Below are 126075 nucleotides of genomic sequence, written 5' to 3'. Positions count from 1 at the left end.
ACAGCTTTGGGAAAATGCAATCAATCATAATTTTTCAAAGTAGATTTGTAAGTGCATTGCTCACCTCACTGCTGTGGCAGCCCGACCTGATTCATCCCCATTTTATTCAGCAACACGTTCCAACTTACAGCCGGATGTGTTAAAACCTGCACGAGAGGTTGGGTTTTTCACATCATCTCACACAGTGTTCGCAAGTTTCCATCCTTTCCTCATCACATGCACACTGACCCGGACATTTTAAAGAGGATGCAGATATCATTAGACTCTTGCTGCTAAATTATAGATCAGCCGGCAGACACTGGAACATTTTGTGCTTCTTTACCACAACATTTCTAAAGTGACTTGAACAATGAATAATGTATTGTTGGCGGTTATTTATGCAATTATATTTCCTTTAGTCCTGCACAGAATGCATCTGGTCGGGCTAGTGCTCATGGGTTAGAAAGGGTGATTTAATATTTCAGAAAAACGCATATGTGATGAGAAGGTACCACTCTGGGCCTTTATGGTAAATATGAAACTAATGCCTTAAACTGTTTGTTTAGAGGTGACAAAAACATCCCAGTCAGAACATCTCAAGTTCATTCATTAACATAATATAAAGGGTTCATCTGATTATTGTGGTGTTGCTTATCATTAGCCTGATAGCATAGTTGCCGAAGTTACATTTTAAGGTGGTGTAGGCCAGTGTTTGTCATACCTGGTCCTCATGGAACCCCTGTCCTGTTTTAAGCCTGCTACATACTCCACAAGAAGCAATACGTTTTTCTCATTTTGTTCTCGCAGACGTGACTGAAGACAGTTTTTGACACATCAGGCTGGCAGAAGTTTTCTTTTTTTATGGTGCTCTGAGAAGTATCGTGTAATTGGTTGATTATTTGATGTTGAAAAGCATTAAAGCGGAAAGATGCTGCTACCGCATTTTTGTTGATGCAGGTAAAACAGATTGTTTTGATAAAACAGCTGATCAAGGTGGTGAGAAAGTACGAACATTTTTACAACATGTGACATCAAAGCACACGAACCCAGCCGTGTGCTCAACCCGACCTGCTGCGGACAAAGTTTGTGATTTAATACGAAATAACAGGGTTCATTGCACATAAAAGCAGACATCGTCTTGTTACGGATGAAGCTTCTTGTGGAGTGTGAATGGACCAGACGAGAAATAACTTTTTTCTTCTCTTGCAGCTTCGAGAGTAGGAACAAAGTTCTCTCTTCTCGTGGAGGATGTAACAAGCTTTAGAGGTAACCCTACTTTAACACCTGACTCAAATTAATGGCTTATTATGTACAAAATAGGGGACATCTTTTTCAAACGTGGTCATACATTGCCACATTCATGCTTCCACACATCTTCTGCATTACCACAGCTGTTAAGTCAGTTCATCCACTAGAGGGCAGAGCTGCGTTCAGAGTTCCCCTTCATATTTTGCATAGACTGTATATGAAAGATGAATGGATCCTTCGGTGGTAAAAAAGTGAAGCCGATGCGGAAGTGCATAAAACTGCAGTTCTGCTGCCCCTCCACTAGGGGCCGACTGCAAAACAGAGCGAATCCCCATAGACTCCCATGTTAAAATGACCAACTTCACAGCAGAAATAAACACGTTTACAGCCTGGTTCAAAAATCCATTTTTTGTTTAATAGGTCAGGTTTACTTTCATGACAACTGTGGGGGGAGTGAATTTTTTTCTAACTTGCCCGTTTAAAAGTAATTTCATCTCAAAGTTCGGCATATTTAGGGACGTGTGCTTTTGATTGACAGGTACCAATCTCCCGCTTCAAGTCAGAAGAACGTAGAACAACCGCAGTTTTTAGCCGGTTAACAACGTGATTTAGCTTTAGCCTGCTTACCTCCATTAGCTGGTTAGCTCCTGTTATCTCCGGGTTAGCTCGGTTAGCTCTTAGCTGCAGAAAGCTCGGAGTTCGCTCGATGTCAGTCACCCACCATGACACTCACAGCCCCCCTCTCAGCTCCACCTCTTTGCCTATATTTGTATTTTCCGGGCAAGAAGACGCGCATGCCCCTGCCAAGATGGCGATGGTAGGAACCGCCCACTGAACTTCAATTCAGCTCTTCAGAAACCTATGAGTGACATCACAGAAGCTACATCTATATCTTTATATGCGGTCTATGGTATTTTGACATTGGTTGGTGGCGGTAATGCATCTCTATAAAGTTATTCACAACGATCCAAAAACACCAGAAAAAGAGTAAAACCACAAAGTGTTTTTGCTGTTCTCAACTTCTTGTTAAAGCCTGTGACAATACTGAGAGGAAAGGTTCAAATGCCGAGTCATGAGAAATTTTACAAAAACTAGTACAACATCCTCAACCTTGCGTTTCACACATAGCAACTCATTCTTTGTTTAAATAAAAAAAACAACATAGTTTCTGATTTTCTGGCAATGTGTTGTCAGTAAAGACTGCAGAATAGCTTCTGAGTTTCTTGAATTTACACTCTTCTGTCCAAGACCTCTTTAGAACTCCTCATAAATATCTTTCTCTCCCTGCTAGAGGCCACTCTGATAGATAAGTCCATAAAATTGTGAAAAGGTCTCATTGAGTTACAAGTTTTTATGCCGGACTTTTTTCTTGTCTCTGCAGGAACTTAGATGATGTGCCCTACACACACACCAAGTGTATATTTAAATTTAATAGCATTAAATGCGAGAAACAGGAAATAAGCATGACATTTTCTGTTTGTTTTGGAGTCCAACTTTAAGTTCTTCTCACGAGTTAACGGTTCTGTTGTGGCATCAGTCTGCTGTATTTCTGCAGAAGATTGAAATAGTGTTGGCCACTCTTAACCAGAGGGAGAAGACATTTGTCAGGAGCACCAGTTGACCTACTTCAGATCTTGTGCTGAAGATCACTCGCAGGTTTTTGGCCAGTGGGTGGTTGCACTGTACAGTGCACCAAAGTTCACCCCGTACAGGAAGGGTGGAAACATTTATGGTGCAGAGGAGAAACTGGGTTTCAGAGCTGCTGTAACCACAACTGATCACAAGAGAAAAGCTCCCTGAGGCCATATGTGTTTGTCTGTATGTTATGTTTGTGTGTCTGCATGGTGACTTACTTCCCAGTGCTCCTGCCGTTGAGGCCTAAAATTTCCAGTTTTTTTTAAGGAATAGCTTTTCAGGCCAGTTTTTAGCATTGTGGTACCTTATACACAAACCGTCAGAATGAGGAAGAACAGGGATTTTAGTGACTTTAAACGTGGCATCGTTGTTGGTCGGAGTATTTACTGGGATTTTCACACACAAGCATCTCCAGGGTTGACAAAGACTATTTTGAAGAGGAGAAAATATCTAATTGTTGCCAGAGGACAGTTTACACATATTTAAAATCAGCCAATCAAATGACAGCTTCTCAACACATTTAGGCATGCTTTCATGGTTAAGAGGACTTGCTGAAGCTCAAACTAAGCATCAAGATTAGGAAGAAGGGAGATTTAAGTGACTTTGCATGTGGCATGTTGGTCCAAATTGTCTTGTTGATGTCAGAGGACACTGGACAGACTGGTTGGAGATGGTAAAAAGTCATCAGGAACTCAAACAAATAACCTCTGGTTCCAACAAAGATACGCAGAACATCATCTCTGAACACACAACACCTCCAGCCTTGAAGCAGATGATCTCCAGCAGCAGAAGACTACATCACATGCCACTCTGGTCTGTAAGAACAGGAAACTGAGGCTACAGTTCACCCACACTCACCAGAACTGACCAGTAGAAGATGGACAAACGTTGCTAGTCTGAGTCTCCATTTCAGCGCCACATTCAGATGGTAGGATCAGAATTTGGTGGAAGCATGATGAAAACATGGCTCCATCCTGCCTTGGAGCAACATTTCAGGCTGTTGCTTTCAATTGTCATTCATTCATTCATTATCCTAACTACTTTGTCCAATGAAGGGTTGCAGAGAAGCTGAAGCCTATCCCAGCAGTCTTTGAGCGAAAGGCAGGGTACACCCTGGACAGCTCGCCAGTCCATTGCAAGGCCACACAAAGATTCCATGCATGTCTTTGGACAGTGGGAGGAAACCAGGGTATCTGGCAAGAACCCACGCATACACAGAGAGAACATGCAAACTCCACACAGAAAGGCCACTGACCAAGCCAAGGGTCGAACCAGCAACCTTCTTGCTGTGAAGCCACAGTGCTTCCCACTATGCCGCCATGCAGCCTGATAAAGTTGTCAATTTATCTGTCCACACAATTCCACAATTTTCCTTTAGAGCCAGTGCAGAAGGGTTGCAGACTCTTGCTCTGAAACAATGACCACTCTGGTATGTGGAAGGCAGCGTTTTCCAATCCATGTCCTCGGGATCTCCTGGCCAGCATGTTTTATACATGTTTATCCTCCAAAACATGAGTTACATTACTGAACTTTCTCATCTTTCAGTTCTTTACAGCCTGTTAACAAGACTTTTAACTCATTCAGGTGTGTTAAAGTAGGGTTACCTATGAAACATGCAGGGCAGGGGATCCTGAGGACCTGGATTGGGAAACACTGGTGTACTCATCCACTAACGCCTGCCTGTTGTATGGCTGAACCTCAATAGTTAAGAAGGGAAGAGCACAGCCTTCAGTGTGTGGTGTTTTTCAGCAATGATGCTAAATTGCTGCCACATGTTACCACAACATATAAATAGATTAAAGAAAGTCTTCATATATTTTTTACCTAATTCATTGGTTGGATGGAAATTGGACCAGGATCATTTTTGGACATATTTCTTTCATTTTCACAGCCTTTCTCAACACTTCCCCTTGTTTTTCTGTCGACTTTTCCTATCATTTGTCCCTTAAGATTTATTTTATTGGGTTTTATGCTTTTATCTGAGATGGGACTGCCATGCTTTCAAAGCCAACAAATCCATTATCATCCCCATGTGTCCTCAACCAATTTACAGCCAGAAATGACTGAACACCCTCTGAAGTGGATGGCTTAATCTTATTCATGCATCTGTTTGCATCCCCTGTTACACCAGGAGCTGCTTAAATTTGCTGTTTGTGATTTTTCAAGCATCCTGCACGTTTTGTTACCTGCATATTGATTTTTCATTACACATTAGCAACCATGTTGTTTCTTTCTGGTGTGTATCTGACTGCATAACTAAGCTTGAAATGGAAACATCCATTCTTTCTCAGTAATGCCAATGTGTGGGCTGTAATCAGGTGATTTTTACACCAAGCCCACCCAGCTGCATTTTCTGTGGGTCCAAAGTTTAAACAAACCAGTTCCTGGCTTCATGGAAGGGCATCACGGCTGGATTAATAGACATCAGCTCTCTGCTCTGAGTCAAACCCTCTTGGAAGGAAGTGCAGTTACATCACAGATTGACGACTGATTGGAGCCAGAGACCCCAGATGTGTCGATTTCCTGTGTCATTTGGTCCAAAGAGCGGAGCCAAGCCATGATTCAAAATGGCAAATGAAAGGTTCAGTGAGCATCCAGCAGCCACGGTCTCTGATGTACTCTCCTGCAGAAAAGCTGACATGTGAAAACCACACTGGACCTTCTTCACACAGATTTACACAAGACTGTCTTTGAAATGTAGAGCAATGTTGTAGAAGTAAAACAAACAAAAAAAAATAAATAGACAAACTATTCAATCTAACACTGAACAGGAATAAATATGGAAGTCCAAATGTAGAATAATTCTCTGTGAAAGAAGAGTTTAGATGTTTTAAGGCTATTTGGATCAATAAATGGTGCATAGATGTCAATGTTTGAAATGGCATTGAGTAAAGTAGAATTAGTCCATAACAATCTATCTATCTAATCTGACACTTCTATTAAATGAAGAAGCTGATTGATGTCTTCTCTTCATCATATCTTTTCTGCTAATCTGTTGCTCCTAAAGAAGAGGAGACCTGGCAGCATTTAGATCCCTGCTGCCAGGAGATCTAGGATGTCTTACTGGGAGCAGATGCAGCAGTTAGGAGGCAGAATCGTGATTGCAAAGAGGGGCTTTGAGGATCCTGGCGAAGTCCAATGTTGGTGGGAGGACGAGTTAGAAAGGGCCAGATCCTTTCTAAAATAAAATAAATTTAAAAAAAAAAAAAAAAAGGTATCCAGGCTCATAGCGTGAGAGGAAATCGTTGCAAGAAGATGGAGAGAGATGATGAGTCAAAAAGGAACTGGGAAGGAAAAAAGAGTAACTTCTCAATTAATAAGCACACAGCAGGGCAAACTGTCATTAGCATCCTTAAAGAACCAGATTATTTTTTCATTATAAAACATGTAAGTTAGCCTATTGAATAATATGAAGAAAAGAAAAAAAAATTAAATGGTTGTTGTGAAGATATCCACATTTGTTGTTTCTTTTTCTTTGCTTCAATGACCATTCATCCATTCATTTTCTATACTCATTTATTCCAGAGCACCATTGCAGAGAAGCTGGAGCCTGTTCGGCTCCCTGAACAGTCCAGTGCAGTAACTTTGCATTAAAATGTAAATAAAAAGAAAGAAAGAGAAAAGTTAAGTGTTGTCATTTAGTATCATGCCAGACTGACAGTTTCATGCTAACACACCTATAAAAAAATTAAAATAAAAGAACTTCTATTAGCACTAACAGCAGCATGCTAATGTATGTTTTAATGCAACAGCTGGATGCTAACAGGACTGTTTAAATACTGATAACACTTTAATAAGTACTCTTGGTATTTAAGTGTCAGAGTAACAGTACCATGGTAACTTATTTTTATGCAAGGATCACTTATGTATTACTAATTACAATGCCAGGCTAACGGTTACATGCTAGTTTTTTGGGGTTTTTTTTTTTTTGGAAATACTAATAACACTTAGTATTTAAGTAGCAATGAAGTACTCTTGTGAATTAAATCTCGGGCTAACAGCTGCATGCTAACCTACTAATTTTTAAAATACTTTTACTGCTTACAAATGTATGCCACTACAACTTTTTTTTTTTATAAATGCAACACTTAAATGTTTTTGTCATTGTTTTATTATTGCAATGCCAGGCTAACAGCAGCATGCTAATGTAGCATTTTAATAACTACTATCAGTTAAGTGGTACTGAAGTACTACTTGGCATCTAAGTGTCAGGCTAACAGCAGCTTGCTAATCTTTTTAGCAGAGGGCTTTCACTTGTGAATTCCTTTCTCTGTATGTAGCATATGTGCTTGGAGCAAACAATTTGTTGCACTAATGCCAGCATATTATGCTAATTTGGAATATGAGTGATATGAACTACTGCTCAGTTGTAAGCCCTTTTGTTTCAGTGGGTTAAAGCAATTTATCTTCTAACTCTAAAATAGTCTTTAAACGCAAAGTCTAGTAGCTGCTTAGAAATGACATCTTTCTTCTTCCAATCTTTCTGCATTCTTGGCATATACACATCAATTTTCTGACCAATCACATGAGATTTACAGATATATCATAAGAAAAGGTTCTGTTCAGATGATATGTCCGGAAGAAACTGCTGGAACATGAAAAATTGAGATGTTTCCTATGTTTCTGGTTTTCAGATTTCTGTTTTGCTCCTGCAGCGTATGAACAGGCCTTTTAGTTATTATGCAGGAAACGCTGCGACGCATTAGCACTCGCTACTCTGAGTGACAAGAGAACATTATCATCATCTGATTCATCTGCACAGTAAGAAAATTAAAGCTTGTCACGTTAATGTATGCTCTACTGAGGACACTAATGAGGTATATCAACCATCTCTGTCTTTCCTTATTGACCTCGATATAAATCGCGACTCAGCTATTTTAGGGTTAAGTATTGAGTTTGCTGTACCTCTTTTTAAAAGAGTCTAATTGGATTCACTGGACTTGTTTTTCAATGGATATCTCATTTTAGGGTGAGCTGAATAAAGCATCCAGATTTTGCTGTTTATCCTCGACCAAGTCACAGGGGCAACAATCTGAGTGGAGACCCCAAGACTTCCAGGTCTAAAGATTTATCCTCCGGCTCTTCCAGACATGACATTCCCAAGTCAGATGAGAAATAAAGCCTCTCCAATGATTTCTGGGTCAGTTCCAAGGTTTTTGCCAGGTATCCAGATTATAAGATTTCTTTCTTTCTGTTCGGGGGCATTTAGGGTGCATTCACATCGGGATAGTCTGCTAGACTCAGTTTGACTGGGGACTCTGTTCAGATGTAGAGAGGTGTATCCATGCAGACCGAGATCACGTTCACGCTGCACTTTGGTTAAACCAGCCAAACCATTACATTAATATATCCCCATTGGCGCTGCACTATTGTTTCAATTCAACTTTATCTGTATGGCGCCACTTCACAACAATGTTGTCACAGGGCACTTTACATACACGAATCAACATACACATCATTTCAAGCCAATTCGTACGTATCCTATAATGGAAACCAACTGATTGCATCGAGTCATGACTTCGATCCAATCCCCCATCCTGAGCTGCACGCGGCGACAGTGGGAAGGAAAAAACTCCCCTTTAACAGGAAGAAAACCTCCAGCAGAACCCGGCTCAGGGAGGGCAGCCATCTGCCTCGACTGGTTGGGGTGGAGACGACAGGAAAGACAGATCAACATGTACAACTGCACTTATTCAGGAAGACCTGCGGAAAAAAGGAGAAATAAGTTAGAGACGACAATATCGGCATATATTTATGCATTAATACTTTAGAGAAATAGAGACGACAAGACCCGCGTGAAGAAGAAAACTCCGTTGCGAGTTCAACATGGAGACGAAACTATCACTGTTTCGGGTTTTTTAGTTTGTCTTATGCAAGAATACTGCAGCGTCGTGGAAATGATAGGATGATGATAGGAATGATAGGAAAAGTCGACAGAAAAACAGGGGAAAGTGTTGAGAAAGGCTGTGAAAATGAAAGAAAAATGTCCAAAAATGATCCTGGTCCAATTTCCATCCAACCAATGAATTAGGTAACAACATGGCAACAATGAATGCAGTAGTTCATGAATTTATTTCAGACAGGTAAAAATACTTCTACAATTGTATACATTTCTACATTTATACATACACATACCTACATATATGAAGGAAGCATCCAGATTTTATGTATACCTTAATACATAGACATCTAACAATACCCATGTATTTAGTTGACAAGTCCAAAATGGGGGAGGAAGAAGTAATGGACGCAGTATGAAGAACAGATGAGGCAGAGGATTCCTTTCGCTACCCACAATGCAACACTACGCATCAGACTTAAGTAGCAGACTGGTGCAGACGTGACATTACCTTCTGCATTAGTCTGCTAAGTAGCCATAGATATGAGTCAGGTGTGTTGCAGCAGGGAAACTCCTAACATCTGCGGGACTGTGGCCCTCATGGACCAGAGTTGCAGCCCTTGTCACATCAGCTTCATCATTACACAATGATAAGCAGTAATACACCAAGTGGAGGTAAAACACTGGGGCTTAACAGTACTGAAGCAAAGGGGTAAAAGTCAAGTCAACTTTATTTATAAGCAGTTTAAAAACAACATATGTTGACCAAAGTGCTGAATAACTTCGAGTGATAAAATGCAAAATAACTAAAATAAAAAGGGGGACGAAGCAATAAACTGACAAAAAAAAAGTTACAATAAATACGAACCAAATAATGAGCAAAAAAAAAAAAAAAGAAAAAAGATACCTACAGAACTAAGATAAGTGTGGCTGTTGAATGGATTATTGACTCCCTATTACTAACTTAGTTAGCTTTCCAGGTAGATACTCAAGTAACGGATACCAAACTTCAGAAAAGGAGCTCTCATTATGCTTCACAGCAGCACGGATTCTTTCGTGGATGATGACCGTGGCTTGTCTGTGGTCCAGTGAATTAAAATGCACGTTATGGTCAAATATAGTAGTTTGTCATGTAGTTTAACTTCAGATGTGTTGTTGTCACGTCCTTTCATGTAACAAGAATGAGCAGACATGGGTCTCTCTTAACCTTTAAGATGTTTTCCAGCCTTATGGGTTTCAAGCTGGTTCGGACTGGTTTCAGCTGGGGCTCAACTTGGTGAGTTGCACAGAACCCATGTAGACTCCTTTTCCCAGCCATCATGTCCATGTGGGGCCCATAAGGGTTAAATTTGGTCTATCAGAGTACTGAGTGGACGTGGGCTTGAACTGGACCCCACATGGACATGCTGGCTGGGTTCATAATCAGATTGGAGCCTTTCTGAGTGCAGTTTTTCTCTCTTTGGACTTCCTCCACAAGGCATGAACGTGAGGCTAAGTAGGTGTGTGTGTGTGTTACGTGTTAGGACTGGGTCCCTGTGAAGTTCACACTGATGTGCGGAGAGTAAAACTTTAAATGGAAGTTTCCATTCAATGTGAGAGGTGAGAAAACCCTCGAGGAAGACGGCAAGGCGTGTGTATGCGTGAATACAAATTGAGACCTCATCAGAGGGCTAATGGTGCAGCTCACCTAACTTAGCTCTGACACACAATGACACATTCACTGCGAGCTCATCCCTCGGCGTTAGTCTAAGTGGCAAATCATTGATCCGCCTCATTAGATCACACCCTTCTTTATTATCTGATGAAACTAAAGACAAGCATATTTATTTGACATTCCTTGAGCATTTCAGGGGAGAAGCGAGTCATTTTGTAGGTCATTACAACAATCATATCTATAATATTCAAATGAAAAATTGAAACATGATTCTATAAGAAGAAAACTGATTAAACCGTGATGAAGCGTTTCCTCTGAAAGCTTGAACACATCATTGTAAGTACAGTAGGATAAATGACAGTCCAGGTGGCATTATCATCTTTTCCTGGAAGCAATTCTGTCACACAGAAAAGACTTCTGAGAATGGTTACTCAGTCATACTGAGAACTGAGATTATCTGGATGCATGGAAGATTGGGTCTGTCGCTGCCCTCTACTGGCACTGAACAGAATACTTATTTATTTATCTTTTCAAATTTCATTATATCCGAAGACAAATTGCATTTATTTTAGAATAATAAGTTTATGTAATTACCATATCAATGATATTATATAATGTGAAGTAATATCAAGATGCAACTTAACTTCTTTTTTTAAATAGCTTAATTTAATTTTCCTGACTTTGTTTTTGCCACTTTAAGGTATTTTTTAAATGTAGTAAAATGTGAAAATAACAACAAATAAATAAAAACAAAGAGTAAACATTGAGCATGCAGTCTGACAGGTATAAAGATTAGGATGTTTATATACATAATACTAATAATATTATTTTATTAATAAATTATTAATGATTTTTAAATGATTTATTAATAGTTTATATATAATTTATAATAAATAATAATTTATAATAAATTATTAAATAATTTATCAATTGATATATTATTAATATTAATATTAAGACTTACTATGTCTTAAATTAATACATAATAATACATAATAATAATAATAATAAGATAATAAATATTTATGTTATGCTAATAAAGTATTTTTCCTTCCATTTAATTCATTTACCAGAAAATGTGGATGAAGCTGTAAGGGGGGGGGGGGGGGCAATTTGCGCATGCGCATTTGGTGGGAAATACGATTGAAAACGGGCAGCTATGCCGCGCGACTACAGAGAACGAGCTGGTCGCGTGCACCGGAGGACTGACCCGGGGACTGCTGGACTGGGAGGCTGGTGACAGGCGCTTACAGCGACTCTTTCCCCGGGGAAAACCTCCTTCTCCTCAAACCTGCGACCAAAAAAAAGAAAGAAAGAAAAAAGAAAAATAAAAAAGCAGCGGCGCGAGCACACGACAAATCCGCTCCTTCCAGCGTTTTCCCCCCTTTCTCCTTCACCTTCCTCTGCTTTTTCCAGCTCCGCAAAGGCAGACAGAGAAAAGCTCCGGAGAGGGACGGAGACGGCGGTAATGTTGCGGCTACACGTCTAGGATTTATCCCCGGCTGCGCGGTTGTTTTTGAGCGGACTGTGAATAAAAGTGAAGGCGGAGAGTCAGCCGCAGCGGCGGGCTTCACTATGGTCGTCTCGGCGCTCCGCAGCAGGAGATGTCTTCATAGCTGCTGGATGGGGACCGTATGCTTGCAGCTGTTGCTGTGGATTTTATGCGCCGTGAACGGAGAGGAGCAGCCGTTCAGTGTGGAGGTAAGGGAAAATAAATTTAAAAATGTCGACATTAAGGCGTTTTAGTAAGGAAAAGAGGATGTTTTCCCTGTTAGCTTGTGTTATAAGCGTCCATTACTGAGATGATAAAGTAAAAAAGGCACATTGAGGCTCATCTTAACAACAACAACAACAGGATCTTTTGTGAGATTCCCTGCTGGTATTTTTCCTCCTTATCTTTCCTCAACTTTATCCGTAAGCTTGAGCTATATTTTCTGACTGGATATACAGCTGTCATATAAAATACTCTTTGTTTATGTTCTGAAAGGGGAGAAATGTAGAGTTGGGATGCAAGCTAACTGAGTTAAAACTGGATTGTAATGGCGGATATTTCCATTTTGACCTCACTTACCTCCCTGGATAATTACTACATAATTTATTAGGTTCATCTCGAAGTAAAAGGAGGGATCTGTTTTCTGTAAGGGGCTTCAAACTCTCCATGAAGACATCTTATACAGGCTGCAGAGTGACAAAGAAAGCAGAGAAAACTGCCCCACAACAAGCTTTTCTCCCTTTTTAACAAGAAGACAAGTTCATTTAAGATATTATTGAGCTCAAATGTCCCTACAAGGTGCCTGTCATGTTTTCAGACATTGTTGAAGACATCTTATACAGGCTGCAGAGTGGCAAAGAAAGAAGAGAAAACTGACTTACAACACCTTTTCTCCCTTTTTAACAAGAAGACAAGTTCATTTACGGTCTTATTAAGCTCAAGGTGCCTGTCATGTTTTCAGAGAGTCAACACATGATGTTGCACGCCAGCTGTTTGGGCTGCAGATTTAGCCCCAATGCTGCAGGTTATGCAGTTAAAACGCTCCAAATCACATGGCAACTCCCCCCATAACTCCTAGATAATTGATTCTGGCTGGAGTTGCTTTGACTACATCCTTTATATGATGGAGACAGCATCTTCTTTGTCTGTTTGGAGCTCTCCCCCCCTGTGATAGTCCTCCTCGCTCTCAGCTGCAAAACACAACTCCCAGCGTAATTAAAGGTTGGAATATGTCTATGCATTCCCTCCTCCAGCTATAAATGTTGCTATTCTCCACCCAGGGTATGCATCTCTTATTCCTTTCTGAAATTGTTGGTAACCTTAACAGAAAGAGTGGAAAATAGCTATATTTTTGCACGTATAGAAGCCAAGGTGTTGCAACGTCGGACGCTTTGGATGCCTGTTGGCAGCCTCCTACTACGCCTGTCATGTGAAGACACTGCTGAGCGTGCACTTGTCAGTGTATTACAGCATCCTGCTGCATCGAATCCATTTTTTTTATAGCTCTAATCTCGTATGTTTTCAGCTTCCTGACATCACAGCCAGACTTTAAAGCACCTGGGTCCTTTTGTTAGTGAGAATTCTGGCTTTTTTGGCCTCTTAATTTTACCGCTGTCAGTTGCGTCTTTAGGCGGCCAGCGAGCACGTTTACAGGCGTTTACATCCCATTATCTGAAACCCTGGAGATTTGAGCGTGAAGTTGGCTTTTTTTTTTTTTTTTTAAAGCTGACCTCTTGGGAAAGCGAAGGTGGGGGGGTGGGGGATTGAAGATGTTAAAGGAAAAATGTGAGAATATGAAGGTGCAGAATGACGTATGTTGTACAGAAAGTGTGTTTTCAGCAGCGAGGTCTTGAATTTAGTCCAGTTTGATGCATGTAGTGAGAAAATGACTGACGCTTTAAAACAGCTGTCAACCTGGATGATCTGTGGAGGCTGAACTGGTTTCACTGGAGCCACTTTCTGTACTTGTTATGACGGCACAGTTTGCAGAGGGTAATCGCGAAGGCATAAATGAGTGTTTTCTCTAAATAACAGGCGTGATTTGAGGTCGTTGCCCTATAATCGCTGGTCAAACTTCATGGCTTAATTAGCATAAACGCCAACCTCCCAGTTAGTTTTTCCCCTTTTCTTTCTCTGACTTCCATTTTCCCAACGAGTATGGTCTGTCACCAGGTGATAAAACGAATGAATAGTATCTCACCGCGCTTCTGAACACTCATCAGCTTTTGTTTATGCAGTCGTCTCCCCTGAAGATGTTATTCCCACTGAGAAATTTGGCAACATCACAAGAGACGCTAGTTAATTAATTTATACTGTGAGTTATATTTTCTCTCTCAGCCCATATGTGTTTTGTCTGACAGCCAGTTACAAAGCATTGTTGGTGGGTTTTTTTCATTTTATTCTACCTTTATCTTTTTATTGCAGAAGATTTACAAAAACAACAAATAAAAATGCAGAGATTTGCATAAATACCAGCCCGTAAACGTACTAACTAACTCAGATATTTCCAACTTCTGCTTGTAACATGAGAGTCAAGTTTATTTATAATATAACAGTGAGTAAATAAAGATTTACAAAGATATTTAAACTAGAAAAGCACTGTAATGGCACAGACATCCACCAATTAGTTCATTTCCACCCATAAAGTCATATCCAGCCTCTTCTAGACCCACATTCATTTTATATGGACACAGAGTCCTAAATCCACAGTGTCTTGTCTATAGTGTGGTTTTTGCTGCAGGTTTACTGACTAGCGAGCCTTCCTTCATTATGATCTTGTTGATTTTTCACCTAGAACGACAGAAATCTGACAAAGGACGACTTAATCCAGGATATCCCACGTTATTCTGCAAAGGCACTGTGAGAGGGCAGACCTCTGCCAAGCAGTTTCATTTCCACCCATATAGATCCAGATCTATCTTTGATAACTCCTCCTGGACTTTCTAACCATTTATTGTGTAGTTACATGCATATATACTGAAAATGGCCCCATCTGATAGAGATAAAGAAAAATGGTGATCTGGATCACTTCCAACATTTAATGGAATCTAAGTTGGACCAAGAAAAACATGGAAATATGTCGAGTAGTTTCTCTGTAAACCTTCTAACCAACAGATAAACGGCAGTAGAAGCACGACCGTCTTGGCAGAGGTAAAAATGCATTTAATTTTATAATCCATATGGTTTCTACGAATGACTTAAAAACTTTTTTTTCTCAGTTTTACATAAGAAATAAAATCTAGTAAATACTCGGGCAGTGACGATATGCTTTTGCCCCGATTCAATTCCAATTTTTTGGGTGCCGATTCAATATAAATTGAAATTCTCACAATTCTTGAAAATTGCTGATTTTTGTAGATTAAAAGCCAAATAAATGTATAAAACTTTTTTTTTTTGTTCGTCATTTTTCCTGATTTCTATGAGGAAAAAACAACACAGTAGACAGACCATCATTCTGCTGCTATAATGCCCAAGAAGACAAGTAAAAATATCAATAAAAACAATAAAAATGACAATTTTTTTATAATGGATTATCTTTATTCATTTGAAAAAAAAAAATCTGTTGTATTTATAAAATTGTGAAGCAAAAAAAATCCTAATTTTCGATTTTTATGATTCGATTTTCCCACCCCTATTAAATACCCACTGTGAATAGTGAACAAAACTTATAAGGATTTTATTTATCAATTATTATTATTAATATATTCATTAGGCAGAGTAGCTCAACATCTGTGACAGAAGTTTTGTCCTCATATGTATACAACTCTGTATTTTGTCTTTTTTCCATTTGTTTGTTGCAGAATTAAGATGCGAATTTAGCGAAGTGTTGCATAAGTCCCTCCTTTCAGTGCCAGAAACTCTCAGGACTGGATGATGAACTAATTTTTATTGATTCAATCAAATTTGATGTATATGACTTATATCAGTTTTTATGAGCATGCAGATTTTTATAAAAACAAGTCCTGCAGCAAGCAAGCGCATAGCTTGTTCCCATTAAGGCTCGGCGTCGTTAGCTACTGGGAAATGGATTCGTGACTTTAGACCCAGAATGAGAAACGACTAAATGAGTCTGTTTCTAAAAAAAAAACATAATTTTAATGCCGTTTGTTTGAGTCCGTTTCCAAACACTTTCACGTAAGCTAAGTTCTTATCGTTCTCACAGCTTTTCACCTCGTCTTTATTCAGGAGCGGCAGCAACAGCGTGGAAGCATTAGATCCTCATGAGCATCACACGGCCTTGGTTACGCTCAGAGAGAAGCATCAGGTGCAGCTGCGCTCCGAGGCACCTTAAGCGCTCAAATCATGCCGCTTCGCTCGAGACAAATTGCTTCGTCAGAGATAATCTGCTGAACAACAAAGATGGCGTGAAGCTGTACTCTCATCTGTTAGCACATCTGGTCCCAGATGGATGGACAAGGTATTTCATGGCTCAGGTAGACTCAGCCTGCAGTTGGTTGAAGGAAATGATGGTTTCACTTTTCTTCTGGGAAGTTTGACTGAAACAGAGATGCTGGAAGTGAGAAGTTGCGTCAGCCGGAACAGAAAGTCAGTGGAGGTGATCTACTTCTCAGTTGCAGCATCCTGTTCTTCATATAAAGGTGGTTGCCAGATCCTGTGGCAGAAACATGCCACAAGAAAACTTCTATGAAAATAAATCCAAAAACAAGTGACTTTGTTCTCAAATAGCACTGTCTGAGTGTTACTCAGAGTAAAGTTCAAATCAGGAGTTCTGCTGTGGATGCAAACGCTCCCACCGCGAAGCTTCGTGCTGTCCTGAGCAAATGACACAACGCTGCTGTCGCCACGTGAGGAATGAGAGCTCTTCATCCCCGTCTCAGCTCATCTTACCAGTTAGCATGCTCAGCTCCGCAGCGGCGTCTGAATAATGCAAAGCAACTAGTGTCAGTCAGTGTGTGGGAGTGTGTGTGTGTGTGTGTGTGTGTGTGTGTGTCTACAGCTCCCAACGGAGACCCTTTACACTCGTTTGCCACATTATTAGGTACAGGTATTGGTGTTGGCAGCATTTACAGTTCAGATGAGTTGATAAAGTTTAAACTGGTGATTAGAATGGGGAAGAAAGGAGATTTAAGATATGGACACATGAACGTGGTTGTTGGTCTTTCAAAAACTACCCATCGGCTGGGATTTTTACACAACTATCGGTGGGGTTTACAGAAAAAGGGAAAATATCCAGCGAGCAGCAGCTGTCTGGAGCAAAGCGCCTTGTTGATGTCGGAGGAGAATGGACAGACTGGTTGGAGGTGATAGAAAGGCAACAGGAAATCAGATAAGCACTGGTTCCAACCAAGGTATGCATGTAGCATATCTGTACACACCGCTGGACATGTAGAAACTTCGTCAGGTTGGATAGGTCTCCACTGCAGCTCCACATTCAGATGAAAGGCTGAGAATTTGGTAGAATCGTCATAAAAGCATGAATCCTTGCGTGTGTAAACGCTCCAGGCTGGAGGTGGTGTCATGGTATGGAGGATATTTTCCTGGCACACTTTGAGCCTTTCGCTAGTTTGTATCAAAGATGCACCTCTGAACTTTAGATGCACAAGGTGTTTTCAAACACCACAGCCTACCAGAGTTTTGTTCCTGATCATGTCCTTGTTTAAATAACCACAGTGTAGCATCTTATGGCTTCTTCCAGCAGCATAACGCACCATGCCAGTCCAGCAGAGCAGATTTGGGATGTGGCTGAATGGGAGATTCCCATCATGGATGTGCAGCTGACAAATGATGCTTTCGTGTCAATATGACGCTGAATCTCTGAGGATTGTTTCCAGGCAAGAAGAATTAAGGCGTTTCTAAAGGGGTCCAGCCTGTTGCAAGCAGGCCGGTCCGTGTAACGTTACATTGCAGAGAAACTCTTAAAGATTTCGCGTGTTTCTGGTTGCGTGTTTTGCTCCTGCATTTCCCAGAAACTGAACTTGGCAGTCTGTCAGTGCAGTCTGTACTCCAGTGTGTTTTTTTCCCCTGAAATTTGTGGTAATGAAGTGTTTTTCCTTTAGGCAAAGTGGTTATCAGCTTTGATATCAACTACATAACTATGTACAATTAAGTTAAATAAGCCCACATTGAAAATGCATCACTTCTTTTGCAGCTAAGGCTTTATTTTTTTCCCAGCCGTGCAAATAAAAAAACAAGTGTAATTGCCTTCATGTCCCATCAATCATGAATCTGATTGGGGTCTTATATGCGTGGAAATATAGCCAGTTATTTCTTTATTTCCTTAACCGTTTACGACCTTAAGTAGACATCAGATTGTTGCTGCCGTTTCTCTGCATCAAACTTTCCCTCCCACGTACACCTCACTTAGTGTACAACAGCTTACCTTCAGTGTCTTCATGCAAACAGGCGTATTTATTGGTTTATTTATATCATATGGCACAAAAACACAGACATACGTATGTTCTTGACATCATTTGGCTTTGGTACGAGAGCAGATTTCTAAACCACCAGGGCGTCTAGTGTCGGTCTGTTCAGCTGGTCCTGGAGAAACACAGCAACACCTGCACAGACCTGAATGATTCATCGCTGCAGATGCACAAACACACCTGACGTCTCTGTAGTATCAACTCCTTAACGCTTTTAGTCTGTTTCTCTGTGTCCAAACAGACGGTTTCCTTCTTTCTAAGATGCATCTGCGCTCACGGCTTACTGATCCATTAAATCTTTAATGTGACTGACAACTGCAACATTAGATGGAGCCATCGGGGCATCTGGTGTAAGGCTGTCAATTAAGCTTTTGACAGAAGTGCTCAGGGACAAGTGTGTGTGTGTGTGTGTGTGTGTGTGTTTACTCTCCACGGTTTTATGATTGCATGACAACTGTTGGCAATCATTCTCTGTCTGCCATCATCATGTTCAATGATTACTCTTTGCTTCATCCTCAGATTAACTCGCGTTCAAACTTAGTTTTTTTTTTATCTTTAAATGTTTTATTTCACACTCCAGACCATCATTTCATGTCATCGTGTTAGGTCTTCAGAACCTCCCAAAAGATTAGCAACGCTAAAGCAACTGTTCAGTATGTGCGATCACATTGTGACATTTTTGGGAGACATTTTTGTGGCATTTCATTCCTAATGGGGCCACTGAGATGGTGGACATGACATGCATAAAGCATGTGCTTATGCTCTGTGTGTGTGTGTGTGTGTGTGTGTGTGTGTGTGTGTGTGTGTGTGTGTGTGGCGCCCTGCTCAGCCTCTGCGGTAATCACATTGCATCGGAGGTCATGAGGTACAGATGATAGTTTGGCCGTCATTAAAAAGTTTTTCCACTTTAAATTTCACGGTATGAATCCGAGCACAGCGGTTGGATTTATGCCTGCATGTGGGTTTGTTGTTGTCGGTGTGGGCGGGAAAGGCAGCGGTTGCCTTGGCGACCCTGGCACACTCGACCAGTGGTTTTGGCGTGTTGCTGATGAATAATTCACGGCGGTCAGAAGCGGCGGGTTGGGATTGTGTGCCTAAAAGCTGCCCCGGTTTTGACGCCGTCGCCGGACAAATGGATGCACTTCTTCCCATCACCTCCTGCTGGATGCCGGCAAGATTAATGCAGCGCTGCACGGCAGGCTCGCTGGGTGTTTCATGTTGTATCTCTGCTTGGCTGAGTGTTTAATAAATCCAAAGGCTGGATGTTTTTACCAGTGATACTCTGAAACAAGGCCACACCGATACTACTGCTGCAATCATTCAGAAATAGCGATTTTCTTCTTAATAATTGGCAGACCTAGTTTGTGGTGTGAACATGACTTGGAGCAGGGTCTGATTTTCTGTCCTAGCAGGGAGCTAATTGTATTCTGTCAGCATTCCCGTGTGGACCTAAATCCTTTGCTGATTAGATGAGCAGAATAAAGAGCAGAGGGGCTTTAAGGATCTGTGACCGCTACGACTGACGGCTTCTGGCTCGCAGTGAAAGGAGTTGTTGGCGGCGTTTCAACGTGTTAACAGACACACGAGAACCACGCGGCTTTCTGAAACCAGATTTCTCTTAGTGGTATTCACAAAGAGCGTTGCCTTTGTCTAGAGGACGTCACATGAATGAAGCAACTACAGATTTAGCTTTTGCTTAAAAAGCTGGCTGTGGTGGGGGGGGTGTTTGAAGGATTTATCTCACACATAGAGGAAAAACTGATTTTCTGTCACTCTAAGAAGAAGATTGGCCTCCTGGTGGCTCAGCGTGTTTGTTAGGGGTTAAAGCTGGGGTAGGCAATGTTGGGAAGTGGCGCCCTGTCTTGGCTCCTCCCCCTCTGGTTTTGCTTCTTTGCGTGATCCGAGGCTTTTTATTTGCAGATTTTTTCCACCAACAATTTTCTCTTTCTCGGCTGTTTAACAGGAAGAGGCAAATAAACCAAGCCGGGTCGGGGGAGTCCTCCCTGCATTTTTTCAGCCGTGTTTGCTTTCCGAGTTTCTTCTTCTCTACTTTGTATATTCATCCTTTATATGCAGGATGTGGCTATCAGGTATGCACTGCTGGAGGGGGAGGAGGGGAGCCAGGAGAAGAAGCTTACGAAATATAAGAAATTAACAACTCCAATTGTGTCTGAACATTTGGGTTGGTCAGAGTTTTTACAGATTTACAGTAAACTGAGGGGTCTAACTATATTTCTTATTGTTCATGATTACAAAATATACAGACTACTATCAGGACTAAGAACCACTTCACCCAGAGTAAAATAAAATGTCTTGAGCAGCTTTAACCACACATCCATCTACAGAGATCAGTGATGTCGCAGCATCCGTCCAAATTTAGTTAAACTCTAATGAATGTTGCAGGAAGAAAACATGGAATTGTTTCCATTTGCTTCGTTCTGACAAGCAGAAATGTCATATTTTACCTTTTTATTGTGATGTAGTCAGACTTATCATACTATCTTGCCAAGCTAAGTTATAGTTTGCGACCGTAAAGTATAAGTTTACACTATAACCTGCTCTAATATCTGCTAACAGAAATGTATCTTTTCAGTTTTAACTAGTTTTCTTTATGAGCATATCGATCGCAGGCTCTTTTGATTCAAAATGGCATCGTGGTAAAATTTGTTATACTGCCGAAGCTACAACTGTTATCCAGAGAACCAATAAATCACATTGTGAAAGTTGTGATTTGCTCCTCTTGTGTTTGTGCAGCTTCCACAGAGGTAATAGTTTATCCTGACCTAACAGAGATGGCTTACCTGCCTGGAGACATTCTGCGCAGGTGAAGCATCTGTAACAAAGAGGTGTTTGTGGCACTGGTTGTATGTGGCGGCCACATTTGACAGGAGAATAATGCGTCTGGAGATGAAGTGGAATGATCAACCTCTGCTACTGGAAGTGATGAGAGCTGATTGATCACATGTTCTGTGATCATTTCAGCTCAGTGGAGACAAGTTGCAAGTCTTCTGTTGTAATTGTTGCTAGGTTACCAGTTAGTCTTGGAATTCTTCTCTTATGGCATCAGCAGAGACGGCGGGTGTCTCTCGTACCAGAGATGCTACACTGAGGTGTTTTGGGAAGGAGGGTGTTCATGAGGGGTGGGAAAATCAAATAGAAAAATCAGATATCAGGATTTTTTTTGCTTCACAATTTTAAAAAAATATTTTTTGGTTAAAAAAAATCCTTTTTTTTTCCAAATAAATAAAAGTAATCCATTCTAAATTCTTTATTTTTTATTGTTTTTATTGATCTTTTTACTTGTCTTCTTGGGCGTTATAGCAGCAGAATAATGGTCTAGCTACTTTGTTTTTTTTTTTTCCTAATTTAAATCAAGAAAAATGACAAGCAAAAAAACGTTTTGTACATTTTTTTTTTGTTTTTAGTCTACTAAATCAGCAATATTGGAGAATCACAAGAATCACAATATAAATCGAATCGGGACAGAAGAGACACTGAGGTGTGTTGGGACGGACACTTGGGAAGGAGGGTGTCCATGGGGGGTGGGAAATAAAAAAAAAAAAAATCCAAAATCAGGATTTTTTTTTTTTTTCATTCACAATTTTAAAATACATTTTCGTTGTAAAATCCATTTTTTTCCAAATAAATAAAAATAATCCATTATAAATTTTTTGACATTTTTACTGTTTTTATTGATCCTTTTAATTGTCTTATTGGGTGTTATAGCAGCAGAATAATAATCTGGCTACTGTGTTGTTTTTTTCTCTCATTGAAATAAAAAAAAAAGACAAGCAAAAAAGTTTTCTACATTTTTTTTTTGTTTTTAATCTCCAAAAATCAGAAATATTAGGGAATCATGAGAATACCAATTTAAATCAAATCAGCACCTAAAAAAAATCGGAATCGAATCTAATCGGGGCAAAAGCATATTGTTACAACACTAGTATCTCTGGTACCAGAGATGCTACACTGAGGTGTGTTGGGACGGACGAGTCAACCAGCTGAATCGTGCCACAAGTTCCTGTTTTTGGTTGAGTGTCATGCTCCATTGGGTTTTTTTAGCAAGTAAATAGTAAATAGAAACAAACCTTCGTCCTTTCTGATTCCTGTAAGATTTATTATTGTGAGACTGGCGTGTAACGACTCTGTTTGGCTGTTTGTGTCATGATGTGAAGTTTATGTTGTCTCATGGTTTCCTGTTTTATTTTGTGTTTTTTTTTCCCCCTTTCCTGTTAATTAGTTCACCTGGATTCCTTTAACTCTTCCATTACACCTGTGTCTCCCTGTATTTTTACCTGTTGGTTTCAGTTTCCATTTGAGAGTTCGTTGTCTAGTTTTCCCTGTGTTCAGTTTATTAAAGACCACCTTCAGCATTACCTCTGCCTCCTGTCTTGTCATCCTACATCTGGGTCCACATCACCGCCACGTCTCCACCACAGTTTGTCTTTGTTTTTGAGTTTAGCAAAACTCTTTAATTGAAATAGCTTAATGTTCTTTTATTATTGACATTTTTTAAAAATAAGTTAGGCATTAATTTTAATTTATTTGTTAACTTATTTTAGCTAATTACTTCAAAAAATGTTCATTTTGCCACATTTGCTTTCACATTGAAGCGCTGGCGTTGTTGCTTACCTTCGACCTGCTCCACAGAGAAAAAACTAAATTTATCCAGTTATGTTAAAATAAACAAAACATAGTAAAAGCTTCAGGGGGAAGACAACAGATTAGAATAAAATGAAATACAAATGATAAATAAAGGTAGATAATAAATAAGCAAAAGAAAAACACAGAAATAAGAATGAATTATAGCAAATATATGAGAAAAAAAAAAAAGCTGGATATAATGAAATAAAATAAAGATTAGAAGTAGCAACCACAGGCCTGCAGGTGTTTAGCAGGTTACATGTCTGGATATTTACTTTTTGAAACCTGCTGCAGTGACATGCATCATTAGTTCAGCACACACACGTTTACTGGCGTCAAAGGCGACATAAAGGCTTATAAAAAGCAAAGTTGCCACAAATCCTGCATTTGTCTGGACACAGCAGGTCTCCAAGTTGTTTGAAGGATGGAGTTTATAGCCATGAAAGGCTACGTGGACCTGACTTCTGATTTGTTACATGATCTCTCCCCTGATGCCCCCCCCCTCGTCCCCCTGACTGAAGCCAACTCATGTTCTCGGCTCGCCATGAACAATTAATGCACATGTGATCTGCAGCACAGGTGGCACGCTGTCCTGTAGCCTGATGGGACCCGGCTGTAATCAGCTGATCAGTCGACAGACGTCACCATCAGCAGTCGCTGCATGCTTTTTGCATGTTGCCATGCCGACTGGCCGCTTCTCATCCATAATAGAGTGATCCTGCCTCTTTGACGGTTAACTATCCCGTCCTTTGCTCTTCAGGTAGCGAACACTGAGTTCACATCAGTTCACAACCCGTGTTGGGCTTCTGGATTGGGGCATCTGAGTCACTCCAGGGCTCTGAACCTCTCTGCTTTCCTTGATGTGAAGTGGCTTCGATAATGTTGTCCCTGGTTTTATTCTTTGTTTGAGACCACTCGCTGCCTGAAAGAGGTTTTGTGTTTTTGATGAGCACCCAAGAGAAATAGAAAATTGTAATTTCCTCTGAAAAGAGTGTGCAAATGCACAGAGAAAACCTTTTAGTGTACCTGAACCGTGATCTGTGCCTCGTTTAATAACACAGATGTAAGTATCCATACGTGTACGGTACTTAACTCCTGCTTAACCTGCATTGTTGCTGCTAGTTTATTGGAGTTTTTATGCAGGTTCTGTTCTTAAACTTAGAATATGGAGCAACTTGGAGGTCAGCAAGCTTATTTATTTGTTATTTCTAAAAATTACAAAACATAATGCAACAGATGAATAAATTAATTAAAAACAGGGTCTTAAAGTACTGTAAAGTTTACTATGAGCAAACTACTAAAGCTCTACTTTCTGTACTATGACAGAGGTGATAGGGAGATGTTTTCTGTGTGAAGGAGGGACGTGTGACCAGGGCAGGATCGTATTGAAGTGAAATTAGGTGTGAAAAACCTCAAAAATAGGCACTGCTGCATCTCAGAGATCTAAGTCTTCATTAAGCATTGCTGTTGGACTCCTTATCTTTCCACTTCAACTGTGCCAGGATTTTTAGAGGAGTTTAACCTCATTATGGCCCTCACTGCTCCCAGAAAGTACTCAGCACCTCTAATAGCATTAGTCTCAGATTCTGCATGGGAATCTGAAAGCTTTTTCTGCAGGATCTTAAAGTTAATACCATGAAAACCTCTTTATTTACACTTCATGCTGTTGAAACGCCCCTCTTCTCTCATTACAGTCCGCCTGATGTTTGTTCTGTTGCTCTGTGAAATGTGGTCACTATCCTGCTTCTGTAACGACACCAAACGCACCTCTGTGGAGCAGCAGCAGCGTCTGTACTTACAAGCTCCATCGTTACCCATTTGCAGAGGGAGGAATTTCTGTCTTATTGAATGAAGACGGCTGTCGACTCAGAGCCTCCTGCTCTCAGTAATCCTGACATCGGCAGAACGCCGGGAACCATAGATCATGACGTGAAAGAGTGAATCGATGAGGAAGATGAGTGGGCAGCAGAGAGTGAAGAAATAGAAAGAAAACTGAAAGAGATATGGACAATGATAAAGCTTTGCGCTGATTCAGCGAATCTTTTTTCTCTGGGATTATAACAAGGCAGATTAAAGCACAGATTTTGCTGAGTCATGTTTCCCAACTTCAATCTTAGCAATAGGAAATTATCATTACTGACCTTAGCTCCCCCCGGTCTTCCAACGAAGATGCAAGATGCTAATGTACGACTTGAAAAGTCTTTTACAAACCACTCTGAAGGAATCAAGGATCAAAGCCGGGGATTTAATCTTTAAAAGTGCGTCCTGTATTAATATATCCGAGCCTTGAGCGGCTGCTTCCCTTTGATTCATATTGTGGGGGGGTATTGATCCTGAAACTGCAGCTGCGGCAAGTTTTAGGTTTTCTGTGGCACTGATGTTGTAAAAGCACAAGTTTGAGTTAAAAAGGGAGGAAAACTTTTAGGAAAAGTGCTGAAACTCTGAGCGCTCATTTTTGGATTTAGATTTTGGATCTGAAACTATAGCAAACAATTTAAATGATTAAAAAGAGACAGTCTTTGACACATTAGAACCTAAACCTGATTATATGATAAGATTGTAATAGAAGTATTAATCTACATCATTACAAGGGCAGGTATGATGTACGTTAACTCTTCAAACACCAACGCCATTTGTTGTTATTTTTTTTTCCACCTGACCTCGCTGTCTATTAATACATGTATAATCTCAACCGTTTCATGCACAGTCAAGTAATGAACATGGTTTTTTAGGACAACCTGGAGAAATCATAATATTTACATTAAAATGATGCCACATGGATAGATCAATAGTTATATGAATATAAAAAATAAAGAAAAAAATGAAAATTGAATGTCACAGAATTTAATTAAAAAAAGACAGATCAACAATGTCGAAGCTTTTTCATTTATAAATATGTTACTCTCAGGCCTTGGCTGTCAGGAGAAAAAGATCCCAACATTTTAACATAAACAAAATTATTTACTTTTTACTACATTTGTTTTTCCCCATCGCTTCTTCAGTCACTTGTGCCGCTCTTTGAAATAGTTTATGTCTAGAACAAGACAAACGTCACACACCTCACACTCCCACACTGTTGGACCTGCCTGCTTTTTACTTTGTTTACTTTATTACTTTGTTTTCGATACTGGAAGATAACTATTTCAACTCGCGGTGCTCAGATTCACCGTCTTAAAAACTGAAGAAGAAGAAATCTGAGTATCTTATTGGTTGAGAGACCGACAGGAAGGCATCAGTGTTTACATGGAGTTTAAATAAGGAGGTCTACTAACATGATTTACTTGTTTTTAATCACAAAATTAAATAAATCATGAACGTAGCACGGTGGAATTCACATAAAAAGTTCCTACACACATAAGCTGCACGTAACGGCTGGATTGAAAACCTTCTTGAAAGGTTAGAATTGTCTCTGGCTCACGATAAATCCCCTAAAGAGTGCGCTTGTGATAGAAATTTTCCCCACAAAGTTTCGTTGCGCGGTTTCTGAGAAATTTTGCAAAGTGTTGACGCTGTCGCGTTAGATCTCGTACCAGATCTCGTGGTGAGAGTTAAGGGTCAGATTGGCTGTGCAGTCGTCATATATAAGACTCCAAAACGCCCTAAAACCAAAGGAGATTAAACAGTTTGTTTAGAAGGTTATTAGATCATGCTGAGTCTTAAAGCAGGTTTTAGATATTAATATGAAGGCAGTGATGTGTTATGGTGTGTTTTTAAAGTGATGCATCCTCTGGTAACCATACTTCATGATGCTCCGTTGCTGACGGACTATTTACCTGTTATCTTTTATCTAAAGCTCACATCTAAACACTTCACTTTGTTCAGCTGGACGAGCCAAACCTGCAAAATCCTGTGATTTCATTCAAGTAATCTGATCTGTTTGCACCAACAGCAGTTGGAAGAAGAATGTGACTATATGCTGCCAGATTCCTGCAATTTATCCTTGTGAGTCGAACAAAAACAAGTCATAACCCTGAATTTTAGAAATTTAGACCTTCATATGTGCAATGCTGCATTTTTTATGAGCCGCTGTCACCAGGCAGGGTGAGATGTTTGAGCTTTTAATCAAGTCTCGTCCACAGCGAGATGTTCACATGGCCATTGTGTGCAGTTTTAACACCCTGATCATACTGGCCTGGATTTATTTGAGATGACTGTCTGACCTCTTCTGCTGTATTCTCCCCCCCGTGTGTGTGACTGTTTCCCTGCGGTGTTGTATATAAAGAGCCGGCATGACAGTTTCACCCTTCGCATCCTACCTCCGCCTCAGTCTGGCTGTCATACGGGGCTCCGAACAACCTCTCACCCAATGCACACACTAACACACACACACAGAGACACCAGCCTGTCAACGTCTAAGTGACAGACATAACAACAACCTCGCTTCTCCGTTTCCCTGATGGCTGTAATGCATCTCTGTATCTGATAAGGGCCGCACAATCTGCAAGCACAGAAGCAGATTCATTCACGTAACAGTCCCACATCTCTCTCTGTTCACAGGGCTTGTTGTAAATGAATGGCAGCTAAACATTTTTCCCCTTTTATTTTAGATAAATAAGTAGTTGAAACCATCAGAAGATCAGACTGGTGCAGCTGGTACAGCCAGGTTGCAGTAGAGACTGCAGTCTTTCATCCCAGTCAGGAGTTATCTGGAGTTGTGGCTTTAAAACTGCTGATGCTTCCTTACAATAGAATAAAAAGCCCTCAAAGCATCAGCTTGCAGATGAGGGCTCAGATGGAGAAGGTGAAGAAGATGTAGGGAGACGTAATACTGACGACACATGTGGCAAACATGAACAATACTTGTTAACAAGTACAAAACTATAAGGAATCAGAAGACACAAATTCCCTCATAAATAAAGATCCCTCATTACTTTCACTGCAAAATTTTTACACAGAATGAGAGGAAATGTTGCATCTTAAAGCCGATATCGGCACCTATCTCCAACGTAACCGCTTAGTCCAATGCAAGGTCGTCGTGGCGCCAACACAGACAACCACGCATACTGACAGGGACCATTTAGAGCAGCCAATAACCCGAACATACAAGTTTTTTGATGGTGGGAGGACCCACAAAGTCTTCACAGAAAGGGCATTGTCCGATCCGCAGACTGTATATAAAAAGATGGACGGAACCTCCGTGACGTCTGAAGAGCTGAATTGAAGCTCGGTGGGCGGTTCCTACCATCGCCATCTTGGCAGGGGCATGTGTGTTGTCTCGCCGGGAAAATACAAATATGGGCAAAGAGGTGGAGCTGAGAGGGGGGCTGTGAGCGTCATGGTGGATGATTGACATCGAGCGAACTCCGATCTTTCTGTAGCTAAGAGCTAACCGAGCTAACCCAGAGATAACAGGAGCTAACCAGCTAACGGCGGTAAGCGGGCTAAAGCTGAATCACGTTGTTAACCAGCTAAAAACCGCGGTTGTTCTACATTCTAGTAGGTCAGGAACCTCTCGCGCCTCTAAATATGCCGAACTTTGAGATTAAATTACTTTTAAATGGGCGAGTTAGAAAAAAATTCACTCCCCCCACAGTTGTCATGAAGGTAAACCTGATCTATTAAACTGAAAATGGATTTTTGAACCAGGCTGTAAACATGTTTATTTCTGCTGTGAAGTTGGCTTTTTTAACATGGGAGTCTATGGGGATTTGCTCTGTTTTAGAGCCCCAAGTGGATGAAGGGGGAACTGCAGTTTTGGTCACTCTCGCATCGGCTTCACTTTTTACCACCGGATGTTGCCGCTTGGTCCACACCTCCGGCCGAGGCGCGAACCAGTAACCCCCCTTTGCTGCGAGGCCACAGTGCTAACCACTACTGCACTGTACATAATAATACAAACAAATTAATTTAATAAAAATCCAGGTGATTATGCATAAAATCCAAATGCAGAAGATTAAAGGACATAAAACCAGAGATAAAGTGCTGGAGAGTGTAATAAATACATGAAGTAAGGCTGAAAGACTTCCAGAGCAGCTAAAAGCCCCATGTTAGCGAGGTGGGGGGGGGGGGGGGAGGGGCAGAAAAATGAGGCGAGTAGGAGGATCTGAGGGAGCTGATCTGGACCAGGTCATATAAACAAGGAGGGGAGAGGTGGTGGGTGGCATTGAATGTATACAGAAGGATTTAGAAGTGGGTGTGATGTTAAACAGACGCCAGCGAGGAGGTGATATGCTGCAAGGAGGGGGCCAATGCATAATGAGACAAAGTATTTACTACTACATGATTCTACTTTAATGTCCTACATTTTTTATATTAAATGTAGCATAACCTTTATATGGTTTCAATAAATTCATCTGAATGTTGTCAACCCCTTACTTTGTCCGTTTTAGTTCCCATATGTAAATGAGCTGGGTCTGATTAGAAACAATCGGTTTTGTCCTCCTCAGATCATCATAAAAAGTCAGATTTTGGCTACTTTCTGATGTTTACTACCTGTGGAAGCATGTTTGTGTGGTTTTCGGCTGCATGCTGCTCTGACATGACTTTATCTTCAGAACAGATCTGTGCATTTGACTTTTAATGAAATAATTGTTACATATGTCCATGAATCTGGTACGAGACAGGTTTTCATCACTCACTGACGTAATGTTCAGCCTTCCTGCAGTTTCTTCTTTTTCTTCATTGTCAGAAACTCAGAAGTCAAACTTATTGTCAGTTTCTTCCACTGTCCCATGGTGAAGACCAGACCGGACATTTTAACACTTATTTTTATTTATTTATTTGTTTGTTTGTTCATTTCATGTTCAGTTTAACTTTACATTGTTTTTCATGAACAAATAGGCACAGAAAGAAGATCAAATCTTGTATAATCTGCTCCATAAAGCACTTTTCGAATAATAAGTTGAGTTGACTTAACTAAATTAGATTAACCCCCCCCCCCCCCCCCCCCCCCCCCCCAACCATGTCACCACACACTACTTCAGCATAAAAAATCTGCAGATAGATTCAATAAACTTACAGCTGTGTATACAGTCTCATAATTATATCCTTGTACATTTTTTTCATATGAAAACGTGCAACATTGTAGCTCTTTCACACTGAAGTAACTATTAAAATCAAAGTGTGTAGGCATAATAAATATATAACATAACACTGAGTGTTGAGAAATAATAAAATGCAAAGATTTTAAGGCAGGAACTGATCCTAAGGCAACTGTAACAACTGGACTGATACGTTTAACATCAAACTTTCTGGTAACAAACCTTCCTCTGACTGCAGAGATGGAGCCATGAGACTACAAGCTTCACCTGGCAGATGTTGCACTGGTCTTCATGTTTTCCTTTTTCCTTCCTGCACAGAACTTTTTGCAGGTTGTCTGACTCTGTATGTGCCCCATATTCCTGCTTTGTTAGCACTGACTCTCACAGCTCCACACACTTCATCCAGGAGCCTCCCAGTAGTGAAGCGTTCATGTGGACAGAAACATGAAAAGACAGGATTACCCAGAAGAGAAAGCTGCAACATCAAGACAAAGATAGGAGGTGGTTGGACATGTGACTTGTACATAAATCTGAAATGTGATCGGAGTTGAATGTGAAGTACCTGCTGCAGAACATGACTATGTTCCCTGCTTTATTCCTCAGTAGGCAGGATCGCGTGTGATGAATGTCCTGCTTGGGTGTTGTAGAGCTGTGATGCTCACAGTCCATCAGATCAGACGTTACTGGAGATACCATGTCCCTTTGTTATGTGGGACTCTCATACAGTTCAGTCACAACTTCCTGTTCCTCAATCATTTGCTGTAATTGTGTTTCAGTCTGTTTTCACGTTTTACAGTGTTTCCTCGACTCTTTTTATTTAATTTATTTTTCTGTTTTTACTGCCGTTTATCTGTTTGTGTTCAAGATAACTCAAAGTTATGGATGTATTTTCATGACATGTTCAGGACTTGTTGGAAATGTGAAAAGAAAGAAGTGATTTAATGTTGGTGGTGATCCGGATCACCATTCCTCCAATAAAAACGGTCGGAGCACTTAGGAAAAAATATGCTAATATTTCATCTATGATGGAGAATGTCTTGAAAGAAAAAAGGGAACAGGAGAAAAAAAAAAACAGGCAAAGAAAGGTAGTGAAAAATGCAAATTTGGATACGATAAATGTAGGATCAATATTTATTATGCATCTCACAATATGGGGAGACCTGTAGCCCTCAGCAGAGGTTTGCACTCTGAGCGCTTTTCTAGTTTTTAATGCTTCTACGCCGCGCTGTGATGCTTTTAATGTTTTTCTGTGAAGCTATTTGAATGGTGTTTTATCTGAAACGGGCCTTAAAGATTAACTTGCCTTTCCATTAAACCCACTGCCACCTCACAACGTTTTATTTAAAGACGATACTCTGGTTATAAAATCATGAAAACCTGGAAATGTTTTACCTGATCACGTTGAATCTTACTACAGAAGCTTATCATAAACTCTGACGCAGACATCAGACAGAAGGAAAGAGTAGATGCATTTACGTGGAGCGCTTTTGATCTGATCAAACGTCCAATCAGAATAAAACACCTCAGATTATCTGATCGGCCTCGATCAGAAAGAATGTTTTTAGTCCAGTTAAGAGGTGTGATTTAATAGCAGGAAGAAATAAGCACGTTTACGCTCATTCTGATGGTATCTGTGTTTTTTTTTTTTTAATTAATTTATTTATTTATTTTTATTTGTTTTTATTTTTTATTATTTATCTTTTTTGTTTTATTTAAATTTTTAAAAAATTTTTATTCTATTTTAAAAAATTTTTTTTTAAAATTTTCTGTGGTATAATGTTTCTGCACATGCTTGAACCATGTGGGGGTTATGTGACGTAATGTGATTCAGGGAAAATGGGGGGGAAGCGTAACAGATCGGGACCGTAGTGGATGCAGCGTTTTTGTTGGAAACTGAGATTTAGGGATTGTAAATGATTTCAATGTTCAGAAGACAAAAAGATACAAAAATGTGGCCATATTTAATCTTTCCGACACGCAGCTGGTCGGATCACTTTATCCCGCATCTTTGCAATAAGATGGATTTTGATCTGATAGATTAAATATTTAGCCAAGTCCACATAGCTAATGAGCGCAGCACAGTTGGGAATTTGGCTCTTTGCTAATGGGATGCAAATCTTCTGATTGGTTATTCTGGCATCACCAAGATGTAAATAATCATTAAAACCTTGAGTCTCTGAAGGATTTATTACGGTCAACTTGCAAAACTTTTTAGAAATATAAATAAATAGGATGAAATAAATATAAAATAACTAAAATGAACAAACGTTTGATCTTTGCCAGAAACTTGTAGTTTGACTAGAAAACATCTGGTTAATTACGAAGCACGGGAGTGGATTAATCATTCTATGGGCTTTTGCTTTGTTGTTGTTTATTTTAAGACCCGAACAAATGAATAAAAATCGGTCTTGAATAAAACATAGATCATTTAGAAATGAGTTAATTAGTTGTACATATTTAGCCATTTGCCGTGATGAGCTGCATTTGTGTTTTCTTCGTACCATGACACCCTAAAACCAGAAAAATCCTCGTTTCTGTGTATGAATTCCAGCAGCAGCCCGTGTAATGAGTTCCTGGAGAGCTCATTGTGTTGCAGCTGTGTGTCTGACACAAGGCCTGGCTCACTTTTAAGGCATTTGGTGGATTCTCCTCAGTCATAATGTGAATTTCATCCTCGGTGTGTATTCTGTCCTGAACAGACAGCAGAAGGAGCTCCACAACATTCATGGACGACGCTCAGGTTTCACCGCTGCTGAATGAGGAGGAAAATAATCTGCTTTTTCTTTCAGACTCTGCTGGTTTTATGTTGCTTGACTTTTTCTACACTTCAAACAAAAACTGTTTGGCTCTCTTTTTATTGCTTGGTGGGATCTTCGTTGCTAAATGCAGCAGATGCATAATCCCTTTAGCATTTTTCTGATGAAAACTGGGAGAGGAGAGAGAGATGCTGGGACTATCCAAATCCCTAAAGCCTCTTCGGTGGGAAAGCCCAGTCGATACTCCACTCCCCCATTCCTCTTCTCCTGCCTGGTGTAAATATCTGAGGTGTGCTTCCCCCAGGCTGGATCTTATGGGGACACCGGCTGTATGAAGTCAAAACATTTCCCTGACAAGACAGATGACATTTTTTCACTGTAAAGTGTCAGATGTTTGCACTTCTGCCCTTTTCACTCAGCGATACACACTCGTCGTTAGGTTCAGGTAGCACTGCGCTGCTGCTGGAGGGAGAATACGTCCTCATTCATACTCAAACCGCTTTGTATTGATACATGAAACCATAAAAACACAGGAAACTAATCATTTAACGTGTATTTTTACCTTTTGGAGGATATTTTTTAACAGAATTTGCCGTGACGAACATTGACCAGTAGAAGTACAAGTACTTTATGTTGCAAAAGAAACTGTATTGATCTTAAAACCAGTTGGATTTGACTTGGTTTAGGTGATTCATGCACCACTGTGGATGGCCAAAAACACTCCAAGCTGGCAAAGAAACTCTTCACACCACGGTGGCAACGGTATAAAACATTTTGGAAATCTTCGGACATTACAATGTTTTCTTTGGATCCCCGTGAACTGCAGCAGTTCTTCTAAAGGGGCCGTCGGTAGTAAAGATGTAACTTGGCAGCAAAAACAGCCAAAACATGAACCATAAACACATACATTTGGTTTCATTTCATTGTTAATTTGCAGTGAGGGGAGAATATTTCATGTTTTCTTCTTTCTTCTGCTTTTTTTCATCTTGATCATCGTTGTTGTAACTGCGTGCAGCTTGGTCGGCTTGGGTAAAGTACAGCGTGAAAGCAAACCCCGTTAAATGAAGGTGTTACCATATGTTAGCCATATTACCGGCTTAATCAAACCGAGCCTCCCAACCTGTCCCAGCATGAAAGATGTTCAATAAAACTCCAGTAAACCTTCTGATGTCAAACACAGAAGAACATGTAAAGTAGCCAAAACATGCTGCAAGTTTTTCAGAATTAAAGTTTCCATGAAGCCAAATTGTCATAAGGTAAAAATGCAACAATTAAAATAAACAAAAACAGAATTTTTATTCTATTTATCCTCTGTTTATTGCATTGAACCTCTGTGTATTGAACTCCATTGATTCATTCGTTCATTATCTGAACCGCTTGGTCCAAATAAGGCTTGAGGGGAATCATTGGCAAGGATTGCCAGGCAATCATCCTGGCAATCATTGGCCGAGAGGCAGGAACTAGTGAATAAAAGTACAGCATGTACCACTTACTAAGTAAACATGTGCATTTGTTAACAAAAGAGGAAAAAAAAAAAAAGACAAAAAAAAGTATATCACATCATTTTAAGTCCAGAAAGGAGAAAGATGAAGTCTTTTTTATCATTTTTTTTCCTTTGTTTACTTGTTTGTGCAGCAGCATTCCTCACCTGCATCTGTGGTTTTATGGGAACATAAACCTGAAGAAAATGTGACAGAATTCCCACTCTGATGATCTCGCTTCCCTTTCACTTAAACACTTTGAGCTCTGTTCCTGTCTGCTTGAAAATGTCCCACTCATCATGACACGAGCAAATCGCTGCAGCCTCAAGGTCACGAGAAGTAAAAGGAATAATTCTGAGGTTTGTTTAGATGTGCTCGTGTTGCTGGTGATAAACCAATGAGCACAAATGACAAAAAAAATGCAGGCTTGCCAAAAAAACCCCACATTTTCCAGTTCATGTAAATCTCTGTCAGATCACAGTAAAACTTTTAAACATTATCTCTGCAAAGACTAACTGTGATAAGTTAAAGCCGGGTGAAATCAGAGAGGTTTTAGTACAGTTTGTGGCCATGTTGACACAGTTTGGCACCCTCTCAAAGTCCCCCCAGCTGAAGCCCTGCAGGTTAAATCTGTTCCTCCTCTCTTAGCTTGGGAACGGTTCAGAATGAATAAACCTTTTCCAGTGACAGTTCCACTTCAGACATGGAGCATTGATCTTCTAAAAGCAAGAAAATCCCAGAAAAGACGGAACTTCTAGAGAAAAACATGCTGCTTCCTTCTCATTTGGTCCAATCCTGATGCTAAGCTAACATCCCATCTAGCTTCTCATAGCGATGATGCTAAACGTATTTCCTGTTCATATCTGTTTAAAGGCTTTACTCTGACATCAGTCATGTCTCTGATGTTTTCCACTCTGTTTCTTTGTACGTAGGCATGGCTCCAGAGGTATGGCTACCTCCCTCCAGCAGACCCCAGAATGTCAGTGCTGCGTTCTGCCAGAGTCATGCACTCTGCTATCGCTGCCATGCAGCGCCGCTACGGCCTAAATGTCACAGGGAGTCTGGACAGCAACACTATAGAGTGAGTCACACACCTTTCAGTACACCCACCGCTTAAATCCACGTAGAAATGAAAAGGAAAACGTGTGTGATGTGTTTGGGGTCTTGTATGAGCATGAGTCCTGTTGACGGGTTTGGGCATCTCAGCCACAAGTCGTGCTTCTCCACTTTTGTTTGGACGCTGCTTCCACAGAGGAAACGCTCGATTTTTAAGAATTTATGAGCACAAACAGACTGTTTAGTGAGACGATGTAACAGCAGCCAGAAGGTAAAACACTCCATAAACTACGCATTCGGTCTGTTTTTGATCGAGATCACAAAACTGCTTTTTTCATCCAGCTGCTGTTTGGCATTCTGGAGGCAAGAAGAGGGATCCTATTTATTTATTTTTTAACCAGATACAAAGTTGCTGTGGCTCAGATTAAGTGGGGCATTTTAATTTGATCAAAGGGACTGTTTTGCTTTCAGGGAGTAAATCTCTGATGTCTGATCAAAGGATGCAAAATGCCTGAGTATAAATGCTCAGCGGAGGAGACGGAGGAGCAGGGACACTGTCTGGTTAGTCATGGCCCGGTCGGGCAAACCTCAGGACTCGTTTTACAGAGCGCCAACCCACCGAAAGCGCCCATAAATCTTTAAAAATGGATTTTAAATAGAAGACATAAAGGGTAATCAGCGGTAAGAGAAAGAAACAGCTGATATATGTTGTCAAAGCTTTAACCTGCTTTAACCCGGCTGCCCTGCCCGACTGTCTGTTTTTTTTAATGCAGCACATTAAACTAGTGTTCACTGACATTTGTCCTCACCAACAGCGAAATACCATCTGTGCTGCAAACAGCAAATGAGCTCAGTTTTTAGCGCTGAACTGTAACACAGCAGTGTGATGGCCGGCAACATGAGCGGGGACAAACAGCTGCCCAACCTCTGGGCTGAAATGTGATAAGCTAACAATATGTCTGCTGCTTTTTCCTTCTGCTTCTCTGGCGTCATGTAGCGATAACACCATAAGGTGAGCCACCTCCTTGTATGTCCTGTGTGTGTGTGTGTGTGTGTGTGTGATGATTTGTCCAGCCTTCATGTGTTTGTCATCAGTCGGTGGAGAAGGTGCAGCTTGTGAAGCAACATGTAACTGGACTCGCTTTCCTCCTGCAGGTGGATGAGGAAGCCCAGGTGTGGAGTTCCTGACCAGATAGGAGGAGCATCCAGATTCAGTGTCAGAAAGCGGCGGTACGCCCTCACGGGTCAGAAGTGGCAACATAAACATATCACATACAGGTAGGTGGAAACAGATCGGCTACTTTATCAGGTCGACTTATTAGCTGGACTCCTTTTTCCTCCAGAACTGCTTTTATTCTCTGTGGCAACAAGATGTTGGAAACGTTCCTCAGAGATTTGGCTTCATGTTAACGTGAAGCATCACACAGTTGCTGCACATCCATGTTGGGAATCTCCGAGGTTTTGTGCATGTCTATGAAAACTGCGACATCCTGCAGAACTCTGGAGATTTCTGTGCATGATTGTCATGTTTTCCTTCATGCTTCAGTAAAGAACGCAGTTGACTCTTATGGTGTGTTCACGCCAGACCGGAACGCTCGCCGCTGGTCACTAAACTGTCACTTTTGTGTGACGCTCCTGCCGCGTTTGCAGCTTGTCGGGAGCAAACTTTTCTTCTGGTCAGTTTGAATGATGGCGGGCGGCATGACTTTATTTAATATATAGAGAACGTCGTCGTGGGGCGTCTCAGCCCCGTGTCTGGGTTCATCACATAAATCGCAGGCGTTCTGAGTTCGGTGATTTTCACCATTTACTCCAGGAGCTGCGTGCTGATGAGGTTCGCTTCCAGCGCTATATTCGTCTCACCCCGGCCCAGTATGACATCCTGCTGATTGGTATATTGCACTGATTGCTTGACGCCAAAAGCGGCAAAAGTTTGGATTTTCCATCTCTGGCGTTTGCGGCGCGTTTTGTGCGTAACGCGCGTCAATCTTGTAAAACTTGTTAAATTTTCAGCAAACGCTTAAAACACGCCGCGAGAAAGCCTGACGCCTCCTTGACGCGCACCACAAACCAAAATGTCCTTATTATTCATATAATCCATCTCGTCAAAGCCTCTTGAATAGAAATCAGATAAACACAAGCAAAAGAAGTTTTATTATCTTTCACTGGGGCCTGTTTGGATGAACACAGAGCTGCTTTTTAGACTAATTAGGTGAAATTGGGTCATTTCTCAGGACACACCTGGTAATCTCTCTCAGCACACTAGTGTGCCACGGCACAGTGGTTGGAAAAGACTGGGTGAAACCATGTCCTAAAGGGTGGACGCCATTACAACACCAGCAGCCTAAACAGCTGGTACAAGGCGGGATGGATCCATGCGATCATGTTTCCATCAGATCTAAATAATCCAGTGTTGCAGCAGAACTGGAAACCTGTCCGACCAGTGAGACGGTGTGGTCTGTAGAAACCGTTCTCATCAACAAGAGACCAACTGATAACTTCTCATCATGGACGGAGGAGGGCGGCGATTTAACAAAAAGTAGATGTTCACCTTTATGACACATCATCTGACGCATGACGCCTGTCCGCTGCTGGGAGTGTGCTCATGTGTGTGTTGGTGTGTGTGTGTGTGTGTGTGTGTGTGTGTGTGTGTGTGTGTGAATGTTGGGGCAGAAAATATCAACATGGCTGTTTAGGTTGTAGACACAGACTCTCGGCGTGGATGGAAGAAATGTTGCTGACGTTAGCTTCTGATTCCTGAGTGACACAGAACTTTTAGACCAGGTTAGATCAGGTCCTGCTGGAAAAACTGCAAGACGGTCGAGTCAGGACTGAAATGTTCTTCACAGCATGCAGGTTATTTAACAAACAGCTTCTGATTAGTTAAACCTTCGTTCCATTTATAAAAATGCCAGTGAGGCTCATTTTATTTATGTTTGGCCGCATCAGACCAAGTGTGTTTGAAATTATTGCACACAGATTTATTACTTTAGCCAACAAGTGACCTCTCTGTGTCGCTGTTTTTATAAGTTTTGCTAAGTAAGTCAAGCTCTACTATGGCAGATAAATGTCTATTAGACAAGCTTGTCTGTATTTTTTTAAAGAAACATGAAATGTTTTGTATGAAAGTAGAGAATTCCAGGTTTCTGCTTCTTCTGTTTTAGAACAGTTTGCTAAAACAGCTTAGTTTGTTTTGTTTTAACCCCTTTATATAATGTATGTTCTTCTCCACTCTGACCTCGTTTCACTTTGTTTCATAGCAGTTCATCTGCCTGTGAATCCCAGTTACCATGCAACAGCACAAACACAGCATGTTCCGACTTTCCCATCAAAAGACCTTTTGTCAAGTTGTAAAGACACCCAGTTGAGAAGATGAACCCAGTACAAGCCTGCAGCTACAAAGAAATGAGTGATATCTGCACACGCAGGCACACAAACAGAGCCGCAGGACTTGACCAGCTTCACTGACCTTTTCATTAAAATAAAGCACAGAGGCAGATAAAGAAATGCCCCGCCGCTGTCGTTTATTTTCACATCTTGCACACAAATGTTCTCATTTTTCCAGAGAGAAACTTGCTAATTTTTCCTTTTAAATACCTTCGTCCGCCTGTAATCTCCCATGAATGAAACGGCTTAACTCAGCAGACATGATTTGAACTCGCATAATGAACGCAAAGCTGCAGAATTAAGGGTCAGCAAAAGTTTGAGGGAGTTTAAAGCCGACATGAAACGAACGGCAGCGTTCATTCGGCCTCGCGCAGACGGGCTTTACGCCCCGCCTCCAGCAGACTCGGGAAGAGAGTGGATGTGCAGCAGCGCGTACCAAACACCTCATCAACAATATCAGAATTCCCCCCCGTTTTCTGTCGTCCAGCTACACGAGTACTAACGTATAGGACAACATGCAGCAGTTACGTAATGCTTCATTTGATTTAATGATGCCAGAAACCAACATTCGGTTTTTTATTGGTGCTATAGTGTCGCTTGCCCCCAGCATCATGTTTCCTGGGATAATCCTTAAGAATTGATCTTGTTTTTTCTGTTTTTTCTGGTGCTCTGCTTTGGGGATAAATATATAAACGGTATTATGTGCTAAATTTAATCTATGGATCAGTGACCTACAGCCGAAGTTGTATATCACTGATTGCACATCTGCCCAGTTTCATGCCCCTGCATTTTTTCTGTTTTCTGAACACACTCCTGTGGGATGCGGTTTAAATTAGTCCCGTGAGCCCGGGCTGCATTTGTGACGACACGAGTCTGAAAGGAAGCAAACGAGCGTGCTTGACGAAGCAGCTGCAGAGAGAAAGAGACGAGCGAGGAAACACCGGTGGGAGGCAGTGGGGGCTGACAGATTAGGGTTATGTAATAAGTTTGGAACATTTTAAACATGAGCTCACGTGTGCGCGTGCGTGCATGCGTGCATGCATGTGTGTGTGTGCGGCCTCCGGTCCATAGCCGGATGTGCCTGCAGCTGCTCCTTTTATCTCAGATTGGTGCAACGGAGGATGAAGCACATTCATCTGAAGATTCTCATAATCTCCTCTAAGATTCTGCGTGTACTGTGGCAACTCGCCTCTTTAAATCACACACAAGGATCCCAATCTCACTGTGATGGATGATGTGCAGTGTGGGCTGCAATCTGGGTTTGGTCAAACTTTAAAAGGGACATTTTAGGAAATAAACCTATTTTTGTTGCTATATTTCATATTTCAAAGTCTCTTCCAAACCCCAAAAAACTCCTAAACTCAGTTTAGGCTTCCTTCCCCCACATGTAGGGGTGTTTGTTCTTTTTTTTTTTTTTGTACAGTCATTGCCAAAGAAATAATCATCATATCATAATTATCATTCAAATGTTGGCAATTCGCCCTGCGATGGACTGGCGACCTGTTTCGGGGTGGACCTTTCTCTCACCAAGAGATTACTGGTAGATGCTCCAGCTTCCCTGTGACCCTCAACTGGACTAAGTGGTTCACAACATGGATGGATAAATGGATGGATGGATGGTTAGATGGATGGATGGCTGGATAGATGGATAAATGGATTGATTGAATGGATGGATGGATGGATGGATAAATTGATAGATTGGACAGATGGATGGATGGATGAATGAATGGATAAATAGATAGATTAGATGGATGGATAAATAGATGGATGGATGGATGGATAAATTGATAGATTGGATGGATGGATGAATGGATGGATGGATGGATAGATTGAATGGATGGATGGATAAATTGATAGATTAAATGGATGGATGGATGGATGGATAAATTGATAGATTGGATGGATGGATGGATGGATTGAATGGATGGATGGATGGATGATAGATTGAATGGATGGATGCATAAATTGATAGATTGGATGGATGGATGGATTGAATGGATGGATGGATGGATGGATGATAGATTGAATGGATGGATGGATAAATTGATAGATTAAATGGATGGATGGATGAATGGTTGGATAAATGGATAGATTGAATGGATGGATAAATAGATGGATGATGGATGGATTAATGAATAGATTAGATGGATGGATTGAATGGATGGATGGATAAATTGATAGATTAAATGGATGGATGGATGGGTGGATAAACTGATAGATTGAATGGATGGATGGATAAATTGATAGATTAAATGGATGGATGGATGGATGGATAAACTGATAGATTGAATGGATGGATGGATAAATTGATAGATTAAATGGATGGATGGATGGATGGATAAATTGATAGATTAAATGGATGGATGGATGAATGGTTGGATAAATGGATAGATTGAATGGATGGATAAATAGATGGATGATGGATGGATTAATGAATAGATTGGATGGATGGATAAATTGATAGATTAAATGGATGGATTAATTGATAGAATGGATAAATCAAATGGATGGATGGCGATTTAAATCCTGCTGCCCTCCTGCGCTGCAGCTCCTGAGTGTCCCAGACAAACGACAGCAAAAAACAAACCTCCATCAGTCCTGAAAGCAGCCTCTCTGCCACAGCCGGAAACCAATGAGTTCATCACTTCTACGGAAGCCCATCTGATTCACTTTTCTTTGTTTGCCGCGTTGAAAAACTCCTCTCAGAAGTGTTTAACTTGAAAAGGAGGGGGGCTCAGTAGCAGCTGATGGTGGCCAAACTCCAGACGAGGGAAGGAAACTGGCAGGGAAGTGTATCCTGTGAGTTTGGAGTGGGGTAGTATGAGCTGTGTGTGCTAGTGTGGGCCTTCAGGCTACTTCCCTCTGCTCCATCATAGACCTGCAGGGTTGCAGAAGAGCGGGAGTGGTGGCGTGAATGAGTCTCTCTGTGGCTTAAACCTAACAGAGGAAATAAAGAAGTGATCTACTGCGGTGCTTGGAAGATGCAGAGTGGCCTTTGTTTTAATGGTCTGCCTCGTGAAGACTCCAGTAAAACCCCCGGCTCTCTCTTTCAGCCTCTAAGCTGCAGAATAATCTTAAATAACAATGCTGACATTTGGAAAGCATAACGAATGCATGACAGCCCCAGGTGTGTGCTAGTTTCCATGTAGCTCCATCCAGTACTCTCTGCATGGAGGCACTAATTAGCTTCGGCATCCCTACTGTTCTCCCTGCGTGCAGGTACTATTACAGCACGAGTCGCATCCGGAATCATTATCACTTCCCAACATGGAGTTTAAAATGTGCTCCAGCCTCAGAGCAGCCTGGGATTCTTCTCCGTTCTTCTTTTCTACCTGCCCTTAAAATCTCTTTTCATCGCTGAAGTTGATGCTAAGGCCTCTGACTGAGCAGGACAGGGTGGGTTTGGGGGGAGATCCGTGGAGCTGCTGCAGTTTTCCTTCATCCGTACCACAGAGACTATGTCTGTAGCTCTGCACAGCTGCCAGGTCAGCTGACTGGAAAAAGGAGTGTTTATCAAACTTGTGTTCCTATTTGCTGTAAATAACTCGGATAAAGTGGACGTTTGGTCTCAGTCCGCTCAGCTGGACCAGTACAGCTGGGCTTCCAGTTTGTTTTGTGTTACTTTAAACAGACTCGTGCACTGAAGATGTGCTCCTTTATTAAGCTGCTCATTTGTAAAGCAGAAGCGCTGTGAGGACTAATAGATGTCACTGTGCGATATCCCCGGTGGCATTTGTTCTGTTACTGTTTCTGGAGGGTATTTTTAGATAAAATCACTAAAAGCTTTGATTTGCATGAATGTTGTGTAAACGAAACGCTGGAAAACAAACAAAAATGTGTGTGTGTGGGATTATTTTCTGTCCACTGGTTTCTTAGAAGACGCAGAAGAAATGTCCAGGATGTAGCGTGTTGTCTGATCGTACTTAACCGTCCGCTGCGGCCTCCAGCTTCGGTTATTTACTCGCTCTGAATAGATAACGTAGAGCTCCTTGTGATGCTTTGTCAACATTTGGGAATTTAACACTGAAGCAACTTTGCTGAACTGTGTAAGGGGTGGCTCGAGTTGGAAACATTCTTGCGTCTTGAAAGTAAAGTTGTGAAGTTTTTTATGATGTGGTGACAGGAACAACCTGAAAAGACAAACGGAACAACACTCAGGCATCTTTTAACCTCCAGGTCATCCGCTGACTGTTTTGTGGAGTGAAATGGGACGGCGTCAACAAGAAAAACACAACTGCATGTAAATATAAAAAACAGAACAGATGAAATCATAATAACAAAGAGTATAATGTTATGAATAAATAATACAATATACAATAATAATATAAATATTCAATAATTTGATAATGCATTTAATATTTAGAAAATTACTGAAATAAAAAAATAAGAACATAAAGTTTATTTAAACTAAGAAAATGATAAATAGATTAAATTTTATTAAAAAATGTTAGTATTAATATAGACAATCAGTAATTTACTAAATTTAGAATTAATCAAATTGATATATTAAATATAAAATAATAAATAGTATAATAAATATAAATAAAATATTCTATATTCGTATAGATATAAAAGAATAATTCAATAACTATATCTAATATTTATCAAATATATTAAATATAGAAAACATTAAAAACAACAAAAGATAGAGAGAAAGGAAGAAAAACAGCACAAATGAAAGAAAAAAAAACAGCTCAAAATTTGCACATAAGAATATGAAATTTAAAGTAGATTAGTACATTAAATATAGAGTAATGAATCTGATTTAATTTAATATTCAGAAATAAATTAAATAAAGAAAAAATAAGTTGTAACAAAGTTTTAATCAAATAAATTTGATTAAACTAGGACCAGACATGGCAGGGTGTTATTTCACATTCATGATCTACAGGAGAGAGAGAGAGTGAGATGGGTTTGCAGCAAACAGAGTAGAGGTTGGTTGAAGGCAAGTAAACAAGCGGGCTGAGTGTGTAAATAACAGAGCAAGTGATCAGCGTGTAGGAAGTTTTACTGAAATCAGAAAGGCAGCTTGTCCAGGAGGCTCTCTGCTTCTCACCTGGTAGCTTCTACGGAGATGTTTGATATTTCTTTAATGTGTGTGTTTGTGCATGTTGATCCAATATGACGTCATTCCTCCTGGACAGCTTCACCGAGCGCAAACATCTCCGGTAAAGTCGTAAACAGACGTTAAACCGTTAAAATGATTTCCCCGTTCACCACTGTGGTTCCACTGTAACTGTGAGCACACAGATGAGCATGTGGAAGCTCCTCGCAGCACAAGACAAAGACTTTCTGATAATATTTATTCCTGTTATGCAAAGCGACAGCCTGGCAGCGCAACGGCCGCTGCGACAGGAACATAGGAACAAAGGCGAGGAGGTGGAAGAGACGTGGGATGGGAAGAGAAGACGTAAATCTATAAGGAACTCGAAATACTTTACTGTGAGGACTTGTGGGGGGTAAAAGGAAATTAGCTCATCGGCTTCATTCACACGCCACGTTTATCAGCTGAGCATCGCACAGCCGGCCTTCTCCGACATCAGCAGCATCGCGAGACAAATGACACGTAAACGGACAAGTGTCTGAGCCAGAAGATGAAAGCTACACCTTTCTGCGAGTCCTTGGAGGCCAAGCAGCTTTTAATAGAGCGTGACGGAGATATTTCTGAGCTAATAAAGTGCTGAGAGACTTTTTTTTTTCTTTTTCCTGATTACCCGCATCAGGCCGGAGCTCTCAGCAGGCAGTGGGCTGTTGATAATCCTTAATTAGAAAATAAATTCCAGTGGCAGGAAATTGTCCCATCCTCGCACACCTGGAGAAACTTAGTCAGCAGGGGAGGACTCAGCCATTTCCCCCCCAACAAAATCGCTCCATTTGGCTCTCTGCTGGCGAGCCGGAGGAGCGTGAAATAACCCAGCATGCAGGGAAAACAGAGAAAGTATTTATTGAATAGTGAGATCCCGTTGATTGACAAGCTGTTGATCTGCTTTTTATTTGTTTCTCGTCTCTGCAGCATAAAGAACGTGACACCCAAAGTGGGCGCCGAGGAGACCCATGACGCCATCCGGCGAGCCTTTGACGTGTGGCAGAACGTGACGCCGCTGCGCTTTGAGGCCGTTCCCTACAGCGAGCTGGAGCGGTCCAAGAAAGACGTAGACATCACCATCATCTTTGCTTCAGGTTTCCATGGAGACAGCTCACCCTTTGACGGCGAGGGAGGCTTCCTGGCGCACGCTTACTTTCCTGGTCCGGGAATAGGAGGCGACACGCACTTTGACTCGGACGAGCCGTGGACGCTGGGAAATCCCAACCATGACGGTTAGTAGAAGATGTGTGCAGAGAAAACCGACTCGGTATCATCGTGCACGCCTGACTCTGGGTGTTAACACACATACCAAACACAAAACACACAAATTCTTTACTTTTATCCTCACCAATGAGATAATTTTGTAAATATAAAAGCTCCTGAACATAAAAATCTTTACATACGTGTGCATGAGTCACCTGATGCGTTACAAACTACATTTAAACAGATCTATGAATCTAGCTGTCTATGTAGACTCTAGGCTGAGTCGCTCTGTATTGAATATTTAGAGCAATCTATTCGACGGTGCCTCCATGTCTTTGTAAAGTTGTGTTCGCCGTCTCATTGGTCACTCCCATGGCGCTCGAAACCTCGCTTTAAACGCTGTGTTTACACCAAGCGGCACCCTCCGCCAGTTAAAAGTGAAGCCGATGCAGAAGTGCATAAAACTGCAGTGCCCCCTTCATCCACTAGGGGCTCCAAAACAGAGCAAATCTCCATAGACTGCCATGTTAAAAAGACCAACTTCACAGCAGAAATAAACATGTTTACAGCCTGGTTCAAAAATCCATTTTAGGTTTAATAGATCAGGTTTACCTTCATGACAACTGTGGGGGGAGTGAATTTTTTTTTTTAACTCGCCCGTTTTAAAATAATTTAATCTCGAAGTTCGGCATATTTAGGGGCGTGTCCTTTTGATTGACAGGTACCAATCTCTAGCTTCAAGTCCGAAGAACGAATAACATCCGCGGTTTTTAGCCGGTTAACAACGCGACTTAGCTTTAGCCCGCTTACCTCCGTTAGCTGGTTAGCTCCCGTTATCTCCGGGTTAGCTCTTAGCTACAGAAAGCTCAGAGTTCGCTCGATGTCAATCATCCACCATGACGCTCACAGCCCCCCTCTCAGCTCCACCTCTTTGCCCATATTTGTATTTTCCGGGTGAGACGACGCGCATGACGCTTCCAAGATGGCGACGGTAGGAACCGCCCACCGAGCTTCAATTCAGCTCTTCAGAAACCTATGGGTGACGTCACGGAGACTCCGTCCGTCTCTTTATATACAGTCTATGGTTCACACCGATGTCCAGCGGTTGTAGTTCTTTCCTGAGTCCTCCTGCGGTGTTGCCAAACTCAGATCTCATTTGCTTTACTTGACTTTTCACCGTAGCGGTGATATTGGCGCGCATGGAGTCGCGGATCAACAGAGACGGTGATGCGTGGAAAAAAACCATCCAGACTCTTTACGTACGCCTCTCTCAGCTTTTCTCCTCGTATCACGCCGCCCCGTCACGGCGGGAAATGGACCTGCAGTCGATCAAGTAGAGCGCTGATTTTGGGATTCAGCACACAAACATAAGGCGCACCAGGTTAGAAGGCGTATTGCTGATGTTTGTGAAAATCTGCAGCTTTTTAAGTGCGCCTTATGGTCGCGACAATACGGTATGTAATATTTTTTTATGTATAAAATTATTTTATTATATCAGAATCAGATTTTTTGCCAAGTAGCTGTACAAGGATTTTCTTTTTGTGCATAGCTGCTATTAAGGGCATGTGTGTGCATTTCAACACTTTTGCAAACACCCAAAGTTACACACACTGGTTTACATGGTTTAATAAACATGTATTAACCGAGCCGTATAGTTTTGAGCAGATTTCGCCTCCGTAGGATTTGTGGGCGTGTTGTAACGCCTGTTGGATGCTGGTTCTGCCCTGAAGTGGGATGTGCTGAGGCCCGCTCGGTCTCTGAACTCCACATATCACTCCTCGCTGTGCCCTGACCTCCAGCTCGTGGCCTGACTGAGTACTTACCCTCTGAGCATTGCAGCTTGTCAGGCTGCCGTCTCAGAGCTGCGTACATCATCCTGATGTTTGGACAGCAAGTCCAGCAGCTGTACAGATCCCTGCTCGCGTGGTCGAAGCATTCGGCTGTGCTTCCAGTTTTATTTACGTTGAAATGGAAGAAAGGATGCCGTGAAAGGAGAAAGGATTCCAGCTTCTTTTCAGGTTTATCTCTGAGAGTTTAAAGAGGCTGTCCCTTCCCTTCCTCCCTTTGATTCCCTCATTTAATCCAAGGAGCGCTTCTGCTGCCCCGCGGTCCTGAGGCTACCACTGACTCATAAGTCCAAACCATAGCAGAGCTGATGCACAAGCGAAGGGGAAAAAACGGATGAGTCGACTCGCTGGAAGGCAGGAGGAATAACAAAGAGTGAAAGAGAGGATAAAAGAGAATGGCAGAGTGACTTTAGACAAATATTGGAGGTTCAAGAGCTCACAAGAGAGACAGACGGAGAGGGAAGGACTGAAGGAGAAGCATAGCAGGAAGTGAAAACAGAAGAAGAGAGCAGAGATGAGTGGGAGCTGTTGAATACAAGATGTTGGGATTAGAAGCGAGGAAGTCGCTGCTGAAAGCTGAATCCTAAGCAGGAGCTCTGGGATGTTTGTTGGCTCAGACGATCTGAAGGGAACAGATTTATTTCAGGCTTCAGTCTGCACGTCCGCGTCACAACGGATGGAGCGACTTCATGCAAACTGCTCGGCTTCATTCTGCTGCAAGCAGCTGACGCGCACGTGCACGCGCCAGGTGAACATGCACGCGCGCACACACTCAATGTGTTGTCATCAGCCCGGCAGTGTCTTGGAGGAAGGACAGAACAGCTGTCATTGAGGGGCATGATTCACTCCTTTTACTCCCGTCAGCTCACTGACACACACACACACTCTCCTCTAGCTCTCAATGCAATATTAATACAGTCCTGCTGCGGCCCACATTCTTGTGAAAACATCCCATAATGCTCCTCTGTTATGTTCTTCTCTGGCTTTCTTAGCGAAGGCGAACATGCTCTGGTCGTTTCCTGACGGCGTCTTTGTCCTGAACGATGTCCACGTTTCAGCTGGTTGTTTTCTGCTCTGAACTGCAGCAGGCGTCGCTTTATTTATTTATTTGCTGATGTTGTTATTTACATGTCATCGGTTAGAAAACAGAGAGGATGGAAGGCAGGACGGAGGAAACACGATGAAGATGAAGGAGAAAAAACAAAATGTAAGAGAAGGTGTGAGAGCACTGACATGGTTTATTAATACCAATATTATCAATATTTGCTACTATAAACATAATAATCTCCTTTAAAATAATACTGACAAGAACTTATTAATGTAGTAATCATCTTCATCATCATCACTTTAAATGCCTGCACAACTATCACTACCATCATCATCATCACCATCAGTACCATCATCATCATCACCATCACTACCATCATCATCATCATCATCAGTACCATCATCATCATCAGTACCATCATCATGATCAGTACCATCATCATCATCATCAGTACCATCATCATCATCAGTACCATCATCATCATCAGTACCATCATCATCATCATCATCATCATCAGTACCATCATCATCATCACCATCAGTACCATCATCACCATCACTACCATCGTCATCATCACTACCACTACCATCGTCATCATCATCATCACTACCATCATCATCATCATCACCATCACTACCATCGTCATCATCACTACCACTACCATCGTCATCATCATCATCACTACCATCATCATCATCATCATCATCACTACCATCATCATCATCACTACCACTACCATCATCATCATCACCATCGCTACCATCATCATCATCACTACCACTACCATCATCATCATCATCATCACTACCATCATCATCATCACCATCACTACCATCATCACCATCACTACCATCATCATCATCATCACTACCATCATCATCACTATTACTACCATCATCATCACCATCACTACCATCATCATCATCATCATCAGTACCATCATCATCATCACCATCAGTACCATCATCACCATCACTACCATCGTCATCATCACTACCACTACCATCGTCATCATCATCATCACTACCATCATCATCATCATCACCATCACTACCATCGTCATCATCACTACCACTACCATCGTCATCATCATCATCACTACCATCATCATCATCATCATCATCACTACCATCATCATCATCACTACCACTACCATCATCATCATCACCATCGCTACCATCATCATCATCACTACCACTACCATCATCATCATCATCATCACTACCATCATCATCATCACCATCACTACCATCATCACCATCACTACCATCATCATCATCATCACTACCATCATCATCACTATTACTACCATCATCATCACCATAATCACCATCATCATCTTCACCACCGTCACTACCATCATCATCATCATCATCATCATCTTCACCACCGTCACTACCATCATCATCATCACTACCATCATCATCATCATCACTACCATCATCACTATTACTACCATCATCATCATCACCATAATCACCATCATCACCTTCATCATCTTCACTACCATCATGACAAGTTTGTATCGTTTAATCAGACAATAAAATAATCTCAGTCCGGAGACTTTCTGAAGCAGAAATGAAAACTGAGCGAAGACGTTCGGACCAAACTGCGTCCCACAGAAATGGCGGAAACATGTCCGACAGAGAGGCTGATTTGATGCCAAAAAGCCGGTAATGACATAAAAGTCGCGTTGTTTTCTCCAACTTCAGCCGGGGTCTTTGCTTGTGTTTGATTGGCTAAAGCAGCTCCCGTCTGCAGCGAGGTCAAAGCTGCGCCAGACAACCGGAAGCTTTGCATGAGCCTCTTCCTCCCACACTCCCACTCAGCAGGAGGAAGAACCGGTCCAACGCTGCAAACATCCAGAATGCATTTAGATGTGCAGGTGTGTGTGTGTGTGTTTTCTCCTTGATTCGTCAGTGCATCTATCCTCCTCCCATCGGTATCAAAGCTTTGTAGCTACCAGCTGGGTATGATGTCATTCTAGCTGAGAGCAGCACATGATGTCTGCCTCCTCTTCTCTTTCCCTCTCCTTTCCCACGTTCCGTGTTTTTTTAACGTCACAAACACACGTGCACATGCAGACACACACACACACCGGAGATGAACTGCTGTCCGGTAAGCTGCCCCTACCCGTCAAACATAATCCCCCCCGCGTGCTGTTGTCGAGGCGGATCAGTTGCCACAGCAACTGTCGCCAGCATCACACCATAGATGTTGGTGGTGTTGTTTTGGATGATGATGTCATTGTCCTGTGTCCACAGAGATAAACCCAAAGCATACACATTTCAACCTCTCTCTCTCTCTCTCACACACACACACACACACACACACACACACACACATGTGCGTACACCATTTTACCTGCAGTGTCCCTTGTAAGGCAGTTTGGGCAGTTTTAGGACGGAGGATAAAACCAAAGTTTCGTACGGAGGGTTTTTAGCACACGTAGCAGCATGATGAGTGTATTTATTAGGATTAACTCGTGGCATTCTCAGGAGCTGCCCACGATAAAAACGCCCAGCAGATGCATCAGCACCAAGAAAATTTCGTCTTTCTGCATTTAATAGCTTTTTATGATTAGAAAATTAACATTTTTGGCAGATTTATAGATGAGAAAATATTAGATGTATGTGGAGACAGAATGTAAATTCTTGCATCTTTGTTCTTCTCAGCGATGCTTTGAGTTCTTGTTCAGCTTGAAATTTAACTATGTGTCAAGTACATGAGTAAACATGCATGCAGAGTTATTCATTAGAGGCGCTGCCCTGAACTGGTTCTGGTCCAGTTGGATTGGTCTTTCTGTGTAGCACCTCTTAGTGGAGGGGTTCCACCAGGTCCACTATTTTCCTTGTGTACGCTGCCTTTGGGGTCAAAAAGCACCGTGTTGCTTATCGCTGCTTTGCTGATGAAGCGGTTTCAAGTCCTCGATCGAGACCTTCTTGTTTGCGCTCGCTTTTCAACAAATTTTTTTATTGTATCAACTTGATTTGATCCTATTTCTTATTTTGTATTCTTGTTTCTCATTGTTTATTTCGTGTAATTGTTTCAGCACTTTGTGCAACTGGGTTTGTAGGAAATATAGGTAAACGTGAACTTGATTCGCACCCAAGCTACGAAGAGTTACCTTCTTCCCATGATGCAGCGGTGCTGATCAGAGCAGTGAAACAGCCTCTGCTTCCCAGTAAAGCTTCTCCTCCTCCGTGTGTCTGGTGAAACCAACACTGAGTGAGGATTGTTTGTGAAGAGATGCTGTCTTTGTGAGGCCTATCTGCTGGATTTAGCCACCTCCTTGCTGTTGTTTACAACAAAGACTGTTGGCTTTGTTATGTAATCTCCGTCACGCCGGCACCCTGAACCGGTCGCTTGCCTTGCAGCGTAGACAGCTGACAGTCTGACATCATCCGCACATCTTTTTCTCCCACTCTGTTTAAATTCTCCTCACACACTGAGAATCCACGACTTATTGTGTAAATGATCACAGAAAAATAACAACAGCTGCTGTTATTCCAGCCAGGATGATGCAGAGCGTGAGGGGGAGGCTTATCATCCGCTGCGTCCATTCAGAGAGCAACAACCCCGCGGTTAAAGCAGAGGATGTTTTCATTCATGAACTCTGGACAAAGTTCAGGACAAAAGCAGAAAGTTAGTTTTCAGCCCAGTGAGGACAGAGGACGAGGCTGCTGGTGTTTCATTTGGGATTCTGCTCTAGTAATGTGTCAAGATGAGAGCTGAAGACGCTTCACAACGAAACTGATCAAATCTGATTCAGACGGGAAGGAAAATGTTGCTAAGGAATGAGAAGAGACTCAGCTTCCTACAGAATACTGACCCAGATGAGGGTCCGGTCATGATCCCGTCATAGCAGTTCGGTGGAAAACGGTTCAGTGTTTCCAACAAATTCCGTTTTACTGGATTCAGAATCCAGACATCGATACGAAACGATGCTGCAGACTGATTTATCACAACTGCTTCTGTTCATAACCAATCACCAAAAATGATCATATATGATTTTATGAAGTAAAACAATCTGTTCTTTGACTAGAAAACATGCTGGCCTGTTCTGCGTTAAAAATGTTTAGTAATGATATTTGCAGACATGAAAGCAGGAAATAATTTTAGCCATATAGTTTTACAAGCTGTCTATAATAATGAGGGTTGTACAGTCTGACTGCAGAGGTGGTTTATGGGTAGTTAAGACTGGGATAGAGATGGAGCTGCAACTTTTGTTTGATTACATATAAGGATTGATTAAAATTTCCAGTATTCGACGCTTTGTTTTACAAGAAATGCGAACGCAACGTCCAACGCATCCCTTCCGGTCTGTATAACGTACTTCTGGAGAAACCTGCCAGTAAACCAGAAGCAGATTGTTGTTCCTGGTCGATAACAGCAGGAAGTGATGGAATAAACAGAGCAAGGAGGAAAACTACAGAGTGATTGTAGTGCCATAAAAATCCATTATTAAAATAACCAATAGCTGCAGCTGATTGATAAAACTGGATTGTTGATTATTGGATGGATGGATGGATGGATGGATGGATGGAGACTGCATTGTTGCACCTAAAATGCAAAATCATTGGTTTAACAAGTTTACCTGCTGACCTCCTCTGCATTTTATTATTTTTTATTTTACTTGGTTTTGTTTTGTTTACTTTTTTTTTTATTTATTTTTTGTTTGTTTTATTTTTTTTTAATTAATTTATTTTGTTATCATTTTGTTTTTTCTTATTTTTATTTATTTATTTTTTATTATTTAATATTCATTAATTTTTTTGTTTTGTTTTTGTCATTTAAACTTTTTTGTCAAATAAACTTTTATTTTATTTTCAGCAACATTACTCCAGTTTTGTCTTGTTTACTTTGGTTTTTATTTTAAGTTAATTCACCAAGCCACCACATCGAGAGTAAAAATCTTTCTCTAGAATAATAGATAAATAAATAAACATACAAACTCAAACTGGTTCCCACCTCAGGATTTGTAAGTCAGGGAAGAAACTGATTATATTTTTAAGTGTAACTTTGCAACACAACCCGGCAGATGAACGCTCAGCGCCCTCCAGCCTCCAGAATTGACCTACATGATGGAGCACTGTGATAAAAATAAGGCGACTCCTGCAGCTCCTGAAGCTGATCCCTGGAATTGCTGCGAGGGATCTGCAGATGGATAGATTGATAAATGCTTCAGGTATTAAACCGAACATGGTGGAATGGGAGAAGAATCTGGAGGTAGTGATTGCGTTAAAGGATGAAATATGACTGCTTGAAGCATGATGGTTAAAAAATGTGGATGCTGGAGGGCAGACATAAGAAGAGAGAGGGAGGGATCAGGAGATATGGATGATCCTGATAATACCAAGGTCACTTTTTATCTTTTTTCTTTGGAAAATTTGTTTTTCTTTCCAAGACAAACGACCGAAAGCTTTATCCCAAAGTCATCACCCTGAGCCGCCGTGTTTCCTTTGTGCAGAATCAAAGCGACTCCTGCAGGAGCAGATAAGCTAGATTTCATTCAGACTTTCAGTCTCAGCTGAAGTTGATTTTATTCGACACAAAAATAGAAACAAAATCACCGCATGCCAGGAGTGTTTGGCCCTGGGGTGACTTATAAGGCCTGGTATGTCTGCAAGAACCTCCAGCCTCTGGTCGCAGTGGTGAACACGCTACAACAACACAGCGTCCACACTCAGGAAATGAGAGATTCCCAGACCTTATTACAGCCTTCACCTTTGCTTCTCAAACCAGGCAGAGAGGTTAAAAAAACACGGTGTCTCCAGGTTCTGGATTTAGGCTGCGTGGGCTGAGCTGACGCGGCAGGAAGCTCGTCTCCGCCGGCAACGGCGGGCAGAACGGTTTATCTTCGACGTCCGATAGCCGTTACTGGGTTGTACTCTGAAAGCAGCCGTCATTTTGGGTGTTTTTACCAGCCGACAATGAAAGGAGATCAATTTTAAGCCTCTCGGCAGGGCTGAGGTTGTTCTGCAGAGCAGCCGCCGTCCAGTCAAGAAGGAGAGAAAAAAAAAACGGAAAGAGGAAATGAGAGATGTTGGAGTAGGCAGAGTACAAAAGAGGAAAGGAAGAGTCGTTGAGGAACAGAGGAACATATGGTGTCCTTGCAGGTTTATTTTTAGTCTGCTGCTCCTACTGGGTGATGAGGAGGAAGCAGCGCACTCTTGCTTCTCCTCCTCGTACCTCTTCTCCGTTGCTCCTCTTTCATCTTCCCAGGGTTCACTGGGTTTGGTTGGTACTACGCTCCATGTGGTGCAAAAGCCGACGAATCAAACTGGGACAAAAAAGACGTGTGCATCAGACAAGCAGGAGACATCTTGTCCTTTTCTTGTCGTCCAGACGTTGAAATCACAGCTCGTGTTTTACCAAAACGTTGGAAAGAATCTGTCTGGATGTTGTTTGATAGGAACCAAAGTGGTTTTCACGTTGCAGTCCCAAAGAGCAATTTGTTTTAATTGCCTCGGTGACGTCTCCTCTGCTCCTCATACAACGTTGTCCGGACTAGAAAACTTTTCATCATAAGGATGCTTGAACTTCTTCTTATTCAGCCTCCATCTCGGTCTTCATCTCCTTTTTTTTTTTTTTTTGCTGCTGCTTCTCTCTCTGAATTAGATTCAGATGTGTTTTATTTTCTTACCACAACACTAGATTCATATCATTTCATTGGAAACATGTATATCCTGTAGTCCTCAGGACGTCCAGCATCGCTACACTCGCCAGGCAGCTACGCCACGGTTTTGGCGGCTCGGTTGCTAGAAGTTAGAGGGCTTTCAGGAGGACAAAAGCAGTGAAATGGAAAAGAAAACACACATACAAAGACACACAAATTCCAAAGGTACTGGAAGATTGCATTACGTTGTTGGTAGTTTATCTCAAGGATGCAGTGTGACAGTTGTTTGCATGATGTAACGCTGTGATATGATACAGTGCAGTGTTGTACGGCTGATCTGATAGTACACAACCCAGCCGTGTCCATGATGGATCTTCACGATGCAACAAGAGATAATACAGAAACATATGAGTTATTATAAACGCATCAAGTCTACCACAATGAGATCAAACCAAACACAAACAATTTCGGTGTTTTTTTTCCTTTCTCCTGGGTTTTGTCTCTTGTGTAATATTTGTTTACACAGTCCTGTGATGATAAACAAATAGTTTTCATGGGAGCAAAACCGACTTAACAAGAAATATGTTCTCAAATTTTTGCTGACAGTTGCACAGGTGTTCGATTAACAGCCACCGAGCCTCTTCATCATCTTCCGACTGCTTGTATTTCCTGGCTCCTGCATCTTTAACACATTATTTATTGTGTATGAATATATCTTCGGCGGCTCAATAACCACGTTCCCGACTGCAGAAACCAGTTTGGAATGAGAGAACGGCCTGAAAGCATCGCTTTCACATTTCTTCCCCGCGGAAAATGAGATGAAGAGAAAGAAAGCAGTGCGCTGCTGCCCACCAGGCCGCCACTAGAAATAGACGGCCGCCTACTGACAGCAGCATCAACTTCCACGTGGGCGGCGGTGCTCTCTTCCGCCCCCACACATAAAGTCACACACATAAATACACTCAGAGGTACACAATCCATGCTCCTGGGGAGGCCTCCCACCGGCCAGTCAGATGCTGTCGTAGCATCGTAGCCATAATGCTTAGCAAACAAAAAGCATAAACAACCCCGCTGAGTGTATGTGTCGTCCCGAGAACACACAGTTCTCACACTTTTGAAGGAGTATTACTTGTGTCTCCTCTGATGTCATGCATCTCTTTGTATTTTGAGGATGGAAGCAGCCGCATTTGGCTTTCAAATGTTTAGCTGTTTTTACTTTAATAAGATCCAAAGCTGCCACTGTTTGCTTTACAGAACCAGACGGTGGTTCCAAACCTTCGTACACCAACACCACTTTTTGTCTGCTCATGTAAGACTGTGAAAGTCACACAAAGTAGAGCTCTCATAGTTGAAAACAAATAGTTTTATCTGAGAAGTAGACAAAAAAGAAGATGGGTGAATAATATTGTTGCAACAGTTGACATATTTGTTGTAATCACACGACATAGACTGTATATAGACATGGACGTAGCCTCCATGACATCACCCATAGGTTTCTGAAGAGCTGAATTGAAGCTTGGTAGGCGGTTCCTACCATTGCTATCTTGGCAGGGGCATGCGTGTCGTCTCGCCCGGAAAATACAAATATGGGCAAAGAGGTGGAGCTGAGAGGGGGGCTGTGAGCGTCATGGTGGATGATCAACATCGCGCAAACTCTGAGCTTTCTGTAGCTAAGAGCTAACCGAGCTAACCCAGATATAACAGGAGCTAACCAGCTAACGGAGGTAAGCAGGTTAACGCTAAGTCACGTTGTTAACCGGCTAAAAATCGCGGTTGTTCTACGTTCTTCTTACTTGAAGCGGGAGAACGGGAACCTGTCAATCAAAAGGACACGCCCCAAATATGCCAAATTTCGAGATTAAATTCCTTTTAAATGGGCAAGTTGGAAAAAGATTAACTTCCCCCACAGTTGCCATGAAGGTAAACCTGACCTATTAAACCGAAAGTGGATTTTTGTTTATTTCTGCTGTGAAGTTGGTCTTTTTAACATGGGAGTCTATGGGGATTAGCTCTGTTTTTCAGCCCCTAGTGAATGAAGTGCGGTTTTATGCACTTCCTCATCAGCTTCACTTTTAACCGGCAGAGGCTCCGTCCATCTTTAATATATGGTCTATGGCTGAAATCAGACAAGATTTAAAATTAAAAGTTGACATGGTGCTAAAAATGAGCTGAAATGTGAAGTGCTTCTCACAGGAAATGTAATGTAGTGAAAATGTTTTAATCTACTAATTTACCAGCTCTATCAAAGACATGACATACAGTCGTTGTTATTGAGGTACCATCCTAAGCATCATTAAAGTTTTGATTTGTTGATTTGGTTGTGGGAATTAATGAAAGTAACCATCAGTGGATTACCTCTTTGGTTTTTGAGACTCCTTGACTACTCCTAACTGTTTTCAGATTTAGAAGTCAGTTTTTGTGCTAATCTGCTTTGTGAAATAATCTTAGGCAAAAAAAATTAGGAGTCAAAATTAAGCGCAGACATGAATTCTTTTTCTCGAAGTTACTTCTAAATCAGCAGGTTACTTCTAACCTTAAGATTCTTTGTACCTTCTGCTTGAACTCATATCTAAACTTTGAATGGAGGAGATGAGACACTGTCGTGACGACAAGCATTTTATTTTTGGGGAAAAGTTGTTTACTGAAAGTTTAGGTCTTGAAATTCAAAAGTACTATGGGTCTGGTAAAAACCATGCAATGTGTCCTCAGATAGTTAACTGGAGCCATTTTGAGGTGAAGTAATGTATTACCATTCACCAGAAACAGCCTCTGAATTCTCCACAAAAAACACTTTCTCATGATCAACATTTTACTTAAGATGAATTATTGTAATCAAAGTGTTTGCACATGCCTGACCAGCCAACAGGTGCTGCAGAGAGATAAATAAGACTAGAACAAAAGCCTTTCTTACCTTGGCAGCCTGTTTTTCCTCCATTCTTTTGGTTGATTTCCCTCACGTCCGCAGATATGGACAGTGTTTGGATCCATGGCAAGTTTCCTGCAGCACTCGGTAAATAAATAATTACTCCAGTGTACATATGTACTCATCAGCCAGGGCTTTGTTCTGTGAAAGCTGATGTCTTCTAAAGCATCAGAAATCATTAGATGTCGAAACTGACGTATATCCATGCTTGGTTGATTATAAAAACTATTGTAAATCTAAATCTAATTTGGACTCCATGTGTACATTTTAACAGCCCTTAAGGAAGGATTGATATTTTCCACTTCCTGGAAGTTGTTTTGTTTACATTTGAGATATTCAGACTTGAAACACAATTGAAACACACCAAACGGCTCTTTGCATGTTTCTTTTACACCCTGCAAGGGAATCTTGGAAGCAGAGAGAGTGTGAAAGCAGTGTGAACAGAATGCAGCCATTGTACTTTGGCTGAATCCTTCACAATGGTCACTCTGTCAAATCAGGCAAACCACTCTGGTCTGACAGCCAGTGGAGTGTGTGCCCAGGGGCCTCTGAGCCAGGCACTGAACCGCTGGGCTGAGATCCTCTGGCAGCTCATCTCTACACTCGCGGGCAGCCAGTATCTTTTGGTTCTCTGGTTTTTCCTTCTCTCTTGGCATACTGGAAGTTCGTCTTCCTTCAGGGTCGAGGCTCCAATTCTGGACGATTTTCAGCTTCAAACAAACAAAATTCTCAGTATTGTGAGTCTTTTTGTCTACTCCAGTCAGATATGATACTGTTAGCTCCTCATCCAGCACCAAACATGTTAACTCTTTAAAATCTACTGCAGAAAAAGTCCACTATGGCATATTTTCATATTTTTCATACTTAAATTCCTCTTTTTATTTGTTATACATCAATACAACCCTTATATTCCATACTCCTATATGTATTAAGTCTATACTAATCAAATACATTGCTAAAAAACAAAAAGTACAGTAAACGACCAAAAAAAATATCTTTGTTTTCTAATCTTCTGACATGTCTGTATGCACTTCTGAAATATGATGATGGGATTTAGTTTGAAGTCCTCCGTTTGTGGTGACGTTACTTCCTGTCATTGAAAAATACTCAGCATTGGTTGAGCATGACAGAATCTGCTAGCTGCTAATGTGAGCTGTAATAAGCTGCTTAAAGTAAGATTATTTCAGTGGTGAATGAAAAAAATCCTAGTTTGGCATTATTTTTGCAAGAAAACGCTGATTTTAGACGGCTGATGCCTTGCCACCGATGTGAACATCATCCGCCAAAAACCATTAAATTTCCTTACTTATGAAGAGTCTGATAGTTTTTTAGCCTTACATTTAGAATATTTAGCATTGGCGTCCAAACTAAGTTATTACTACGACTGCTATTTTTAAGAAATGAATTTGTACCGAGGTGATGGTCACTTCCTGTAGTCACAACTATCCATGTGGAAGAAAACAATTTGGCACATCATGCTCATAACGTGACGATGTGTGACCCATTGTCCACATCAGATAAGGTCTTTAAAACATCCCCAGTCTGGATTAAAATGCTTTTACCAACCTTCTGAAGAACCAGTAAGACACGGAAACAGAGCTCTGGGATTACGATTGCATGATATGTAAGTCCTCTAATTTTACATGCAAACAGACTTATTGCTCTATCTTATGTGGTTTCAACGCTACAGGCTTCTAAACATGAATATGCAAATGCATTAAAGGGCTAAACTTTAGTTCATGATCAGTCGTCTCACTTCCTCTGTTTAATGGTAATGAGCCTTTGCACAACTGCTGCTTTTACATAAATAAACGCGTTAACCAGCCGTCTCTGTACAAGACAGATTCCTGGACTCTATGAATGGAAACTGGCAGGACAGTACGTCCTCCATTACTGATTCCAGAGCAGAGCTACGTTATCTTCCAGTAACCTGAGGATATGTGTAAAAAGGATGTAGTGGAGGTGGTAAACTAGGCAATGACTAAACGTTTAAAACAAAAAGTAATGAATAAAAAGTTCATATGGCCCAAGGTAATGTCGATTGCTGTTAAGAGAGCACAGTTGAACATCGGGATAGTCGTTGATTTGGAGCCATTAAAGTTTAAATTATATTCTATTTCTATTCTACAGTCATTTAGCAGACACTTTTATCCAAAGCGACTTAAGTACACACTCGTATCCCAATAGGCACATTGGGGGGCAGCTTGGGGTTTTAGTGTCTTGCCTAGGGACACTTCGCCACATAGTCAGGGAACGCCTGGAATCGATCTCCCAACTTTCCAGATGGAAGACGACAACTCTTCCTGCTGAGCCAGCCCGTGTCCACATGATTTACCACCAGGTTACTGACAGTGGAACCTTCTTAAAGGCCTCTGGTAGTAATAATGCTTAAAAATTACGATTAAAATTGCTGGTGTTCAGTCATGTGACTTCGAAGGCTCATGTATCGCCAGCAAGTGAAACTGGTCAAACAAACCAGAACTGCTAACAGTGTGTTTGGAAGATGTGGGAAATTGTCAAAGTGTTTTCAGAGTTAAACAATCAGTTGATTTTTAATCAAAATTGCCATTTAAAATCTTGCAATTTAACAAATCGCACAGGACAATATGATCTCCAAGCAAAACATGTTTCTTCGATTACAATAAATGAGTAATTTTAGCGTTGTTTTATTTTTAGCATTCATTGCTAACTTAAAGTTTTAGCTGAAAATATTTTAATAATATTGAATTTAAAATAAAATTATAATATTTGGTCATTTGATAATAATTTTAAAGGATATTTATGAGAAATAATTTAAGTTTTTGACATGGGCAAGATTGATTATTGGTTGTGAATGTTTTTTCAATCACCAACCCAGCTCAAGCTGTTAGAGTTTATGTCGTTGCTTTAACTTCTGCCGTCTCATCCGGATTGTTCCATTACGTGTTTTATGGATGTTCCTCTCCCACCTGGAAACATTCTTGACTTTGTGAATTAACTACAGACTTGTGATGAAGCTCCTCGGAAATGGGAGGGAGGCAAGTTTAGAGCGAAAAAGATAGAAAAGACTTTCAAACTTGTGCAAATAGGCATCTGGCAGCGAGACCGTTGGACCAGAGAAGTGGTGACAGAACTAAGAATTACATGAGCTCAGCATTGTGGGGAAACTGAATTGATGAAGTGTAGCAGAATGAAAAGCTAAAACTCCGGGGAATGAGGGCATATGTGAAGGAACAGATCTTCTTTATTGAGATGAAGCAAATGCATCACTCAAGATGATTCTTTTTGAACTCGTAGATCATATCTGTGAGCAAAGGGCTTCTTTAAATTTGCCCTACTTCGCCGTGAAGCACCTCCTCATTATGTGCGCTTCTGCAGTTTTAAGAATGCAGCGGCTTTGGCTTTGGAGATGTTTATGATTTCCAAAACCCAGGCTTGTAATTACGCTCCACATCTTGAGAAAACATATTTGTAAGTGGCAGGCAGTTTCAGCTCTTCTAGCTCTGCTGCTCACATCAGAAAAAGGAATGTCCTACTCGTACCCAGTGCTCCCACCAAAACTACCGACAGCATCGCTGAAAATGCAATCAACACCATTCTGTTTGCTGTGGAGCGGTAGTTTTTCCTGAAAGCACCGTGTCAGCCGCTCGGGGACTTGCGGGAGCTGAACAATGGGAAACATTTGAGCTCCTCTGGGACAGTGAGAGTGCTTCTACTTACTTACTCCTGGGCGGCAAAATAACAACCATTACAGTCGCAGCTGCGCTCTGGGAAGAGAAGAAGAAGGAATTAGAGAAAGTCAACCTGGGCCGGCTGCTCTCTTTATGACAGTAGTCTGAGGCGGGAGGGTTGTTAGGGGTTTGTTTGAGGGATTTTGTTTAGGAGAAGACAAGAAGGCCATGATGAATGTTAATGAGCTGAGAGGAAACAGCTGCAGAGTAAAGAACAGGAGGAACAAGATGTCGGCAGCCTGTTGGTCATCCATGCTTGTAGCTTTCGTCAGGTGTCATGCATCAACCGAGTCGCGAGCGCTACAAGCTCCTGGAGGCCTCCGCTGATGAGCTAAGCTATGACTGCAATTCGACAGCAGTGAGCAGGACTTTGCATGTGATTTGTGAGCATTTCGGCTTGTTTGTGTTCCCGAACCCCGTCAACCTTTCAGCCTGTAGCTGCAGTTGGTAAGTAACAGGGCACATCGAGGTACCTGGCTTCTTATCAGTAATCCTGTTTACTTTACTGCAAAACAGAAGGATGTGCAGCCGGTCATAAATCTCCCGTGTCCCCCTTCTTCTGCTCCATCCTCCCCTCTTTGTCTCTTCTTCTTGGCTGTGCTGCTATCTCATTAGCAGCAACCTTGACCTATCCTGAGCTGAGTGTCTGCAGACTGCTGCCGCCTCAGGCTGCCACTGTCATCATTGCCCACTTAACATAGCAAAAAAAAAAAAAAAAAAAAAAAAAAAGCTGCTTAAGAATTTACCAGAAGTTGAATTCATGCCTAGATGGTTTAATTTGATGCTCAAGCAACAAACGGTACATCTGAGGGTGATGAATCACCAGACGATGAGGACTGGCTGAGTGGGCTATAACACATGCACTGAGGAGCGTTTCATTGTCATGGTGTTGTTTTCTTCCTCTGCATCCTCCACTTCCTGCTTCATTTTAGTGTGTGGGGCTCAGAAAACTTCCCCCGACACCAGGGTGATGTTCTAAATGTCAAGGTCACAGGTTACAGTCCTGTAATTCATCATATCTATCTTCTGTTATTGCACCAACGCAGGAACATCATGCAAGATGAATAGTCGCCAGCCTTATCGTTTCTCCTGCCTCAGTCTTTCCTCCCGTCTCTTTATCATCTGGTTTTTCCCTTCTGCAGCGATCCCTCCAAACGCCCTTTCGCCTCAGTTTACCTCACCTTATTTTTTTTTATTTTTATCTGTTCATCTATTCATCTGCTCCTCCATCTGAGAACATTTTCTCTTGCCTTCATCTTGTTTTCCGTGCTTACAGGCCATCCCTTCGCTTTCCTGCCTCTTCCATCTTTCTCCATCTGCCTCATACCCAAACTTTGCTGCTACAGCCTCTGTAAAGCTGAACGGGGGGGAGGTTAGTTTTTGTTTTGTGATCTGATGGGACACCGCGACTGTGGCATGAGCTGCGTAAAGCTGCTGAAGCAAAGTGGCTGAGCTGAGCGGAGATGGACCCTGGAGGAGAGAAGGCTGAGTCAGGAACGAAGGATGGAAGGAGACAGAGATGGAAAATGATGGAGACGGTCCTTTACTTGTTCAACTCGTGCTTTAGAAGTATAAAACCTTAAGTGACCCACTCCTGCTGTTTTAATCTGAGTTAAAATACAAACTATTTCATTTTAGACTCGGGACGTTATTGTCAGTCAAATATGCACCGCATAAGAGCAAAATTCTGTTGCCGTTTGTCACTACAGTATAACACAATGGTGTTAAAATGTGGAATATTATCAATAAAATTCATTTAAAATTAAAAAATAAATAAAAAATATAAAAAGAATACATACTTTATATGAGTTAGACTTTGGTTCAGAGCCAGCGGTGCTAATATCTGCCGGACTTTTGCTGTTTGTCTGCGACAGAAAAGTAGCAAGTAAGCGTGTAACGGTACACTGATCCACATCGATGTAGTGGTCGTGTGGTCAGTGAGTCAATTACATCCATCTAATAAGCAAACTTATCTTGGAAAGACGAGTTAGCAGGTACCAGTTGTAGCACGTAGCAGGTTGGGGGGGGGGGGTCTCTCTCTTTTATTGAATTTCCCTTTGGGGGTTTATAAAGTATTTTTCATTTCATTTTATTTCATAAAAAAAAATTAGGGTGAGTTTTAAAAATAAACTTAATGCTTTTGTGTGCTAATGTAACTTCTGTGTTTTTTTTTGTTTGTTTAAATAATCAGGCTGCACATTGGTGAGGCGGGTAGCACCGCGGTTGTTCCAACCTCAGACAAGGGTTGGTGGAGTTTCCATTTGGAATTAATATAATTTTTATCCCATATAATTTATATACTTTCATTATTTATTGATCATGGAGCTTTTTCTTCAAAGTTTAGTAAAAAAAACAACAACAAAAAAACTAGTCCTTCATTCCTGTCGTTCAGAAATCCACACCATCAGATTTAACCAGCCGTGTCACCATACGACAAACCTTTTAGCTTTCTCTCTACAGTCATTTAGCTGTTATCCTTACATATGAGTGAGAACAACACAAGCATGAAACCAAACAGTAGAGGACGTCGTAGGAAGGTGCTGGTGGACTGTCCAGTTGGACGCAGGTCCTTACATGAAGTGTTACAGGCTTTTTTATTTTGTTTGTTTGTTTTGTTTTTCTCCCTTCCCACCCCGCATTATTACCTATGTTTAAATACAAAGAATTAATGTTTGTTGCAAAGAACTGGACTAAGTTCTCCAACTTTCCAATAAATACAGCTAAACTAAGTGTTGAAGTACTCCTGGAAGAGCTGAGTCTTCAGCTTGCTCTTAAAAGTAGACAGGGACTCTGCAGAGCAAACAGTTTGGGAGGTCATTCCACCATCGTGGAACAACAGAGGAAAAGAGTCTGGCTGGTGATCTAGTCCCACGTTGCGGTGGGAACACGAGGCGTCTTTCACAGGCCAGGGAGTGTAGCTCTGGATTAAGTAGTGAAGGTAGACTGGAGCCGTTGGAGTTATTGTTCTGTAAGCTTTCTATCAGTTCTTCGGTGCTCGTAGGTTAACAGATCTTGTTCTGACTGGATGCCGCCACCTTTTGGAGCCGTATAACCGAGGTGTGTTATTAGCTGGAGCAGATGTCCTCATGTGGAGGACCTTTCCTCTTCAGCTCCTGCAGCTATCACAGGAAACGGCCTGAAGAGGTCTTGAGCTGCAGAGCGGCGTGACCCGGCTTCTCCTGTAAGTGAATTCTTAACTACTGAGCCGTGACTCTCTCCTCTTTATCTCCTTTCTTCTCCCTGCCGCTCTTTATTCACTATAAACCACTTCTCCAGACACTTGTTCAATATGCTCAAAGTTTTCTATTTTCATTGGAAGACGTTGGCCGGAACAAGAGGCTTTTTCAGCAGGAAAACGGCCTGGAAAGACTGTCTGACATTTATACAGTCTAGTATCATTCACCCCGTCCCAATTAAACCGTTTAGCGCTGCAGCCGGCTCTGTAAAGGCCCAAGCATCGCGCCGTACCTGCTATAGGAAGTAATGTGAATCAGTGTCTCTGTCCGCCGATGCGTTATTCATGTGGCAGATTTGCAGCAGATAAGTGCCTCAATTTAGTAGTAATTCCAATGAATAAGTGATGCTCTTTTCCATTTCTGTCGAGGGCGATAAGAAGAAGAAAGATGGGGGAAAATGAAGCGAAATGGCAGCTCGGAGAGCATCGAGGGCGGCCTCGATGTTAGAAATTCCAATCCTGTGTTTGCTTGTAATGAGCACAGCTCCAAATGACTCATTAAAAACATTTAAGGCAAAAGAGAAATGATGACTTTTCATTCGTGACAGGGAAAGGAAAAAAAAAAAACTCTGCTTTGAAGTTCCACACTCAGGTTAATATCTTCCCACGGACCGACCGGGAACTGGGATGAATAATCCAAGATGAAGAGTTTAACCCTAATTGTGAGATGATTAAGTTTTTTAATGGGTCAGATTTGGCAGCTTGGCGAAACATCAGAGGGTGAACGCTGTGGAGGAAGGTTTCATCCTTATTTTAGATGCTGGTGGTGCAAGTTGAGTTTTTAGTTGGAAAGAGAGGCAGCTTTAACCCTCAAATCGCTGCTAGATTGCTGTCGCCTTCATTATCAACAGTTTCTCAGGAACAGTAGATTATAAGTCTATGGGCAACATTGTGATGGGTATCTCACCCTGTAGGTGATGCACAGATCCAGCTGCAACATGTGGCATTTATTCAGACTCTGTATGGTATCTCCACAATGAGTGATCCATGATAACTAGATTATTTATAGCATTTTTGTCAAAAAACAAAAAAAACAAAAACAAAACACAGCTATCACTGCTATATTGCTAAGAGACCTCCATTTTGACCCGGAAATCGTGATAAAACTACTTCCTTTCAAATTTTCGAACAAATCGGATAGCTTAGATAACCGGAAGTATCTAATCAGGAGCAGCTATGTGAGAAGAAAGTTTGATGTCTGACTGAAAAAAACATAAATCATGGCTGAAATAAAGAAAAAAAAGATGTTTTTGTTGATTGTTTCTGCCACAAACAAGCTGAGTTGGAGCTGATTTTGTCAGGATAAATGACTCTAAATAGAAAGAAAATGATTTGAAGGAAAATCCTAAAGCTGGAGTTGGTAATCATCCTCAGGGACATTTTATTTTACTCTAGGTGAGGTGGTTCCTCGTCCTCATAGTAGTAGTCTGTACATTTTGTTATTATGAACAATAAGAAATAAAGTTAGACGTCTCAGTTTACTGTAAATCTAAAAACTCTGACCAATCCAAACGTTCAGACCCAAATTAAGTTCTTTATTTCTTATGTGTTGTAAGCTTCTTCTCCCGGCTCCCCTCCTCCCCCTCCAGCAGCGCATACCTGATAGCCACATCCTGCATATAAACAGCGTTTTAGGATGAACATACAAAGTAGTGAAGAAGAAACTCGGAAGGCGAACATGGCTGAGAAAATGCAGGAAGGATTTCCCGACCCGGCTCAGTTTATTCGCCTCCTCCCTCTAAACAGCCGAGAAAGAGGAAATTGTTGGTGGAAAAAGCTGCGAATAAAAAAGCCTCGGATCACGCAAGGAGCAAAACCAGAGGAGGAGGAGCCAAGACAGGGTGCCACTTTCACATCTTTTTAGTTCCACAACATGACCCATCCCAGCTTTAAGTGTGTAAATAGTTTCCGTCATGTGTTTGTTTTAATGTTAAATTTGTTTCTCCTGAAAGCAAAGACTTGGATGACTGATGCAGATGAGAAAAGGCTTGTTGATCTGTGTGTTGCTGATTCATCCATTTGACATTGTTTTATCCTTGTGATCCGACGGCCAAAGCCGTCCTGAAGAAATAACGTCTGGAAGTTGACTGTGCTTAAAGCTTCTACGTGTATTTTTACATAATAAAACCAAAATCTGACGGAACAAAAATAACAAAAATAGCTTGGAGTGTTTTAAGGTAAATCCTAAATATCTTTATTTCATCAGGTTTGGGCTCCGCCTCGGCGTTTCTGGGTTAAAAGGTTGACCAAGTTTATTCATCGGCTTACTGCTGGCAGAGGGCAGGGATTTCTCTGCCCAGTAATACCGGGTTTCTGCATATATATACATGAAATAAACATGGCGGTACATCATAATCCAAAGGTGGATTATCTGTCCTCAAACTCACATTTAGATGTTTGGTTGCATATTATTATTCTGAGAAACATTCAGACAGTAAAATAAATAAGTCCTCACTGGAGCTGCCATGCAGAGCAGCTGCAGCCTGACAACCGCGAGGTGACACATAATGACCTGAGGTTGAACAACAGCTTTATTCATCTCTGTTTGCTTGTGTGGGACATAAGATGCTCCAACTGGGAAAAAAAAAAAAAGCAGATTTGCTGCCAGCAGCGCTGACAGAGCTGCTCTCTCTCCGCTCACTGCCTCCTCTTCTCTCTGGGTTCCTAGGTAACGATTTGTTCCTGGTCGCCGTCCACGAGCTCGGCCACGCGCTCGGTCTCGAACACTCCAACGACCCCACGGCCATCATGGCTCCTTTTTACCAGTACATGGACACGGACAACTTCAAACTGCCCATGGATGACCTGCTGGGCATCCAGAAGATTTACGGTAAGGCCGTTTGGCTTCGCTGTCTGTCAGCCGGCTAACTCTGAAACTTATCAGCTGCTTGACTGTGAATCATGTGGATGTAGAAGCGTGACGGCACGGTGGAGCACAGCCAGCAGCACAGTAACTCTCACACACACACACACATTCAATCCTGGATCAATGTTAATACAGCATGCTAGGAACGGGTATCGATTCACATGTCAAGAATCAATTCGATTCGGATTCTGAAATTTTAGAATTGATTGATCTAACATGGTTTTTAGGGCTGTGACGATATGCTTTTGTCCTGATTCGATTTGATTCCGATTTTTTTGAGCGCAGATTCGATTTAAGTTGTGATTCTCAAGTTTCTCTGATATTGCTGATTTTTGTAGATTAAAAACCAAAAAAAATGCATAAAACTTTTTTTTTTGCTCGTCATTTTTCTTAATTTCAGTGAGGAAAAAACAGCGCAGTAGCCAGACCATCATTCTGATGCTTTAATACCCAAAAAGACAAGTAAAAAGACCAGTAAAAAAAAAAACAATAAAAATGACAAAAATTTTACAGTACATTCATTTTATTTATTTGGAAAAAAATAAAAAAAATTTTAACGAAAAAAATAGATTTTAAAATCCCAATTTCCGATTTTTCAAATCGATTTTCCCACCCCTAATGGTTTTAGGGCAGTATTATTTTATTAAATTTTTTTTTATTTACGAGACTGTGTCTTTATATACAACATATTAATATTAGTATTATATTGACATCCAACAACAAATTAATAAGGTATTGGAAGTTAGGGATGACTGTAAGGAGTAGTCTCCTTCCCAGAATGACTGAAGTTTAATTTTTACATTTTCTTTCACCGACGGGTACATGCATGACTTCTTCTCTGCGAGACACCGTGACGTAGTGCGGTTCCGCTCCTTTCATTAACCGCCTGAAGCCCTCATTTTCAACAACAAAATACGGATGCATAGCCTTGCAAATAAAGCCCGCAGTCACCTGTTATTCTGAGAGAATGTGCAGATTTGGCTGGTAGTTGTAAAGTTTTATTGAGTTTCATCTGTTGCGTCGCGGTGGACGGCTTAGACATGAGATCTTGTTAATGTATTAACATGTGGTTCCTCAGGTTTGTCGTTTTTCAACTCCATTTGGCATGTCTTGCAAATTGCTTTGCTTTGGTCAATATCTTCTTTCTATTTGTCTTTTCTGAGTCCGAAATGTTTCCAGATCTCAGCCTTAAACGTTTCAGGCCTTTTCAAAGCCGGGGCTTGGCTAATTGTGCCTGACGCCATGTTGACTGCTTTAAAGTTGTCACATGAAGCGCGCATGCGTAAATTCACTAGCGCGGCAAAAAGGTTCACCAGGGTAAAAATTTCTTTAAAAAATTGACTTTGGGACTTTCGGATCGATCTTTAGGAATTAATATGACAATTGATTCAGAATTGCTGAATCGATCTTTTCAACATGCAGAAGCTTTCTGCTCCCCGCAGGCTTGTTTCTTGAGGATCAACAGATCTGGAGTTCACCACAGTCCAATTTAGCAGGACGTCCATTAGGGGTGGGAAAATCGAATCAAAAAAATTGAAAATCAGGATTTTTTTTGCTTCAAAATTTAATCTTGGGTATTACAGCATCAGAATGATGGTCTGGCTACTGAGTTGTTTTTTCCTCATTGAAAACAAGAAAAATGACGAGCAAACAAAAAGTTTCATACATATTTTTTAGTTTTAATCAACAAAAATCAGCAATATCAAAGAATTGTGAGAATCGTAATTTAAATTGTATCGGCGCCCAAAAAATCGGAATCGAATCGGGACAAAAGCGTATCGTCACAGCCCTAGCGCCCATTCAGGTTACATGACGACATTCAGAACAACTGAACGGAAACTAAAAATAGTAGAAAAACCTCATTTAGTGCCAGCAAAAGGTTTGAAGACTGAGTGGTTAATCATATATGAACCACAAGAGTTTCTGAAAGGTAGAAAGGTGTGTTGAGGAGTTAAATCGCGACGTCTCAGCCTCAGTTTGATGTGTGTTAAAAGCAACAGCAGTTCTGTTGTAAAGGACTCCACTTCTCGTTGAATGGCTGCATCTACACACCCGCAGAAGAAGCTGCCATCTGCCTTGGCGGTCAGGACACGTCCCTCTGGGAGCGACAGACCCGGGCAAGTGATCAAATCTCTCCTCCATGCCCCCCCTCCCCCCCTCCACGCAACCCAGAGTTGAAGGGCAGGACAAGCGACGGCAGCCTCGTTCCTTCCCTGTAGCGATCAGCCTCCCTTTCTTCCTCATGGTGACACCGAGGCAGAACTAAACGAGGACAAAGTGGGAGCTCCACAGATGGATTACACGATGGTGGACTGGAGTCTGATGGAGAGTTTGGATGGCGATCTGAAACAAGAAGAAAGTTAAAAAGCTCTTTTTTCCTCATGCAGACATCTATCCGTCAAACTGGCAGGTTTTACAACACGGCCGGGGAATCGCTTTAATATAGTTTTCAGCAGCTTTTTGTAAAATTCCCGGCGGACAAATTGTGGTTTTCTCACCCAGCTTTGAACATGATGACTTCCTGATCCTGCGAAGGGAATAGCCCAGTTCCTGTTTACACAAGCTGCGAACTTCAGTCAACGCCGACATGACGATGCAGAAAGCAGGGGAGGAAGAGCCAGCCAGCTCTTCCAGTCACACAGTCAGTGGCGTCAAACCCTGAAATAGATCTATTAACTGACTCATCTGGTGAAGTTTGTCAATAACTCTAAGCCAAGCCATGGGTTTTCATGTGAGGTGAAATGTAACCAGGAAATGAGAATAAATAATATGAATATAAAAGACTAAACTGTATAAAAGGTGTTAAATCACGAAAGGTTTAGCATGACTGTCCCAGCCTTTTCCACGTTCCTTTTAAAGGCGGTGGCAGCGTGGACTGTCGGATTTTTGTACGCACTTCCAAATAAAGTCCAAGTAAAAAAATAAATAAATAAAGGAAAGGATTTAGAAAATTACAAATAATTTATTTTTCTTTAAACAAAAAACAGAATAAAGGTGGATTATTATATATTTGTTCCAGTTAACAAATAAACCACCAAAACACCTGAAAGTGGTGAAAAAATCATTTCAACCTGTCTCACACCACCTGACACTGATTTCCACATCCACCCCCCGACGTGACATAAATTACCCGTCTTCCCTCACCGTTCACACACTCATCAAAAAGCTAAATAAGAGACTTTAAATAAAAGTCTCTTATTATAACCTAATATACTAAAATATAATACAAAAAAGAATTTAGCTTCCACAACAGCTATTTCTCATGAAAGAAAACAAAAACACATAAATGGCCTCTACAATGACTTTAACGTGGAGTAAAACCAACAGGGTCCTGCTTTACACCCTGATTTAGCTTCTTTTCTTGCAACAACCCTCTTATTTCTTATGTTTTGCTTCTAAACTTTAAGTGGTTTACAGCAACAGTTTTCCAGCTTCTTGAGGTTCGTTTTTTAAAGGTTTTTCTTTGGAAATTCTGCTTTTTTTTCTGCTCATTTTCAGTCCAGTTTTTGTGCCTGAACATTTCCAGAAGAATATGTTCCTTTTGTTTGTTAAATCACTGAACTTATTAATCATTAAAGCTTAAAAACAGCTCCTCACTCGAGGGAAGGACCAGCATCCACAGACACACAAGCCAACAAAGAGCCCGTTAGAAATTGTTACCTGTCACAGTTTCACATCTTTTGTTCCCGTTTCTGTAGTTTCATCTCTGAAAAAGCAGTTTGACAGACAGAAAATAGGATTTTAGCAGCAACAAGGTGATTCCCGAGAGCTGTTAGCTGGAAACGTGGCATATCTCAGCATGGTGAGTCGGATGTCCTGAAAACAAGAATAAAAACTAACAGCAGATGAAGAAGATCTGAGGCTTACATCCTGAACAGGAACTTTTATGAGTTCTTCTGTTTCTTCTTCAGGTGCTTTTTATTTAGCAGTTTGGGTTGTCTTCTTCCTGTTCTTCTTCTTCTGTTTTTTTTTTTCCTTCCACTGGTTGCATGTCTGCTTTACAACTAAACAGTGATCTGGCATGTTCAAATAACGTTAAGTCCTGTGAAAACAGATCAAATTGCGCTTAAACTTTCTGTTTAGGCGTCGAGCATAAATGGGATTTACAAGTTTTCAGACACTTTAAAGCCAAACCGGGGAAAAATGCAAAGAAAAAAACTTTTGTTTTCCCTTTAACAAAATGTAAAAAATAATTCAAAATTCATTCATTCATTCATTTTCCAAACCGCTCAATCCAATGAAGGGTCGCGGGGAAGCTGGAGCCTATCCCAGCAGTCCTTTGGCGAAAGGCAGGATACACCCTGGACAGCTCGCCAGTCCATCGCAGTAATTAAAAATATTTTTAGGAATATTTACAGGTTTTTCACTGTGGTATTATTGTGAAATAACTGTATTAGAGTCTGGTATCTACGAGGGGCTACAAGGTCTTTTGAACAAATATGACGCCAGCGGCTTCATAGGCCTAAACATCAATGAAGATATGAAGAAAAGAGCTTTTACAAAATGATCTTTTCTCTTTTTTCTAATCTCTGATTTCTGCTTTACTTTCTTTAGTTTTTCTTTCATCTGTTCTTTTTTTTATTCCCACTTCTCAGCTTTTCTCATAACTTCCTGTTGTGTGTCTGTCTGCATTTTTATTTCCTCAAATAAGCTGAGAGAAATATTCCTGAATGTGTAAAGAAAAAAAGAATAAAGTCTGTAAGAAGCTTCAGGCTGTGTTTATATCAACGTTGAAGCTCCTTAGAGCTGGAAAAACTCAGTTTATGCCTTTTATTCTGTATTTTCATGTATGTTTTCATGTTTTTAATATCCTGCTACAACTTTTTTCTGTCTATAACAACATTTATATGCATACACATGAAGATATGCGGGATAGATCACAACTCTTTGCACAATACTGGATCCATTTAACCCATAAGAACCCAACGTGGTGTAAATGATGCATACACAAAGTACATCACTTTATGGCAGTGTTTTTCAACATTTTTTGAGCCAAGGTACCCTTTTTTCACTGAAAAATCACAAGGCACACCACAAACCAAATTGGTTTTTTGGGTTGTTTTTTTTAAGTCCATATTATTCATATAAAATCCATCTAGTCGAGGCCTCTTGAATAAAAAATAGAGAAACACAAGAAGAAGGAATTTTATTATCTTTATCTTTATTGAATTTCCCTTTGGGGATTAATAAAGTATTTTAATTTCATTTAATATCATTTCATTCACTGGGGCCTGTTTGGATGAACACAGAGCTGCTTTTTACACCAATTAGGTGAAATTGGATCATTTCTTAGGACACACCTGATAGTGTGCCGCGGCACAGAGGTGGAAAAACACTGCTTTACAGTACAAACGTTGCTCAAAGTCCCGTGAAATGCAATCTGATTTTTGTCTCTGCTGCTTCATGGAAGCCAGAAACTTTACATATCACATGGTTAAAAAAAAAAAAAGGTAAATATCACTAAAAATGTAGGTACTTTTTATTTATATTTTGTTAAAGAGACTGTCTGTGGTCGGCCACCGCAGCAGCTGAGCTCATTGATTAGATTCCTGTTCCTCAGTTTCAAGTGTTTTTACCCGTAAAATGAGCTGATTGGTAAATCTGGTCCAACATGTGGGACCGACGGAAGATTAGAGGTCAGAAGCTAAAATTAGTCCAGCTGAAAACTGCCAAACACCATGTATAATGAGTTTACATAAACATCGGGTGCTTTTTCTCCACTAATCTGGGGATTTGTTTCAGGGGATTTAATGCAGTGAGTGAATGGAATCGCTCTGGTGTAGATCAGCTCATCGCTTTTGCAGACTGGGCGACATCCAGACCATGTGATTGACTGATTTATCAGCTTGGTGTGCTTTACCTGTCTTTTTGTGATGGATCTCTGCAGACTGACCCATGTAACGTGTTCATATATTACAAATTAAGTTGTTTATTTTTGCTTTTATAACTCCTGAGGGTGACAGCGTTTGTTGCATTTGCATCTTTCATATGGCGGTCATCTATTCCTGTATCTGTTGACCCCAATCAACACATGGCAACTGGCATCTTCGCAGTTACAGCCTGTGTTATTCACACACTGTCATTTGTTCCATTATTCATAAACACAACCCACTTGTTTGCACCGCATTAAGCTCACGCTTCTCTCTGTTTTTCCCCAGAATGTGTCACACTGGTGTAGTTTATTAATGTTAAATGACACCCAACCGTGTCTGGACCTCCATCCGAGACAGAGTTGTAGGTTTAATCTACACCGGATCTACGTCTGCGCCGTTAAACCCACTTACACTTAGAAAATCTAGAAAATCTGATGCTCATTTTCTTCTTATTAGTTTTTAACTATAAATCCATTCATTGGTCCAATATTTTGTATTGATACTTTTATTTGATTATTTTATTTTGTCACACTTTTATAAGTTGTTTTTTAATTTCATTTTGTACTAAAAATTTATTTGATATAACTATTCCTTAATATTTACATTTAATTATGTTTTTTATTATTATTTAATAACTATATTTATTCAGTAGTTGTTTTATTTATATTTTTTTAGATAATTTATTGGCTGGGATGATATGCTTTTGTCCCGATTCGATTTGATTACGATTTTTTGGGTGTCGACTCGATTTAAATTGCAATCGTACAGTACTTCAATATTGCTAATAGTTGTAGATTAAAAACAAATAAAATGTAATGTAAACTTTTTTTTGCTTGTCATTTTTCTTCATGTCAATTAGGAATAAACAACACAGTAGCCAGACCATCATTCTTCTGCCATAACACCCAAAAAGACAAGTTAAAACATCAATAAAAATGACAAAAATATTATCATGGATTATAATTTTTTTTTATTATTTTAAAACTGTGAAGCAAAAAATCCAGATTTTTTTATTTGATTTTCCAACCCCTATTAACTAACAGGAACACATAAAGCAGTAGTGTTTAGTCGGCCCTGAAATGTTCCGTATTTCCTTCAGTTTTTCTGTTTTCGCCATCAGTTTTTCTTCTTTTTTCCTACTCATCAGTTTTCCTTTTCACTTTCCATTTGAAGTTTGGTTCCATTTGCATTTCCTCAAATAAAAAGCCACCAGATTCACCACTCAGATAAACATGTTTGTAAATGCATAAAAATTTGAGGATTTATCTGCTTTTCTCTTAACTTTCTACTTTTGCAGAGTGGAAAAGATTTACGACACATTTAGCACCAAAGACCACGTTGTCTCGTCATTAAGACATGTTGGGGTTTAATCTGTGAAACCACTTCCTAAATATAGTTTCTTTCCTCTGTGATTTCCTCCAGGGCCGCCCGATAAGATCCCACAGCCCACCAAGCCTCTGCCCACAGCGCCTCCTCCTCGCTCCCACCCTCCCTCAGACCCTCGGAAACCAGATAGGCAGACACGACCTCCGAGGCTTCCCCCGGGAGACAGACCGTCAAACCCCAACGCCAAGCCAAACATCTGCGATGGCGGCTTCAACACGCTGGCAATACTGAGGAGAGAGATGTTCGTCTTCAAGGTAAACCATCCGGGGGCCATTTCACAGGTTTTCAACCTCGGAGCTGTTTTGCTTCCTCACTAAAAAGCGCAGATCTTTAAGCAATCACTCCGAGAAGCACCGTGCACCTGAGAGTCAGTTCCTGCTCGACATTTCTGGCTGGAAATATTTGACTTATTGGCTGATAAAAGCAAGAAAACGCCTTCAGCTCACCGGAGGTGAAAGCAGAATGGATTGTTGGGAGCTTGGAAGATTACTTAAATATAGAGTCTGAGCTTTCCTGCTGATCTGCTTCATGTTTCGCATTCTGCATAGTTTCCATAGAAAGTCTTGGTTTGGAAGGTTTTGGCTTTTAGGAGACGAAGTTTGGACCTGAGGGATCTGCTTCTGTTGAGACAAACAAGAGGGTGATGTGGAAACCTTAACAACAACAAACAGTGCAAGGGAACTTTCTCCTCTGGATTTGACTCCACATCTCTGTACACGGTGCAGCACAAAGCTGTCCTGTTCGCTCCATTCGTGCCTCTGCTTTCTGTGAGAGCGACTCTACGTGTCTACGGATATAAATGGATCATATTCACCGCTTAAATAACAGGCTTGTGTTCTCTCGCTTCACACAGCAGTGTTTTCTTCTCGACCCCCAAATAAAAAAAAAAGCTAGCTTGGAGCTGGAGCTTCTACCTCTGGAGCTATTGAACCTGAATTAGACTGAAAGCCCACTTTGTGTTTTTTGTCGAGGAAATCCGATGTGTTTGTTGCAGACACATCTGCAGCAGCTGCTGTTGCTCCTCGTTGGTCTAATGGACTGATGAGGATCATGATATTCCTGCAACATCCAGAGGTGGAGTAGAGATGAAAGGGTTCAGAAATCAGGCTGCTTTTTTATTTTTGGTTTCAGAAGCCCGAGAGACGAGGACAGTCACTTTTGTCACGGCGATCACAGGGTATGAAATTAGATTTGGACGGATCACAGGAAATGTCCTGGATCTGCGTTTCCTGCCAGTTTTCAGCTCAAACTTCTGTCATGCTGTCTGTCCATCAACTTAAAGAGCATGTTGCAGGTTAGAGCCCCTTAAATCACTATGAAGAGCAATATTAGGAACCAATGTTGAATAAAAGCACTTACTAATAATTTTGGGCTTTTTGAGTAGTTTTTGTTAAACTGTAAGTCAGGAAGTAATGTAGGAAAAGGTAGACGGTGTTGTGCCATGAAAAGCATCCAATCACAAGAAGCGCAGTAAATCTAGGAAATACTTGCTGAAAACTGAAGTGAACCATCCAAAACGCTCTGCCCTGTGGAATTTACCAGCCGATACCAGCTCTTCTGCCATATAAACACACTCCATCTGCATCAGCTGGACGTGACAGACGTTGTGACGGTACAAACCAGCCTTTAATCATTGCGTCGGGTTGAGGGATACACACACCAACGTGTTATCTTGGGAGTTCACAGTGTCGAGAACCACTTGGTGAGAAAAGCGTCGATCCATCTGTTTTCTACTCTGCTTAGTCCAGTTGTCGGTCATGGGGAAGCTGGAGCGTATCCCAGTAATCATCAGGTGAGAGGTGGGGTGTATACTGGACAGGCCGCCAGTCCACCGCAGGGCCAAGCTAGATAACCAGCACACCTCTAAACAATGGAAAAGGTTTTTAAATGGCTGAATAGTGAAAGAGTTCAGAAGGATTTCCTCTCATGTGGCCTGGTGATTTTTTTTTCCTGTAGGAGTGTTTACTTTTTTTTTTCTTTTTTCTTTTTCCTTTGGCTATATCAGTATAAATCACTGTATAATGATTCAATTTAAAGTAGTTTTTCTTTTTGTTTTGTATGCTTTGTCCTTGGTGTCATGACTGAGGGACTTAAACTTGTTTTCCCTTCAGACATATATCCACCTCACTCTGTTTAAATACATTAGTGTGTATGCAAAACAAACCCATCTCACTCTCACCAATTTGAACAGAAATCTTACCTGGATATAAAACTCCCAAAGATCTCCCGTAGATAAACCTGATGATAAAGTGGACAGAGACTGGAGATGGGATGGGGGTGCTGCGAGCTCTGGCCGTGAATATTTACTTTTACAGAAAGGGTTTATAGCCTGAACATTAGAGAAATGGGGAAATGGTTTCCTTCTCTAATGCTGAAATGTCCTCAGGTCTGATGAGGATGTCGAGTGTGTCGCTACCAAACTTCACTGCCCAGTAAGGGCCTGGCATTCACACCTCATCGTTTCCAGTCCTATTTACATAGAAATAGTTTGGACCAGAGGTGCCCAAGTCCAGTCCTGGAGGTCTACCATCCTGCAGCCTTTAGATGCTTCCCTTCTCCAACACACCTGAATCAAATGGCTGAGTTTCCTGGTCTGCATGTCATCCAGCTCTGCAGAAGCCTGATAACAAGACACTGGTTCAGGTGGGTTAGAGAAGGGTTGCGTCGGAAAGAGAAAATAATTCAGGTTTTGCGTTGAAACATGTAAACCGGGTCAGATAAGGAGACGGTTGTAGCTCTTTGTTTGTTGGCACAGTCAGTCTTTTCCCTCCTCTTTCTGTGATTGGTTTGGGATTAGAGCAGGGATCCTCCATCCTGGCCCTCGAGCGCCGGTGTCCTCTCTGAGTGTCTCCTTTGCAACACATCATTCATATCAATGGCCACGTTCACATGAAAGTTTTAATTTGTGTTTGATTCAGAATAAAAGTTAATTCTGCTTTAAACTGGTGAAAAATGACCATGTAAACACCTAAATCTGAATGAAAAGGTCGATTCGGACACTTAATTCAGAAAAAAGTGGCTGGTTTGTTCGCATTTTGAATCCAAATTGTTTAATTCCTCTGTCACGTAAACCTTAGTTCAGCTCGATGTTGATTCCGATCATTCTACTCATGCTCCTTACCTCGTCCCGTCCCGATGACGCCCATATTCCGCACCTAGTTTTACCTCCCGTCTTTAGTAGTCTACCTTCCTTCTCCTTCTCAGCTGCTAAAAAAAAGTACTATGCTCGTGACAAACTGGTGCTTCAAAATTATAATCAAACTAGAAAAGCACTTGGAGAGCGCAAACTTCTGCCAAGGGCCACAGTTGTTCTCTACCTCTGATGGAAATTCCAAAGACCCCCTATTGTTCCATATTCTGGATCATGGTATCCGGAATGATTCCTTTACCGGGATCTGTCTTTGATATATTTTACCACCATTTTCATTGGGGTTACGTCAACAAATGTTGAAAATGGCCCTATCTCACAATGAAAAAGAATCCTTTAAAAAAATTCCTGGATCCAAACAGTGATCCGGATCACCACCAAAATTAAATCAGTTCTTCCTTTTCAGGTTTCCAACAAGTCCTGGAAATTTAATGGAAATCCGTCCATAACTTTAGGAGTTACCTTAAACACGAACAGATAAATGGCGGTAAAACAGAACCTCCTTGGCGGTGGTAATAACAGTGAAAATGGTACTTTCTACGTGGTTTTCCATGTTACGACCGAAAAGACGGGAAGCAGAAAGCGAACTTTGCTTATTTTTGTTAAATGTAAGTTTTACACCCCCCTCCTTACCAATCAGAACCCTTTCCAACCCGCCGATCCAAAGCGAAATTAAGCAAGGATGTGTTTCCATGTAAATCTCCATTTAGAATTATTATTTTCATGTCAATTTGTAGAATACTGTTTATTCTGAATTATTTAATTCCAAATGATTACCTCCGAATTAAAAACATCATGTAACCGAACCCAACGTGTGTTTAGTAGACATGTGCAGAGCTTGTCTGACTCTGACTCAGGTGTGTTGCAACAGGGATACTTGGAAAAACCGTAGGACACCGGTCCTTGAGGACCAGGATTAAGGATCCCTGGATTAGAGAAATATTATTGGTACTTGGATTAGTTGTAAATAATGTTTTATAGTTGTAAAAATGACTTTGTATCCGTTATACATGCTACAAAGCTACGCTTACCGTCCTAACCCTGAAGAAAATAGAGTCAACGTTGTGTGCCGTCTGTAAAACAACAACTTCTGGATCATTGCTTTGTGGTACGAACCCTCTTCCACCTCTTCCACCCAGCGGTGCCACATGAGGCCTGATTTACATGAGGTGTGTCAATCTGAAGTGAGCCATGCTTGTTAGGCCAGTCGTTTAATGGTTGGTCATTTTTCTTACTGGTGAGGTGTCGCTGGGTCAGCGAAGGTTCACAGATGACTGTGTGGATTCTATGTCACCACTAAACGTCCCATTAAAACTACAAAGTTACCAGTTTTATGGCTGCAATCACTTCAGGTTCAACTTTCCATGAACCCACAGACCATATGGCATCCCTCGGCAGTCAGAGGTGGAAAACACAGTCATCTATATGCATGTATTCATACATGAATAGAGCTTTTTCTCCAGCAGTAATTGCAGCCAGTTCGCTGCAGCTGCAGCACAGATGTACTGGACTGTGACAGTTAACAACGCCTGACAACAACCAGACAGAAAGTTTCCAGGAGTTCATTCATCCATCAGGCTCCAAGCGAAGCAAAATATGGATGCGGTGCACAGTCTCAGACATCGTTATTGAAGTTTGGATTCAGGTTTATGACTCACTGCTATCTTGTCAGTTTGAAGAGCCAGAAAATCCACACAGGGATTTTGGGATTTAGGTCAGACATTCCCCCTACAAGACAGGGATGCTTTTTAAAATAGACACAGTTTGGGTTCCTACAATAGCTTCATATTTTTAAAGCAAATGATTTCTTATAGGAAGCTAAACTCTGAATCTATTTGTAGGTGATGTTGAAAGCTTCAAACGGATGTCTGTGGAAGAAACTCTGCTCTTATTAAGAGCGGCAGCTAGCCATTATGTGTTTGTTAAGACAGTTTGATTGATTACATGCAGGGAAAAACAAAAAGAAAGTACATCCTCTGCACATTTCAGGAGGTTGTCAATACAACCTGAGATGAACAATAGAGTCGTGATTTACTGAGAAAAAGCAGAAGCAGTGTGTACATCACACACTTAACTGTTAATAACTCATCATGATCATTTTCATTATGATGTTATCAGGCTGTCACCTCATTCTGAAGGAATGTTAGTAAGCTATTTTTCAGCCATTCTGTTGTAGATTTGCTGCTCTCTTTGGGATTATTCTCATGTTCCTTAAAGGCAAGGCAAGTTTATTTGTAGAGGAACTTAAAGACCTCCTTGTGGGTCACTAAGTTTGACTCTTTTTTTCTCTTTAAATGCCAACAAAACTAGCTAATATAAAATAAATCACCAATTAAATCTCTGCTCTGTAAAAATTAAGTAAACCCCAGATATTACCTCAGGATTTCGCTCACAGAAAAGGTTCCAGGAGCTTCTACCTAGACTTGAGAGGCTTCTTTCTGGAAGCTACGTTACAGAAATTTTTTACAAATTTTCCTTTTAAACTGAGTAGATAAATTTAGAAACGCGAGGAGTTTAAATATCTCAGGGTCTTGTTCACGAGTGAAGGAAGGATGGAGCGTGAGATCGACTGACGGTGCGACGTCTGCAGTAATGCGGACTCTGCGCCGGTCTGTCGTGGTGAAGAAGGAGCTGAGCCAGAAGTCGAAGCTCTCGATTTACCAGTCGATCTACGTTCCTACCCTCACCTATGGTCATGAGCTGTGGGTCGTAACCGAAAGAAGGAGATCTCGTATACAGGCGGCTGAAATGAGTTTCCTCCGCAGGGTGGCCGGGCTCTCCCTTAGAGATAGGGTGAGAAGCTCGGTCATCCAGGAGGGGCTCAGTGTAGAGCCGCTGCTCCTCCTCATCAAGAGGAACCAGTTGAAGTGGGTAGGGCATCTGGTCAGGATGCCTCCTGGACCTCCCTGGTGAGGTGTTCCAGGCACTTCCCTCTGGGAGGAGACCCCGGGGAAGACCCAGAACACGCTGGAGGGATTACATCTCTTGGCTGGCCTGGGAATGCCTTGGGATCTGCAAAGTAACGATCACGCTCAAAGCAATCTGAATTAATATTTGTGAAATTAATCAGTTCGGATTCAATATGAGAATAAACGAGCCACTTAAAGCTGGGGTAGGTAATGTCGGGGAGCTAACATGATGTGAAAATGGCACCCTGTCTTGGCTCCTCCCCCTCTAGTTTTGCTCCTTGCGTGATTCAAAGCTTTTTTATTTGCAGCTTTTTCCACCAATGATTTTCTCTTTCTCTGCTGTTTAGCAGGATGAGGCAAATAGGGAAATCCTTCTGGCATTTTCTCAGCCATGTTTGCCTTCTGAGTTTCTTCTGCACTACTTTGTATTTTCATCCTAACAGGCTATTTATCTAATTCTTATTCACAATAACAGCACACATGCAAAGCAAAGATTTTCACTTGTTATGCTACAAAGTTAAAAACTACTTTCACCAATGTCACACCATTACTGACACTCCTCCAAATAGATTAGTCATGTTTTAAATAGCTGGACTGGTTTTTACATGTCTAAACGTAAACTGAGAAGTCAAACTTCGAGAGATTATCTTCTACAGCAAATATATTTACATTCATATTTCTATAAATCTTTGGTTTAAATTAAAACCAAACAAAAGAGTGACTTGCATATATGTCTATTAGAAAAGTACAAATTACAATGCCTTATATACTGATTCCTGTGTGGAATATGTATCTGTATTTAATAAAAAGCACTGCTATCAGATGTGGTGCTCTGCTGGATCCAACTATATTTCTTATTGTTCATGATTATAAAATGTACAGACTTCTATCAGGACGAGGAACCACTTCACCCCGAGTAAAATAAAAGATTAGCTTTAACTGTGGGATTAAGTTTAATTCCAGATGGTCCATTTCATTCAGAATGAGGTGTTTGTGGTCATTTTTCATCAGTTTAAACCAGATTTAACTCTTATTCTGAATTAAAGAGGAAGTAAAACTCTCATGTAAAAGTGACCATTGTGTTATAAAACACCTAAATGCTCCACCTGCTACTTCTACAGAGGTGCTCACACTTACAATGATCATTAAGCCAAGTGAATGTTATCAGCAACGTTTGGCTACTACTCCGACTTTATTCCTACGGAGGCCGTCGGGTTGTCCTGAGCATCTGCTTCGGCATGTTTTACTGTCTTTTTGTAAAATAACGCAACAACCCAGTTTGTCACGTCTTTCATTTCAAGTTGTCAGATTTTTTTATTTTCGTTAAGTGTGAATATAAAAGAGGAGCTTTGTTCTTGCGTATCTGCAGTACTTTCCTCAGCTCCTGCAAATGAAAGGCAAGGGATTCGGGGAACCAGAGGGCTCCTTTTTTCCCAGGATTGTGAATGTTTGAACCATACTCTCAGTCACACATCCTTTAATAAGATCAGAGCGGCCACATGGGCCTGAATCTGTCCACTCGTTTTTGTGTCTTTCTCCTTTCTGGTGTAACAGCAGAAGAGACAGAGAGTCCAGAACTAGCAGGATGTCCCAGTGGTTTATTTATCGCCACATATTACATTTTTAACCAGTTAGAAGCTTGAAATAGTAACAAATAGTTAAAAATAGCTTCTAGATGGTTGGGATTATCCGTTTAAATGCAGATCTTTGTTCAGGTGTGCTTCCAGCTATGTTGAATCATAACTGCACGACATTTGTCAATCAATCTGGGAAGTTCTGCAGGATTTGATGCAACTTCTGCAGGTGGTGCTTTACCTGTCACCGGTTTTACTGGGTTACATGTCTGATTAAAGCGTCTGCATGGAACTTTGCACCATGTTGACGTTGATTGGAGTGGAAATCGCTGCCAAATGGATGAACTGCAAAGCTGCCGTATGAGGAGGGAAAGTAATGGAAAGCAACAGCTGCAGGTTGAAAAGTTGAACCGCTGATTATTTCCCTGACAACTGCAGAGACATACGTCATTATTTACGGCATTCTTGCTTATATTGGTGGAGATTAGAGAAGTTTTGTTCCAGGCTTTCTGCACATCCAAAAGCACACAAAAAGCCATCTGCAGACTTATTTAAAAAACCTGTTTCTTCAGTGGGGAGTAGATTTTTAGCCAGAAATCCAGGTTAATGCTTTGATCTCAGACTTCAACATTAATCCTCTTCTTTTGAATTAATTGCACCCAGTTTTTTAACATATGTGATCTATTGGGAGGCTGCGAGGTCAACAACGGGGCAGTTTTGCATATATCTGTGGTGGTTTTTTGGGTAATTTTACACTTTGAAGTGTCTTTCATTAACCGTGCAGCCAAAGATCAGTAACTATGACGATGGTTTTATGTTCAAGTCGGTAATCTGTCGGCTAGTTTGGGTCCATTTTATGTCATTGAAGGAATTTATTCTCTTTTCATCTCCTTTGAGCCATTTTGTGGCTTTAATGGTTGTTTTGCAGTTCTTTGTTGTCTGTTTGTGCCCTTAACCGTGTCCACACATGCACAGATATTATAACAAATGCAGATTCCTTTATGTTTTTGCTCTTTTTATTCACTACAAACAAATAATTCTGACTGTATTGTTTCTGTATGGACAGAAATATCTGGTGGTTTTGTCTTGCAGAGTGCGAACCGCCACCTGTGTCGCTTATTTCATAAAAAGGTTGCCAAAATGAAGCCAGCGTAATCTTGCTTTAGTGTTTTTTACATTATTTTTACACGTTTTCATATGAATATACAGTCACCAGCTGCTCTGAAAAATTAAGGCATCACAACGTGTTGTTGAGGACGATACGATGGAAAAGCCTTTATCGATACCGGTTGTGGAAGCCTGGTTTTCTGCTCCATCGTTAGCCGAGTAGCTTAATTAACTTGGTAAATCATGCTATGAGGCTAACAGTTGTCTCGCCGTCTCGTCTGTAATCAGCTGGGAGGTTTCTCGTTTTGGGTTTTGGCGCTCCAGAGGCTAGCCATCCCATTTCTCATCCATCTCACTCATAAAATTCTCATGGTAACTGTGTGGGAGCGATGCTGAAGCAGGTGACGTCTTCAGAAGCCGTTTGCAACCATAAAAAAAGGCAGCCAGCAGTTGTGCCTCGCAGCGCGTCACCCGATCAAGCCAGGATTTAACTCTGGATCCAGAAGTAATCCTGGAATTTGAAGTGAGCCGCAGAGGAGAATGGGAATTGTTAGTTCACCGCTTGGTTTAATGACTTTTTGTGCTGCTGTGTTGAAGAGGAGAGAAGAACTTTGTGTCACTTGTCTCTTTCCTTGGTTTGGTCCCTCGTCGCGAGTCAGTAAGAAAAGCTGAGGTGGAATTTTGCCACAACAAAACAAAACAAAAAAGAACCTGGATATTAATGAAATGTGAAGCTGGACAGAAACTGACTGGATTGAATTTTGAGTTGTAATTGAAGTGAAAATCTTTATTTTCCTCATAAAAGTAGTGTTGGGTTTACTTTTAACTTGCTATCAGTGTTCAACAGTTCTGTTGCTTCTTTGTGAAGTACTGCATGGTGTAAAGGAAAGTATTTAGTATTATTTGTCAGGAGAGAAACCTGGCAGGCACATTAAGTTGTACAGAAAACGTAGAACATCTGAGTTAAACCGTCACACTGTTAATATGTGGACGTAGATTAAGATGCATTCACATCAGGATAGTCCGCTAGACTCCGATTGGGGACTTGGCTCAGTTGTATTCAGACCGAGATCGCATTCACGTTGTACTTTTGTCAAACGCGCCAAACATTAGAATAATATATCCCCATTCTCACCAAAGGTGGCGCTGCATTCGTATTTAGTAAAGGACAGAACAAAACCCGCGTGAAGAAGAAAACTCCATTGCGAGTTAAACATGGAGACGAAACTGTTGCTGTTTTGGTTTTTATTTTGTCTTATGCAGAAATACACTGCAACAATGAATGCAGTTTGAACTAACAAGGCAGAGGAGTCTTAACGCCGTCTATGTATTTACCCACAATGCAATGTTACGTCAAATGCAGGAAAATACTTTTTTTGCAGTCCGCTTCCTGCGTTTGGTCCGCTTGAAATGGGCCGAGACCTGTGTTTGTTGGCAGACCGAGTCCACTTCTTTGGTCCAAATCAGAATTTGTTTGGCACATTCGCATTTTCCCAAACGACGCGGACTTTCTGAGCAAACACACTGATTCGGATCAAAAAGGCTGATGTGAATGTGTCTGTAAAATGAGCTCCACACACGACGTCCATCCAGGCAGGAAAGCAGCCTTTGTAGTCTTTTACAATCTGTTAACTCATGTTTTTGTACTTAACTGTCTTTGTAGCCTTTTTATTAAACGTCCAACCACAGATCAGCCACCATGGTTCCATCATCTATATATCCTAGTGGTTATTTGCCTTGTCTGAGTCATTAAAACACCAATGAAGCAATGCGGTATGTGTAAATACTTTTTAATTAAAGTATTCATTAAAAGAGAAACAGTAACCCTTCCCTTATTTGTTTTGTCAGCTCAGCGCTACATCCTGCTGTACGGTATTGATTTTGAATTTACAAAACATAGAGTGAAGCAGCTGGCAGAGCAGTTTCTGCACTTTGATTGTCAGAGATGGTTCATTTGCGTCGCAGCGGTGAAGATCCATTTTCACAACTCGCCACAAACTCTTTAAAGGCTTTTTTCCTCCAATCAGAAAACATGAAGAATCTGCTGCGTGATATTTCCGACTTAACTTTAGCGATCATTGTCGACTTTCCTGCTGAAATTTTCTAGTGAAGTCTTTATTTTCAGAGTGGGAGGGAGGGGAACATTTTCCCCTTTTCTGGAGTCAAAAGGATTCAAAATGGGTCAGATTTCACAGTCTGATCTGTTCTCAATTACCAGACGGGTAAACGCTGAACAACTGAAATCTAGGGAGGCGGCGTGTATGGAGCGATAGTGTGAGAGGAGATGGAAAGAACAGAAAGAGGAGTGAAGAGTCCGGGGGGAGTGCATCCCAGTGTGAAACAATTGGATTAGACAAACGGAGAAAGAGAGCAGTGTGTAGTGTTTGATGAATAGCCTGTTTATTTAGCTCTGCTTGGAAGTGAAGCGGAGTGGGATGATGAGTTGTCTCCCCGCTCTTCTCCCGCATCGTCTCATTACAAGGTCGGTGTCTCCGCCGCATTCAGGAGGTGCAATTGACCATAAATTGCCAAAGGGTGGGACATCTCGCCGGGTCCTAATGGCTTTCACAGCTGGAAGCTCCCCCAGCTCCCTCTGTCATCAAGTTTCACCCAACATCAAAAAGACACACCTTCCACTTGGCTGCGCTCATGCAACCCCCCCCTATCTGAAAGCCCAGACCCTTGGCCACTCATAAAGCTCCTGGCTATCGCTTTGCCCCCTATACTTGATGGTTTTCCCATATCGTCCTTCAGGTTGTGCATGTGTAGTGACCATGGGCTGATGGTTTTCCAGGCAGCCTGGGAAAGTGCATCCTAAAGGCATCACAGCTGTCAAAGCAGGAGCTGATCACCAGCAGAAGTCGTTTCTCTGGAGTTATCCAGAATAAGAAGCGAGAATCTGCTGCCAGCTGTGTCACTCTCACTTCATTTACATGGAAGTTTTAATTCCTGTTTCATTCAGAATAAAAGTTAATTCCTCTTTAAACTGATGAAAAACGGCCATGTAAAGACTTAATTCCTAATGCAGATTTCTATTCAGAATTCAACTTAATTCCGATGTTAATTCCAGTCGTTCTGAGCATGCTCGTTACCTTGTCCTGTCCCGATGACGCGCGTTGTTTTTCCTCCCGTGTTCGGTGGTCTGTCTTTCTTCTCCTTCTCAGTTGCTGCAGTAAGTGAAGTAGTATGCTCGTGTTGAGCTGCTACTTCACATTTATAATTAAAATAGCGGCGAAACTGATACTTATTATGTAGTTTTTACAAGTGACGTCTGAAAAGAAGAGAAGCAGGGAGCCAACTTTGTTTATTTCCGGTATACGTCATACGTCACGTGCACCCTCTGTCCAATCAGAACCCTTCCCAACAAAACAATAAAAACAATTGCATGACAAATTTTTAAAAAATCAGACATTACACGTTTAAAATATGAAACTACAAAACTAAAACAGAAACCTCTGAGGTAATAAAATGAAATGTGTTTACATGACCATTAAAGTCAGATAACTGGCATTAACAGCAATAATTAGATCTGACTCAATATTTGACAAATCCGTGTGAATATCTGAACATATGTAGTAACATAACTTCCTGTTATGTTTGTTTGTTTTTTTCAAAAGGCCTTTGTTGCGCATGGCGGTAGCCATGGTGCTAGCATTAGCTGCTAATGTGGTTGCTGATAAATCTACGAAATAGACTAATAATAATTTGCCTTGCTAATACTCCAGCTTTCTTCAGTGATTTTTAATAGAAGATGTTGAAAAGATAAAAGCAATGCTGTTTTTGTACATGAACAAATGTAAAATACCCCAAAATAAATCAGATATACGGGTCTATGTGTACAAAAACAATGGTGTATTTAGGAGAAATGTCGGTGTGTTGATAATCTAGACGTCTTTCTGCTCGAATTTATTCCTATTAAGAATAATCAAGAGAGAAATTAGTGGTTTTACTGTAAACCGATTTTCCTCTCTAAAACCATTTTTCTCTCCTTTCAGGACCACTGGTTTTGGCGGGTCAGAGATAACTCCGTGATGCCGGGGTACCCCATGCTCATCAGTGTTTTCTGGAGGGGCCTGCCGCCCAAGATAGACGCCGTTTACGAGAACAGCGAGGGGAAGTTTGTCTTCTTCAAAGGTACGTCATCGCTAATGTCACCATGTGGAGCTGCTCTTCTTAAAGGCCAGTGCAGATATTTGTGTTTATACGCTGGTTTTCCACTGGATTCATGTTCTCTCTGGTGGGTTATTCAGCTTCTATAGATAGATATCTGTTAACATGGATACCCAGTCATCTCTTTGCATAAGCTGTGTACTCTTACCTCTTTAATATTCTGCACACATTTTTTTTGTCTATATTTAGTCCCAAAAAGAGGTTTTTATCTGCAGAAACTGCTATATGTTACCACGCTCCCTCAAAGCGCCGCTTTGATCTTATCTCCACATGAGTTTAGTGTAAATCTGGGAAAGATTAAAGTGTTTTGCTTGGTTAGAAAATCCTTCATAATCCAAGAATTTGACTTCAAATAATTTGTGTTCTGCGCTGCTGCTATTAGTGATCCATTTTAGCATAAATTGCCAGCTGTAGTTAAATATCATTAGGATGGGAAATCGCTGTCACTGCGTGCGTCAGGAAGCATCATTGCTCCATGTTAGAGTTTGATGGTGCCTGTTCATAATTTTAGACCCTTTTTTTTAAAAAAAAAAAAAAAAAAGGAAAGAAGAAAAAGATTTGTTTACATATTGGAGTCTAGTTTAAGCTAGCCTTAAAACACAAAGCTTTAAAGCTAATTATGTCTGAAGCTGAAAAGCTACTTAAAGGAAATGTCAGACATACAAGGACAATGTAAACATGCAGATGTGGGAAGCTATGAAAGTCTGCTTGGATTTTTAAAAAAAAAAAACTATAAATCCTCTCTCAAAGCCTTTTCTATTTTCAACACTGAACAATTCCTGGAAATGTGACAACTGGTCGCACAAGTTTGATTTCACTGCCGTTTCTTCCACCCTGCTCACCAACCAGACTGGGCAGATGTAGAAAATTCACTCTAACATGATGCTGTATCTCATTTGAACTTGTGGAGCTGATTTCCCAGAAGGCCTTTTTGTGTCCATTCTTCTCTGAAAGCAAAAAAAACTATATTGTAGCATTATAGGTCTTTTACTAGTCAGTTGCTTTGGATATTCCATAGCTTACACCTTGTTTCATTAATTCTTCAAAAATAATGCAGAGAGGGAGACTTTAAAGAGGCATTATGTAACTTTCTGATCCTAAAGCTCTGCGTACTTGTTCAATGGCACAATATCATGTACATTCCTGGAGCTGAGAAACCGACACTATACAACTTTTACATGTGTTTGTTGTTGCTGCAGTTCGCTTCACATGCTAGAAAACATATATAAACACACTGACTGTTTCAAACGCTCATTATTGCTGATTCAGCAAAGAAACGCAAGAAGATTAAAAGAGAAATGGACAAAACAAAACTCATTGTAAGATCGTCTTCTGTTGGCTGGAGAGACCTGACAGGTCAGGTGGGATGGAAGATGGATGCTAAATTAGCCGTTGATAGGACGCGCGTTACTGGAAAAATGGCAAATGTTCTCTGGTGCGTTTTTAATGTTTTCATGAAATCATCCAAGACTGATAAGTTTGGTGCATTTAACATCACCAACATGTGATGTTTATTCTAATTATTTGCCCATGTTTAAATCAGTCCTGCTCATTTAGAAAGCAAGTGGTATTCTCTAAAAGTTTTGTATCATTTTAAAGCCAAGTATATTGATTAAAAAAGTAAATTAGTTTAAAAAAAAATAAAAGAACCATGAACAGTAAAAGATAAAACCAACAATAAAACTATAAAATGTAATTACAAGGGGTGGGAGAAAAAAATTGTTTAACATTAAATTTGGAATTTTTTGTTTTACACTTTTTTTAATCAGTTTTTTTTTTTTTTTTCAGCAAAAATCTATTTTCTTTCCTTTTTTTTCCAATTTTAAATATTTATATGTTCAGATGACAAATGGAGTAAACAGTTACAACTTTACTTTTGGAAAACACTTAAACAGAAGATGGAGAATGGCAGACAACATGCAAAAATGCAGGTCGATAAAACCTCCACAATCACAGTTTAAGTCAAAAGATTGGACACATTTTGGATATTTTGCTTTGAAGGGAAAAGCAGAGCCGGACATGTGGAAAGCTCTAAAACTCTGTAATGCACATATTGAGTACTGCAGTAACAGCAAGCCAACAGACACTCAAAGCTGCCCTTTTATTTGCAGTTCAGGCTTTTGAAACATACAGCTGGTTCAGATATATTGATACTGAATAAATCTTAAAAACTGACACACAGGTAATTTTTTCATTTGGGAAATCTGGCTTGTGGTGTAGTCTGTAAACTTGGTCTCATGCTGCATTTTCACATGTACTGGTGTTTACAAAGCAAACTAAAATCCGGCAATACTGAGGAATTGGAATTTAAATTGAATATGCACCCAAATAATCGTGAAAATCAAATTGTGAGAAAAGCATATCATCAAAGCCGTAGTATTTACATCTGTGCACACATAAAACATTAAACCCAGAACAATAAAAAATTGGAAAAATCCAGTGTAAACATATTGGTTTTAAAAGGGATTTAAATACAGGTAGAAAGGAGGGACATAAGGCTGAAGCAGCTCTGACAGCTAGCGTAGAGCAAGGCCAATTTGATATCAAAAAGCTAAAAGGGAAGACAAATAAGGGAAATGTGCTTTTGTCTGTGTTTTCCTCTTAGGGTTAGGGTTAGCATACCTTGCATGGCTAACAACAGCATAGAAATGCCAAAACTACATGATGCTAACAGACAGTTACTAGCATTATTAGCTTCTCATCTTTGCTGTTTGAGGAGCTGATGTGTTACATGGTTATTTTACTTTGATTTTTTTTTTGTTTTACATTAAATGTAATCAAAGAATTAAATAATTAATAACATCTGAGGAAAGAAGTCTGACTATTTCTAAACCAAATATATTTCTGAGCTACCTATTTTATAAAAGAACAGTTAGCTTAATTTTAATTAACAGTGTTAGCTTAGCTGCTATCACTCAACACTAGACTGGATTTTTCTTTTTTTTATCAGATATTTTAGTGTTGGAAAAGCAAAATGATATAAATTCCCCCTGAAAGAACAGATAAGTCAAAGCTAAAAGCTTCTTAATGCAGAAAATAAAACCGATTTTCCACACACGTAATGAGTTAGTTAGCTTGCAATTCTAGCATTTATAGCATTTACTACTGTAGGTAAACATTTACCCAGAGATTTTTTTTTTCATTTTCTTATTTTTTTTCTCCTAATATTTTGTGGTTTTAGCTGTAAAAACAAAGTTAAATGAAATGCAGCTGAGATTAAAAGGTACATAAAGTTTTCCCATGTTGGTAAAGTTAAAGTCTGGGAGGTCTGAAACCTTTATGAACTACACATGAGTCAAGATAGAAAAACTCAGTTACATAAATAATAGATTTTACAGAAATATTAGAAAAAGAGAAGAAACTTTACCACAAGTTCACACTTTGATCAAACTTAATTTACAATGTGTGTAATTTAAGTTAAACAGTCAGAAGCACGTTTGCTCTCTAACAGTGTTTGTGATTGTGTGCGGCCCATAAAAAACAGGTTTCTTTTTCTTTTTTTTCTCGGATGTGGGGGCGGGAGGGGCAAAATCTTCATCCTATATTGGACTCCTCATACTCTTCATGTTGAGGGCAAGCAGCGGATTAGTCGCTGCACTGCAGCAGATGCAGGAGCCACCAGCACATCAAAGCAGCCTTCACCGCTCTGAAGATGAAGCGAGACTTTAATGTGGAAGCTCTTTCAAGTCGCCTTCCCTTTAAGAACTGAAAACTAAAACAGAATAGAGTCGCTTTTTATGCAAAAAAGGAGAGAAGATAGTTCAGTTTCTGTTTTAATGAATCAGCTTGAAAGTGCTTGTTTTATTTTGGGGTTTTTGGAGGGAGGCAAGACTCTATTAATCTCTGGGTGTGGTGTGTTAGTTTTTGTGTCAAGGCCAGAGGAAGCATGACCCACGGTGAGCGGAGCGCTGTAAGAGCAAGACATGAAATGACAGGAATTTCCTTTCTGAAAAGAGGCCACTGCAGGTCTCTCCTTCCCATTTAACATCCAACCAACACCCTGACCTTCTGTTCCTTCCTCCTCTCCATCTATCTCGCTCTAGAAGTTTAAAAACTTCTCTCGGCTTAAATGTCGGCTTTGTGTCCTTTAAGAAAGCGTGAATATTGCTGGGATCATGTCTGCCGTTTTTTCACACCCGTTTCCTGCGTTTGTTAAAGTGAAGCAGTCGGGTCATCTTAAAGCTGAGCTTGCAAATGTTCTGCGTGGTTTCTCAGAGCCTGTTGAGCTAGGCGTCAGACCCGCCGCTTTTAACACACTTTCCACATTTAAATGCTTTCTTTGGCTTTTGTTCTCACGCATTAATGAAACTGTAAAAGAAATCAAAATATTTCTTTTTGTCCTGAGGTTATAGAAAGAATACAAAGACTTCATTCTTGATGTTTGGGATTCATATTTTAATAATTCTTCATTATAACACCCCCACCCCCACTCATGCTTCTGCCTGGCCTCCCCCACATCTCCACTGATGAAGAAATGCATTTCAAACTTTGTCAAAAATCTGCTGTTTAAACTAATTACGCCATATGAACAGGCAAAGAGAGAGGAAACTATAAAGAAACCTGAGGATCGCTCAGATTTTAAGATCCTTCATAAATGAAACATTTTACATATGTTCAAATAAATAGTACCAGTCATCATACCAGTAAAGCTCTCCTTGGCAAAGTAAATTTGCTCAGCATCCAGACCATCATTCTGCATGCTTAAATGCCGGACAAGACATAAATAAAATAAAAAAATTAATTAAATGTGTTTTTTTTATGTCTCAAGCATTTGTTTGGCTTTATAGATAATAAGAAACAGTTTTAATTTGTCTGTCTGGTCTTTGTGGTTTGTTTTTTTATCTGACTGAGTTATTATTATTATCATTTACCAACGCTGAAGTATTGCTCCAGCATCTTGTCACTATGTCTAAGTGTTATATGAAATTAGAGCAACATAAACTTCAAAAACACTAACACAAGTCAACAGCTTACTGCTTATCGTTTGTTCTGGGGCTTGTTTCCATCCGTTTAAATCGACCCTTGGCGTGTGATTTGCTCCTGGAGGTTGATCCCTGCTGTTTCCTGTCCTTGTAATTTATTTTTTCTTGATGTGCAGGTAAGCAGTTCTGGGTGTTTAAGGACACGGTGTTGCAGCCTGGATACCCAAAGGACATCACCCAATTTGGCCACGGTATGCCGGCCCAGAGCATCGAGACCGCCGTGTGGTGGGAAGACGTCGCCAAGACCTACTTCTTTAAGGGGGACAAGTAGGTGCAAGTGGAGGAAGAGGAGATTCACATTTAGATGTTCTTAAACATGTCGCTTAAAACTTTACTTTAAAGATGTGATCGTGTGTTTGGTGTGATGCAAGTGAACTGCGTCAAAAGGACGAGACGATACTCTGGGTTACACTGCAAAAACTCAGCCTTAAAAAAACAAAAAAAAAACCCAAAAATTATGTAAATGTTGCTTAAAATTAGATAAATTATCTGCCAACAGAAAAAGAAATTTTGGCTTGTCAAGACATCCCAAAACAAGTAAAAATACTCTTAAAACAAGAGGAATTCTCTGGCATAAAAACTAAGAATTATCTTACCTTTAAAAAAAAAAAAAAGCATCTGTGTACTCAATTTAAGATTTTTAATCCTACTTAGATTTCAGTTCTTGCAGTTGAACATCGATTTGAGTGAACAGGGTTATTTAAGTCTAATTTTTTACATTACATGTCATCAAAGAATTAAATCATTAAAAACATCTGAGGAAAGAAAACTAAATATTTCTAAACCTGATAATATAATTCTTAGCTGCCTTAGCTTAGCTGCTATCACTCAACACGAGACTGGATATATATATATTTTTTTAATCAGATGTTTTAGCGTTGAAAAAGCAAAACAATATAAAATCCACTGAAAGAATAAAAAATAGATAAGTCAAAGCTGAAAGCTTCTTAATGCAGAAAATAAAACTGATTTTCACAGCACAGCTAATTAGCTAGCCATACTAGCATTTATAGCATTTACTGCAGTAGGTAAGCATTTACACAGAAACCTTTTTTCTTCATTTCTTTATTTTTTCAGCTGTAAAAATAAAGTTAAATGAAATGCTGAGACTAAAAGGTACATACAGTTGCAAGGGAATTGCATCAAAAGGATGAGACGAGCCTGCAGTTGAACATCAATTTTATTGAACACTGAGTGCAAAGGATAGAGAACATCTTCAAACTCTACTTCACTTTCTTCTGTTCATTACTAACTTTTCTCCATAAAATAAACAAACAAAAAGAGCGTTCTTCACCCGTATGGGTTAGGGGTAATGAAGTTTTCATGTTGATAAAAGAATTTGGGCACATTAACCTATCTCAAACTCTGAAACTGATTATTTTTTACTGATAAATCATCAAATTAATTCCGTTAAACATTTTAACTTAAAATCTCTGAATTAAACCATAACAATTATCATCTACATTTATATCATTCTCCTACAAAAAAGTCACAACATTTAGTTCATACAGTACATACTGCTCTGACCTGATTTACACAATAAGTCTTGATAAATGCAACTCAGCTTTCTTTGTACAGCGCCACCTCACAACAATGTCGTCTCGGTACTTCACAGACATCAATTCAAGCCTAAAATGTTGTAAATGTGTTGCATGAAATAGGAAATGTTAGTTTTAAGTAATAAAATTACAAAGAAAAGCTGCACCATCATGTTAAAGTGATGGGATTCTGTCGTCCACACACTTTTATGCTAATATTCCTTAAGATTTCATTCTGACACACCCACGGCATTGACAGATGGAGCCTCAGTACATCCACAACCTTTGCCAAACACACAAGGTTGGACGATTCAGCCACTGACGAATAGCGAGAAGCAGAAATACATTATGGTTGATGAACCTCACTGTGATACAGACTTCTCTTCAGCATCACACCACTTCTTTTCGACCATTTTACCAATATCTAATATGCTGTATTTTACCTGATTTTAGCCAATTTTTTAATATAAATGTATTTATTTTCAACTTAAGAGAACTTCAGACCATCTATCATAGTATTAATCCAACCATTAAAATGTAAATTTCTGATCAGAAGATCTTGTTTCTTTATGTATTACAATTAACCCTAATGCTAATCTTTGGGCTTTTTTCTCCTTTTTAAAATTAATTTAACATTTTGTTACAGCAAGTAACATGAATTTTGCAATAATTCCTGTTTTAAAGGCCTTTTTTTTAGATCCAGTCTTCTTCTCTGATGTCTTTTATACTCTGTTGATGTACTTCACACCTCTAGTCAATATTGCGACCAGAAATAACCACAAAAAACTGCTGTAAAATGATCAAATAGTTTTCTTTTCTTTCTTTTTTTGTAGTGTACGCTTTGTAAATTTCTTTTGGGACCGTGCCTTTTGCCCAAATACCACTGGGATAGGCTCCAGCTTCCCCACAACCCTTAATCGGACTAAGCGGTTAAGATGATGAATGAATGAATGAAATTACTTATGGGGGTGGGGGACTGATAAAAATATTATTTTTGTTGCACATTTTTGGCCATGAACGTCACTACACAGCACTAAATTTGTGGAGGGAACAGGGAGTTTTAAAGGAAATAAGTGAAGTCAGCCATTGAAGAGCTTGCAAAGTCTAGCAAACATGGCAAAAGCAACGTTTATATCTCTAACAAACTTAATAAATACCATTTAGTATGATTACATGGATCCCAAACAGGTCTGAAGAAGCATCTGCGGATATTATACCAAACCTTTGCTTGTCAGGGAGCCTTGTATCTGCTGAATCATCTGTCTTGTTATAACAGATATTATATTTATTTTCAAATGCACTCATCTGAAGAAACCTCTGAACAGTCGATCATAAAACACCATCTGTTGTCAGTTTCAGCTCTGTTTACAGGAGCCTTTATAGACATAAAACATCTGCTTGTCTTCATTTGTTCCTGTTCAGGTATTGGCGTTACAACGAGGAAATGAGGACCATGGACCCTGGCTATCCAAAGACCATCACAGTGTGGAGGGGTGTGCCTGAATCGCCGCAGGGGGCCTTCGTCGACAAAGCCAATGGTACGACCTTTCTCTCCTTGTACTCTTGACATGGTGTTAACGACACAGTTCATGTGCCAGGCGGCATTGATTTCAGCTGGTCGCCGGCACATGCTGTGTGGGAGGCAAACCAGGGTGGCATTGATTGAAATTTGCCCCAGTTATACACTGGCCCGGAGTGGGTGGCATGCTTTCATATTCCATGCATGCAGAATGAAGGGAAATAGGCGGTGTTTGCTTATTGCAAACAGAAGTTCATCCAAAAACGCCTTTTCCCCTTTTTTTTTGTTGGTGAATTGTGTCAAAAGCAAAGTGTTTCATAATCCCTCCATCCTGCTCAGCGTGCCGTAAGACCCAGTTGGAGCAGGACCATGGAAAGTAGAAAAGACAAGACCACCGCTGGGTTCCTATTCCGGTTTCAGCCAACTGGCCTTCACTAAGCGGTGGGAAGGCGGGACTTCTCGCTCTCAGAGAGATCAGCTATAGGCCGGTCTGATAGTGTGAGGAGAGAAGCTTTTCCCATTGGATGTAAAACCAGGTGGGTTAGGGTATGCTGTTGGCTGCCGCGCAGTTGGGAAAAACAGAGCAGGTGGTGTTGAATGCTCAACCCATCTGTGGCGAGAATCTGTTGCCAGTACAGACGCCGATCGCGCCTCCTGCTGAGGCCAGGTGGGGCAGGCATCAATCAGAGCATGAAGGATGAATCGATATCCATGGACTGTGTTTGCATTTTAGCTCATGAATGTGCTGTCCTACATTTATTTGCCAGCCTCACTGTTTATGGAGACACTGTGTCAAGTGCCACATTCGCAGCATTGACCCAGATAAGCAGGCATACTTGTGTGTGCCGCTGATAACATTGGTGAAGCAGCATGATTTCAGGGCCTGAGGGCAACATTGACCTGGTTCTGACCCACAAAAGCTCAGCCCTGCTAACTTTCACATCTGCCCCCATCTTTTCCTCTCTTTAGTAATCATTCTTGTCGATTTTTTCTGCTGCTTCTTCTGGATCTTTCTATTTTTCTTTCTACTTAAAATCATGTTCACTGTGACCAAACAAAAGCAGCTGCCAGGTTACAAATTTAGTGTCAGGCGTGGTCTGAATTCCACATCTAAACTCCGAATGAGAGCGTTACTTGTGTGTCGACTGGCTTGTGTTTCATACACACAACCAGAACAATCACCAAAACCCAGACTAAAGTACTTAAGTCTGCGTTCACAGCAAATACAGAAGTAGTTTGAGCGTTATTTAAGCCAAATAAAGGAGCTATTTGCTTTATTACCATGAGAAAATGTCAGCTTTGCCACGCAACTTTCTGTTTTTATGCTCTTGGTTGTTGGAAGAAAACTGTGAGCATTTTTAGCATCGTCCCAGTTGTAGTTCGCCAGCAGTTAGCATCTAGTAGCTTCTCTCCTGCTTATATATTGTATTTTATTGTCACTAAATTCCTAATAGGGTCACTTATTTACTCCAAGGGGAGTTTAATGGATGATATAAGGCTCCTGTTGATACTGGATTATTGCTCTCTATTGTAGAAATTGCTAAATTACGTTTAATGCAGGACCCGACGGGGAAACTAGTAGAGGGGGAGTGTGAGGAGAAAGAGAATAAAAGAGGGGAGAGAAGAAAAGGAGTCAGATACAAAAGGTAACTCCAACAACAGCAAAAGCAAAGTAGAAAACCAGCTGCTGTACTTAGAAGACTTCGAGAAGCCCAACAGCTTCTTTAAAGCAGGCAATCATTGGGAGCACCTAAAGGAAAACATCTGTAACAACACAGGATATAAGAGTGTGAAAACGTAACTGAACCTACTGGTGTTAAACCAACACAACTCAACGACTGTAGAAACGTGGGAGTTTGTTGCAAAATGTTTGTTGTCTTTCCGTCTCATTTTTTTTGCTCCTGAATTGTGACATTTTTGTGACGGTTTAGCTTGTGAGTCATCATCCCGCTGGTAAACTAGCTTAATCCTGCGTAATGGCCACGTTTACGTAAGTTTTAATTCTGAATAAAAGTTAAATCTGCTTTAAAAAGATGGAAAATTAAGATGGACACGCCTTTTTCTGAAAGAAAAAGACAATTCCGAATTAAATTTAATTCCAAAGTAAGTGTCTTGTTTGTTCCCATTTTTAATCCAAACTGATTAATTTTTCTCCAAGTTAATTCCCATCATTTTTCCGTCCGCACAATGTCTCGCTTCTCTGGTAGCATATCTTTCTTTTCCTCATCAGCTGCTAAATAAAGTAAAGTAGTGGGCTAACCACCAGTTAGACCTTCCAGTCATAGGACTGGGCGATATGACCAACATCTCATATCCCCATATGGCTCATTTTATTTCCCCATAACGATATCAAATTGTATAATATTGTGTCAGTCATCAGTTATGTGTCAGATGTGCAACAGCAGCAGTGATCTCCTTCTATCTGCGGGAACTATGGCCGTATGACGTTTCATGGGTAAATGAAATGTTGCAGCGTTTGGTTTGGAGTTTATTATGAGCTTTCGCCTCCACTTGATGCTGCTTTTGCTTGTTGACTCTATTCTTTATTCTGTAATCTTTATCCTGATTCCTGCGCAGGTGATAGAATGAGTTAGTTGTGTCGGAGTCCGTTGTTGGGACTGTGAGCTAGTCTGTTGTCGGTTCCACTTCAGTCTTTTTATATCCAAACCGCATCCATGCGACAGAAATTTCTCATCTTTTATGAACAAGCTCATCGGTTTGGGTTGGCTGGTCATCTTTAGTGACTTATCCGGCTCTGAAACGTGTCTGCTACCGTTTTCCTCCATGTTTGTTTATATATTGCAGCGTGCCGTAAAGCGCATCTTGACATGAAATACTGCAGTAAAGCACCTTATCGATAAACAATAGAGCCTGATATGAAACGATAGACATTTCCTATCGTCCAGATGATATATGGTCATATCGCCCAGCTTTATCCAGTCAGAACCCTTCCCAACCTCCACATCTAAAGAGGAATAAAGTAAATGCCAATAAAGATGTTTTCAATGTAAACCTCAATTCAAAATTACTATTTCCATATATGTTTGAAGAAAAAGACTTTAATAGCAAACAATTAATTCCTAATTGAAGAAACATCATGCAACCATAACCAATGACTTGGTTGTCTTAGTGTTTCAGCCCAACGTCACCAACAGCGACAGACTGTTGCTGGGACGTCATTTGGACTGAATTCAGAGACGAACTCTTTGTGACCTGGAAGGATTCTTCGATTCTTCCTGCTGAGGAAACATGCTTGACTTTAAAAGCTCCCGGCTTTAGCGTACTAGCACGGTTAGCCATGAAAGCTGGTTAGACGCCACCAGTTTAATTAAACATGTAGGAAGTCTGAAGTCCAACTCCTCTGCTCCATCATGCTGTTTGATCATTTCTTCTCCGTCTGAGATGAGTCTTTGAAAAAGTTCACTTCTTCTGACTCGGGAAGTCGCGGTCCTCCTCTGCTGGAGACCGAGACCGTTTCCTCCCTCATCTTCTCAGAGAAGACTGAACATGAATAATGAATTACGAGACACAAACTGTGGAGAGGTCGGTGAGGAAGAGGAGAGCTGCTGGGTTTATTTTTACACTGAATTTACTGATAAGAACTTCAAGTTTAGTCACTTAAAAGATGCAGCTGAATTCAGGATCAGCCTCTCTGATTAATTTATCGCGTCTTAGACTTCTCTGGTGTCGTTTCTGCATTTTTTTAGTGAAACAAGTTGCCGTTAAATTACAGCCGACCGTGAACTTGTTAACCTCTGACTTCAGGATGTCGTGGCAGATCGCAGCTTACTGTTCTGTCATTCTTTCTGTGGGGGTCTGGATCCTGTTTTCTCTTTTATGACTGATATAAATATCCCTTGGGGGGGGGGGGGGGGGGCAGTCAGAGGTGTCCCAGAGGAGCTGAAACGGAAACAGTGGATAAACAGCAGAGCAGCACACTGGAGTTTTTTCAGCTGTTTGAGCTGCTGGCACCTTCTCTTCACTTTCTCATTTAAAGCTTCTTTTTTTGACAGTTTTTAATAAGAGAAAAAAATAAATAAACAAAAAACTGACTGAATATAGCTGAGATTTCCAGAGATATTTTTATGTCATTTTTAAATTTTAATCCCAGCTCTTCTAAAAAATTTAAAAAAAAAAAAAAAAACCTGGCTTTGCTACAAAAAAACTTACAAACTTGATCTTACAGGCAAAATGTCCTGTTAAAAGTCCCAATGAATGTTACGGTTGACTCCACATTTACATTAATAAACTAATGCTTTCCTTTATGTTTCAATTTCATTTTTGACGACTAGCCTTCTATTTTAAATTTTTATTTTATTTGATCAGATTTCACCACTTTTTACAAATTAAAAGTATACAATACATTTTTGGAAATTATTGGAGATTTTTTATTTTCCATAAAAACTGCCGTTATGTGAACCAAATTGCTGTTAAAAGGTTGAAAATTACAAATTATAATAATATCTGATGTGAATATTTTCAGCTGTTTCTGATAAGAAAAAAGATTTTAAACTTAACTGAGGATAAAAATGAAAATCAATGTTCTATTCTATTCTATTCTGTTCTATTCTATTCTATTCTATTCTACAGTCATTTAGTCATTTTTATCCAAAGCGACTTACATATGTTGGAAGCAATCATTCACCTATAAATAATTTAAAAAAATAATAATTAGTAACTACTCGTTATGTGTGCATACAGTCGTTATCAGGTCTGTTTATTAAAGAAAAAGGCTGAATTTACAGAAGTCACTCAGATAAATGGAGACAAAAAAGGAACAATAACTAAAAATTTGCTAAATAATAATTTGGCAATATAAGACACTGTTTTTTATTCAATTGAGTTGAAGGAAAAAAAACTAACAAACAGTCCTGGACAAATACCATGACTTTTCTGATAACAATGGGACAGAATACCTGTCAACAGGTGCAGAAGTCTGACTAGGAGGAACAGAAAACACCTGACTGTAGTGGAAACATTAAAGGATTGTTCAGCAAAATATTAGTTTATGAATCATGTAAACATGTATTATTTTATCTTATTTGTTTGCTTTTTTTTTTTTTAAAATTTTACAAAAATTTTTAAAAAAAATATTTCTATTAAACCATAATTAGAAAATAATGTAATGATTTTCATAAAATATTTATTCATCATTACTTTGGTCAATTTCAGCTTTTTTTACAGGCAGCGGCGTCTTTTTTTCTTCTTTGATGAGAGGATATGAATACATATGAGAAGACTTTATAAAAAATTTCAGGCTGAAGGCTGAACTTTTCCTTTCACCCTTTTATATTTACAAGTTATATTTACAAGCTTTTTTCTTGCATTATCCTAAATGACGATGGTATTTTTTGTCTATAAACCACTTCAGTGGATGTTAGTGAGTCATCCAATACGTTTCCACTCACTGGAGAATAAATAAATATATGATATAATTTAACTTTGCCTTTGTGATAAATAGGGGGGGGGGGGGGGATGATAGGACTATATTTTATAGAAGATTTACACAATATAATAATGACTAGATATTATTTTTTTAAATATTTTAGAGAAAACATTAAAATAAATCATGTTAAATCCTAAATATCACTAATAAACTAAAAGTATCATTGCATATGTCTGTAGAGGTAAAATAAAAAGGTTGCGTTGTTTTTGAAGAATTCATGCATTAAATGGTTAAAAGTGAGAAAAATATTTAATAAATCGTAGTTTTACAGCCGTTTTTGGCAAAGTGACTTTTCTGTCTTTAGGATTAAATGTGTCTGAACACGGAAGAGAAGCTTTTAAAAACAGAGTAAGGAGGAAAAAAGCAGGTTTTTCACAGCGCGGTTAGGAGATTATAACGATATATACCAGCTGTAACGGGATGTACCGGCAGTAACGGGATATACCGACAGTAACGGGATGTTCCGGCAGTAGCGGGATGTACTGACAGTAACGGGATGTACCGACAGTAATGGGATGTGACAGTAACGGGATGTACCGGCAGTAACGGGATGTGACAGTAACAGGATGTTCCGGCAGTAACGGGATGTACCGACAGTAACGGGATGTGACAGTAACGGGATGTGACAGTAACGGGATGTACCGACAGTAACGGGATGTACCGGCAGTAACGGGATGTACCAGCAGTAACGGGATGTTCCGTCAGTAACGGGATGTTCCGTCAGTAACGGGATGTACCGGCAGTAACGGGATGTACTGACAGTAACGGGATGTTCCGGCAGTAACGGGATGTTCCGGCAGTAGCGGGATGTACCGACAGTAACGGGATGTTCCGGCAGTATCGGGATGTTCCGGCAGTATCGGGATGTTCCGACAGTAACGGGATGTACCGGCAGTAACGGGATGTTCCGACAGTAACGGGATGTTCCGACAGTATCGGGATGTTACAGCAGTAGCGGGATGTTCCGGCAGTAACGGGATGTTCCGGCAGTAACGGAATGTACCGACAGTAACGGGATGTTCCGGCAGTAGCGGGATGTACCGACAGTAACGGGATGTACCGACAGTAATGGGATGTGACAGTAACGGGATGTACCGGCAGTAACGGGATGTGACAGTAACAGGATGTTCCGGCAGTAACGGGATGTACCGACAGTAACGGGATGTGACAGTAATGGGATGTGACAGTAACGGGATGTACCGACAGTAACGGGATGTACCGGCAGTAACGGGATGTACCGGCAGTAACGGGATGTTCCAGCAGTAACGGGATGTACCAGCAGTAACGGGATGTTCCGTCAGTAACGGGATGTTCCGTCAGTAACGGGATGTACCGACAGTAACGGGATGTACCGGCAGTAACGGGATGTACTGACAGTAACGGGATGTTCCGGCAGTAACGGGATGTTCCGGCAGTAGCGGGATGTACCGACAGTAACGGGATGTTCCGGCAGTATCGGGATGTTCCGGCAGTATCGGGATGTTCCGACAGTAACGGGATGTACCGGCAGTAACGGGATGTTCCGACAGTAACGGGATGTTCCGACAGTATCGGGATGTTACAGCAGTAGCGGGATGTTCCGGCAGTAACGGGATGTTCCGGCAGTAACGGAATGTACCGACAGTAACGGGATGTTCCGGCAGTAACGGGATGTTCCGGCAGTATCGGGATGTTCCGACAGTAACGGGATGTACCGGCAGTAACGGGATGTTCCGACAGTAACGGGATGTACCGGCAGTAACGGGATGTTCCGGCAGTAACGGGATGTTCCGGCAGTAGCCGGATGTACCGACAGTAACGGGATGTTCCGTCAGTAACGGGATGTTCCGACAGTATCGGGATGTTACAGCAGTAGCGGGATGTTCCGGCAGTAACGGGATGTTCCGGCAGTAGCGGGATGTACCGACAGTAACGGGATGTTCCGGCAGTAGCGGGATGTACCGACAGTAACGGCATGTACCGGCAGTAACGGGATGTACCAGCAGTAACGGGATGTGATAGTAACAGGATGTTCCGGCAGTAACGGGATGTACCGACAGTAACGGGATGTGACAGTAACGGGATGTGACAGTAACGGGATGTACCGACAGTAACGGGATGTACCGACAGTAACGGGATGTTCCGGCAGTAGCGGGATGTACCGACAGTAACGGGATGTTCCGGCAGTAACGGGATGTTCTGACAGTATCGGGATGTTACAGCAGTAGCGGGATGTTCCGGCAGTAACGGGATGTTCCGGCAGTAGCGGAATGTACCGACAGTAACGGGATGTTCCGGCAGTAACGGGATGTTCCGGCAGTATCGGGATGTTCCGACAGTAACGGGATGTACCGGCAGTAACGGGATGTTCCGACAGTAACGGGATGTACCGGCTATAACGGAATGTACCGGCAGTAACGGGATGTTCCGGCAGTAACGGGATGTTCCGGCAGTAGCGGGATGTACCGGCAGTAACGGGATGTTCCGGCAGTAACGGGATGTTCCGGCAGTAACGGAATGTACCGGCAGTAACGGGATGTTCCGGCAGTAACGGGATGTTCCGGCAGTAACGGGATGTTCCGACAGTAACGGGATGTTCCGGCAGTATCGGGATGTTCCGACAGTAACAGGATGTACCGACAGTAACGGGATGTCTGTGTTTCCTTCCATTCAGGTTTTACTTACTTCTACAAGGGGAAGGAGTACTGGAAGTTCAACAACAATTTCCTTCGAGTGGAGCAGGGATACCCGCGCTCCATCCTCAAAGACTTCATGGGCTGCGAGCTGACGCGCATCGACCCGGGCCGCCCACCGCTCGGCGACGGCAACTCGGACGTGGTGATCGAGCTGGACAATGAGGCGAGCACGGTGAAGGCCATCGCCATCGTCATCCCCTGCGTGCTGGCGCTGTGCCTGCTGGTGCTGGTCTACACGGTGGTGCAGTTCAAGAGGAAGGGCACGCCGCGCCACATACTGTACTGCAAACGCTCCATGCAGGAATGGGTCTGAAACATGGGGGGGGTGGGGGGTTGAGGGCAAGAAGAAAACCGTGACAACGGCCCTTGGTTTGTGAAAGGAGGAGGACGACTGACTTTGGACAGCTTTATTAAAAGACCGCCTTCTCTCGGGGCGTCTGATTCGTCCATTCAGACCGCCAGAAAGTCTGACTGTGATCCGTCACACAAGGCCACCCCCGGCCTTTTTAACAAACAGGGGAGCAGGGGGGGCAGTTTTCTGGAGAGGATGCTCGGTCCAAGTCCAGGAATAAATAAAAAAACAGAGTAAAAGAGGGTCAGCAACACTTTGTATCTCAGAAACTTGACTTCTGGTCGTCTTCTGTTTCTCTGCCGAGGCAGGACTTTCAGGGGGACGCTCCCCCACCGGGCACGGCATCGTTTCGTCATATCAGGTCGTCGGGGAAACAACACTTTTCTATTTTCTAATCCCCCTCCTTCACATTCAGCCGCCATTCTTCAAAGCTTCGATCTCTTCTTCTGTTTTTAATTTCTGATGATTTGAGAAAAGGAGGTCCTCGCCGTTCCCTTTATCACACCTGTGAGACAAAACCAAACCAAATGACGTCAGTTTCTCTCCAAAGAGGATCACTTTTTCTTACTGTTCTTCTTATTTCTGGGGGTGTTTGAGTTCTTTCCCTTTTCTCTGGATCCTGCAGCGATTAGGAGTCAGGGAGTTTGACTGTTGTGGCAGTCTGTTTGAGAGACAGGGGCCAAATTATTCTGCAATATTTTAACTCGCCTTAATTATAAATCATGCTACTTGTGCTTGATTTTACTGTTTGGTTTTTTTTTCTGGCTTTTATTTTGTGAGTTTTTTTTTATTTGTATACTGCTTTTCTTTGTTTTTAAAAGGAGCTAAATATGTGCTTGTTGTGATCGGTATTTTTCTGAATTTTACTCCGTTACCCAGAATCCTCAGCACTGGCTTGCTGAGCCTTTCTGGACAGAACTTACCGTAGGATAAGCCTGTACTGAGAATAATGTAACGTTATTGTCGGAAGGTTCTGGAGTAAAGCCACTAGTTTTGTGTTGAGATATTCGTTACTGTTACTTTTTATTAACTTCAGCGCAACAGAAACCGGGCTGGTAAGTGTTCATCCATTTGGTCACCTGCAAACCAGTTGGCTGCCTTGGTTGAGAGATCTCACAGTTCCCAGAATGCTTTTGTGTCGTAACCGAGGACCCACAAAGCGAGACAAGTGGAGCTCAGTGCCTGTGTCAACGTGCATGTTAGCATTTACTGTAAACACAACCGGATCTGCTCAACGCGGCTTTGGATTGCCCTTTTTTAATAACCGAGGACGAAGTTTCCTCTGGAAAATAGTGTTTGGATTTATTTTTGTACCTTCAAAGTGTACCCCCCGCCCCCCACCTTCTTCCTCACAGGTACAACTAAATGAAAAAGAAAAAAAAAAGCAGATTTAAGTGGTACATTTGTGATTTTACTTGGAAATCCAACCAATGGAATTGGCCTCAACAAACCGCTTGCACACTCGCAGCGTCCTCGCTGTAGCAGCAAGAAGTCTCTGAATGTGTGTTTGTTTTCATCACATACTGGTTTTTTTTTTTTTTTTCTTTCTTTGCTGTTTTCTGGTCAGAACAAATTGGACGTCTCACAATGATTTGTTTGTGTAAGACTCTGGGACGACAGAAAAACCATGTCCTGACTGAATGAATAAACTGATCAATATATGACGAAGAGCCGCCTCCAAACTCTCTGCTCATCTTTTCCTTCACACTTGTGTTTGACAGTGTTTACGTTGTCGTTGCAAAACGTGCAGCTTGGAACATTTTTATCAAACCAGCAGCAAAAGAAAGAAAATCTATATTTCTTTTGTTAGCTTTATATTTAACATCTAAACTGTAACGTTATTAAAACGGTCGGGGTGCAAAAAAATCACCTTATAATGTTGCTTTTGTTCATTGATAACCGAGTTTCCAGAGGATTTGAATAAGAAAAGGAAGAAAAACATTGATTTTCTTGAGCTTGATGTGCATTCGGGTGCAGAAACACTCTGGTGAATCACATAAATGGAAAAAATGGAAACTAAAGATAAAACAATTTAACTAAATGATTAGCTATGACCTGCAGGAGGATCATCCCACATGACCACTTACAGTTTAGTGAGCGTTGGATGGCTCATCTAGGGATCGGCGGTACCAACATTTTTTGTCGATGCGATACCATATGTTTCTGGTACTTTTTAATCAATAACTAAATCAAAACCTTTTTCCCCTTGAAGGAAAATCCCTATTTTTCAGTGTGGATTAATATCTTTATTGCAAATATAAACAAAAATGAGAATGTCTACTTCAAACAAATGCTTTTAAATAAAAAAAAATATTCTAAGTATATTAAACAAAAATGAGACAAAAGAAATCTTTTTAAAAAAAAGATTGACATGAAATTATTCACATTTATTCAATTGACAAGAAAAAGAAAAGTAATATGAATATATTAAAACATAATGCTCAATAATCTGCATTAAACCAGTAGAATATCACAATAATAAATAAAATAATAATATAATAATAAAAATAACAGCATTACTAACAGTAGCAGCAACAACTTACGGTGTTTTGTGTTTATTTGAAGCATCGTTTGCAGATTTCCTCAGAAATTAACAATTTATCAGAGGTGTTCAAGTCGGTCCTACGAGGCCCAGCAGGTTTCCCATTTATTTCTGCTTCAACACACCTGAATCACAGCATGGATGGATGGATCAAACAGCTTATCAGGGTCTGTACAAAGACTCATTCATCTGAGACAGCTGTGTTGGAGCAGGGAGACATGGGAAACCTGCTGGATTGTGGACCTCACAGGACCGAGTTGAATACCTCTGCAAATATACAATCACATGCTGCAATATGAAAGTAACCAGTAGGGGCAGTGTAGTAACCAATCTGTAAAACCGTAAATCGTTGGGTCCAAAATTACCCACATCTTCACCATGGATCATTCCCGTCAGAATAGTTGCTGATCGATCAGTACTATTTTAGAAGTTCATGAAGTTCTAATACTGGAAAAGATTATAAAGAAACAAAGCGGAAACTGTCGATGAGATGTTTCGTCCATCTGAATTGGCTCAAAGAGTTCATCACCCACTGGTCTTCTGAGACTCATTTAACATAAAATATAGTACACTATTTCGTTTACACGTTATAATTTGACAATCATTTCCAGTCTGAGTTCTCTAGTGCGCCCCCTAGTGGAATTCTCCAGTAATGACTGTAGTACACAAGCAAGCATGTGAATAATCAGTCAGTTTTCTTTGCAAATGTGAGATTAAGAAGCAGGTTTATTCTCAATGAAAAGCCATATGGGAGAAAAATGAATATATATTAACCTGTCAGCAGACTGAGGAGGACAGCTGGACAGAAACATAGGAGAGGATGAGCGGAGCCAAGGAGTCATAAAAAGCCAGAACGAGATGGAAACAGCTGACATAACTAACATATAAAAACAACTATGTTGGTAATATGTAAGTGATGTCAGTAACAATAATGAACAGATCATTATAGTCTCTAAAATGTTCAGTTAGTGAATACAATATGGAAATACGGCTAATTTTTTTAATCATCTGATAAGATATCGGTCTAGTGACAAAACATGAAAATGCAGGCCGATGCACCAGTTGTTCCAGTGCATCACCCTAATGTTACCCAGCATCAGGCCAAAGTTAGAGGCTGCTTTTTCTTTTAGAGGTTTATTTTCTGTTTAGGACAACTACGTCTTCTACAGGACTGAACTAGCATGTAGCTTACAGCCTACATGTAGCCTCCAGCTAGGCTTTATATACCTGAGTGTATTAATATCTTGCAGTATTTATACACTTGAAAAAGCATCGTCTCGTAAGAAAATTACTACAGCAGTTTAATCTTTTATCAGCAGACATAAAATCCCCCCCACCCATCGTCATTACCAAACTGTTTACATTGAATGTGTTTACAAACTATATCTTCATAAAGACTGAGATTAATCAATGTAGAAAATATATTTTTTGCATATCTTGCAGCTGCCAGTCGGAGTGAGAGGCTAAAATCTTTTTGTTTTAACTTTTTAGAGTTTTTCCTCATGTTGTGACAACTTCTGCTGAATTACAACCACTAGCATAAACTAGCAGCATAAATCTGATGCAATCCGTAGGCAGAATTAGAAATTGGCTTGAATGAACACTTACTATGAAATCAGACTAATGTGCACTATTTCTAATACGGATCAAAATGAATTGGCATGAATTGATTAGGTCTGTAAAGTCCTTTGGGATTACTTTGTTGTGAATTGAGGTCTTCACCTCTGCTTTATACACAGTAGGCCAAGGGTTCCAAAGCCGGGTCCTGGAGAGCTACTATACTGCAACATTTAGGCCTTGTCCAAACGTAGCCGGGTTTTTATAAAACCAAATATGTTCAACCTTCCGGCCAGTAAAAAAAAAAAAAAAGAGTCTACGCAACCTCGTTTTGAAAAACAAATCCATCCACACCTATCCGCTTAACTACGTTGTTCAACACATTCAAAACATATCAAACCTTCAGGCGGCGGTAGCGCCCCAATCCTATCCAATCAGAATAACCTTCTGTCTCACAACGTCACTTCCACAAAACACGAACGTGATATTGTTAGGTGGTGGAAAATAACTTAATCCTTAATGTCATCCTTCGCCGTTTGTCGTTGATGTGGAGCGGTATTTGAGCTTGTAAAAACAAACACAAAGCACCTGGACAACGTATAACGCCATCACAGCTCTGAGGATGTCCATGCTGTTGAAAACAAAGGTCACACGTGCAACCACATGGGAATTTTGTTGCAGACGGTGACGTTTCAAAACCTAAAACTCTGGTTGTATACTGCTTGTCCACATGCAGGCGTTTAAAGGGAGAATTTGCAAACCTTCACTTTGGTCGGAGGTTTTTAAAAGAATCGTTTTCAATTGCATAAATCTGTATTTTAGTGTGGATTACAGACCCAATCCAAGATAAATATCCTTGTTTTGTGAAATACCTGCTACGTGTGGACAAGGCCTTAGAGCAGGGGTAAAGGAAAGGAAAGGATGCTTCTAAAGCAGGGGTAGGCAACTCCGGTCCTCGAGTGCTACAGTCCTGTAAATGTTAGGAGTTTCCCTTGACATCAAACTCTGCACAAGTCTGCTAATTAGCAATTGATTTAAATCAGGTGTGTTGCAGCAGGGAAACTCCTATCATTTGCAGGACTGTGGCACTTGAGGACTAGGGTTGCCTACCCCTGCTTTAGAAGCATCCTTTCCAAACACACCTGAATGAAATGGTTGAATTCCCCGCATCTGCATGTCATGCTGCTCAGCTGAGGCCTGGTAACGGGCTGGTTATTTGAGTCAGATGTGTTGGAGATGAGACACATCTAAAAGTTGCAGGATGGATCTCCATGACCAGACTTGGGTGGCCAAGGCTTTACAGGTATGAGCACATGCAAATATGTCTTGTTTTTCATGACTTCACGCTCTAGATTTTATTCACTCATTAATGGAAACCGTACTACCGACATGAAATGATGCCTGATTCCTTTGGATCAGCGTTCACCGCGCCTTCCATCACAGTGCACATAAATGATAAATAAGGGCCTTCATTGGCTTGAACAACAGTGTTATCTGAGCTCCAGAGATGTACATCAGCAGCCCCAGGGGAAGGGAAATAAAAATCAGCATTTGATTTAAAGAAAATGAATGTGTCTGGCGTTGTGCGCTGCTGTAATTTTGGGCGACATGATAAAAATCACTGTTTTCGATGTGGATCTCCCAGAAGCGCAGCGCTGGCATTGACTGTGGGCTGAATGTGAAACAGGAGCTGCATGCTGTTTATTCTGGCTTTGCTGGGACACATTTGACATACAGTTACTGACAACAAAGTGGGTGAGGTCAAGCTGGTTTACTGACTGTGGTCACAGGCTCTCTGTTTGTGTGTGTGTGTGTGTGTGAGATGAAACTGCACTCTTAGTGATAACACTTTGTTGCTTCTCATCACAGGGCCATTCAGTGGTAAAATTGCCTCTCTGCTTTCAGACAAAGGCATTATGTTCTCAGCTATGTTTAGATTGCTGCTTCTTTCTCTTTGTCTGCTCTCCCTCTGTCACTGTAAGCACAGACTTAAAGTGGGTGTCCATGTACATATTAGCGTTGCCTCTTACATGTCCCTGGGTTGTGTTTACTGTTGTTTATGTAAAATATACTGTTGCTGAGCAGCAATACAAGCAGTTTAAACTTTTAGAAAGACTCACAGCGCTCTTTGTTTAGCAGAGTCCTGCTCAGTGGGTGTTTCACAGTTTAAAGAACAAAGAAGTTGGTTTTTGAAGCTCATTGTTTTACCCACCGTGGTGTGTCTGTGTGTTGGTTTTCAGAAATGCAAATCTCTTTTAGCAACTCAATCTGTTTGAGATGTGTGCGTGTGCATGTCGACCTCGCATATGGAGCCTGGATAAAACCGTGTGCCGTCCCTGCAGCCTCTTCTGCGCCTGTTAGGCTGAAACATTTGGTGCTAAACTGACCAACACTGGCCTGGGCTCTTTCTCCACAGTGCTGCTATTTTTGTCAGTACCCCTCCTCCTCTTCCTACTGTCATTCGCTCCAGACTTGAATGATTAAAATGGGAACAGAAGCCATACTTTCTCATTTAACCCGAGTCCTCACGGTGCTCTACTTAATGGCCCCTTCATACAGTAGGTTAAGGACTATACAGTATATTGTAGTGGTTATTACTGCGGCACTTTGAGGCAGCTATACAGGGAGCCTGTTGAAAGTCACAGGGGGTCAACCTGTTTGCCTTGGCTGGATGGAAAAGGTTCAAACATATCATGGAGAAACAGATGGAGGTCTGTGGTTATTTACTTGGACTGTTTTGCAGCAGGGAGGGAAGCAGATCCCCTCAACCCAAAAATCATCAACTCCTAACTCTTTTTTTTTTTTTTTGCCACTTTCTGTTAAATCCTTGTCGGATCATTATGTTAAGTCTGATTATTGTTCGTGTAAAGTGAGGGTTCGCCAAACTTCGCTATCTAGCTATAGGTGGCAAAGCACACCTGTCAAACGTTGAATTTTATTACATAGAAGCAGTATTTTTCAGTTTTAAAATCACTTCAAAGGATAAATGTGTTCATGGATATGATAAATCACTCATCTGATGTGAACATTTAATGAAAACGACAAAAGAAAGAATTTCTGACATTATCTTACTCAAGTGCAAACTGACCATCAGAACTACTTTGTTTCAATCGAACACGACATAAATACGAAGTGCTTATTTGACAACTTACACACAGTAGCTGAGTTTACATGAACCACTTTTGAACCAACTGAATACTTCAGCTTATCCACCTTGATCCGATCAACGCCCTGTCTACACTCATTCTGATAGTTTCTGTAGTTTGTATTCTTTTTGCACATGATTAAACCATGTGGAGGTTCGATGACTTGATGAATTCCAGGGAAAAGATTTGTTGGAATATCTGAGAGTTAAGGTTTAGAATTGGTCAAACAGATGTTTGATTAAATCAAAGCATTGCGATCATATTAAATCTTTAGATCATTTACACACAACTAACTGGATTATGTTATCTGGTGTGCACGTGAACTGGACTAATCTGATTGATTTTAATCAGATTAAAGAAATTAGTTTTCCATGTAAACTCAGGTATTGGTAAACATGTCCTGCAGATAGAGCACGAGATGCAAGGAGCAGAAACAGTCATTTTCTACAGCAATACTGTTAGCATGTTGAGCATAGGTTGTAAAAAAAGATGATCAGTCAGAGCTGAAAGGGGGCCTGTGAGCGTGGAAGTGGATGATTGATACTTATCAAACTCTGACCTGCCAGTAGCTAAGAGCTAACTGAGCTAACCAGGGAGCTAATGGAGGTAGGCAGGCTAAAGCTATGTCATGCTGGTAGCTGGCTTAACACCAGTTTTGCTACACTTTGCCTCCTTGCAGTCAGATATCAGGTACCTGTCAATCAAAAAGACACACTCTCAATTTCTTTTAAGATAAAATTACTTCTAAACAGTTATAAAACATTTTAACCACTGGAAGTTTCTACTTGTTAGGTTGTGTCTTATCAAAGTTTGTGAAACCATCTGATGTAAAATGGTGACTGAGTGGGTGGATTTTTGTGGTGATCCTTCGTGATAGCATGATCATGAGCACAATACTCGAATATCCACACTAAGAACCCTAACTTTTCCTAAAATCTCACTAAATATTACACTAGTAACTTTAAGAATGCACCAAAGCGCAGCTCATCAACCAACTTAATAGGTAGTTCACATGTTATTTATATGTCTAAGTTTTATCAAATTTATGCAAGGTGTTAGCTTGCTTGCTATAAGTCCGGTGCAATGCTAGTTAGCATAACTAGCTGTTGCTAATGTTAAGTATTTTGCACTCAACCTCCCATTTAAGTCTTTCATACGTTTATTTTATGACATGCAATATTTTTAATCAAATTCACAAATTTTACACCAATTTTAAAGAGCTTGTACGCAAATGTATTTTTTAAATCTTCTTCAACTCCAAAAATATACCAGTAATGCAGCAAAGCAGATGTGATTCAAAGTCATTGCATGACATGTTTTTCAGAAATAGTTTTAAACTGTTTTAAGAGTGTTTATTTTTAGTCTGGATGTAGTAACAGTGAAGTAAGAAGTCAGATTCAGTTGGTGTGAAAAATACATTAGCTTAATTAGCTAGCTAGGTCATGTGTGTTGCTAAGCAGAAATATCAAAGCCTGTTTTTATCTGTTATCATTTAAAATCTTTCAGCTGATGCTTTATGTAAACCAATTCATATCCCTAAGTAATTCTACCACTGATATTGCAAACTGTAAGTCACAAAGCAAAAGCTTGGCAGGCGTAGGCAGTAAAACTGGTGGCGGAGCTTTCCAAACCCTCAGTTGTTCTGATCATGATCTGATCATGTCATATTTGGTGGAGGGGCCCTAATCACATCCATTTTTAAGATTATTTCTTTTTTTTTTATACCATATGTCCCACTAAATGTGTCCTTCCTTTGTTTTTTTGTTGTTGTGTCTTTGGAAACGCCTCTCTGTTGGTCAATAAACAGACCTGAGACGTGTTCAGCACATCTTCGTCTCGTTCATCCCAGTGTTCATGCATGGCCTGCTGTCATTCCCTGCTGGAAAACTGTTGAGCTTGCTGAGTAGAAAGGTTATCAAGGAACTTTTTAAAAATCTTTTCAATACATGTGTTCAAATATGAACCAGCTGTACCTGAGATATATAATGGTTTTTTTTCCTTTTACTGCAGTGTTTTATTCACAGTTTGATCATATGCCAACCTTTCATGCCAGTCCTCCTCCAGTCCCTCCGTTCACATTCTCTATCACTTCTTCAAAGAAGTATGGGGCCATGCTGTGATTTTTCACTTTTTTGTGATGAAATAGAATAGATACTATGAAGTGTGACAGATGAAAGTCATCTTCCAATCTCCCTTAGGTCCATTCAGAGGCGGAGAGACTTTTCCTTCATCTTCATATCTCTGCAGCTGTAAACCAACTGAGAAATTCCAGCAAGTGCGAGCGGCGAGCGCCACATAGAGCAATCTTGAATGAACAAATCAATGACGCTTCTCGGCTGCAATGCACAAAATGTACAAAGAAAAAAACTATTTCAGGGTCTTAGGATTTTTACCAGGTTGCTCAGACCAGACGAGTTTGTAGTAATATGGTTCCAATTTCTATCATTTCCATACTTCCAAATGTTTTTTTTTATTTCTTTCTATTTTCTGTCTGCGTCGTACCTTCTCAGAGAAATCTGCTTAGAATAACACCTTTGCACATATCAAAACATACTCATGGCTTATTTTTGCATTCCAGACGGTCAGAATGAGACACATTATGGTTTTGTTGAACGTGTCTTTGCTCTGTTTAAACAGTATTAGATATTTTTTCCCCCTTAATTGCTGACTTTTTGTTCAGCTTTTCCACTATGTTTTGACTAAAAGCCATTTGGTTCTCCGGCGCTGCTGCTATACATACCGCCTTCACATCATCAGCCTGACTGGAATGGGGCTGATGGGACGAGACAAAAAGAAAAATATATTTGATTTATAAATAACCAAAGTGAAGTAAAGATATAGTTTAGTTCACTTAGGTTAGCAATCATGTAGTTTAATAATACCAAGGTTACAAACAACAAACCAGCATAATCTTACATTGCAGGTTGAGGGTCACGTAGGCCAGTGGTTCCAGCCTCTTTTCCTTCAGGAACCCCTTTGTGTCTACTAAAAAGCCCTGAATCCCCAACCCCACCCCGTACTGACACCGAGCTTGGTTTTATGCTGATGGTTTATCATCATAAATAATGTACTCTGGCTGAGCCGTGTCCTTTGAGAAAGCCAGAGTCGCAGAAAGCATCACTTCTTTGGTCTTAAAATAGAGACAATGTGTGGACATTAATCACAACGGATCTGAATGTCCAAAGCCTTGGGGACCCCCTGTGTGACAAAATATATACAAGAAAATACCAATAAATAAACAGCAGGTTACATATGTGATTATCTGTCACACATGGAGGATTTACTGTACAACAGAGCTGCAGCAATATGTTTGAAAAGAAGCTCTGCTGTCCCTGCAGTGTGTTGTCTGCAGTGTTTCTCAAGAACCACTGCCCTGCATGTCTTCGACGTGTTCCTACTCACCAAGTTCTACGCAAGCCCGCTAATAAGATACTCATTTAATTCAAGTGTGGTAAAGTAGGGTTACCTTTAAAACATGCAGGGCAGTCGTACTTGAGGGTCAGGATTGAGAAACACTGGTCTAGTGGCTGTGAAGGATTATCTGTGATGGAGATTGGTTTGTCAGGCCTCCTGTCTCTTGGTGTCTTCACTGTCTCCAGGTTTTGTCTAATGATCTTACCAATGTTAAGATGTATCTAAGGTTGAATTATTCAACAGATCCCTGGTCTCTTAAAGACATGCTACAGAAATTTTGCCCCATGCACGCCCCCTATCTACGGCTAATCAGCATCAGTGTTGCATCCTATCACACCTGTTAGCACCTGTTTGTCCCTTCTCTCTTTTAATCATCTTGTGTTTCTTGGCTGGATCAGTGATGGTGCGTGTTCAAAACAGCCTGTGTGCCAGAGTGTGAAGTGAAACTCTGCTGCAGCGTCACGCAGTGTCCCGGATGATTTCTTAGCCTCAGGACGCTGCTGTGTAGCAGCAGCTACAGAAATGCACATGATGGATGTCACTGTGCCATCAAACAAGTCTAGCATGTGGATTTTTAAAGTCAAAAACTTATGTAATGTGTCTTTAAAGTCTTCATAAGCTGTCTGCTGTCAGAATGATGAGAGGAGAAGGAGGGTTGGACAAAAGACATTCCTGAGATGCATGACATCATCTACCATATATTTCTGTTTGTGTGGTTGAAAATACTGGAAATTTAAAAGAAAAAAAAAAATGGTTGGAAATATTTATAAAAGAGCAACAATGATAACTTTCAAAGGAACTCCATTTAAAAAAAGATTTTTGTAGAATAACTAAATAAAAGCAGAATGCAGTGTGTGGTAGCAATAAACCCATATTTTATGAAACAGAAAACATCTCAAATGTTTAATGTGAGATGTTTTTAAGTTTTTAAAAAAGAAAAATATTAGATCATCCTGAGCTTAATACGTTCAACATATCTTCAAAAGGTTGCATCAGGACTGTTTTTTACCAACAAGCAGCATCCCCTACTCTTTTAAAAACAGTCTGTAAATGTCTGGGAACTGGAGAAACCAATTACAGGACCACTGGCAGAGGAATGTTTTCCCACTCTAGCTGGACATAATACTGCTGTTTTTCATTGAGATCCTGGTTTTACGGCGACTGAATATTACTATTGAGGTGATTTACATAAATTCCACAATAAATGTGGAGGGAAAAAAACCTGATTTGTTTGTAAAAATGACCAAATTCGAGTGGAACTAAACAGCTTTTTCAGGATTTCATGGAGTCATTGAGCTCGGCTATCTCATATTTTCACCCTCACAGATCTATTTTACGAGCCCCAGTGGGCCAGTTTTATCCCCCTCTCCTGCATGGGTCAGAAGTTCATACTTTGTAGCGGTCGTCCTGAGAAAACCCCCCAGGAAGTTCCCTGTTTTTGGTCGTATTTCACACTGCAGTCTCAGGTGGCCTCTGCAGCCTTACAACTGAAATTCACATGAAAAGACATCATACACTCGACCCAGTGTATGAAACTGAGCTCAAGGTTAAGGTCAACAAAAGCTGCTTTACTTACTGCTGCTGCCGGATAAAATTTTATAAAATGCCATGTTTGGAAGAGTTCAGGAAAAGCTGTTTTGACCTTATGCTGACCTTATCTGAACCACAGTGCATTTTGTGTTTTGAAAGGACTTTACTGCCCTGGAAGCTCTAAAATTCAGCCCACATAGAGGTGAGTTGCACGAACAAACAACCATAAAAATACAAAAAATTAGGTTTAGGGTTAAATTCATTAATTTAAAAAAAGAAAACAACAAGCATGTTTGTTACGGGTTGAGGTAACCAACATAACTACCAAACCTGACTAATTCTGTTGTCATTCTTGGAATAAGTGTTGTAGTTTTTTTCAGTAATTAGTTATATTACTATAAAATCTGTGTTTGTAACATCAAGGATTTACTAGATTTTTTAAATTTGCTATATTTAAAGTTGATTTAGAGATTTATCCAACTTCTGACATGAACTTTCGCTAGCTAGGAAAACCCTATTTGCAAAATGTCAGAGTGAGTGCTATCAGGTAAAAGTTGCTGGGAAGAAATGTTATGTTATCTGCCACTGTTTACTCAAACAATGTTTAAAGTAGATGTAAATAGCACAGGCAGTAATTATAGACAAGTATGTTTTATTTCTGTGTTAGTTACACTATCTTTAAACCCCAAGCTACAAGCATTAGCTAAGATGCAAACTAGCTATGCCATTAAGCTGACCGACATTACTGGGCTGAGGTGTTGTGTTCAGATCAATTATATCACTTTACTGTAAGAATATGTAAGTTTGTTATGTTCAAATGTTATTTTAAAAATTATTTTCAACTTAACAAATGTTAGCTAGCTAGCTAGTTAAGCAAGCTAGCTAGCTAAAACTTGTTAGCAAACTTTCTTAGTGATTGCAGCAACTAAAAGTTACTGGGAAGAAATGGGAAACGTATCTTTCTAAGATCACTGTTTTTAAAGTTTGTGGACGCAGTTCTCCCAGATTAGTTTTTTTTTTCTACAGTTGGATGGGAAGCAACAGAAAGTGTGCTGCTGAAAAATGCTCAAAGAATAGAAAACACAACGTATGTTTTATTTGCAGTCATCAAGATTTGATTGATAGCTCTACAAGATTTTCTTGTCATGTAACAAATTTGAGTTCAGAGGCTCAAAATGCTCATATCATCCCGGACTAATGAAATATTGTTGTCAGACAGGTATGCAGGCTAGCATTTTAAGTCGGCACACTATTGGTAGTAGAAGGTCACTTCAGTGTAAGCCACAGAGAGGCTTTCAGCAGCAGCTGCAGATAGCATCTCTGTTGCCACGCTGCAGTCCCAGATGACTTGTCGTCTGTAGCTTTCACCCTTCACTGTCCTCTGCCTCTGCGGGACTCTCATTAGTGAAGCAAACACATTATCCACACTGGCCTCTGTATAGACGGGAGGAAGACGGAGATGGAGAACAGGAAGTAATGATCCGCAGTGTCCAGGTAAAATTAGCTCCATTAATCACACCATTGATTTGGTCAGCTGCAGAATGCAATGGCCCCCTCTCGTCTCCTTCACAGGAGGCACTTGTGAACTTTTGGGTACTGACATGGCTCTCTGGCTAACTATAAATGATATGTTTTGATTGCAAAGAAATTATCTTTGTTTTTCTGTGGGCTCTTTCCTCATGCTGTTTGTTTTCCTTTCTTTTTTTTCAACCTTCAGAGGAATAATCAATATCTGTCTCTTTGTGGATTAAGAAAAATGGAGCTTGAAAGCTCCATCCCCTGCTCATCCAGAGAAATGAGAATCAAAACTGGTTTGCCCAGAAACTTTTAAGCCCTGTGTTTGACAACCCTTGTCTCGCTCCCTTGCTTTTTGACCCAGCCATTATGCACTTTTCTCATTTTTTTTCCAGTTCCCAGACTCCTTGGGGAGGTCTAGAACGCCTTCACTATGACTGATAGCCACCTCTTTTAAAGATGTATTAGATTTCAACACAAGCAAGAGGTCATTGCTATGTATCAATCATCAAAACCAAATACCCTCAAATTCTTGCACAAAGCACATTGCATTTTAAGCTCATATGAGACCACATTCTTGTAACCGAACAAAGCCAGTGGCAAAAAAAATAGATCAGTTTAAGTTTTTAAAATTACAGCAGCAGAGCAAATAAATACCTATTCCTTTGCTTTTTTTTTTCCACATAAAGCCAGTTTCCTTTCAGTCGTTTTGATGGTTTCTTGAAAGAGCTTGTGTTTTGCAATGCAGCCAACCTGAACCTGTTAGCCGCCACAGCCGACACTTTGCTTCTTAAACAAGCTGGAAGACATTACTGCCTGTAAGGAATTACTTGCTGTAATTAAAATACCATCATCCAAGAATTTAGAAGGTACATAGTAGATAAACATTTTAATTTCGAATATTTGTTCTAGTTTTTATAGCTGATTTGTCACAGTTGACCAGTATGATATGTGTAAGATACGTGTTAAGCTGGTGCTGTCGTTGGATTAGCTCTACCATCTTAGAAGCGGGAACTAAGCTCTAAGCAACTGGGTTTATATGCAAAGCCAGCAAGCTGAAAATGACAGGTCCAGTTGCTCATTCAGTGGTGAAACTTTTCCTGATTAAACTGCTCAGTCCAATGGAAATACAGCAAATTGTCTTGGAACAGATAACTTTTTACAAAATCTGTTTTTTCCCTCGTGCCATTCAGCGATTCATTCTGTAGGACTATAAAGTTACCATAATTTCCAGGCTATTGAGCGGACCTGAATATAAGCCACACCTTGCACCGAGCATGCCGCAACCTTTCCTTCTTCAACAGTCTTTCATTTTAAGGCTGCATTTCTTCTGTTTTCCATGATGAGGGTGGGTGCATGAAACGCAAAATGACTCGTTAGCCAATAAAGATCCATAGACTAGCTGCACCGTTGTTTAAACCGCAGAATTACATTTGTGTGAAAAATGTAGCGGCCTAACCACTTTTCTAAACATATTTTTTTTATGTTTAAAAAAGTGGGCGGGACTTGGCAGACAGTTTCCAGGAAAAGGACATTTTGAAGTAATATGTTATTATAGGTGCAACTTTAATGAAAGTTATGATGTTCTCCCAACCTAAACCCCATAATTTCACTCTTTCACACCAGAACCAACAAATAATTGGCATCAATTTTTGTTTTTGTTTAAATGAAAAGTCTTTAGCACCTTCACCAAAGTGGTGGCAAAGGTTATGCTTTTTAGAACGGTCCAGGCATTTCAGGTGAACTTTTCCGCTACAAACCGGACCACCACTGCGCCTTGCTTGGTTTAGACCATTACACCAGTAAGATATCACAGAAAAACCTCATCACTCAGGACTGGGATGTTCTCAGCATACGTTTGGCATGTTGGCCTCGTGTATTGATGCAAGGTAATGTGTCGCATGCGCGAGGTGTTGAGCAGTAGAGGTGCTCATGCAAACGAGCATGAACATGAGATCAGAGGTAAACACAATGGTGAAAGTTGTGGACCTTGTTCGCAACTGCCGGCAACTGTTCCTCCCCGCTGCACAGCAACAAACATTTGTACCTATTTAGCAACAGATGGGTAAATTGTTTTACGGGAATGCAGCAGTAATACAAGAATACTGGCAGATTGACCTTTTCACTAGTTCAGAGTACTAGTGATGTACACTGCCCCCTAGCGGTGACTTCCAGTATTGAACTTTTTTGGTTGCAGGATACTGGTGGTTATGCTAGTATATACACAGATGTAGCAAAATGTTGCTGTATGAGCAAATGTACACTGCAGGTATATCCCAGTAATATTATCATGAAATCTGATAGGCTGCTATGATCATGTGACACAGAAGGAATACAGTTGTTGGGTGTCATTCAATTTCATTGCCAAAAACTCAGAGGTTAAAACAAATGGCATGTTTTGTGTCAGCAGCGTGGTATCTCATACTCAAAATGGTATCAAATCTGGTATGATGGTAAATCTGGTAAATCAAATATTGTATTTTGACTGTCTGATATCGACGCATCAATACCAGAGTTTTATCTTCATATCTAGTCTAATTCACTGGGTCACCAGTTTAGAGATGGTAACTGTTCTCCAGTAGCAACATCAGCATCTCTTTACGCCTTGATGAAAAGACTTTGCATAGAATATTTAAGATAACCCAGAGGATTTTTTTTTCTTAATATAAAGCCATAGTAGAATTTGTAGAATTCAAAGATTGGATAAAGTGATTATGACCTTTTTTAAACATAAAAGCAAAAATACCATTTATTGTTCTCCGCTCTGATTTCACAGTTTCCTCCGACTGTCATAACGTTTACTCAGCCACAGACATGACACGTTATTTCATGTCAAACGCTACCATTTCTGAAAAACCTCTGCAACAAATTTGTTAAATCAACACTCGCATGACGTTTTCCTTTTAATTCTCTCAGTCGCCTACTTTGGTGATTATTTTTGACGAGAAAGGCAGCATGAATACCCGTATGCCCTGTCTTTAGCATTGATGTAAAGATAACATAAAGGGGTGTTCTGGACTTTGTTTTGGCACCGTGGCCATGATGGACCCCAATTTGTGCGCAGAGATAATTTTCTTTCCTCAGTGGATTTTCATTCTGACATCTCAGACAATTGGGATAAGAACTGTGGGATTTTAGTCCAACACATCTTTACTATCTAAGACAAACAGCTTATTCTCTAAAACAGACATGCGTCTCTGAGGAATATGTAAGTGAAAGGAAGTGTGGGTTAAATAAAATGACAGAAATGACTGTGGGAAAGAGAGGGAGCTCTCTGAAGCAGTCAGCTTGATGTAAATGGCGCTTTTCAAAGGAAATATGGGCTGTAGCCTTGCAACACAAAGTGCGTGTTCAGTATGATCACAAAGGAACTGACCAGGAGGAATGAAGAGGAGCGCCGTGTTATTCTTGCATGATATATGGTCAGTGGCCTGAAAAGCCTGAAATATGTTTCCGTGCTTGTGTGTGTGAACATGGATGTGCTTCAGAATGACTCAAAGGCAACCTGAGGTGTTGCCATTTGTTTGCTTGTGTATTTTTGTCCACATTCAAAATGCTGAATAGTGGAATTACACAATTTATTCTTGGACTAAAAAAAAACTAAGTCCACCCCCGCAGCTTCCATGTGCATTAAAAGGGTAAGTAGCAGCTAGATGCTGCAAAACCACATAGATTCTGTTAACTGATCATCATCAAGCTTAACCACCTCGATAAAAGCAAAGGGTTTTGGTCGTTTGATGGTCTGAATCATAAAGATGTGTGACAATGCAAGCGGAAACACATCAGCAGCAATATTACTGTTTGATTTTGTGCTTGTGTTCTCATTCATATGTAAGTCGCTTTGGATGCTAAATTATTGTAGAATAGAATAAAATATTGCTGCCTATTAATCTGGGAGGGCTCTTCCAGTTTAAAATCCGTCTTTCTACTGCTAGTCTCTAATTTTTAGGGCTAAAAAAAATGGCTAAATCTAATTACGTTGGTTAGTACTTTAACACAATCCTTAAACAGTTAATTAAAAGAGAAAAGGAGTCAACAAAAGCAAAGATGTAAAACAGTGAGTTTTACATGGTATCGTATTAGAAGGAAAATCAGTGATATCATAAATCCCCTTGTTCTTGCTGCAACCCACCTGATTCTACTTAAATGGCCCTCTAACAAGCTTTGCACAACACGGACAGTCACCAGGACCGCGGGCCTCGAGGACCCGAGTTGATGTAAAAAAGAAACTGAATCATAAGGAAAATAAATTTCTGCTTGTCCTGCATCTGAACTCTGGAGCTTTTGCATGTATTATGCTCCCGACCACAAGATGAATAAGAGATGACAAATTCCAAAAGTCTGAATCTAAAAGAAAAAGCTTGTGGTGAAACCAGTAGCAGCTTTCTCCCACATTCAGCCGGTGACGTCACCATCACAGGTGCAGCCAATGAAGATGATGCATCACTCAGACTCCTGCGCTGCCAAAGCAACTCCGGCAACAATGCAAAGGAATAATGTGTTCCAGTAAATCAAGCCGTCAACTCCGGTGAGTCGCTGGTTTGTCAGTAACACTGTATGGAAATGTAGAAAAACCGTTAGCATATAGCCTTAAGTCACATTTAGGTTTTATTGTGACATCTATGTGCTGTTTGTTGCAACCCTACTTCCTCCAAAGAGGGTGTGTTTTAGCTGGGGTGTGAGTGTTTGTTGGCAACTTTATATAAATAATGATAGTTGCACATGTAACCCACCTAAAAATGGGTTTACTAATAATTTGTATTAATTTTCTAATTTTTTGGGGTTTATTTTGCATTGTAAGTAATGCTAGTTTTATTTTGAAAAAAAAAACGAGTTTTATTTTGGTGAAAACGGGAAGTAGCATGCCACAGTTTTCCTCCTAACTTTACATCGCTAATAACGGACTGAGCACTCCTTCCGTTTCTCCCATGTGAGCTGGAAAATGAGGAAATGAGGTATGAAAACCTGCTAATTTCGATGTGAAACTTAGTGGTGATTAAGTACATGATGTAAATTCACTAAAATTCCGTTTTAGAGGTTGGAGAACCGTTGTGGAAGAACTTTATCTGTCCTGGCTTCTCCAGTTGAAATCCCCTTCTTGGTAAGCTAGTCTGGCCTGTTCTCCATGATTGTGTATGTGGAAAAAACCACGAGGTCACTATGCTAGCTCCAGCACAGTATTTAGTACTTTTTATATTGTTTTAAAACGTGTACCAACCATTTATTTGACATGTTAACTGGAAACATACTGCGGATTCGTCCTGTATCATTTAAAAAGCACTTTCAGAATTTTTATTTTGTGAAATGCCTCGTCACTAGGTTAAAGCCATGCATAGCATGAGAGAACATTGTAATTTTAAGTTATTTAAAATGGGTAAAAGCAGCAAAGCTGTAATTTGTTATGATGGTAATTAGAAAGCAATGTATTTCATTTATTTTATGTCGTAATCTAGAATCCTATGTGAAAAGGGATTGAAAGGAGATGGATGTACGTGAAAACTACAAGTTAAGCATGACACTTTAAACAGCAGCTGGTCACTATAAATAAGTGAATTCATTGTTAAAATATTTTGACAAGCTAAAACTGTTAATGATGAAAATAGCTATGTTTACCTATCTGTAAACTACTATGCGTCATTTTCCAAATTGATAAGATAAATTTACTGTTGTACAACACCTAAATAGATACTTTTATACTAGAACCTGTACTGTAACCTGTTTTGTATACAGGTCAGGATTTTTTTGTTTTGTTTTTTTTGATCCTCCGTGGAAAAAAGTGAAGATCCAGTCCGTGTGTTCTACAAGGTTGACCAGCGATTGTTGATGGCAAGCCTCCCAGTCGAACTTTGATCTTCTCCACTCCATTCAGCGGATCGGGTGGAAGGATTTTGTTAGTCCAACTGACTAACCCCACAAAAGAAACCTTGGGTAAAAACCCCTGACTTGACATTTCGTGGATACAAATAAAAAAAAGGAACAGATTTGGAAAAGCCAATTCAAAAGGAACATTCCTAAAAGGACAATTTATTTTATATTTATTAGTTCAAGGTAGGGCTGGGCGATATGACCTTTTAGTAATATCCCAATATTTTTATGGCATGTCACGATATACGATATATATCTCGATATTTACCTTAGCCTTGAATTAATCCTTTGGTGCATACAATCACATCAGTAAGATGATTTTGTGTCTACATTAAAACATAATTGTTCATGCTGCATTAAGATATGCTGATTTTAAACATTCATGCTAAAAGGATGAAATTGTAACTAAGCAAATTGAGCAAAACCATATTTAACAGTTTAAGCTGTGGCAGAAACATGTAATCTTAAAACAACATTAAGTGCCTTTGCATAATGTAATAAATGCAACATGTGAAAATAATATAAATTCAAGTGCACATTTTGTGCAGTGCATAACAGCAATAAGAAATAAAAAAATAAAGTTCTTTCTTGTATAATCAAGTTACTGTAATAAAACAAAAAAATGCACAGATTTTCAAAAAACAGTAAAATGAAAATTAGCTGCCCAATAAAGTGAAAATAAAGTTCACAACATTTTTGGAGGGGGTTTCTTCTTGTGGCATAAACCAAAAGTGTAAAAAAAAAAAAAAAAAAAAAGTCACATTTTGTGCATGGTTTGTTGTTCATAGGTTTTGGGCTAAAAACACAAGTCTATCAACAGCATCGGGTTTGAGAGATGCTTGATGGCACGTAACTATGTTCCCACTAGTACTAAATACACTTTCCGATGGGGAACTGGTGGCGGGAACACAGAGGAACTTTTTTGCCACATTTTTCAGGTTTGGGAACATTTCTTGATGATCATTCCACCATTGCAGGGGATTTGCTTCACTGTCAACACAGCTTAACTGTAGGTAGGAAGACAGCTCTTTTTCCATACGCTCTCTCTGTGATAGTGTAGCAGAGGATGCTGCTTCCAAGGGTTTTTTTCTTTAGTGGCTCTGTTGGCTGTGAAACAGGCAACTCATCTGTGCTCTGAGTCTGGTCAGACTCTGTGTCGCCTCCATCTCAGTTATGGCTTTGTTCTTGATGTCCTCCATCTTTTCATTTGTGCAGTATGTTGTCTTGAACCTGGGATCCATTAAGCCTGCCATGTCAAGCAGGTCGTCAGTGGAAGGATCAGAATACTTCTCACGCAGGTAATCCAGGATGGAGGATTTGATAAATTTGGTCAGTCGAGAATCGTCCTCCTGATGTGCCAAGATGCTGGACTGGAAGAGATGGAGAACAGGCTTCACATAAGACACTGTGACATAGCTCTCACCAGACAGAGCATCAGTGAATTCCAGGAGAGGTTTGAGAACCTTGTGCACTGACTCAAGGACTTCCAGATCTTGCCAGGTGAGAACAAGATGCCGAGTTTTTTTGTCGGCTGCTAAGACTTGAGATATAGCTCGCTCCTGCTCAAGGACCCGCTCTATCATCTTCGCTCTGGATCCCCACCTGGTAGGAGACTCGCTGATCAGCTGGTGTCGAGGAAGATTCAGCTCTTGCTGTGCTGTGGCCAGGTCTCTCCTCCTTTTCCAACTAAAAGAGAAGCTGCTGACCACCTTTTTGCATACAGCAACAGCACGGTCGATACGAGCGTCTTTCATGCTTCTCTCTGAGAATGAGAACAAACATTAAAAATGTTTCAGTAATTGTGAAAAAAGCCACTCAGCCTACCACCAAAACTAACTTTGGTGGGCATTTGTATACACTAACACTATAAAGAGCATTATAGTCTGACACTTAAGCAGAAAAATAATGCAATAAAATAAAAAATGATTTGTAATTTAAAGAACAATGTTTTCTGAAAAAATGCATCTCACACAAACTAACTCAGGCTCACTCACTGTCTCTCTCTCTCCCTCACACACACACACGCTTAAATCATAGGGGCAAACGCTTACCAATTGCAAGATACAGGCCAAAACACTGTAGACATGTCCAGTGGTTCAGGCTTATGGCTTTTACGATGTTTGCGCCATTATCTGTGGTAATGCACACCTGACGTGCTGCATTCAAGTTCCATGACATGAGAGCATCTTTCAGGCCTTGTGCGATTATCTCGCCTGTGTAGTCTTCTGGGAGAAAGCTGGTCTGGAGGCACTTGCTTTTCAACTCCCAGTTATCGACATAGTGGACCGTTAGCCTGAGGTATGGCTCACATGTTCGGCTGCTCCATAAATCGGCAGTTGTGGAGAAATGTGTCATATTGGTAAGTTGACTTGTCAGCTCTTCTCTTACTTTAATGTACAAATTCGGTAGAGCTGTCTCTGCAAAATATTTACGAGTAGGTAGACGATATCTTGGGTCAAGTGTGTTGATAAGCTTTCTGAATCCGGGTTTTTCAACTACTATCACTGGAGCCATGTCTTTCGCTATATGGAAGGTTACCGCAGACGTTATCTCCTTCTGCTTTGGACTGTCTTTTTCATATGCTGTTGTTTTGGAAAAAGAAGACGCCAGACTTAGTTGCGTCAATGGTGGTTGCTGCGGCACTTTCGTCGCAATGGCACCGGCCGGAGATCCGCTTGTACGGAGTTTCAAGCACTCCTTGTGCTCTAGGGGGTGACTTTTCAAATGGTGAAACAAATTGGTGGTACTGCTACCTT

The 126075-nt window shown here is 40.6% G+C and overlaps 1 protein-coding gene across 1 annotated transcript; it reads left to right on the top strand.

Moving 5' to 3' along the window:
• The first annotated feature begins 11559 nt into the window (after positions 1 to 11559).
• mmp16a (matrix metallopeptidase 16a (membrane-inserted)) lies at positions 11560 to 105323 on the top strand. The gene is made up of 10 exons (XM_079259879.1): positions 11560 to 12056; positions 35024 to 35172; positions 36303 to 36425; positions 44548 to 44852; positions 66874 to 67035; positions 74367 to 74584; positions 87064 to 87202; positions 92337 to 92487; positions 95181 to 95296; positions 103377 to 105323. The coding sequence occupies exons 1-10, from the start codon at positions 11931 to 11933 to the stop codon at positions 103709 to 103711; spliced, it is 1824 nt and encodes a 607-aa protein (XP_079116005.1). The 5' UTR covers positions 11560 to 11930; the 3' UTR covers positions 103712 to 105323.
• Positions 105324 to 126075: the final 20752 nt, after the last annotated feature.

The sequence above is a fragment of the Telmatherina bonti genome (assembly GCF_933228915.1).
Source record: "Telmatherina bonti genome assembly, chromosome: 20".
NCBI lineage: Eukaryota > Metazoa > Chordata > Actinopteri > Atheriniformes > Telmatherinidae > Telmatherina > Telmatherina bonti.
The sequence above is the reverse complement of the archived record's forward strand: the minus strand, read 5'-3'. Positions and strand labels throughout refer to the sequence as shown.

Bases quoted from the DNA above. Each gene is read 5' to 3' on its own strand.
- mmp16a (XM_079259879.1), top strand. From the start codon at position 11,931: ATGGTCGTCTCGGCGCTCCGCAGCAGGAGATGTCTTCATAGCTGCTGG. The intron at 44,853-66,873 runs GTTAGTAGAAGA...CTGGGTTCCTAG, and splicing joins GGGAAATCCCAACCATGACG to GTAACGATTTGTTCCTGGTC. The intron at 92,488-95,180 runs GTAGGTGCAAGT...GTTCCTGTTCAG, and splicing joins TACTTCTTTAAGGGGGACAA to GTATTGGCGTTACAACGAGG.